The 144,179-nt window shown below is 41.5% G+C and overlaps 2 protein-coding genes across 4 annotated transcripts in view; one reads left to right on the top strand and one right to left on the bottom strand.

Moving 5' to 3' along the window:
- il23r (interleukin 23 receptor) overlaps positions 1–59,452 on the bottom strand; it is a 197,280-nt gene extending 137,828 nt beyond the window's left edge. The window contains exons 1-4 of one of the 2 annotated variants that reach the window (XM_051932709.1): positions 59,363–59,452; positions 15,381–15,500; positions 4,152–4,442; positions 1,658–1,781 (exon numbers count right to left, since the gene is read on the bottom strand). In XM_051932709.1, the coding sequence (XP_051788669.1) occupies positions 1,658–1,781; positions 4,152–4,442; positions 15,381–15,450 (485 nt within the window). In that variant the 5' untranslated portion in view covers positions 15,451–15,500; positions 59,363–59,452. Of the gene's footprint in view, positions 1–1,657; positions 1,782–4,151; positions 4,443–15,380; positions 15,511–59,362 lie in introns of those variants that run through there. The other variant, XM_028810984.2, reaches the window with a different exon arrangement.
- A 23,913-nt stretch (positions 59,453–83,365) lies between these two features.
- On the top strand, positions 83,366–142,686 carry LOC114658506 (uncharacterized). Of its 2 annotated transcripts, none has more exons than XM_051932714.1 (9): positions 83,366–83,475; positions 89,373–89,463; positions 98,578–98,765; positions 105,504–105,628; positions 109,803–109,915; positions 123,934–124,045; positions 138,145–138,253; positions 139,046–139,214; positions 141,289–142,686. In XM_051932714.1, the coding sequence occupies exons 2-9, from the start codon at positions 89,389–89,391 to the stop codon at positions 142,513–142,515; spliced, it is 2,118 nt and encodes a 705-aa protein (XP_051788674.1). In that variant the 5' UTR covers positions 83,366–83,475; positions 89,373–89,388; the 3' UTR covers positions 142,516–142,686. The 2 variants fall into 2 exon arrangements, with proteins under 2 accessions (XP_051788674.1, XP_028666407.2); XM_028810574.2 differs by lacking the exon at positions 83,366–83,475 and adding an exon at positions 83,941–84,099.
- The last annotated feature ends 1,493 nt before the right edge of the window (positions 142,687–144,179 follow it).

Below are 144,179 nucleotides of genomic sequence, written 5' to 3'. Positions count from 1 at the left end.
AACGTGGCTCACAGGTGCATGCGACTGAGGCGGTGTGTGGAAAATGAACAGTCAACGTGAATCACAAGTGCATGTGGACTGTACACAGACGAAAGCAATTCAGGTGAGGAGTTGGGGGCGGACACATGAGCATGCAGTGCGTACTGAACGATGACTAAGAGATGATTTAAGAAATCGGCAGACTAGAATGGCAGGGGCGGAATGGGTGTTAGACGATTGAACTTGCCTATCTAGAGGATGTAAATTGTCCTAACATGGGTTCCGTAGGTGAACCTGCGGAAGGATCGTTACCGGTTGTGCCGACCTGTCGTTGGACGGTTAGGACCCGAAACCTCTCAGGCCCGCTTCCCCGCCCTCTCTCCAGAGTTCCATCTTTGCATTCACTTATAGTCGTATCCTCAAACCCACCGCATTTGGACAACTGTGTCTTTCAGGAAGTGTTCACCCATCAATACATAATTATGTGGCGTATGCTACCCCGCGGGTTGGCTAGTGTGCAATATTTTAACTGGGCAATACCTACAACATATTGTTTTTTTTGTGTAGATACTGTATTACCACCTTTCTGTATAGTGCTGGTATAATCTACATTATTTATTAGTTTGTTTTACTGTTTTTTAATTTTTTAATGTTTTACTATGATTTGGACAGAGCACTGCACAAGAATTCCAATGTGCTTTGACTGCTGGTCTTATGCACAAATGGCAAATAAAAGAACCTTGAACCTTCTGAATTCGTGGACAATAAATTACCTTTTTGCATGCTGCCATTGCTTCTTTTCAAATTTTTTTTGGAAAAAATGTTTTTGTTCTAATTTTGGACTACAATTTCTTGGTCCTTGGTACTTTTGCTCCAGTTTGTTGATCTCCCGGTTTTTACCTCATTCCTTCTCCTGATCAGTGTCGTAAAAATTTGTCATTCTACCTTTAGATGCAACAGAAACTCAGATAACGATAAGCAATCCCGAGATGGGGCAACATGTAGAATTTGCCGGGAGAGGTTATAGAATTAAAGAAGCAGATGACTGATGTGTGTGCACCATTACAACAAACAGTGGGGACGATGAACAACCTTAGCCAAAAAGTTGGCATTACTCCTAAGCCTCAGCTGATCGCCAGCAGTAGCCATGGTAAAGAGCCCTTGATACCACATGCTAGTTGATATTCTGGGACCCTAATAGTTGCAAAGCTTCCGGAATCAATATAAAATGATTTTTGAAACCCATCCTGCAACACACCCTGATGCTCAAACACATATACTATTGATCATGTCATTGTTTGACTAAACCCGTTAGAATGGATGTCCCTCTGTATGATTCAAACCCTCTGTTACTATTTTCATTAGACACCTTTGTTAAGGAATTGAGTAAAATCTAGGATGTTTTGAATTGGTCAGAGTTGGGACTGCACTGGCAGTCCATTCTTTTTCTTTTGCCTGGAACTCTGTAATGCTGCTTTGGCACATTGTACAAAAGGTAAATACTGTAAATAGGAAGAATTTAATTTGTAATCTGTTTTTATTTTCTACAATCCATATTAATTTTAAGGTAACTAGTTATTGTATTTTATTCTTTTAAAGCATTTTAAACTGCATCCAGTGCATAAACAGTGCTATATAAATACATGTAATATTATTAACATATTAAGAAGTATCTTACCTCTGAATTTTCAAGGTATAACTTGTACTAATATGCGTGTCTTTTCCTCTGTTCCAGGAGCAAGTTATTTTCCCTGTGGACCACCTGCTCTTACAATTTAAACCTGTAGGAGCATCTGGAGGATCTAAAAAAGAAAATGAGGAAAACAAAGTGAAATATGTTTCATCCAGCCATCTGTCATTTATCCCAATTAAAGGAATACACCACCCAAAAAAATATATCTTTTTGTATGTCACTTACATCATGTAGCCTATAATGATGGCTAAATGAATAGTTCATGGAAAATGGAGATAACAAAGTTTTTGATAGAAATGGAATCTATGGAGATCAATGCAGGACCACACCACACATATAAAAACATTCATGAAAAAACTTCCCGTTACTTGTGTTGCATTAAGTCAACCTGTCGTATGCTTACAACATGCAAAACGCATGCATTTTTGCTAAAATATTTCAAAATAAATACACCCTGAAAATCAGAGCTGTACACAAAGTACAAACGCACCACCATCTATGACTTGATTAAACTCTTCACATTTGATCCTGGTATGCTAAAAGGTTTTCCATAGCTGGTGTCTCGTTAAAAAAACTGTCATGTACTGATTGGATAGTGATGCTGAATATGTTAGGGAGAATACGGTAAATATGAATTATGGGTAAATGTTTAAAGATAATTATTATTATCTAGTTGATTGAATTTTGTGATTATATTATTAGGGGGCTTTGCCCCCTGCTCGCTTCGCTTGCCAAACCCCAAACTAGCCTCTTTGTGGTTCTGCCGCTCATATATGGGGATGCGAATGTCCATCCATCCATCCATTTTCCAACCCGCCGAATCCGAACACAGGGTCACGGGGGTCTGCTGGAGGCAATCCCAGCCAACACAGGGCACAAGGCAGGAAACAATCCTGGGCAGGGTGCCAACCCACCACAGATGCGGATGTACACTTTACTAATTATTTTACATCACAGTGAGTAATTAACCATATTAAAAATATTAAAACGTAATAATTTGAATGTAAATTATGTTTCATGTTGCGTTAAGAGTTATTCATTACGTAATACAATTTCTTTCTGTTTGGCTAACGGGAAACTGTTAACATTTTAATACAAATGGCATATCAAGATCTCCTTTGTTGTGTAATGTTATCCGCGGAAGATGTACTACATTACCTTTCTTGGATACATCCTTCTTTCTACAGAAATTTGTGCGGTGGAAAACTGGACAGTGTTAACGGTTGTAGTTATTCTTCAGGACATTGTAAGCTGATGTTTTCATCTTCCGTACGATCACCACCGACTATTTCAGCATAGTCTACTGATATGCATTTAACCAATTTGCCGTGTAACTGATTGACATTTTTGGCGTTAATTTGTTTGACTTCATCATTTCTCGCTGCTAGGATTGCCCATCCTAAGAAACGTTTTTTCTGTTTGATAACCCTTTGTGATGAAATTCTTCAATAAGATTTGAACATAATTTGTCTTTTTTAATTGGGAACTTAAAAGTGAGCAAAACGTTAAAATTTATAAGAGCTGAGAGAGCAGAAACTGTGTGATGAGATTACCATGTGCGTGGTTGAATATGGTTGAGAGGAGGGCATGATTTGAAAAAATCTCATGGCCAAGGTGTCAACTCGCGGGACTCGAAAAAAATCTTCCAAAAAGTCTTGTCTCATCTTCCAAAAAGTCTCATCTCATTGCAGGATTTTGTTTATTATAATAGAGAAATATTAGGATAACCAATTTGGTTCAAGGGCCTAAATACAATGTATATGGTTATAGTTTATGAGACTTCACAGTAAAATTATAATTGTGCTGTCACCATCACTGTAAGCGATCTGATAGGCTGTCAGCTCAAATAAAGATCTACCCAAAATGATAATAACTGTTTGACTGCCATTCAAAGACAATGTCATTTTCAGTCATGTGATTCAGACGTGATATAAAAAAACTTTCAATACAGCCCAATTGCTCTATATTTTCTCATGCATCAAACATCTAGAAGTGATGATTCCACTCAAAGTGTGCATTTTCCATTGTGAGTTGACTAATTCTCAGATGTCCTACACTGTAAAGAATTTTAAGTCAGCATGTAGCTGGGATTCCTGTTTGTTTATTAGGGCAAATCAATCTGATGAATTAGGATAGACAACAGTACAGTCTTATCAGATCTCAACCACCCTCAATATGGAATTGAGACAATTTTACTGCAGTCTGAATTTAGGCTAAGCAGGCCATAGGACAATGTAGAGTCAAACGTAACCAGTATGGATTTTCATGTCATTTTTATTTTGACAACTGCATTGTTCCTTAAGGATTCCCACTCCCCCAGATGGCACGTTTGGTCAAATGTAAAAATCAAGAGAAAATGAACACCAATACCATGTACTGGCATGTACTTCAAATTGTGCATATGGTATTTTGATTCTTGCGAACTCACAGTGTGGCGAGGCATTGCAAACTATGTTATGTGAAATGTGAAAATACCTACAGCCTGCATTGATGTCGCTCCCACAGACCATCATCTCCACTCTCTCATTGCATTTCACAAAGCACTGAGCCGATGATCTGGGTCTTGAGAAGTCCTGGAGATGGAGGACCACCGCTGATTCATTCAGTTGGGTGCTCCCTTTCAGTTCTTTGCCATCCATATATATGAAAAATTTTTTGGAGTGGCAGTGGTCAATGAAGGAGTGGCAGATGATTGAGATGTTGGATCCCATGGCAAAGACTGTAGCTGGTTTCACATCAATGATTCCTTGACAAACCAATACGGCCCACCCTACAAACACATAAAAAAATAACCATTATTGAAGTCACAATCGAGAAAAGAACGGTTTAGTTAAAACTTGTTCTGATTAGTAGAGTTTATGATTTCTTTGTGAAAGGTCATGAATGGACTATTACAATCTCTAATGCAGATTGGAAGTTTTGGAACTCCAGAATTGTGAATAATTTAATGTTAATTTTGAACGTCAGAGCAAACAGAACAGGTTAAATGTTTTTAAAGTCATGCCGGGATACCAACTTTGGTTTTCTATGGGCGCGACCATGTCAGAACATTTGTGTCAATCATTGTCATTGTGATTCTCCCAGAATTCCCCAGAAAGTGCAGCATCTGTGACATCATCAGAGCAGCAGCATAAAGGCTGTCATGGACATTTCCAAGGTATCCAAGTCTGCAGATAGGTCCTTGCATTTGTGCTTTTTGAAAAATTCTGGAAGAATTCTTGCTCTTGTTTCTGACTTCAGAATTCTGGATAATGGTCTAACTTTGATAAAAGAATTGACTTGTATTATAACTTTCACTTGGCTGTTATATAAGTTGCATTGAGTAAATACAGCTGGATAAATATGTTTTTGTGTAAGTCTTCATTTCAGACTGCAAAACAACAAAATGTGAATATTTTGAAGGGGGGGTTGATTCTTTTCTATACCCACTGTAGTTAAACACATTGGACTGCATTTAATTTTGGCACAAATATTTTTTACTCCTGACTTCAGTTTCATTTAGCGATTGGCATTGGTGTAAGACAGAGGTGGTCAGCGGTTATAAACTCAAGTAGATTAACTACTAATAGCAACAGTTCATAAAGAAATTACTGAGATGGTTAAAGGATCACACCATCCTAAAAAATACTTGTAAACTCAATCACCTCATCCACTGCACATTAAGCTAAATGTCTTCCACCTGTGATCAACTGTAGCCATTCTGATTAATTTAGCATACAAACAGTGTATGCCTGCCTAAGGTAAAGTCATCTCTGATAGAGGATCACTGGAATCATCAGGTGGAGGGGTCCTTACATCAGATTGGCTGGCCCAGCACTGACTCAAGCTGTGGAATGGCCAATAGGGGGAGGCAGCTTGATGGCCGAGGTCTCCAGGACTCTGAACAAATCCAAATCCTATTATGTGATATCATCTACTGTTGAATTCTGCTCGACACTTGTAACATTTCTATTGCACTATTATATTGTATTGAGGATTACTTGTGTTCTGTTCTGTGTATTGTATTGTGTTTATCCCCTTATTTTTGACACCCACTGCACACCCAACCTACCTGGAAAAGGGGTTTCTCTTTGAACTGCCCCTTCCAAGATTTCTTCCATTTTTTTCCCTTCAAGGAGTTTTTCCTTGTCTTCTTAGAGAGTCAAACCTGGGGGGCTGTCAATAGGTAGGGCCTGTTAAAGCCCATTGCAGCACTTCTTGTGTGATTTTGGACTATACAAAAATAAATTGTATTGTATTGTATTGTATTCCTGAAGCATTGAAAGTGCAACTGAAAGCACACAATCAACTATGGTTGGCAAGGCACTATCAAAAGATCTCAGGGATAAAGTTATGGACAGGCACAATGAAATTTAATCTCCCTCAAGCAATATTGTTCCATCATCGTGTCCATTCTGACCTCCTCTAAAACTTTCTGGTTTGGTCCTGCCTCTGTTCAGGCCAAGGCCAATCTGCAACACATCATCAAAGCCTGTGAAAGGATCATAGGCTGTAACTTACCCTATAGGAGCCCAGTAAGAGTCCAGGGTAAGGAAGAGAGCCACAAAGATAATTGCTAATCCAACCCACCCAGGGCATCACCTGTTCCAAAGACTTCAATCTTGCAAACGTCTTTGTGCGATGAAAGCTAAAACAACAGGTCACCTCAACAAGTGCAGGTACTCTGACTAATCAGGACTGAGCTTCTACTCAGTATCTGTGTACACCTGCACTCTGAACTACGTGGAGATTTTAATCCTACAACAATATCTATTTTTTTGTATTGCCATTGTATGCTGCACCATATTTTATTATATTTATCTTTTATTTTTTATTTTATTTTTTTAATTGTATTGATTTTATTAAAATCAAATAACATTCCATACAAGCAAGTCAAGGTTAACAAAACTAGGTTCAAAACAAATCAACTCATACCCATGAGAACGAGAGCTAGGCCAGCAGAGTAAAACTTTAATAATAGCAAAAATCCATAAATAAATAAATTAATTAATAAAAATAAATAGAATAAAAAAGAGGGGAGAGAATCCGCTTCCCCAATTTAAATGTTTATTCTAAAATGTTATTTATTAGAACCTGCCAGGTTTTGAAAAAGTTTTGTACAGATCCTCTAAGTGAGAATTTGTTTTTTTCCAGTTTCAGATAATATAAAACATCAGTTATCCACCGACTTAACAGAGGTGAGTTAGGATTCTTCCAGTTGACCAAAATAAATCTACGTACCAATAGTGAGGTAAAGGCAATTACAGTTTGTTTGTCCTTCTCCACTTTAAGCCCATCTGGAAGTCCACCAAACATGGCTGTTAGTGGATTAGGAGAGATTGTGACACCAAGGCTTTCTGAGAGGCTGTCATGCATGGATGTCGGAGGACTCATCTAAGGGCCGGGGAAAGGTACACAACGACCCACTGAGATTAGAAGAGGGGCTACCGCTGACTTTGTCCTGTTGTTCTTCTTCCCTTTCAGCTCAGAGAAGCCACCAGTAAAGGCACTTAACCCTGCCCATTCCAGAAGTAGCACTATAAAAGAAGGGCCAGCAAAGAGAAAGGCGTCTTTGCTGGGAGACCGGAACGAGCCACAAGGCAGAGTATGAGACTCTTAAAAAAATTCATCCAGAGAAAGAAATCCCTGACTGGGATAACGCAGTGGTGCTATTTTCGTTGCTTTTGTTTATTTTGTTTGTTTCGTCTCGCGACGATTAAAAGGGACACCCCAATTGGCGTCCCAACACTCTGACTGTTTCCAATCTGTCCTTCCACCGCCCGACCACAGAGGAATTTAAAGATTTTGGTCCAAAATGATGTTAATTTGGTGCAGGCCCAAAACATGTGGCCCAATGAGGCTGGAACTTGATTGCAATGTACACAGGTTGGCTTTTGTCCTGGAAACATTTTGGACAATTTTAAACGAGACATATATGCTCGATAGATAGATAGATAGATAGATAGATAGATAGATAGATAGATAGATAGATAGATAGATAGATAGATAGATAGATAGATAGATAGATAGATAGATAGATAGATAGATAGATAGATAGATAGATAGATAGATAGATAGATAGATAATTTATTAATCCCAAGGGGAAATTCACATATTCCAGCAGCAGCATACTGATAAAAAACAATATTAAATTAAAAAGTGATAAAAATGCAGGTAAAACAGACAATAACTTATTATTATAATGTTAACGTTTACCCCCCCAGGTGGAGTTGAAGAGTCGCATAGTGTGAGGGAGGAACGATCTCCTCAATCTGTCAGTGGAGTAGGACGGTGACAGCAGTCTGTTGCTGAAGCTGCTCCTCTGTCTGGAGATGATCCTGTTCAGTGGATGCAGTGGATTCTCCATGATTGACAGGAGCCTGCTCAGTGCCCATCGCTCTGCCACAGATGTCAAACTGTCCAGCTCCGTGTCTACAATAGAGCCTGCCTTCCTCACCAGTTTGTCCAGGCGTGAGGCGTCCCTCTTCTTTATGCTGCCTCCCCAACACACCACTGCGTAGAAGAGGGCGCTCGCCCCAACCGTCTGATAGAATATCTGCAGCATCTTATTGCAGATGTTGAAGGACGCCAGCCTTCTAAGGAAGTATAGTCGGCTCTGTCCTCTCTTACACAGAGCATCAGTATTGGCAGTCCAGTCCAATTTATCATCCAGCTGCACTCCCAGGTATTTATAGGTCTGTACCCTCTGCACACAGTCACCTCTGATGATCACGGGGTCCGTGAGGGGCCTGGTCCTCCTAAAATCCATCACCAGCTCCTTGGTTTGCTGGTGTTCAGTTGTAGGTGGTTTGAGTTGCACCATTTAACAAAGTCCCTGATTAGGTTCCTATACTCCTCCTCCTGTCCACTCCTGATGCAACCCACGATAGCAGTGTCATCAGCAAACTTTTGCATGTGGCAAATTAAAATGAAAAATTTAATTTTAAGTTGAATAATTGTATGCTTTGCGCATATGGAGTTCGAGTGAATTCTGTGCATTGCTACTTTCCACTCCTTTTCTGAGATGTTGAGTGAGAGATTCTTTTCCCACTGTATTCTGCGATCTTTTGTATATTGTGTTGTCTTTGTATGTTGTACCAATACTATCAAGACAAATTCCTAGTACACATTATTGTACCTGGCCAATAAAGTGAATTATGATTTTGATTCTGAAGTAAAAAAGAACACCCAACAACTTTCAATAAAATGGAGTCATAATGCTCAAAACTTAACTTCATTTAAGAGAAAAAAGTGAATAGGACTGACAAACTGGTTGGACTGAACAGCCTGTTCTTGTCAAAATTGTTGTAATGTTCTGTTCACCATATCACTATTCCCTTAACTTTTTCAGGGTGGATGTCGACTTTTGTCGAAATTCAGGGGTAGACGACGGTAATCAGCCATAAAACTCACCATTACATTTTAATTTGACACTCTCTTTGCTAAAAGGAAAGTTAGCTTCATTGGTTTACCTGCATATGGATGAGTAGCGAAGAGCAAATGACCTCTAAAGTGGAATCGACGTCTGGCGAGAGACCAAAGCGAATGCGCAAAGCAAAATACTTTGTGGACGACATTTTGCGTATTATTGCCGAATCAGACTCTGACTTGTCGGACTCCAATTTTGATGCAAGTGATCTGAAGATGGAGATTGAAAATGAAAGTCAGGTACCGGCTTCAGCTGAGCGGTCCCCAGCTATTCGTGGTACTGAACACGCTTGTGTAGCTGATGCGCCTACGGCAACGTTCATCTGGGAGGAGCGCCACTTACTATGACGAGGTGCAAACCAGATTGTGTCACACTGCCACAAGAAGACAGACCAAGCAGCTGGCCCACCACGCATTATTACCGGTCATTAAGCTGCCCCTACATGGCCACCAGAGACCCTGAACAGGCATTGACTGCAGCCACAGCAACAGACGTTTTACATTGATTTACATTTGAAACCTTTGCTTTGTGTGCTTTTTAGAAAAGTGAGTTGCCTGCAAAAAATATTCAGCCCTCAAAGAGTTAAACTCACATGTCTAACTCACTGGGTCAGGTTGGAGCCTTTCAGTTGCATAAGAGCACAAGTCACCATTGCAGTATACAGGAATACATCTTGTATGGTCTGTGTGTTGTGGTGCATCACTACGGGTTGTTTAAGCCATCGTCATTATTTCGCTCTTACGATCAGCTGTGATTTTCCTAGGGGGACCAACGCTCTGACGATCGTCATGGGACTCAAAAACATGAAGATGGGCAAGATTAGGTCATGGGAAAAAAATGTTAAGAAACAATGCACAAGTCTATTGACATCTGTCATCCCTGTTCCATTTAACCTACCACTCAGTGCAATGAATACTTGGTGCATTGTTATGCCCTGTTCTTTAACTGTACTTCATACAATTCGTGTTTCCCTTCTCTATGCCAATCTGGTGGTACCCTTACCGTGTCACCCATCTGGCTAATCCTTTACAATAATTACATGAATTTCTCATTGGGATTAATAAAGTATCTATCTATCTATCTCTATCTATCTATATCAGCCCCATCTACCTTCTCTTCAGCACACATACAACATTTACTGACTCAGAAAGGCAAACAAGATAATTAAAGACCTCCGCCAACCTGCACAGCCACTGCTCTCACTCCTCCATTCAGGGCCTTTGGCTCACACTAGCAGATTCAGGGACAGTTTCTACCCACAAGGCATTAAGTAAGAAATATTGCAACATACACTATATGTCAATGTCAATTTATTTATATAGCACATTTAAAACAATATAGTAATGCTGTGGCCAAAGTGCTTTACAATAATAGAATCCAAGAAAAACAAAACAATTAACATAAAACATCCATCCATCCATTTTCCAACCCGCTGAATCCGAACACAGGGTCACGGGGGTCTGCTGGAGCCAATCCCAGCCAACACAGGGCACAAGGCAGGAACCAATCTCGGGCAGGGTGCCAACCCACCGCAGGACACACACAAACACACCAAGCACACACTAGGGCCAATTTAGAATCGCCAATCCACCTAACCTGCATGTCTTTGGACTGTGGGAGGAAACCGGAGTGCCCGGAGGAAACCCACGCAGACACAGGGAGAACATGCAAACTCCACGCAGGGAGGGCCCGGGAAGCGAACCCGGGTCCCCAGGTCTCCCAACTGCGAGGCAGCAGCGCTACCCACTGCGCCACCGTGCCGCCCAACATAAAACATAAATAGAAATAAAATATATAAACATAAAATAAAATACATAATAAATAGAAGTAATGTTATATACATAAAAAATAGAAGTAATGTTATATAATCACATATCATCAGTATTACTGAAGGTCACGGAATGCAAGTGAATAGAAATGAGTCTTTAGTCTTGTTTTAAACAGTTCAATTGTAGACGACTCCTTTATGTGATGAGGTAAAGAGTTCCACAGGTGAGGAGCAGCAGCTGCAAAAGCCCTGTCCCCCTTAGTTTTACACTTGGTACGAGGGACAACCAGAGACAACTGACCAGAAGATCTAAGCACTCTAGATGGCTGATGTAAAACACACAGTTCAGATAAATAGGCAGGAGCAAACCCATGTAAAGATTTAAAAACTAGCAGCAAGATTTTAAAATCAATTCAAAAACTGACAGGCAGCCAGTGTAAAGAAGCTAAAATAGGAGAAACAGAGTCAGACTTTCTTGCCTCAACCAGAAAGCGAGCGGCAGCATTCTGGACCAACTGTAACCTGCGTATCAGGGATTTGTTAATCCCAGAATACAGCGAGTTGCAGTAATCGAGAAAAAATAAACGCATGAGTAGCTTTCTCAAGATCCCTAGAAGATAAAAAAAGCTTGATCTTACCTAATAGACGAAGTTTGGAAAAAGCAACTCTTGACTACAGAATTTACTTGTTTCTCAAAAGAGAGGTTACTGTCAAAGATAACACCAAGATTACGGACTTGAGGTTTGGAAAAGACAGAGAAAGAGTCGAGAAATCCAAGACCAATTTGGACTTTAGCTGATGGACCCACTATAAGCACCTCCGTTTTATTTTGATTCAGATCAAGAAAATTATTAGCCATCCAGGATCTTAGTTCAGAAAGACAGTTGCACAGTTGATTTATTGCAGAGTTGCAGAAGGGAATATAAACCTGAGTATCATCAGCATAGCAGTGAAAAGAAATGTTAAATTTCCTACAAATCGCTCCAATAGGGTGAAGGTATATAGAGAATAAAATAGGACCCAAAATGGATCCGTGAGGAACACCACATTTAAGAGGAGCAGTGGATGAAGAAGATGAATTAAAAGTCACTGAAAAGTGTCTACCAGTTAAATATGACCTGAACCAGTTAATAGCAGCCCCTTTAAGCCCAACAAGATGTTCAAGCTGCAACAGCAATATCTCATGGTCAATAGTGTCAAAGGCAGCGGACAGGTCAAGGAGGAGAAGGACTGCCGCATCACCTGAGTCAGTAATAAGAGGGATGTCGTTGAACACTTTCAGGAGTGCCGTTTCAACACTATGATAACTCCTAAATATATATGGCTAAAAGCTTGTGGACACCTGCCCACCACACCTAAATGAGTTTGCTGGACATTTCATTCTCAAAGCTATGGGTATTAATATGGACTTGCCACCCCTTGTGGCTCTAACAGTCTCCACTCTTCAGCAGTATCCACTCCCCACAGAGCTCTCTGGTGGATTTCTGTTTGCTGAGGCATTGGCTGGAAACAACTTTCTGGTTTGGGTCTCCCCTTAATGTTCTCAATGTTTGGGTAGTGCACAGAAGGGCATCTCCAAACACACAACACATCGCACTCTGGGCCACAGTGGCAAATGGCCACTTCACATTCCACTCCTGTAGGGTAAGGACAGGAAAATGCGGATAAAGTGGCCATGTGTTCATCATAACTGAATGACTGAAGATTAGAAAAATATTACTTGGTCTGAGGAATCTCAAAGCTGCTGTGACATGTAGATGGTTGTGTCAGAATCAGGGATAAACAGCAATGAATCTGTGGATCCTTGTATCCATGTTACAGGCAAGTGGTCATTTAATGGTGTTGGTGCTTGTCATTTCTACTTCCGGACAATGGTAACGTCTACCAACTGACCATCTAAGCACTGTAGCTGACCATGTGCATATTATGATGACTACAGTCCACCCTTTCACAAATGAATGATGTGCCATCATCTCATGCTACTTTCACTATCATGGCAGTGGCTTCATCTTACTCTAATTTCCTACACAGTCCGCAGATCTCAGCCCAATAGAAGGCTTTAGGGATGAGGTGGGATGCAAAGTTTGAATGAATGAATGAGTGCTTAAAAATCTGTAGCAACTGTGTAATGCTATTTAGTTAGCAAGGACCAAACTCCATAAGGAACGTTTCCATAAACTTTTTGGATCTGTTTCTCCAAACATTCAGGAGGCAAAAGAGAGTTATACCCTCTGCTTGATAGGTGGGCCTAACAAAGTGGACACTGAGTGCTTTGATATACAAAAAATGAACTGAACAGAAGACCCTTCAGTGTTCACTGTATATGTGTATAGCAGGGCAGAACAATAGTTAGTGCCATTGTTTCAAAGCTCAAGCTTCATATTCTGGCCCCATCAATCACTGTCTGTGAGTGCCTTGCATGTTCTTTCTGTGCCCAGGTGAGTTTTTCTCTTCCTACTTGGGATTTTCTCACACATTTCAAAAACGCATATATTAGGTCAGCTCTAATATGGCTCTGTGTACATCCAGGGTTGCTCCTTGTCTTGTGCTGAATGCTGCCAGTGCAGGCCATGACCCCTACAACCCTGGAGGGGATTAAGTTCAGAAACCAGTGGATGGAGCCATTGAGCTAAACAGTGCAGAACACAGGTGGGTTCCAACACTTTCCATGAGTAGCAGGTGACCTCTGAGTACCTCAGTAGTGTAGCTTGGTACAAATGGAGGGAGGAATTTGGTATGAAGCCCAATAAGAAGTAGGCAAAGAGAACAGGCATAGTGGAGAGCACCAAGAACACAGAACATCACGAAGATACTTTATTTTGGTTTTGAATCTTTATTTGGCCCATTATGTTAAAAGCAGCTTGTCATTTCTACTTCCGGACATTGCCCTTTTACATCCTTTTTACAGAAGCTCAGTATTTCTCATATATTTAAAGAGTGTATTGTAAAAAGCCCAATTTCCTACTGGGGACAAATAAAGTTCTATCTATCTATCTATGAGTTATATAGTGCCTTTCATATCTATCTATCTATCTATCTGAGTTATATAGTGCCTTTAATATCTATCTATCTATGAGTTATATAGTGCCTTTCATATCTATCTATCTATATTACTTTGGCTACTGAAAATATATCATAATAATAATAAAAACGGATGGACTGGCATCCCGACTGGGATGGAGGGTGAGTCCTTGCCCAGCTGGGAATCTGTAATGGAAGGACAGCAGGAATGGAGACACAACCTGGCTAGAATGCTTTTCAATTCTTATCCCAGTTGGGGTGAAAGGATAATGGATGGACTGGGAGGGAAATTATATAAGGAACAATTTATCCCCCTGAATGATAGGTGCCAGTGTTCCTCTGGCTTGGGCTCAGTTTATTACACCCACAGGGGTGCCTGGGACTTGAAGTTTGGAAGGGCTTAGTACATGTAATTATTCTGGCTGAAGAATTCCATATGGGCTGCAGCTGGTGACGGAGTTTATTGGGGACACCAAAGAGAATGGATATGCAGTAGTCTATGGATATGTTGCAGTCTCAGATTATTAGCTGTCAAGATTTATTCTAAAACTTTATTACAAAACGCCTGTGGTAAAATAAAGGACTGATTAGAGTTAAACTAAGTCATCTATCATTCTTATTTCAGGGTCACAGGGAGCTTGAATCTAACCCTGCAGGTCTGAGCACAAGGCAGGAGCCAATTCAGAATGGCACACCAGCTGAACTCCATCTCACATAATATAATTGTGGGTCTTGGGTTGCCAGAGCCTATCCCTACAACACTGGGTGCAATGCAAGAACCAACACAAGATTAGGCACTAATCAGTCTGTCTTGTTTCATATAGTATCATCAAGAGCATTAACAAATGCTGTGCAAATCAATAGTCTATGGTTCAGACTCATTTTAATGGGGCATCTTCAATGACAAGTGTCACACATGTGCACCTGGGCATCACCTTCCTGGCTCTGCTGAGGTAAGTCCCTCACCACTCTGGGACAAGAGGGACTGCTAATGTTAAAGGATCTCTTCTTTTTCTACCCAAAGCTCCAAGAAGACGCCCAGTGAGGGCACCTAACCCCACCCACGATGCACAAAGTAGGCCCCTCTCCTTACAGTTGTGACTCTATTAAATCAGACAGCCCTAGAAGAGGATGCCTCATTTTGGACCCAGAACTAAACCTGTACAGGATGCCAGTACAATTCCCGACTAAGATAACTTCATCAGGCTAGTGCAGCCATTATTTAAGTTGAGTGCACTCCTTTCTTTTTATTGTTCATTCATTAAACAGTGTTACCAGCAGTGAGAACTGGGGCTTCAGCTTTAAGTCCCGTGGTCTGTTGCCCCAGTCACACCTGACATTTTTAAAGTCTAATGTGTCTGGTGGAGAGTGGAGACTTGATATACACAGGACTGCTCATTAAGAAAATGGCTGAGCTGGAACTTTACTGGCTTCCTAAAAATTCAGAAGCATTAACATTATTAGCTTATTTGTATTTTTTCTTTACCTCACATATATTCAGTAGTACTTACCTTCAGTGTTCCACCAAAACAGCACATGGAGAAACAAAGCCACCTTGCAGCAATGGCAGGTTTGATTCATTTTGAAAACGATGCATTTCAATATGTCACAGAATTAACCTGGCAGAATATCTGAAAAGAAAGCAAGAGATAAGAATTTGATTTATTATTAAAAAAATGCCTAATGAAACGATTTCTACGTACATTTTACTTGCTTTTTTGTGTTATATTGCATGTTATTTTAGATTCATAAAGCAGTCTGGGCTTGTTAAGAGAAGGCCATATATAGTATGTACATTGTGGCCGGGTACAAGAATGCAGCTTGATGATGATCTTAAAATAATTTAGGCCAGCAAATTATTCCATTTAATGATAAGACAAAAGTAAAAATAATGCCTGTCGTGGCATTACTTTGGCCTAATGTCAGGTTTGATCAAATTAAAACAAACAGGAAATTGGAAGCATTTCAGTCACACTCTGGGAGGCCCGTCTAGTGACACATTCCTTTCACAAACGACCCTTCCTTCCGGGAGTCAGGTGGTTTTCTTCTCGCGGGGCTGGAAAGGGGCAGGGCTATCTGCCTTCACTGAAATAGTGTTAGTGGCAGCGCCCTCACAGTGGTCCAGTGGGCATTACAAGCCCTTGAGGTGATCCACAATATATACACACACACACACACACACACACACCCATATATATATTATATATATACTAGGGAGCTTTGCCCCCTGCTCATTTCGCTTGCCAACACCCCCTGCCTGTGCTACGCGCCAGGCACTTCGCGTCTCTGCCGCTCACGTATGTGGATTTCACTTTCACCAAACAACAAATCTTTTAATTCTCATGGATATGCCTCTTCATTGGGAAGAAACACTACTTTTCCCTGATGGCAACACAAATTAGATGATCTACAAGTCTCCAACTTAAAGTTTAAATCTGAACAATATATGCAATCTCTTTTCCCTGTTCCATTATTTCACAGGGTAACACTTTCCGTTTGTTTGCTCTAATGCAAACTTTACTATAATTTTTTTGACACTTCCGAATTTTAGTATTTTCACCATCTCTAACCTGCTCTGCATGTGTATCGTGCCAACGTTTTTGAATTCTTTACGACGTTCTACTTTGTCATCTGCTCTTTGTCTTTTATTTCTGGCCCCGGGCCCGGTTAAATCTCTTGGTACAAAGTCTTATCTCGCGGGACGTGAAAGTTTGTCTCTGAAAAAGTCACGTCTCATCCCAGGATTTTTTTATTATAATAGAGATACATACAGTCATAGGGAGGACACGGATTGTCTGGCATCCTGGCTGGGAAAATGGATCCTTTCCTGGCTAGGAGTCCTTAATAATGGATAGATGAAGGGAAGCATTCTCCCAGTCCCAGCTGGTAGCATCCCTCTGGTGGATCTCTTATGTTAAGATTTATTCTAAAATGTTATTCCAAAACACCTGCAGGGCTGCTTGGGAGTTGTAGTCCCAATGGGTGGCCCTACTGGGTGTTTTGGGAGCTGCCAGGGGAGCTGTAGAAAGGAGTGCTTCTTGTTTTAGAGAGGTTCCATCAGACCAGAAGTGCTTCCTTCTAATGTAGTGACACTGGAAGTTCTCCCAGGTCTAGTATGAAAGAATCTGCTCCATCTTACCCAGGGGAGTTGGAGTTGGGTGTGAAGGATGGACAAAGCTCTCCTGGAAGGAGTGGAGGTGAAAAGAAAGAGAATAGAGAAAAAGTATTGTTTGTTTTTTCAAAATGAAATTGTACAATTATGTCTTGGGCTGTTTAGGACTTAAGTAAACCCCCTACAGGTCACAATATATATAAATGTACAAGTGGCATGGTTGGAAAATTTTGAGGGTATATTTTGTACAAATGTTTGAGGGTTTTTCTTCATACAAAGAACTACAGGCACATGTAATAAACTACTAAGCAGTGTGGTAGACAGTAGTACTTTAAGGACCTTCAAAGCCAAACCGGATGTTATTTTGGACAATCTTGGTGAATAGGTTGGATGAGCCGGCTGGCTTCCCGGCACAGTTGTACCAGTTTTCCGATGAATAGAATGGATTGCTTCCTTGAAAACGACCTCAACACCTCCCTGGTCCCTACCCTTATTCTGTTTTCACATTCTCAATTTTTCTGGCATTGTTTTTTCTCCCTGTGTTTTGATGTTCCTCCTGCATCCCTATGATGTGCAAATTTTGCTAACTGGTGACATTAAATTGGTCTTGTAGGAGTGAGTGCGGTTGTGTGTTTGAGTGTCACATCCAGGACTCATGTGCCAGTGCCATGTGGGTAGGCTATGGTGCCATGTGACTCTATAAATAGATAAAAGTGGGTTCTATGAAAGAATGATCCTACCCCCAGGAGACTAAAGCCAAAGTCACAGCATGCGACTAGTCATTGGGTATGTCAGACTTGCCAAATGAAGTTGCCAGACCATGTAAATTTAGACAACTGAAAATCTCTGGCCATGTCACGTTCACCCAACTGAATGCCTACATTCCAGCACAGCCTCCTGTTTGTGGTAGCCAATAATGTGCTGCCTGACTGAGTCGATGCTGTATGAAGGGTTAACAGATACGGCAAGCTCAACTGCAATCTCTGCCCATGTGTTCCTTTTCCCATTCTCTTGTGGTACGTAAAACACAAGACATCAGTCAGGCGAGTGAGGTCCAAAACACAAATTCCAAATTCCATATTCCTCATCACTGCATTATATGCATTGTACTTCTCGATGACCATTCATTGTTTGTCAGCTCTCGTGTACACAGAGTCCACCCCAACAGCTAAAGGCAAAAGCAAACCTCTTTGCTGGTATCAGAGCAAGTTGTGAACTAGCTGGAATGAGCTGCTGGACATGACACATTAGGCAACTGGCTTTAGAGAAGCTCACTGTCAGCTGCCTCCAATTTGCTTGAGGCTAATATGACATGGCTTCAATGTGAGTTTAGCAGCAGCCCATAAGGCTTACCTTTTCAATAATGGGTCAACCAAATATTTAACCGTTACTAGGAAAAAAATCAATAAAAGATGATCATAGGGTACAAAGACATTCTGCAAATAAAGTAAGGAAATGACACAGATGAAGGCCTAGAAGGAAGGGACTAGGAGACATGAACGGTGGCTGTCAGTGAATCCTTACGAGCACAAGGGAAGAGAGGATCATGGAGTTGGTTATATTTACGGTATGAAAGGTTAGGAAAAGCTGTGACTTGGACAAACTGCAGGAAGCTATGCTGAATATTACCCCCATGAAAAAGTAACAGCGCCTCAGCAGCAATCCAAGTGCATGAAAGGTCCATTTTCACTATGTGTCAATTCCTGCCACTAAGAATAGGGCGCCATTACTAAAGCTGCGCTCAGGGCTTTGATCGCATTCAGATATTAATGTTTCCACAGCTCAGCTGACCTACATTTCAGCATTTTGAAAAGGTCAGCATTTCTCTTCAGGATCTTTCTAAACACCGCTTCACACATTAGACACTCTTCTACTTTTATCACTGACGTTTGTCTTTGGTGTTAATCTTGAGGTATATTGGATCCAAACACATGCCACACTGTCACATGACCTAATTGGAATTAAAATGCTGAAAATAATAAGTGCTGCGCCATAAAATGCTGATTATTTACCGACAAGCTGCAATTATTTTTTCTGAGCCCGTATGTGCCTGTAGGCTGGAGGGTTTGTACTCTCATTAGGCGGTAGCTCAAGGCCGAGAGAGGTTGGATGAGAAAGCTGTGTGTAATTAGAGGTTATCAAAAGAAAGCCTATGACCTGGCAATAGCATAAATCAAATTGAAATGCTCACCGAGGTGCCACAGGTTGGAACATTTAAAGCTTGTAAATAAAGCTTAATAAATAAGGAGAGAGACTGCAAAGTTTAAGGGCTGCACATCAAGACAAAGAGCATAAGAACACTTTAAAAAGAGTTGTTATTGGCCATCAAACTGATTGGTCTGTTACTTACTTATCTCTGGTTGTATGAAAAGGATTATAGTATTTGATGTTTTGCATGGTTTCTTTTCATCTGTTGTATTGTTATTTTGATTACTAACACAATTTCTAGGTTTTGCTTCCTCCTTCGATTGCACAGTAATAATTAAGTCAATTAAATAGTCAATCATTTTATTTAAGGCCATGGCCAAAACAGAGCAGAAGCCAGGTAGCACTTGCTTATACAAAGAGTTATATGAAGAGAGTACTAACATTGAGCTGATTAAAGGAAAGACCCTCGCAATAGACTTGACCCTCTGGCAACTGAACAAACATCTTCATAAAAAATTATTTTTAGCTTTGAACTTCATCTTGTTTCAACACTAAGTTTGGTTTAGCCCTACTGATCTTGGTGAAAGACTGGATGATTTTTGCGTGTTGAACTCTGCTAACGACTGTGATCATTCTTATGATTTGCCCATAAAGAAAGTCCTGTTAACACCTCTGCTGTTCATTAAAATAACTTGTCCAAAAGGACACTCCATTTATCCTACAACAACAATTTATTTATTGTACAGAACCACAATCACACAAGGAATGCCTCAATGGCCTTTAACAGGCTCTGTTCATTGACAAAGCAGCCCTGACTATCTAAGAAGACAATAAAAATTACTCACAAAAAAACCTAATGCCTAATGCTTTTCCTCATTTCTCTCCTGGAGATCAGACGATTGGCAGTCCCAATGACATCACTTCCAGGTCACAGACCCCGCCATTTCCCGTCTGGCAGTTTCTTAAAGCAGCCATCTTTGTTAGTTGTGACCTGAGTATTGTCTAAGAAGGACCTGACATTTACCTGATTATATGGGGTTTGCCTCCAAGGTGCCCTAAATCTTTATCTTCTTCTTGTCAAATGTTTCACTATATATTATATATACAGTACTGTGCAAAAGTTTTAGGCAGGTGTGAAAAAATGCTGTAAACAAAGAATGCTTTCAAAAATGGAAGTGTTAATCATTTATTTTCATCAATCAACAAAATGCAGTGAATGAACAAAAGAGAAATCTAAATCAAATCAATATTTGGTGTGACCACCCTTTGCCTTCAAAACAGCATCAATTCTTCTAGGTACACTTGCACACAGTTTTTGAAGGAACTCGGCTGGTAGGTTGTTCCAAACATCTTGGAGAACTAACCACAGATCTTCTATGGATGTAGGCTTCCTCACATCCTTCTGTCTCTTCATGTAATCCCAGACACACTCGATGATGTTGAGATCAGGGCTCTGTGGGGGCCATACCAGCACTTCCAGGACTTCTTGTTCTTCTTTACACTGAAGATAGTTCTTAATGACTTTGGCTGTATGTTTGGGGTCGTTGTCCTGCTGCAGAATAAATTTGGGGCCAATCAAACGCCTCCCTGATGGTACTGCATGATGGATAAGTATCTGCCTATATTTCTCAGCATTGAGAACACCATTAATCCTGACCAAATCTTCAACTCCATTTGCAGAAATGCAGCCCCAAACGTTCAAGGAACCTCCACCATGCTTCACTGTTGCCTGCAGACACTCATTATTGTACCGCTCTCCAGCCCTTCGACAAACAAACTGCCTTCTGCTACAGCCAAATATTTCAAACTTTGACTCATCGGTCCAGAGCACCTGCTGCCATTTTTCTGCACCCCAGTTCCTATGTTTTCGTGCATACTTGAGTCGCTTGGCCTTGTTTCCATGTCGGAGGTATGGCTTTTTGGCTGCAACTCTTCCATGAAGACCACTTCTGGCCAGGCTTCTCTGGACAGTAGATGGGTGTACCTGGGTCCCACTGGTTTCTGCCAGTCTTGAGCTGATGGCACTGCTGGACATCTTCCGATTTCGAAGAGTAATAAGCTTGATGTGTCTTTCATCTGCTGCACTAAATTTCCTTGGCCGACCACTGCGTCTACGATCCTCAATGTTGCCCGTTTCTTTGTGCTTCTTCAAAAGAGCTTGAACAGCACATCTTGAAACCCCAGTCTGCTTTGAAATCTTTGTCTGGGAGAGACCTTGCTGATGCAGTAGAACTACCTTGTGTCTTGTTGCTGTGCTCAATCTTGCCATGACATGAAACTGTCTTCCACAACCTCACCTTGGTACAGAGTTTGGCTGTTCCTCACCCAGTTTTAAGCCTCCTACACAGCTGTTTCTGTTTCAGTTAATGACTGTGTTTCAACCCACGTGTGACATTGATGATCATTAGCACCTGTTTGGTAGAATTGGTTGATCAGACACCTGACTAGAATCCTACAAAATCCCTGACTTTGTGCAAGTGAACCTATAAGAATTGATGCTGGTTTGAAGGCAAAAGGCAGTAACACTAAATATTGATTTGATTTAGATTTCTCTTTTGTTCATTCACTGCATTTTGTTGATTGATGAAAATAAATGATTAACACTTCCATTTTTGAAAGCATTGATTTGATTTAGATTTTTCTTTTGTTCGCTCACTTTACATTTTGTAAATTGATAACAATAAACAATCATTATTTATATTTCTGAAAGCATTCTTTGTTTACAGCATTTTTTCACACCTGCCTAAAACTTTTGCACAGTACTGTATATATATATATATATATATATATATATATATATATATATATATATATATATATATATATATATATGTTCTCTAAACACAGTCCCACACAGCTCACAGTGCTTCCCAGTACTAACCACCCTGCACACAGGCCTTTCTCTCCCTGTCCGTGGGCCGCCTTTTCTCTCTTCACGGGACTTTGTCCGGCTCCCTCTCTCCACTCCAGCTTCCTGATTGTAGGGAGGCAGCCCCTTTTATTCTCACACGGATATGCTCCAGGTGCCTGATGACACTCTTCGAGCAGCACTTCCTGGTGTGGTGGAAGTGCTGCCCTTGCACCCAGAAGCGTCCCTGGAAGGATCTTACTCCAACTTCCCCGGGGTGGCGGAAGTGCCTATTTCCCAGGCTCCATGTGGCTCGGGCACCCCCTGGCAGTGGCCACGGGCCCCAATGGGCTTGAACCTCCTTGCTCCTTTCTTGTGGTCTCCTCAAGATCCAGGGTGGTTGCTCCCTCGTGGCCCGGGGGATGTATAGACCACCTCCCGGTCCTTCCAGGTGTCCCGGCTGGGTCTGTCCCCCAGCCTCCCATGACAATATATATAGATATTATATATACTGTATATATATATAATTTTCCTACTTCCATTATCTCTAACCTGCTCTGCATGTTTATCACGGGACTTGCTTACAATGGTTGTAGGTATGACGTGATGTGCCTGTTTTACAGGACGTGAAAGTGTCTCTCTTCAAAAGATCACATCTCGTCACCAGAAAAAAGTCTTGTCCCAAGATTAATACATTCAGTTCTTACATTTACTAAATACAGTCATATGAAAAAGTTTGGGAACCCCTCTTAATTCTTTGGATTTTTGCTTCTCATTGGCTGAGCTTTCAAAGTAGCAACGTCCTTTTAATATATGACATGCCTTATGGAAACAGTAGTATTTCAGCAGTGACATTAAGTTTATTGGATTAACAGAAAATATGCAATATGCATCATAAGAAAATTAGACAGGTGTGTAAATTTGGGCACCCTAACAGAGATATGACATCAATACTTAGTTGAGCCTCATTTTGCAAATCTAACAGCCTCTCGCCGCTGTCCTCCTATAGCCTTTGATGAGTGTCTGGATTCTGGATGGAGGTATTTCTGACCATTCTTCCATACAAAATCTTTCCAGTTCAGTTAAATTTGATGGCTGCCAAGCATGAACAGCCTGCTTCAAATCATCCCATAGATCTTCGATGATATTCAAGTCAGGGGACTGTGACGGCCATTCCACAACATTGTACTTCTCCCTCTGCATGAATGCCTTTGTAGATTTTGAACTGTGTTTTGGGTCATTGTCTTGTTGGAATATCTATAACTTCAATTTTGTGACTGATGCTTGAACATTATCCTGAAGAATTTGTTGATATTGAGTTGAATTCATCTGACCCTCGACTTTAACAAGGGTCCCAGTCCCTAAACTAGCCACACAGCCCCACAGCATGATGGAACCTTCACCAAATTTCACAGTAGTTAGCAGGTGTTTTTCTTGGAATGCGGTGTTGTTCTTCCACCCTGCAAAGCGCTTTTTGTTATGACCAAATAACTCAATTTTTGTCTCATCAGTCCAAAGCAACTTTGTTCCAAAATGAATCTGGTTTGTCTAAATGAGCATTTGCATACAACAAGTGACTCTGTTTGTGGCGTGAGTGCAGAAAGGGCTTCTTTCTCATCACCCTGCCATACAGATGTTCTTTGTGCAAATTGCGCTGAATTGCAGAGCGATGTACAGATACACCATCTGCAGCAAGATGTTCTTGCAGGTCTTTGGAGGTGATCTGTGGGTTGTCTATAACCATTCTCACAATCCTGCGAATATGACGCTCCTGTATTTTTCTTGGCCTGCTAGACCTGCTGGGTTTAACAGCAACTGTGCCTGTGGCCTTCCATTTCCTGATTCCATTCCTTACAGTTGAAACTGACAGTTTAAACCTCTGAGATGGCTTTTTGTAGCCTTCCCCTAAACCAGGAGACTGAACAATCTTTGTTTTCAGATCTTTGGAGAGTTGTTTTGAGGATCCCATGCTGTCACTCTTCAGAGGAGAGTCAAAGGGAAGGAAGCACAACTTCCAATTGACCACCTTAAATACCTTTTATATCTCATGATTGGACACACCTGTCTATGAAGTTCAAGGCTTAGCGAGCTCATCCAACCAATTTGGTGTTGTAAGTAATCAGCATTGAGCAGTGACAGGCATTCAAATCAACAAACTTACAAGGGGACCCACATTTGTGCACAGCTAGTTTTTCACATTTGATTTAATTTCATACAACTAAATACTGCTTCACTAAAAATCTTTGTTCAGAAAACACCGCAGTACTCGGATGTTTGTAGGAAATGAAAGACATACCACTGTTATCTTTATTGTTGAAAGTAGAGTCAATTATTATGCAGGCTGAGAGGGGTTCCCAAACTTTTTCATATGACTGTATATTGCATTCAAAGCCTTTTCAACTTATCTTCTGCCCCTGGTTTATACTTTTTCATTATATTTCCTCTTTTTTTCCCAAAAGTGTTATTTGCTATATTTCCCTGTTTTGGTTTATATGTTAACACACTTTTTGGAAGACAAATGTGACGAGCAGAAGATATCATCAAATTCTACTCCAGGATTTGCAATATTTTATAATCAGGATTTTTGGATTTACTTTTTCCATTATAGTTGTTGGTGCATTTGCAGGTTTAAAAATATATATATGACAGAAATTTGTGATGAGCCAAAAATCAATTTGCAGCATTTTCTCACTGTGACTTATGTGAGAGTCATTTTCTTTCTTCCTGTGCACTTTTGTTTTTTGAGTTAATTACAAAATTCTCCGCAATATTAAAAGTGTTCAACTACTGTGTTTTATGTTTAGGGTCTGGTTTGAATGTTTTACATGCTTTGTGTAGTGACGCAATGGGATGATAAAGATTTTTTGAGAGGTTTCAAGAAACGCAAAATGGAAACGTTGTTGATAAATTAACATACCGGGGAGACGAAACTGTGTGGCACAATCTTAAACGCTAAAAATAACTCTTGGAAAAGAAACATTTTTCCCTAAAAGAAAAATGTATGCTTTGTCACACCCTAAGCAAGGAGCTATAGAGCCGTAAACAATTTACAAAATGGTTTTATTGTTCCATCCCATTGTCCGATCGGGGCCACAGGGCCGGCTCTCACTTTTTTGCTACCCTATGCAAAAGTAAAAATGTCGCACCCAAACCATGGAGTCTTGAAAGTAATTGAAACACATGTAAAGTGGTGGGGTATAGTAATCTATTCTGGGGTTTGGTGCATTGAATGGTGGTGGGGAGGATGAATGGTCACAGGCCCCCAGAACACCACTGCTGGTTACGGTTTACTGAATTCCATTCTCAGTGACCACCTAGTTTGCCTGTATGGTAGAGATGGCATTGTGGCACCGGGTTTTTCTTTGTGGTGAAAAGGGATGCAGGGTTGCACGCCCGTATTGATTCTAGATTTAATTATTAAAATCAATTATAGTCTTTTTTCGTTATCTGTGGGAGGGTTACATTCCTGAAAAATGTCACAGATATGGAAATCATGGATACTGAAGCATTGGTCCCATGGGAAAAATGAGGTTAGGTTAGGCTGCAGGGAGGACCGGCCTTTACCTATGAAACTTGATAATGATACTTCTGCAGGTCTACCTCCGGAAACAGAGTTACGATTTTTACTACCTCTGTAGTCAACTTTGGTCATCTCCTGGCCACCACATCAAAGACCATGAACAACCGCAGCAGGGCTGATCAAAGGATATCAGTAAACCATCCAATCGGTAGTAGCAACGTTTATTGTAATAAACCGACTTCATCAATGGCTTACCCGTGACTCTCGATACGAGGTTAGACACACACATTGATCCATCATAGTCATCATAGACTTGTTATAGCTCAATCTCACATTTCACTGCTGCACTATAGGCCTCTCTGAATTTTTTTTTCTGGTTGCACATGGCCACAAATAGGTGTGAGTAAACCACAGGTGCTTTGAAATGGGTTACTCTTGTATAACAGCAGATAAGCAAGTCCATGGGAGCACAGGATTTACAGACATAGTGAAGAGAGTTCTGCCCAAGTTCAATTGTTGTCTCATCAGACCAGAAAATGTTTTCCTTTATGCTTTCAAGGTCTTGAAAACTGTCATATGCCTTGTGCCATTCGTCTAGCCACCATCAATGACTGTTTGATGGAGTGTTACTGAGATGGTTCTCCCATGTCAGCAAAGGCCTTCTAAAGCTCTGTTAGAGTAACAATTAGGTTCTTGCTCACCTCCCTGTTGCACCTCCCAGTTTGGCTGGACAGTCAACTCTAGGAAGAGACCTGGAAGTTCCAAACTTTGGTAAAACTTTCGTTTAGGTATCAATCATAAGCAGCTATTAAAATTTTACATTTCATAAAACATATAAGACTTTAAGGCAATATAAATTGAGGAAAAATGAAAATAACTTTTTTCATGAGTTTATTATTTTAAAGATTATTTATTATTGTTAATACGAGGGGGACTTAAGCTAAAGTTAGAATGGAACAAACCTTAACAAAACTGATCATGTCGTTTCTCAAAGTCGTCTCCACCCTTCTCAATGCACTTGCGCCATCCTGCCTGGCAGTGCCCGGATTCCAGCAGAATAAAAGGTTTTTGTCTCGTCCTCTCAACCACTCGTGCACCGATTTCTTCACATCATCATCTGTCTTGAATCGATGACCACCCAGATGTTTTTTTAGCGGTACAAAAAGGTGGAAATCACACGGTGCCAAATCTGGCGAATAAGGAGGATGTGGCGATACCTCAAACTTCAGTTTCTCCGGACAAGCCTTGGTGTTCTTAGCTGTGTGTGCCATTGCCTTGCAGCGAAAGGACACCTTGAGACAGCCATCCCCGCCGCTTGGATCAAATAGTAGGCTTCACATTGGTCTGCAGCAAGTCATAGTAACTTGCACTAGTGACTGTTGTACCCCTCGGCACGTAGTTGTCTATGATAACTCAGGTGCATGAGTGGTGGCGAGAACAAAACAAAACCTTTTATTCGGTGGAATCCGGGATGGCGCAAGTGCATTGAGAAGGGTGGAGACGACATTGAGAAACGACATGATCAGTTTTGTTAAGGTTTGTTCCATTCTCTGATAAATCCCATTTTCTAACTTTAGCTTGACTCCCCCTCATAGCAGTAACAATAGACTGGTAGTAGCTGGTTTATAATGGACATCTTAACTACAAAGTTTGACCCAAACTTCTACTATTTCACAGCTATTGAAGCAAGTGTGCTCCTGTAGACACACAAAGCTTTAAAAGTGGTTTTGTAACCTCACCCTGATCTGTGCTTCACCACAATTTGATCACAGAGGTCTACAGAAAGTTCCTTGGACTTCATGGCTTGCTTTTCTGTCCTGACATGCAGTGTGAATCGTGGGAACTTCTATACACAGGTACATGTGTGCCTTTGTAAATGATGTCCAATCAATTCACTGTGCCATAGGTGGACTCCAATACAAGTTCTAGATACATCTCAAGGAGAATAAAAGCAAAGAGGATGGAGCTGAACACAATTTGAAATACCACTGCAAAGGTTCAGAATACTTTGTGACCACCAGGGGGCTCCAGCCACCCCAAACACACCAGACACAGGGACAAGTATTGCGTAGCACACATTTATGTTAGCATGGGAAACGTTACCCAAGTTCCCCAGCTCACAGTCCTCAGTATACACACAGCACATCACAACCCTTTGCTTCACTTCTCTTCATCTTTCCTTCTCCACTCCTCCACACAAGCTTTGTTCTCCTCCTCCCAACTCTGGGCCCTGGAATGAAGGCAAGCGGGCTCCTTTTATGATGTACCTGGGAATACTTCAGGTGGCTTGTTAAAAATAGGGCTCTATAGCTCCTACAGCACCCCCTGGCAGCACCGCCGGAACCAAACAGGGCTGAGCCAACAAGTACCAAGTCTCATATAGCCCTGTAGGAATCCAAAGGGGGGGGATGCCAGATAGCATCTCAGGGGAGATATCGCCCTTCAGAAGCCATCTCCCCCTGTCCTTCCATCCCTGCCAGGTAATGGTGCCCGCCACCATCTGTCACAACTTCTACAAATGCAAGACTTTAGTTTTTGATTCAGTTTTTCTGAAAATATGTTTTCACTTTGTCATTATAGATTTTTGAGTGTAAATTGATAGGAAAATATCATTTTATTTCAAAATAAATCTACAACACAACAGTGTGTGCAGAAAGTGAAGGGGTCTGAACACTCTCTGAATCCACTGTAGTTTGAGTGGTTTGGGGATCACCATTTGTAACAACCAGAATATAACACGGAAATCTGCTAATTCAGTTCAGTGCTGCAGGTTGAAGCCGAACTCAGCTGTATCAGGAGTTAGACAGTAAGCCATTCTGGATGGAAATTGAGTCCATCTCATCACTACATTGTCTCTTTAATATATTGCTTCATTATACTTTCATGCTGAGTAGTAGGAAATAAAGGCCCCTTGCTGTGCTATTTTTGGGTAAAAAGTAGGACAAAGCTTAATGACATATCAATATACAGGAAACCTGCTGACAGATAAAACAGAGATGAAGAGATTAGTGTGCAGCAAGAGGTGGGGGCACACCCCAGAAGTAAGCCCTAGCTCAGAATTTCTTTACCATTACAGCTTGGAAAGAATTATTTTTTTTCATCTTTTTCTCATTCTCGTCATCAGGGCAAACTGCAAAACCAATCAAAAAAGACAAATGTAACTTTAGGTTAAGAACTGTTGAATATAAATCAAGCCACATTATACGTGGACTGTAGGTGACACAAACGAGACAGCCTTCCGAGGTCCTGTGTGCAGTCCTCGTCACCATCGCTTATCCCTTCTGTCTGTGCTTCTCTGTGTGAAGAGAAACTTCCTAATGTTTGTGTGAAATGTACCCTTAACAAGACTCCAACTGTGCCCCCGCGTTCTTGATGAACTCATTTTAAAGTCACCGTCTCGATCCACTGGACTAATCGCCTTCATAATTTTAAACACTTTGCTAAAACTGAAAAGGCTCAGCTCTTTCAATCTTTCCTCATAACTCATCCTAAAATGTCTTAGACTCAGCCTAGTCGCTCTTCTCTGGACTTTTTCTAACACATCTATGACGTTGCAGTACTATTGTGAAATATGTCTTATGGATGTGTAGGGTGCATTTTCAGTGATATAACATTTGGTCATCGGGAGTTTCACTCTTTCAACATTAGATGCCCTGTGTGGCACGTGGCTGGCATCCATGCCCAGCCGAGACGCCCCTGCACTGTAATACCTCCCCCTGGACACTAGATGGCCGCCCCCCTGGGTTGGAGAGGGGTCTCGGGCTCCACAGAAGTTGGAGTTGTATGCAGCCCTATTGGGTCCCGCAGGCACCACCAGGGGGTTCTGTGGCTGGGACTTGTGGCCAAGTATGCACCACACCCAGAAGTGATAGATAGATAGATAGATAGATAGATAGATAGATAGATAGATAGATAGATAGATAGATAGATAGATAGATAGATAGATAGATAGATAGATAGATAGATAGATAGATAGATAGATAGATAGATAGATAGATAGATAGATACTTTATTAATCCCAATGGGAAATTCACATTCTTCAGCAGCAGCATACTGATACAATAAATAATATTAAATTAAAGAATGATAATAATACAGGTGAAAAAAACAGACAATAACTATGTATAATGTTAAATATTAACGTTTACCCCCCCTGGTGGAATTAAAGAGTCGCATAGTTTGGGGGAGGAACGATCTCCTCAATCTGTCTGTGGAGCAGGACAGTGACAGCAGTCTGTCGCTGAAGCTGCTCTTCTGTCTGGAGATGACATTATTTAGTGGATGCAGTGGATTCTCCATAATTGATAGGAGCCTGCTGAGCGCCCTTCGCTCTGCCACAGATGTTAAACTGTCCAGCTCCATGCCAACAATAGAGCCTGCCTTCCTCACCAGTTTGTCCAGGCGTGAGGCGTCTTTCCTCTTAATGCTGCCTCCCCAGCACACCACTGCGTAGAAGAGGGCGCTCGCCACAACTGTTTGACAGAACATTTGCAGCATCTTATTGCAGATGTTGAAGGAAGCCAGCCTTCTAAGGAAGTATAACCGGCTCTGTCCTTTCTTGCACAGCGCATCAGTATTGGCAGTCCAGTCTAATTTATCATCCAGCTGCACTCCCAGATATTTATAGGTCTGCACCATCTGCACACAGTCACCTTGGATGATCACTGGGTCTATGAGGGGTCTGGGCCTCCTAAAATCCACCACCAGCTCCTTGGTTTTGCCGGTGTTCAGGTGTAGGTGATTTGAGTCGCACCATTTAACAAAGTCATTGATTAGGTCCCTATACTCCTCCTCTAGCCCATTCCTGATACAGCCCACGATAGCAGTGTCATCAGCGAACAAGTGCAGTCGGAATAAGCCAATCAAGCACCTGGAGCAGTTCCGGGTGAATTATAAAAAGGGCCAGCAACCACCACTCAGCAGCCAGAATCGGGAGGAAGAGGACGAGGTTGCCTAGGAGGAGTGGTGGTGCCAAGGTGGAGGATTGTGTGTTTTGATTAAGTGTTTGGGACTGTGTATTGCCTGTGGGGTTCACGGGGAAGACATGCGTGCCCCACAGGTGAAGAAAAATAAAAGATCCTTGTGATTTTACACATGCCTCAGTGTGAGTCTGTGTCGGGTCGGGGCGCAATACCACACCAGGCAACCCAGCCGGTGTAATTCAGGTCCCAACTTCCATCACAGCAGCAATTGACCACAGATCTGCTCTCTTAATCCAAATTCACCTGATGGCTCACTCTGCTCTGCTGGCTTTCTTCTTTACCTCCCAAGTGATGCCCAGCAGCATTAGAGCTTTGCACTGTGAGTGCCCTGCAAATCCTTATCAGCCTACCTAGAATATGAACAACAAATTATGCTCCAAGAGTAAAGGGCCTGTCCTACTGAGATGGGCTCAGGGAGTTAAACCTCTTTAGTTCTTAGCAGACAAAGCCGTATGGTGATAGAAATTAAAATGTTGTGGAATTTTCTATGGATATTTAGGAGTCGGGTGGAGAACATTCTTGCTTGTTGCAAAGGGAATTGTCTGCAACTTAATTTCAGCAAAACCAAGGAGTTGCTTGTTGACTTTTGCCATGTCAAAGAGCCTCTATGTCCAGACATTATCCAGGAAGTGGATGTGGAGGTGGTGCTCTCCTACAAGTACTTGGGGGTCCACAGTAATGACAGGCAGGACTGGTCTGGTAACACAGAGGAACTATAGAAGAAAGTAGACTGTGCTCCTTTAATGTGTGTAGTCACATCTTTTACATTTCTACAACTCTGTGATGGCCAGTGTGTGGTGTGCTTCCTCAGCAACAACACCTCAATAGAGACCCACTGAATCAATAAACTGATTAAGAAGACAGGCTCAGTTATAATACACACTCTCAACCCCCTGGAGATAGTAATGGTGGAGAGAAATTTGACAACCATCATGAACAATGCTGCACATCTTCTCTCTAACACACTAACACTGAGGACTTCAAGCCAATGAATTATTCAGCCAAAGTGTATCTCACAAGGATGTGTTTTGCTGTACATGTTCTTCACTCATTACTGTGTTGCTTCCCAGCATGCCACCAGCATTATTAAATTGGTGGACAATACCACCATCAGGGGGTGACGAGTCAGCGTACAGAAGGGAGGTGGCTGGCCTTGTGAAGTGGTGTCAGGACAATTAGCTCTTTCTTAACAACAGCAAGACAAAAATAGATGATTATTGACACACAGAGGAAGAGAGGTCAGAACCCACCAGGTTCAGGAAAGACTGAGGCGGAGAGAGTGGTCACATTTCAATTTCTTGGCATTAACATCTCTGAGGATCTCACTTGGACCAACGACATCACAGACCTGGTGGGGAATTAGAGCAGCATTTCTAATAGCATTCTAATTTCTAATAGCATTTTCTGAGATGGCTCCGGAAGTTTGGCCTGCCAAGTCACTATCCTCAGCAACTTCTATAGATGCACAATTGAGAGGATCCTCACCTACCACATCACAGTCTGGTTTGGTAACAGTGCAGCACGGGACCACAAAGCTCAGCAGCTGGTGGGAAAATCGGCGTAAAATATCATTGGAACAGAACTCCCTGCACTGGAGGACATTGATAACACCAGAGACTGCAGGAGGGTCCATAGCATTATTAAGGACACAACCCACCCACAACATGAACTGTTCAATCTGCTAGATAGTAAAGTGTTATTGAGAGCCAATTAGAGATAGGGGATGATTAGGGGGCCAGAATGACCTGTCTTTGGTGGGCAATTTTAGGCTGGACATCAGGATGTACTCTACTCTTTACAAAAGATGCCCAGGGATCTTTCAAGACCACAGAGAGTCAGGACCTTGGTTTTACATCCGAAGGATGGTGCCATTTTTACAACACTGTGACCCCGTTAATGCACTGGGGCATTGGGATGTATATACAGACCACAGGGTAAGCACCCCCTACTGGCCTCACCAACACCATTTCTGGCAAAAACCCAAGGTTTTTCTGATTGGTCTCCTATCCAAGTTATGGCCGGACACGAACATCCTTAGCTTCAGATGGATGACCTGCTCTGAACGCATGAGGTACGGCTGCTGAATAACATTCAAAGGATCACGGGGGTCTGCAGGAGCCAATCCCAGCCAACACAGGGCGCAAGGCAAGAAACAAACCCCGGGCAGGGCGCCAGCCCACCGCAGGGCGCTCACACACACACCCACACCCACACACCAAGCACACACACTAGGGACAATTTAGAATCGCCAATGCACCTAACTTGCATGTCTTTGGACTGTGGGAGGAAACCAGAGCACCCGGAGGAAACCCACGCAGACACGGGGAGAACATGCAAACTCCACGCAGGGAAGTGAACCCGGGTTTCCTAATTGCGAGGCAGCACCGTGCCGCCCCTATTTAAAAACAGTGTTATATAAATTAAATTTTCAAAATGAATTTTGAAACTGATCTCCATTCACTTTAATGTTTAATGCACACTGTCTATACTAAAATGACTCAAAACGCTTCTGATGCACCCGTTTTTCTACATTGGGCACGCACACATCGGTGGAAAAATCCTTGAAGAGAGAACAGATGTCATTATCAGAAATAAGCTAATGGCTGCTTTTAATTGAAAATGTAGACATGTGAACGTAGCCTGAATCACAACTGCAATGCTGAAGCTGTTGATCCCTCCCAAACTTCAGCTTAAATACTTCTGAGGCTGGCCAGTATCCCAGCTGCCTATTTTGGGGGCCCCGCCTCATTAGGCTCCACATATATTAGGCAGGACAGAACACAAGGAGCACTAAGACATAATACAAAATTGAAAAATAATTAATAAACTACTCCATAATAAATAAATAAAATGCATTTAATGTATAACAGAATGTGAGTTTAAACAACAAAAAGATTAAATAAACAAGGCATAAATATGAACCAGGGACTACTACTACTACGACAGGGACTCCGTGACTACCTCAGGACATTTTTCTGCACTGTTTCAGGGCACCATTTTTGCTGTGTTTTCAATGCAGCTATTATCATGTACATTAATTTTACTTTTCACATTTCAAATTTTATTTCATTATAGAATTAGATGAACCTCCCAAAATGTAATCTTTGGCTACTGTACAGGTTTTTAAATTGATCTCCGTTTTATTCTGGTTATAGAAGTCTATAAGTGATATGTACTCCTAATCGGTCGGAAAATCGAGAGTACACCTTATGAGAAGGATTTAGGAGTCGTAGTGGACTCTAAGCTATTAACTTCTAGAAATTTTCAAAATGAATTTTGAAATTGATCTCCATCCACTTTAATGTTTTCACATCGTCTATACTAAAATGACTCAAAACGCTTCTGATGCACCCATTTGTCTACACTGGGTACACACACATCGGCAGAAAAATTGTTAATTGTTCAGAAGCAATTAAGAAGGCTAACAGACTGCCAGGTTATATAGCACCTTGATGTGTGGAGTACAAGTCACAGGAGGTTCTGCTCAAGCATTATAACACACTGGTGAGGCCTCATCTGGAGTACTGGGTGCAGTTTGGGTCTCCAGGCTACGAAAAGCACATAGCAGCACTAGAACATGTCCAGAGAAGAGCGACAAGGCTGATTCTGGGGCTACAGGGGGTGAGTTAGGGAAAGAGTTATTAAAAGAGCTGAGCCTTTACAGTTTAAGCAAAAGAAGATTAAGAGGAGACCTGACTGAAGTGTTTAAAATTATGAAGGGAATTAGTCCAGTGGATCGAGACGGTGACTTTAAAATGAGTTCATCAAGAACACAGGGACACAGTTGGAAACTTGTTAAGTGGAAATTTCATACAAACATTAGGAAGTTTTTCTTTACACAAAGAACAATAGACACTTGGAATAAGCTAGCAAGTAATGTGGTAGATAATAAAACTTTAGGGACTTTCAAAACTCGACTTGATGTTTTTTTGGAAGAGGACTGGCAAGCTTTGTTGGGCTGAATGCCCTTTTCTCCTCTAGATTGTTCTAATGTTCTAACTCAGTCATGATTTAATAAGATAAAGATCACCTAAAAACAAAACAATTATTCCCTGATCACTTGGCTCACAACAGAAATCAAGAGTTGGCACAATGACGACAACAGCAAAGCTGTGTTTATCATGCAAGAATATGAAAAAGTAGAGTTAACTGACGAAATCTGGCAAAATGTTTCTTGCAGAGAATTTACTGGGTTCACTGCTGACCTTGCTTGCTGAACTTTTACCCCGAAATTTAGCAGTGCAGCTAGCTTAGGCAAACGTTTTTCCCAGCGGCCCATGATGCTTTGCAACCCCAGTGCAAACTAGCTGTAGTAGCCATGTTGGATGGGGATGTCATTGCCCAATCTGATCTATTTGCCCAATTTGCATACCGTAAGCGTACTCCACCTTACACTTTATGGTGCTGCCTGACCTGCCTTGCACATACGTGAATAATGTATCATGTATAATGTATCAGGCGGAGTGGTGACTCTGAGACTAGGGATCTGCACTGGCCATCGGAAGGTTGCCGGTTCGAATCCCGTAATTGCCAAAAGGGACTCTGCTCTGTTGGGCCCTTGAGCAAGGTCCTTAACCTGCAATTGCTGAGCACTTTGAGTAGTGAGAAAAGCGCTATATAAATGCAAAGAATTATTATTATATACACATGTGATGTCATCACCAGATCTGTACTCCAGCAAGAAAGAAAACAATATGCAGTTTTTTCATTTGAGAGTTACATTAGCTGAATATAAAGGAGAATATTAGGAAAATACTTTGTCGTTCTGCACAAATTTATTGTTTGTTGTGTGTAAGCATGTTGTGCTCCGCACTATGAAGCACAGATTGCATAATGACAGGGACAGCCCCCCGCCGGAGTATGTAACACTGATCCCTTGCATCACAGGTTCCGTGAGCGTCGTACTGGTGGGAGCTTGGGAGACACAGAGAGATCAAGGACTCACAGTATTGCCAACTCAGAAAGGAGACACGGTGGTCTAGTGGTTAGCACTGCTGCCTCACAGCTCAGGTCATATTTTTTGGCAACAGTAAACAGTCCAATATAAGGGGGAGACGCTTCCCTAGCCCTCCGGGACACTTAAAGGACTATTGCTCCATCATAATCAAATCAAAGCTAGGTCAACTTCTCCATCCTCTTTGACTTTCAGCCAAGTTCGCTTCCACATTTTCCCGAACTCGATTAAAAGCAAACTCTGCAGGATTTGCTTATCACTATGAAGCATGTAACAGCTAAACTCATGTCAGTATCATTACAACTTTGAAAATTGGGTTTTGTTCAGCACATCACTTTCTCTGTATGATTTTCTATGATTTTAACCATAAAGCATACAGGACCATGTGAACAGAACAGAAAAATCTTTAGTCTGTTTTCAAAACTTGCAAGGTCTGTCACACTTGTAAGGTGCTACTTAAAATGAAGAGTGATGAACTGGTGGATTGACTGATTTTTGTCATTTGTTGATTGATCGCTTAAGTGGATAATAATAATCTATATATATAATTCACTAAGCTGCCAGCGAGTAAGACACCCATGGCAAACGCAGGACGGAGCCACGCCCACCAACTCTAAGACCATTGGATACGACGACAATTCGCAGAGCCACGCCCACCAACTCAGACGTGACGACTCACAAAACACGGCGTCATTAATGTTCGTCTGTGCTACAGTCCACAGGCACCTCTGAGCCACATTGACTTTTCGGTTACGATGCACGGCCGCATCCACCATTGCAAACTGTTTTACACGCTACATACAGCGATTCGCATCCGCGACAAACATGCGTCTTCTTAGATGGTCCTGCAGGAACATGGACAACGTTTCCCCGCACACCAACACTCCTTATTCCCCGACCCGCGTCTACCCTCGCTCTCCAGGCATTCACACTGCCTGCTCATGTGCCCGGACGCAACAACTCACCAACCACCCCGTAAGTCGCTTTCGTCTGTGCTATAGTCCACATGCACCTCTGAGCCACGTTGACTTTTCGGTTACGACGCACGACCGCGTCCACCATCGCAAACTGTTTTACACGCTACATACAGCGATTCGCATCCGAGACAAACATGCGTCTTCTTAGATGGTCCTGCAGGAACACAGAAAACGTTTCCCCGCACACCAACACTCTTTATTCCCCGGCCCGCGTCCACCCTCGCTCTTCAGGCATTCACACTGCCTGCTCATGTGCCCGGACGCAACAACTCACCAACCACCCTGTAAGTCGCTTTCGTATGTGCTACAGTCCACATGCACCTCTTAGCCACGTTGACTTTTCATTATTCTTTTCGCTTACGACACACAACCGCGTTCACCATCGAAAACCATGGGAAATGAACAACGAAGCCCTGCCCACAAACTCTAACCCTCCTCTAACGTGGTAGGGAACGCACCTCAGAGCACCGGCTGCCAACTCGAAACGTCCTCCCACGTCCACCCTCGCTCTCAAGGCACAGCTTACTCATGTGACCGCCCCCAACAGCTCACCAAACACATACTCACTTGCTTTGGTCTGTGCTACAGTCCACATCCAGCTGTGAGCCACGTTGACTGTTCATTTGCCCTCCATGGCTACCGCTTCAAATGTATTTCATGGAAACAACACTTCTTTCAATGTTATACAAATTCCTGCATCAGGTAACTGTTTTTATCTATCAGTTGAGTTTTTCTGGAAAAATGTCATTGACGAGACTGTTGCTCTCAAACTTCGCAACATGGCTGTTGGCTTTGTTTGCCAACATTGGGATAACTTCGGCGACGTTGTGTCCGTTGTTGTTAGTCACAGAAGCATTGTTATACAGTCTGCTCAACAATATGCTGACTACATGAATACGTCCGGAGTCTATGGTGGCAAGGCAGAAATTGTGGCAATGTCCCAAATGCTTCCAGCTGCTATCACCATGTACTTCCGAGAACGTCCTCATGCCTCTCCTCGAGTTTACAATGCGGCCTAACATCTTTCCATATCCCTGCTCTTTAGCGGTCCTTTGGATCATGGGCATTACGAGGTTCTCATGCCTCTCAAATACACACGTGATAACCTTCTGGTGACATGTTTTAACGCTGTTGGTATGTGCACACCCACGTGCTCGCCACACTAATGTGACGTCACCTGCCCGCTCTCCTCTTCCTGAAAAACATTTAAACACACACTCCCCTGAACAAACGCATTCCACACAGGACTTTCAATGCACCTTTTGTTCCAAAAGCTTCAGAGTGCAGAGATATCTGAACGCACATTTAAAAAAACACAACACTAACCGAATGATGCAATGTGAACATTGCCAGCAATGCTTCAAAACAACTCAAGAAACACTTACGAACTCATTCCACTCTCACCTTCAATTGCACATTTTGTAACGAGGACTTCAATCCTCAAACCCACCCCTTTTAGACAACTGTGTCTTTCCGGAAGTGTTTAGCCATCAATAAATAATTATGCGTGAGATTGAGCATTAACAGGTCTGTGATGCCCTTGGATGTCCCGTACTGCACGCGCGCTACACTGAATGGAACAACGTGTGTCTACTCGGTGCCGAGAGACGTGGGTAGGCTGTTAAACCCCATTCGTGCTGGAGACTGGGGCTTGCAATTATTCCCCATGAACAAGGAATACCCAGTAAGTGGTACTACCATGGTCGGGTGACCGCAAAGAACAATGAAAAGACAACGTGGCTCAGAGGTGCACAGATGAAAGCGACTCAGGTTAGGAGTCGGGGGTGGGCACATGAGCAGGCACTGCGTACTTAACGAAGATTGTATGTTGGTTCGTAGCGTGCATTGCATTGTTGCAATGTTACTTTTCTTGGTGGTTTATTAAATTACGAATTTTGCAAATGTTCATTTTTTTCCCTGTGCTTAAAAATCATTAAAGAAGCGGCGTGATTATGCGGCGTAGCATGGCTAGTTAATAATAATTCTATAGCGCATTTTCATACTGCTCAAAGTGTTTTATATAGTGAGTGGGGAGCCACTTTAACCAACACTAATGTGTAGCATCCACCTGGATGATGCGACGGCAGCCATCTTTGTGCCAGCACGCTCACCACACAATAGCTGTTAGGTGGTGAAGGGGTGAGAGAGACAGTCAATTAGAGACAGGGAATGATTAGGGGGCCAGAATGAGGAGATCACATTGGTGTAGTGGTTGGTGGGGCCTGTTCTCATGCGTTGGATGGGGATGGCCAACATGCCTGTGTGGGTTTTATCATGGGACCCCCAAGAAGAAGGTCTTAGGAGGTTCCTTGGCAGCTTTATATGACGACTCCAAGTCTTCTTTGCAGGGTGGGTCCCCAATACTCCCAGCAACCTTGCAATGAAGTAAGCAGTTGGATTGAAAGATTTATTGAATGCCTGATTAAGGTAAATAAACAGAGTTAAAACTGCGTTAATAACACAGGTTTGAAAATGAGCCTTTTCAAGTCAGTGTTCATGACAAACATGAGTCTACAAACACAGGTCTCTGTCTCTGTGTCAGCTCTGCACATGGTGACTCTTCAATATCTTCTCATTCTTCTTTGCAAAGCTGCTAAGCTCTGTCAGGTGTCATGGTGATTGAGAGTGAACAGCCTTTTTCATGTTCGCCCACAAATTCTCCATTAGACTGCTCTGTATTCTGACTCATCCACTGCAGGACATTCATATTTCTGTTTTTAAGTCATTTCTGCATAGCTTTGTTTTGAGGCTTGGAGTTGTTGTCTTAGTGGAAAACAAATCTACTCCCGAGGTGCAGGTTTCTTGCACACTCCATCAGGTTTTTCCACCAAGAATTCCCCAAATTTTGTTGAATTCATTTTACCTTCACAAGCCTTCCATGGCCTGCTGCAGAGAAGCCTCCCCAGGACCTGATGTTGCCACCATCATGCTTCATGGAGGGGATAGTGTGTTTTTGATAATGTGCTGTGTAAGACCATAGAACCTTCGTTCAATTGACCATGTGCCTTCAGGCCATCTCTAGCTAAGATGTCCTGTGTGTTTTTCCTATTATTTGCTATTCCCTTACTAAACTGCGACAGATGAGATGTTGTTTTCAGCATAGTCTCTCCAATCGTAGTCACTGTTACTTGTAACTCCCTCAGAATTCTCAGAGGTCTCTTTGTAGCTTTCCTCTCTCATCTTCTTCTTGTGGACGGCCTGCTCTAGCAGATTTACACCTTTTCCAGACTCTTTCCATTTCTTCTTGGCTGATATAACTAGATATTCAGTGACTTGGATATTTTCTTGTCTCTATCCCCTGACTTGCACTTTTCACTCACATTTTCAAGGAGCTGTTTGGACTGTTCTTTTCTCACCATTGTTTCTTTGACCACAGCTTTGGTTTTGTGCTTTTGGCTTTGATTATTAGCCCTGCCTGTCTCTCTAGTTATCCTGCTCTATCGATTTTGCATGCTGCTGTAAGTTTTGTTTAATCTCACAATCTTTTCTCACTCCACTTGATTTCAGTCTCCTATGTGCCTTCTGGTAAACTCTAGCCGAGATGTCTTTTTATTAACAGTGGCCTTCTCTTTGTCACTCTCGGAAAAAGCTGTGAGTGGTGGAGACCCCAGGCAACAGTTGTCATTTGCACAGTCCACCCAGATTCTTCCACTGTTGCTTATAAATCCTTCAAAGTTCTCATAGGTCTTTGAATGTCTTCACCCACTCACCTTGTTCTTGCACAGTCACTCAGTTTTTGTGCTCTAGCAGAATTCCACCCATGCCATACTCTTTTCCTTCCTTCATCATTAATTTAAATTGATATTCATTCACGTGGATATTTTTCTGTCTCCATCCCCTGACTTGACCTTTTCAAACCCATTTTCACGGTGTTCCTTGGAGTGTTCTTTGGTCTTCAAGATGTAAGTCAGTCCACCATACTGAATCACCACAAGATGGCCCTTCTGCATTCCAGTGCATTTATATGCCAATCAACTGAAACACCAGACTGATAACGTCCATTGAACTAATTCTGGGACTTCTAAAGCCAGTGGGTTGCACCAATAAAAATATAAAGTTGTCACATTAAAGGGGGCGAATACTTATGAGGTCAATTACTTTGTCTTTTATATTTGTAATTCATTCAGACCACCTTGCAGAGATCTGTTTTTACTTTGACATTATAGACTCTTCTTTCGTTGCTTCATGTCGAAAAAGCCAAAAGAAATCCATTGTGATTCAAATTTGTGTAACAATAAAATGTGAAAATATCCCAGGTGGTGAATACTTTTTATAGGCTCTGTATATGACATAATGTTTTATAGATTGATTGGTATAATTAAATAGAGTTATATCATTTAAACATGTGTGGCAGCAATGTGATTATACAAATTTGCTTTGAAATATTCATAACGTTTTTAGAAGGTGCAATGGAAAATAATTATTCAGTGATCCTTATAGTTATATAATTAATTATAAGATGTAATACTAGTTTTTAAAGTTCTTAAAAATTTTAGAAAGGTGCTATATGACCAACTGACTAAAAATCAGACAGATTTCAGGTCAGAGGCCTTAAGCCTGAAAGTCTTGTCATGCTGAACAGAAGTGAAGTGTATTCTGAGAAATCTATAAAACAAAGGAAGACTCGGAGTATTTTACAAGGCTAAAAAGTAAAGTAGGACCTCAGAATGTTTTGCACAGCCAGCCAGTTTGCATCTTTGAGTAGCATTTGATTCCTGTGGGACTGAACCTTGACCTTCTATGATAATGATTTAGGAATATTCTGTGCTTTAGAAACTGTCCACCCTGGTAGCAGAAAGAAAGCCAGGTGTGTGCACCCACCTTTGGCACAAGGGGTAGAGGACTACCTTTTCTTTGAATATATTCAAGAAGAGCTCTCTCTCAGATCAGCTGGTGTTTGTTGTAAAAATCGAGGTTTTCATTCAATTGCTGACACAGATGTTTGTAAGGAACCTTTCTCTATCTGCCAACAACTGAAAATGGACACATGAAGAGGAGCCTCAGACACTTTGATGGAGGTTGCTGTCTGAAGCTGTTTAGCTGCTGGACACTTGGAAAAGAGCTCTCTCTCTCCCTCTGTCAAGAAATCTTTGTCTTTTCATTTTTTTGATTAAGGATATAAAACTTACTCTGAAAGTAAAGAAGCTGCATGAACCCACCAGGTTGTATAATTCTGTGTATTGCTTATATTTGCTGCTCTTGGTTATTATGCAAATAAATATGATTTTTAAGAAAGTCTCTTGTTGACTGCTACTAGATTTGAGGTGTGCTGGATCAATCATTTCTTGTCTAGCTGTGGTCCCTTAAGGTCACAGGGGATGCTCTTGTGAAGTCCTCTATTGTTGAGATGAAGTAAAGGAGTGAATGTAAGACAGTGCCAGTCAGTGAGCAGCCTGGCATTAGAGGTCCCAAGAATTGGATACGTAGGGTACGATATGGACATTGAGACAGATAAGAGGTTACAGGTAAGAGTTTTAACATTGTTTTGTCTTGGTACAGTAATATTTTGCTCTACTTTCCCCTTTTGTATTATTAATATGTAGCCTTTGTCAGAATGCCTCAGATATCATAGACTTACCACTGTTTATAAAGTATTATAGTATATAACTTCTCCCCACCTTCCCTCCTACGTCTATAACCTCAGGCAATTAGGTGCAGTAAAAGACAAGCAGAAGTTAAGTTACAACTTAAACAATGTATTATTGATAATATTCATAAATAATAACAGTATGCAAATTACATTGGAATATTGGCAACCATACAACCTGATTAAATGGTGATGTGTAGTTTCAGGCGGCACACAGACTTGTTAGTTACTTAAAAATGTCTCTAGTTCATTTGTGGTCAGCTTTCAGCCACATGTCTGTTCAATATGGCTGCTGAGCTATGCTTCCCATTGTGTTGTCCTTTCAGTTCATGGTGTGATGGTCTTCATCAGTTGTTAGTAATAGAAATATGCTTCTTCATGATCAGACGTTAGTAAGAGAGAGAGAGAGAGAGAGAGAATGTGGTTGAACAAGCAGATTTCTAGATTCTCTGTCCAACCCCTAGAGCCAATAGGACATCATGGTACTTAAAAGCTTCTGATAGAAGCCAATTGCAAACAGCCATACTTCAGACCAATGGGGCAAAGACAATCTTATAACCTGCCACCCCCAAGACCATATGTCTTTATGGCTTTCTTGTGGGGGTTGAAAGACTTTAGCAGAGAAACACTCGCCAAACTGGTTTAAGGCACATCCCCCCCCCCCCATCTCTGTCGTAAAATTCAAAGAGACCCATTCCTCATGGGGGTAAACATCAAACTTCTCACTAATGTAACAATAAATTACAATGCTTTGCCTAAATTACAAATAAAGACATACAAAATGTTTATCAAGTTATATGCAAAATACATCACAACAAACATTTTTTCCAATCCCAAAATAAAAAGAGCCCAAGCAGTTAGCAGGTACAGTACCTTTCGTGTTCGGTGCCTCTAATAACACGATAAAACATCTGACTTATCAGTAATTCTGCAAAGGGGCAGCACAGTGGTTTGAGTCCTCAGTTCTAATCCTAGCCTGGCCTCTGTGAGGGCTCTCCTCCCACATCCCAAGCTCCTGTACATTGTCATTCAAGCCAAACCCTTATTAAGGCTTAGTTTCTAGTTTCTTTTGGGATGCACAGGATCATGACTCACTGTTGTATTAAATGAGAAAGGGCTGCATATGGTTTATGAAGTGTCTCGTGAATGGGTTGATTGACTGTCAGGGGTGATTCTTCAAGAAAAGGGGGGACCGGGTCTCTAAGACACTAAGAAAGGCAAGATTGGGCCATGAGAAAAAAAAAGAAGAAAGCACTGCATTAAGGAAGCACAAAGGACCTGTCAGTAGTATCTTAACATTAAATCAGAGCAGGAGAAAAGAATAAGTCGCAAAACCTACAACTGAGCACACAGTCATTCATTTCTAACCTGCATAGTCCTAAACAGCATTGCAAAGGATTCTGGAGTCAATCCCAGCTAGCGCAGAGCACAAGGCAGGAACAAATCCTGGACAGAGTGCCAGTCCATAGCAGGACAAACACACAAACACCCCCCCAAACCACATACTAGGACCAATTTAGCATCGCCAATCCACCTAACCTGCATGTCTTTCGATGGTGGGAGGAAACCAGAAACACGGGGAGAACATACAAACTCCATGCACAGAGGACCCAGGATGCAAATGCCACTTACTGTGAGGCAGCAGGGTTACCACTGTGCCACCATGCCACCCGTACAGTATAGCGCCTTTCATAAATAGTACTAGCAGTACTGTACACAACTCCAACAAAATCATTATCTTGTAATCTGGCAGGAATAAAACCAAATCTAAAGAGGGGTACGTCCCCCATGTTATGTTGCTGTGGCCCATGTGAGAGAAGTCCTGGGACCAAAAGACTCCAAAAAACAAACTCTATTTTTGAAATTGCAATAGTTAGTGAAAACTGTTATGAATATATTTAGCCAAACTGACACTGATAAAACCCTTACAAAAATAAAATTCATTTAAAATTTGTTGTTTAAAAATATTTTGCTTCTAACATGAATATACTTTTAAATATGTTCCGATATACTTTAAGGATAATTTGCAGCATACTGAAATGTACTGTGAAAAATGTACATTATTACTGTTTTGTGTATTGCAATTTATTTTACAAAATACAGGTATAAAATATATTTACTTTTCAATAAATTTTAAAATAATAGAATAAATATACTATACAATATATTTTTGGAGAATATAGATATTTCAGAATATTTTAATATACTTGTCTTTTTCGCATATTAATTTTCCACTAATAGAATATTTGCTTAAGAACAGCTGCTCTAATATTCCACATGTATTTGAATATAGGAAAGGTGCAATCTAAATATAAAGTATTATTACTGTTATTAGTTAAAATTGTTTGCCTGACAGTTGATTTATTCATCTGGAGAAACTATTATTGAAGAAATATACTTGTAACAAATTGTTAGCACTGTAACGATTTTAAACAATTCTTCTTAATATGTCAGTCACCACCAGATTTACAGCACATTTCAGCTTGGACTGCATCACATCCTACATGGGCTGGCACCAATAATTTGGGTTATTGGGAAGCCCGTGTTTAATTTTTTTCCAGGTAAAAACAAAAGCCATACATAATCTGCCAGAAACTGACAGCCAAAGACATCTTATACGCAGTGTATTTATAAATATGCTTGTTACGATATATTATGTAAAAAGTGTGTTTGATTATTTATCAAATATAATCTTAAAATATATATTTGAACTACATGTATTTTATATCATATTGCAAGGTATGTCCACATATTTTTCGGGTATATAGCATTATATATAATTTTTGTTTTGCTTACTCAGACTTAGTTCCTCCTGTTCTGGGTGGCACACTGGGCACCAAGTGATGGCCATCGAGCTCAGTCAGCAGCAGCGGCCTCAGTTTCGTCCCATGCCAAGATGATTACATGAAGGTCTTCAAGAAAGGTGCCAGACTTACCTCGGACACCCTTGTTTCTGTTTCCGATGCACTGCTGTCCACTGCATGGCGACTTTGAGTTAAATTACAGTTTCCTCCCACAGTCAAAAGACCTACAGGTTATGTGAACTGGTGACGAGTGTGTGTTTGGTGTGCTTGGTGTGTGTGTGTAGGTGTGTGTTTGCCCTGCAATGGACTGGCACCCTGTCCAGGGTTTTTTCTTGCCTTGTGCCCTTTGGTATTTGGGATGAGCTCCAGTCCACCCCCCACCGTGACCCTGGTCTGGATTAAGCAGGTTAGGAAATGACATGACAAGTTAAATTACAAGAGTGTTCAGTCAGGCATCATCATCTATGGTGCCCCTGTCTGTGTGTTTACAGCGAGCATTTGGGAAAGTCAAACAATATGGAGATCCAGTTTAATTCAAAATAACACAGGAACTATGCTATCATAAATAATGGGGTCGTTCAGAATGAAAATATCAATAAAGCAGGCAAGACTGTAATACAAATGACCAAAAAGATCATTGAGCCAATCTTCATTTGATATGGCATCTTTTACCATGCAAAGAGATACAATCATAATAATAGTTGCATTGACATGGCGCTTTTTTAACCTACTCAAAGTACTTTATGTAGACATCAGGGAGCCACTGTCCATGTGTAGCACCCCCCTGGATGATAAGATGGCAGCTATTTGCCCCTTGTCACCACTGCTATTTGCAATCGCCATTGAACCACTGGCAGTCCACTGTTGAAATGCTTATCAGATAAAGGGGATTATCAGAGAAGGACTGGAACAGAAAATTTCTCTATATGCAGAGGATATGGTACTGTATATATCAGACCCACAAAATACTGTGCCTGCAGTCTTAACGGCACTTATAGAATTTCAAAAGATCTCTGGTTTGAATTAATCTGAATAAAAGTGTGCTCTTTCCAGTGAATTCTCAAGCATACAATATTAGATTGGAAACCTTCCCTTTTATTATTGCAGATCAGTTTAAATATCTAGGGGTAAATATCACAAGTAAACATAAAACTCTTTATCAACAAAATTTCGCTGTCTGTATGGAAAAAATTAACCAAGACTTGTATAGATGGTCAACCCTTCATCTCACTCTAGCTGAAAGAATTAACGTTGTTAAGATGAATATCCTTCCTAAGCTTCTCTTTTTATTTCAAAACATTCCAATATACATCAATAAATCATTCTTTAAGCAATTAGATTCAACCATAAACTCATTTATGTGGAACCTAAAACATCCATGTATCCAAAGAGCGACCCTACAAAGACCTAAGACAGAAGGTGGCATGGCTCTACCTAACTTTCAGTTTTATTACTGGGCAGCAAACATACAAGCTATAAAAACCTGGACATGGACACAAATTGATGAACATACACAGGCTTGGTCCGCAATAGAAATAAAATCCTGCAGTACTTCTCTATATTCCCTGCTTTGTGCCCCAATAAATGCAAGTTATCGCCAATATACCAATAACCCAATTGTGCTTCACTCACTCCGAATATGGAACCAATGTAGAAAGCATTTTAAGATAAAGAATCTTTTATCTGTGGCACCTCTGCATGAGAACCACCTTTTTCAACCCTCGCAAACATATGCAGTTTTTAATATCTGGAAAACATTTGGGATTAAATTGCTTAGAGATCTTTATATAGACAATATCTTTGCATCCTATGAACAATTACATTCCAAATTTAATTTTCCAGCAACACATTTCTTTCACTATCTTCAAATTAGAAACTTTGTCAAACAGAACCTGCCCAACTGTCCTCACCTCCCACCTTCCTCTATGCTGGAAAAAATATTGCTCAGTCTCAAGGACACTGCCAGCATTTCTGCAATATATAAAAATATTTTACAGTCCATCACTTTCAAAGATCAAAGAGGACAATGGAAAAAGGATCTGTCACTGAACAGATCAGAAAAGGAGTGGAAGGCAGCAATGCAGAGAATTCATTCGAGCTCCATATGCGCAAAGCAAACAATTATTCAGCTCAAAATGATATATTGAGCACATCTGTCTCGCTTGAAATTGTTCAAAATGTTTCCAGGGCAAGATCCAACCTGCGAACGCTGCAATCAAGTTCCAGCCTCACTGGGTCACATGTTTTGGGCCTGCACCACATTAACATCATTCTGGACAAAAAATTTTAAGTGCCTCTCAGACAGCCTTGGTGTCACAATCCACTAACAGCCGTGTTTGGTGTTCTTCCAGAGGGGCTTAAAGTGGAGAAACACAAACAAACTGTGATTGCCTTCACTACACTACTGGCAGGCAGACTTATTTTGCTAAACTGGAAGAATCCTAACTCTCCTATTCTAAGTCAGTGGGTAACTGATGTTTTATATTATTTGAAATTGGAAAAAAATCAAATTCTCACTTAGAGGATCTGTGCAGAACTTTTTCAAAACCTGGCAGGATCTAATCAATATTATTTTAGAATAAGCTCTTAAAGCACTGAGGAAGTAGATTCTCTCCCCATTTCTTTTTCTTCACCATTTATCTTTATCCGCCCATTAAACTCTTCAATTTATTTATTTTTACTATTTTTAAGTTTTAGTCCATTGGCCATGCTCTCTTTCTCATGGGTGGGGGTTGATTTGTTTTCAATCCTATTTTTTTTGTAAAAAATTATTTATTCAGATAATCAATCAATTTTAATCAAATTTAAAAAAAAAAAAAGATGGCAGCTATTTACACACCAGTAAGCTCACCACACTAAGGTGGTCAAGGGGTGAGAGAGATAGCTGATTAGAGACAGGGGATGATTAGTGTGCTAGGGAATAGAATGGAGGGCAATTTAGCCAGGACATCGGGATACACCCTGCTCTTTGCAAAGGATGCACAGAGATCATTTATGACCGCAGAGAGTCAAGACTTCAGTTTCATGTTTCATTCGAAGGTTGGCACTATTTTTACAGGATGGTGCCCCCGTCACTGCACTGGGGAACTGGGGTCCACAGTCAGACCACAGGGTAAGCACCCCCTGCTGGCTGCACCAGCACCTCTTCCAGCAGCAACCCAGCCTTTTCCTAGATGGTCTCCCATTCAAGTATTAGCCGGACTCAAACATGCTTAGTTTCAGGTGGACAACTTGTGCTGAAGTGCAGGCAGTATGGCTGCAGCATACGTAGCAAAGGGAAGACAATGATACAAAAAAGCCTAAGAAAACAAGTTAATAACAAGATAAGCCTTCATTTTATAAATTGCTTTCCATACTGAGCACCATTTTAACAAAGCAGACAAAAATAATGTGTAAAGTACCACAGGCTAGCAGAAAAAATGTAACTCAGTCATTCTTTTTTCTATCTAATGTGTGCACCATCACAGCAAGATAAACTACAAGAGGTAGAAAGTTCTTCTGATAGATCACAATACATAGAGCAGAGATAGATAGATAGATAGATAGATAGATAGATAGATAGATAGATAGATAGATAGATAGATAGATAGATAGATAGATAGATAGATAGATAGATAGATAGATACTTTATTAATCCCAAAGGGAAATTCACAATCTCCAGCAGCAGCATACTGATACAATAAACAATATTAAAGATTGATAATAATGCAGGTTAAAAAAAAAAAAATTCTTTAATCCTCTATAAGTAAACCAACCCCAACATATCCATGTTAGTTCAGTAGAAGATTGTATTATGGCTGCTAAGAAATTCAATAAAGAGCGTGACCGTCTGGGATTCCATCATCACCAGTATGGCATCTCTACCCTTTCCATAAACAGTTCTGGGGACTCTTCTCCCTTGATGTGAACTGAAGCAATGACATCGAGAGCTAAGATATAAAAAGAGGACCCAGGTGGCCTTCAGCTGCTGAGAACTTCCCACTCCCATTTCTAGAAAGATCTACAAAAATGCAACTTTTTGAAAACCCTCATGCCATGTATAGGAGGTTCTGATTGCACAGATGATAAAGAAGTGTAACAGTAAGACCCTCATCCTCATATGAGCACGGCTGGGGTCTAAATTATGCTAAAATGGGACAAAAAAAATGAAAACGAGCAAATTCCTTGACCTTTTTTGGTATTAAAGAGCAGTAAAAGGTACCTGGTATGAAGAGAGATAGATCACTGTGTGCCGCCCTCTTTTCAGTGTGAAGTAGCGGATGTTTCTAAACCAGTTGTGATGGGAAGACTGCAGATGTGCCCTAGATTTTTGAACTAAGATGTGCACTTTTTTTTTTCCATTTGATGTAGCATGATGGGAAACCCCCCAAAAACCAAAAGACCAATGGAAATAAAGGTCTGCTTTTTAATGTCTTCCCAGATCATTGGACAAAAGTGAAGTGACTCACGTCACCGGGGTGCGCATGTAAAAGCCTTCTGCTAATCTTGAAGTGGGTTCATAATGTTCAACAGCTTTCAAAGGATGTGTCATATGCAATTTGGGTAATTTTTCAGATTCATAAATCTTAATTGTACTAAACAATATCTTACAGTACCTTCAGAAAGTATTTCAAGCCCTTCACTTTTTCACATTTGGTTATGTTGCAGCCTTGTACTAAAATTTTTTTACTCATCAAGCAACACTCAATACCCCAGAATGACGTGGCAAAATCAGGTTTTAGAGGAGAATTTTGCAAATGTATTCAAAATAAAAATTTGAAACATCCAGTGGACACAAGGCTGATCATCATGGAGATGTCTCCAGACCTTGTTTGGAGTCCGCCTGTCTACAGAATGTCTCACTGTTGACAATCGGAACAAAACTGAAGGATCTGCCTGCAGAGCTTAGAGACAGGATTGCACTGAGGCTCAAATTTAAGGGAGGCTACAAAAAAATCAACAGCATTGAAGGTTCCCATCTACAGTCATATGAAAAAGTTTGGGAACCCCTCTTAATTCTTTGGATTTTTGTTTATCATTGGCTGAGCTTTCAAAGTAGCAACTTCCTTTTAATATACAGTGCGTCCGGAAAGTATTCACAGCGCATCACTTTTTCCACATTTTCTTATGTTACAGACTTATTCCAAAATGGATTAAATTCATTTTTTCCTCAGAATTCTACACACAACACTCCATAATGACAACGTGAAAAAAGTTTACTTGAGGTTTTTGCAAATTTATTAAAAATAAAAAAACTTAAAAATCCCATGTACATAAGTATTCACAGCCTTTGCTCAAATACTTTGTTGATGCACCTTTGGCAGCAATTACAGCCTCAAGTCTTTTTGAATATGATGCCACAAGCTTGGCACACCTATCCTTGGCCAGTTTCGCCCATTCCTCTTTGCAGCACCTCTCAAGCTCCATCAGGTTGGATGGGAAGCGTCGGTGCACAGCCATTTTAAGATCTCTCCAGAGATGTTCAATCGGATTCAAGTCTGGGCTCTGGCTGGGCCACTCAAGGACATTCACAGAGTTGTCCTGAAGCCACTCCTTTGATATCTTGGCTGTGTGCTTAGGGTCGTTGTCCTGCTGAAAGATGAACCGTCGCCCCAGTCTGAGGTCAATAGCACTCTGGAGCAGGTTTTCATCCAGGATGTCTCTGTACATTGCTGCAGTCATCTTTCCCTTTATCCTGACTAGTCTCCCAGTTCCTGCTGCTGAAAAACATCCGCACAGCATGATGCTGCCACCACCATGCTTCACTGTAGGGATGGTGCCAGGTTTCCTCCAAACGTGACGCCTGGCATTCACACCAAAGAGTTCAATCTTTGTCTCATCAGACCAGAGAATTTTCTTTCTCATGGTCTGAGAGTCCTTCAGACCTTTTGGCAAACTCCAGGCGGGCTGCCATGTGCCTTTTACTAAGGAGTGGCTTCTGTCTGGCCACTCTACCATACAGGCCTGATTGGTGGATTGCTGCAGAGATGGTTGTCCTTCTGGAAGGTTCTTCTCTCTCCACAGAGGACCTCTGGAGCTCTGACAGAGTGACCATCGGGTTCTTGGTCACCTCCCTGACTAAGGCCCTTCTCCCCCGATCGCTGAGTTTAGATGGCCGGCCAGCTCTAGGAAGAGTCCTGGTGGTTTTGAACTTCTTCCACTTACGGATGATGGAGGCCACTGTGCTCATTGGGACCTTCAAAGCAGCAGAAATGTTTCTGTAACCTTCCCCAGATTTGTGCCTCGAGACAATCCTGTCTCGGAGGTCTACAGGCAATTCCTTTCACTTCATGCTTGGTTTGTGCTCTGACATGAACTGTCAACTGTGGGACCTTATATAGACAGGTGTGTGCCTTTCCAAATCATGTCCAATCAACTGAATTTACCACAGGTGGACTCCAATGAAGCTGCAGAAACAGTTCAAGGATGATCAGGGGAAACAGGATGCACCTGAGCTCAATTTCGAGCTTCATGGCAAAGGCTGTGAATACTTATGGACATGTGCTTTCTCAATTTTTTTATTTTTAATAAATTTGCAAAAATCTCAAGTAAACTTTTTTCACGTTGTCATTATGGGGTGTTGTGTGTAGAATTCAGAGGAAAATAATGAATTTAATCCATTTTGGAATAAGGCTGTGACATAACAAAATGTGGAAAAAGTGATGTGCTGTGAATACTTTCTGGATGCACTGTATGACATGCCTTATGGACACAGTAGTATTTCAGCAGTGACATTAAGTTTATTGGATTAACAGAAAATATGAAATATTCATCATAACAAAATTAGACAGGTGCATAAATTTGGGCACCCCAACAGAGATATGACATCAATACTTAGTTGAGCCTCCTGTTGCTAATCTAACAGCCTCTAGACGCTGTCCTCCTATAGCCTGTGATGAGTGTCTGGATTCTGGATGGAGGTATTTCTGACCATTCTTCCATACAAAATCTCTACAGTTCAGTTCAGTTTGATGGACAGCCTGCTTCAAATCATCCCAGAGATTTTCAATGATATTCATATTGAACATTATCCTGAAGAATTTGTTGATATTGGGTTGAATTCATCTGACCCTCGACTTTAACAAGGGCCCCAGTCCCTGAACTAGCCACACAGCCCCACAGCATGAAGGAACCTCCATCAAATTTGACAGTAGGTAGCAGGTGTTTTTCTTGGAATGCGGTGTTCTTCTGCCATGCAAAGCACTTTTTGTTATGACCAAACAACTCAATTTTTGACTCATCTGCACTTTGTTCCAAAATGAATCTGGCTTGTCTAAATGAGCATTTGCATACAACAAGCGACTCTGTTTGTGGAGTGAGTGCAGAAAGGGCTTCTTTCTCATCACCCAGCCATAACAGATGTTCTTTGTGCAAATTGAGCTGAATTGTAGAGCGATGTACAGATACATCATCTGCAGCAAGATGTTCTTGCAGGTCTTTGGAGGTGATCTGTGGGTTGTCTGTCACCATTCTCACAATCCTGCGCATATGCCGCTCCTGTATTTTTCTTGGCCTGCCAGACCTGCTGGGTTTAACACCAACTGTGCCTGTGGCCTTCCATTTCCTGATTCCATTCCTTACAGTTGAAACTGACAGTTTAAACCTCTGAAATGGCTTTTTGTAGCCTTCACCTAAACCAGGAGACTGAACAATCTTTGTTTTCAGATCTTTTGAGAGTTGCTTTGAGGACCCCATGCTGTCACTCTTCAGAGGAGAGTCAAAGGAAAGCACAACTTGTAATTGACCACCTTAAATACCTTTATATCTCATGACTGGACACACCTGTCTATGAAGTTCAAGGCCTAACGAGCTCATCCAACCAATTTGGTGTTGTGAGTAATCAGCATTGAGCAGTGACAGGCATTCAAATCAGCAAAATTATAAGGGGACCCACATTTTTGCACAACCAGTTTTTCACATTTGATTTAATTTCATACAACTAAATACTGCTTCACTAAAAATCTTTGTTCAAAAAACACAGCAGTACTCAGATGTTCATAGGAAATGAAAGACAGACCACTGTTATCTTTTTTGTTGAAAGAAGAGTCAATTATTATGCAGGCTGAGAGGGGTTCCCAAACTTTTTCATATGATTAAATGGAAGAAATTTGGAGCAACCCATGTTTTTCGAGGGATGCTCTGGGGGGTGCTGAGAAAATACAAGGTTCTGGGTCCCCTAATAAGGGCTATTCAGTCCCAGTGAGAGCTGTGTCTGCAAACGCGGAAATACATCAGCACCGCTTCCAGTGAGTGTGTGGGACTCCACCCGGGTTGTGCTTTGCCTCCAGTCCTATCTGTGGTTTTCATGGACAGGATATCAAGGAGCAGTCAGGGAAGGGTCGGAATCCAGTTTGGTGGTCTTAGAATTGCATCACTGATTTTTGCAGATGATGTGGTCCTTTTGGCTTCATCAGGCTGAGAACTCCAGCATGCATTGGGACAGTTTGTGTCAGAGTGTGAAGCAGCAGTTAAGAGGATCAGCACCTCCAAATATGAGGTCATGGTCCCCAGCAGGAAAATGGTGGACTGTCCTCATTGAGTGGGAGGTGAGCTACAGTCTCAAATGGAGGAGTTTAACTCTTTGAGGGCTGAATATTTGTTCCTAAACATGCAGTTTTCTGAAAAGCACCCAAAGCAAGGGTCTCACACATAAGTCAACCTGAAATATCAGTTGCTGGGTGCGGTGGCCGCCAGTTCACAGTCTATTGTGGCTTGAGACGCTCACGGGTGGCATGATGGCTGGCAGGATTGAGTGGCAGGCTAGCTGCCAGGTTGTCTTCACTGAGACGGGGGGAGCGGGGACGACAGCAGCAGTCACGGTCACAGCGCACCGCAATCTGGTTTGTAAACTCGTGTCTTTATGAGTGGCAGTCTTCATCTACACAAACGTGTTCAGCACCACGATTAGCTGGAGATCAATCAGCTGATGCCGGTACCTCACTTTTGTTTTCGATCTCAATCTCCAGACCACTTGCATCAGCATCCGAGTCCTACAGGCCAGAGTCCAATTCAGCGATAATATGCAAAACGTCGTCCGCAGAGTAGTGCTTTGTGCATTCACTTCGATGCCATTTTTGTCATTGTTTGCTCTTCACTACTCCATGGGAATCTCGGCCAAACCAACAAAACTAACTTTCCGTCTAGCAAAGAGAGTCGAACTAAAATGTAATGGCGAGTTTTGTCACCATTTGCAGTTGCTTACTGATCTCAACCCCTCATGCTGACAAAAGTTGACATCCACCCTAAAAGAGTTAAATACCTTGGGATCTTGTTCACAAGTGACGGGAAAAAGATGGTGTGATTGACAGACGGATTGGGGCAGCAAGCACAATTATGTCACTATACTGATCCATAGTGAGGCAGAAGGTGAAGCTCTCTTGGCCTAAGGAGGCCAAGTTTAAACCATTTGGCCTAAATTCTAAGCATCATGTCTGGAGGAAACCAGGCAGCACTCATCTCCGGCACAATCCCATTTCAACGATGAGGCATGGTGGTAGCATTATCAGGACTGGGAGACTAATCAGGGTTGAGGGAAAGCTGAATAGAGAAAAGTATACAGATATCCTTAATAGAAATCTGCTCCAGAGCACTCTTGACCTCAGAAAGGTCAGAAGGTTCATCTTTCAACAGGACCATGAGCCTAAGCACAAAGCAAAGACAACACAAGAGTGTCAGGGCAGTGGTTCTCAATCTCAGTCCTGGGGAACCCCTGTGGCTGCAGGTTTTTGTTTCAAGCAACTTATGGATTTCTAGCCTAATAAAGTGATCTGTTATTACCCAGTTTTCTGTGTTTTGGAGTCAAGATAAAAATTACGAAACTAAGATAACTAAGGTAAATTTTTATTAAAATATACTAAAGCAGTTATATTGGAAATGTATTGTTTACTTTTTAACAATATTTTCATTGTTCATTTACAGGTTATTTAAACCATTATTTACTAATCATTCAGTTATTTTCCCAGGTGTCTGCTTTTTGTCTTTATTAGGATTCAATGAAAGAAGCAAACTACACAAAAAAAGGCTAAAATAAAAGAAGAAAATGAGTTAAGCATTTAAAGATATTTAAAAAATAGAAATGCTTCTAATTATTTTATAAATGTAAAAATCATACTATTGTGCTTTTCTGAATTTAGAATAAGAGAAAAGAAAAAAAAAGACCAGCTAATTACCGTATATACTCACGTATAAGTCGGGTCTTGAAACCTGAAAAATCGATCATAAAATTAGACCCCGACTTATACGCCTGTTCAAAAATATGACACTTAAGATTTTTTTTTTGTCTTGCATCTTCTTGCCTCCTCCAATTTCTCACCAGTTTCTCAGACACATCGAATTTTGTTGCAGCAGTGCAGTTACCAATTTCTTTCGCTACATTAACGATGTGTAATTTAAAACCAACTTCATATTTTCTTCTGATTGAACGCTCCAACGTAGATAAGGGATGCTCTTACGATAAAGGTGTTTGAGGGTGTGAGATACAAAAAACACAAATCAGTGTAAATGTTGCTTTGGAATAGTTTGGGTATCACCGTGTGGTCACGTAGGCACAATACATAGAAATAAAAAGGCCGTATGTCCCATAGTTACTCTCTCAGGTGGGCGTTAGCATATCACCATCTCTTGGACCAACAGCATGAGTTTTCCACATCCGACATATACGACCGACATTATGAAATTATACGGTAACATCAAGCCCCGACTTAACCGAGGGAGAACTTAAACAGGAGTATATACGGTAAATGAGATCAAGTATTATCACCGATTGTGAATTTGGTTGGAACAAAAGCCTGCAGTCACAGAGGGTCCCCAGGACTGAGTTTGAGAACCCCTATCTTAGGGACAACTTGGTTAGCATACTTGAGTGGCCCAGTGGCTCTGGTGTGACCTGAAAATAGCTTTCCACAGACAGTCTTCATGCAACCTGACAGAGTTTGAGAGGATCTGCAGAGAAGAAGGGCAGAAGATCCCCAAATCCAGGAGTTTAAAATTTTTCATGTCAAATCTAAGAAGATTGGTATTCGCTGCCAAAGGGGCTTCAAATGAGTACTGAGTGAAGGTCCCGAGTAATTTTGTCAATGGAATATTTCATTTTTTTATTTTTAATAAATTTGTTAAAATTGCTTGTTTTTGCTTTGGGGATATTGAGTGTTGCTTGATGTTGGGAAAAAATTAATTTAAATGGTCTTAGCAGAAGGGTGCAACATAAAGTGAAGGGACCTGAATACATTCTGAAGGTTCTGTAATCTTCTTGTATAGTCCAAAGATCAGCTGTTATGGGGGTGGGCAGCTCCAAACCAGCCCAGTCTGGGTGAGCTTAAGTGCATGACGGAGTGTGACCACTGATGGACAGGCCACCCTTCTGGGATTGGTTCTTTAACCTGCACCTGATGTTGCTAAGGCTAATGTTGGTACCCCCATAAAAACCGTTAGATTAAAAAGGTGGGTTAGAAGTACGGGTGGTTTAAAATGGGCTGGCTGTTGGGATATGTCCTGACTCCCTGTGTGCCAGAGCAGGTATAAATAAATGCAGAAGACGGACAGGTAGATTTGAAAGGGCCAAGGAGCTCACCCTTTTATATAATGACATTTCAGAACTGTCAGACCATTTTCGGAACTTTCAGAACTTTTCATTGTAATCGTTTATCTTCTTTTGTGTGCAAAAATGGAAAGTCCTTAAAAAGAAGGTCATACTGAAGTGAAAGAAAGTGGCAAACCTCAGGGAATGTTGTAATGTTACCAAAGGTGTGTTTGGTTACTCACCACATCATGCTGCCTTTTTTAAGGCCATCGGTGGCATGGTCTTACAAAAAAAATAATGAGTACAAGATTCATACTGTACATACAAAGTTATTGTCTGTTTTTCTGTTTTTCACCTGCATTATTATCATTCTTTAATTTAATATTATTTATTGTATCAGTATGCTGCTGCTGAAGAATGTGAATTTCCCATTGGGATTAATAAAGTATCTATCTATCTATCTACCTTCCTTTTTCTCTCATTTACTAAAAGAAGTATAAGACAAAATCAAAGTTTTTCAACGCCGAATTTCAACATTTTATATCATTTTATATCAAGACCTCCACCCTGCATTTTCTGAAATCTGCTTATCCAGAGTATGGCTGTGGGGAGCCTGGGGCACAATGCAGACACCAACCCGACTAAAAACCTACCCCTGGATATGAAAACCATAAAAAGACACTTGGAAAATCACTAAACTAAAAAGCAATGCAAGATAACATGGCTTATTTTAGAAGTCATGAGACACATTTAAAAAGTAATTCATCTTTACACTACACCCAGTGTCCACTTTATTAGGTACACCTATTAATTGCCAGGTTGTCTCCAGAACTGCCTAATTTAGCACCTTTTCACATTTTTATATTTTCTACTTCCAGGAGGCACCATCAATAGGAAACTCTCTTCTGGTTATCCAAAGCACTGGTGGAATCACCAAACAACAGCTTTCATGTCGTCCCTCATTGTCCAAATTCAACAAAAACAACCTTACTTGATTTTCCACAGCTTTCTGATAACTGGGATCAGCACAAGTAGCACAATTAATCGGAACCCTGGCAGCTTGGTTGAGATTTGGACATCTTGGCCATTGCAGTGTCAGGCCAGACGACAAATGAACCACTTAACCTCCGTGCTATAAACAATTAGCTGTTTGGCAGAGCAGACAATTAGCGTTAATGAGTAGAAGGGCATAACCAAAATGCTTATTGCACCTTAAACAAAGACCATTCAATAATCACAGGAATGAAAAATCAAAAAAGAGATCTCCGTGATATCTTTTTGGTTTTTCCTAGACAACAATTAGATCAGAAAGAAATAAAATGGAGATGTTCTTTTGTCCCCTGCTTCTCAGATGTTTCTCCTGAGAAAAAATACCCCGATATTAACAAGTATCTCCTCAGCAGAAATCCCAGCAATGGATGGGTTCAGATTTTTCAAGTTTCACATTTTGGGTTTTTTTTTTGCACTTTGTAAGTATTTGCATTGTTTTCTCAGTAATATATGGTGAAATGTATGGACAGTTGTTTGTGGCAATAAAACTGTAATCCTTGCTTTGGAATAATACCATTAGTCCCTCAGATTATATTGCTGTGTTCCAGTTACATTACACTCATTCTGGAAGAAAAGGCAAGCAGTGTGGCAGATTGGTTTAGGCTTTGGACTTCAAATCCTGAGGTTGTGAGTTCAAATCCCACTACTGACACCATGTGAATTTGTGAATTTCCCCTTGGGATTAATAAAGTATCTATCTAGCTATCTATGTGACCATCAGCAAGTCACTTTGCGTGCCTGGGCTCCAATTGGAAAAACAAAACAAATGTAACTGATCTTATCTCAAGTGTTGTAAGACATCTTGGATAAAGGCATCACAGCAATAATAGTAAAAGATATGTAGTCTTGAAAGAGATTTAAACAAGACTAACGAGAGATCTCACATGCTTTACATACCAAATTCTCAATTTTGACTCCTTTTAATCTCAGTTGAATCTCATGTCTCATTTTTGCCTAAACATATTTCTCCTAAGCAATTTTGGGAGAAACATCTGTGACAAAGTTTATTCTTAAATGAAACGTGAATGAGAATCTTATAATAATCTACTCTCTCTCTCTCTCTCTTTATATATATATATATATAAAATCCTAAGCCTAAAAGTGCAACGATTTTGTGCAACGATTTTATGTCACGTTTTTATGTCACGTTTTTTGTCATGCTTTAAATCGGGCTTATTTTTAAACCTACATACACTGTATATGTGTTTGGTATCATTCTTTTCAGAATTGATCGAACATTAATGTGATGTTGTTAGATTTTCAGATTCTTATTCTATTTTTAAATTATCAACTAAAATATCAAGAAAGTCGTGTTTTTTTTGTCCGTTAAAATGAATGGATCGTTTATTTAGTCTCTTATAAATACTCATCGAGCATAGTGGACCTCAGTTTAACTGGAATACTCCAATCGGTAAGATAGTAAATATTATATTCTCATTTCATGATTTTTACTATATTAAATAATAATTAATTTTTCTTTTACAGATATAAAGAATTTTGTGATTTTGACTCCAATAAATAATATTTTTTCTTTTGTACATTTACAGCTTTTACTAATATTCTGGCCGCAACTGGGGGTTGGGCACCAAAGGTGTCAAGGGGTGTTGGGTGCTGAAGGTGCCAGGGGGGCTTGCCCCCCTAGTAATAATAATAATAATAATAATACATTTTATTTATATAGTGCCTTTCCCATGCTGAAGGCACTTGAGTCATCAAAGATCAACCTTTGAGCAGAGACAGTTTTCCTTTAGGTAGGTATTATATAAAGTCAAATAGCAATTAAATTCAATGTAAAAAATAGCACTCAGCATAGTATAAGATAAACTAAACCACAATTAATGAGAATCCAACACAGTGATGGACAGAACAGCAGTAATGAAGTTCATTTAGTACGTCCTCATAAAGTATTGCACCTTTCTAAAGGACCCTATCAGCAGATATTATTCAAAGCACATAAGAATACAAATCAACGTAACACAAAAAAGTGCAGTGCAACATAAAAATGAAGACTTACAATTGGCAGTGTCATGTTAATAACCTGAATTATCTCCCAAAGATCACAAGCGATATCCATGAAAGTGGTCCATTAAACAGCAGAAATGTGATGCGTAACATTCAGGGTGGCAGATTTGTGCCGACGCTCTGCTCACACAGTGTGTGCTGTACAGTATACTCACTGCACTCTCCTCCATTGACCTTTCCAAACTTTCACTTCTCTGTTTTTACTTCACCTTTATTTACAAACAATTTAGGCCGCATGGCTCTCTGTGATTTGATAGCAGAGGTGGGGGAAAACATCTCATACGCATCAAAAAAAACACAAAATATTAGAGACCTGACTTCATCTGTTTTTATGTTTAGGAGCGAATCATCAGCCAACGTCTTAAGGCATGGATGGACATGTTAATAACCGCACTGCAGGTGTCATTTAGTTGTACAACCTTTGCTGGTGGGCATCATTACGCGAGCACACCACTCCCAGGATCTGTCAGGTCAAGAGGCTTTATTGCCATACCATACTTACACCATATTGCAGCATACAATGATACATAATAATGTTTCCCAGGACTGCAGTGCAGCATACACATAAATAATAATAATAATTCTTTACATTTATATAGTGCTTTTCTCACTACTCAAAGCACTATCCACACAGGGAGGACCCGGGAAGCGAACCCACAATCTCCTTACTGCAAAGCAGCAAGGCAAGTAAAGGACTATGCTATACTGTACTATATAAGTGGTGTCACACATGGGCTTATTAGGATCCCCCACTGGACTGTGTTGAATCTTGAAATACCCCACCTGGGCAAAGAGGGGTGCCCATGATAATTGTATTATCTCCTTCCTCCTCTGTAGTGCCAAGAAACCACCTATTGGGATCCTGGGTTCTTTTTGTAAATTATTGACAGGTTGCTGTCTGGCTCTAGTATTGAGCTGCATGTTGTTATAGGGGTTTTTGACGCTGAGGAATCTGATAAAATCATTTTTTTTTCAATGCTTTGTTTTGAAGCTCATTTTTGATTTGGTATGTTTTCTGCCACCATTTTGTTTTAAGTTCAGCTGTGCTAATTGCTAGCTTTTGCCCAGTAAGGGGCGTGGCTTCAGAGGTCGTGATCCTGTCAGTCATTCCTCATCAGCATAAAAGGGTCATTCAAGGTTCATTTCCTTATCTGACTACTCTGATTCCAGCACCCTTGTTGTGCTTGTATTTCATTAATTTGGGTTTGATTTCTTACAGATTTTAATCTCTGCAGTTTTTGTTCTCCTGGTTCAGACCTTTGCTTCATTTATACTTTTTCCCTATGTCTCTTCTTCCCGCTATTCTCATTTTCTCTTGCCTATCGGGCAGAATATCACCCAGTGAGGGCAAATGAGCCCCGTCCAGAAGCTCCACTCCTTCCTGGAAGGAATAGCATCAGACTCGGAGCAGTTTCCCCACATGTCAGACCTCCACAAACCTGATCTGCTCAACAGAGCTTTATCATTAGAGAAGCCAAATAGGCTAGTGAGGCAGTGATTACACCCCTTTTCAGTTTTCGTGCCTACAACCTCTATTTTCAGTTCTCATTTTTGGACTTTAACTTTAAACGAGGGTGACCCGGTTGGTCCCACAACCTTTTTCTGAGGACTCCTCTGCTCTTCTGTACCTTCACAGTGGTCACTGATGTAAAGCATTGTAAAGCAGTGGTAGGTACTCAGCATAATATACGCAGCACAGTCTGAACCAGAGACATTTAATACATTTTGCACTGAATTTGTCAGACCTGAAGATGCTACAGTGTTTGCATGTGCCACCATCTTTCTATCTTTCCATCTATTTGCTTATGTCTTATTGTTATATTGGATTATCTATGACATGCACCTACCATGAAAGCTACCAATATAACCTCTTAGGTTCTTTTATAATGTGGGATAGGACAGCGGTTCTCAAACTGTGGGGCACGCCCCATGTTGCCATATGTGGCGTAATTTCGCTATTCGTAGGAAAATTTTAAACTTGTAGCGATGTATCAGCAGCAAAAAATATAAGAATAAATTTTATTAGGGTTTCAAAAAAATGTTAGGGGGACGAGATTAAAACTGTTATGAAAACTCAGGTCGCAAATACTTAAAGTCTGAGGAACGCTGGGATAGGAAGACATATGAAAATCTGCTGTTTAGCATGCTAACTGTAACCTCTTACCGGTCTCAGCATCCTTATTGTGCTTTACGCGTTCAACCCTTGGGATCTCTAATGGCATGCTGCTTACTGACAGTGACTGTCTTTAATTTTCACTCCTTTACTTCATCCCCGTTTTCCAAGAATAGAGGACTTCACTGCTTTGTGCCCTTAAGGGTCAGCTGCTAGATAAGGAGTGATCGATCAGCGCTCAGCTTTGCAAGTAATAAATAATTGGACAGAGATATTTTTTTGCTTAATAAGTATATTTTATTACCAGTGTCACCACTGTTTAGTTACCCTTAACGGTTGCCCTTAACGGTGGTGACCATTGGTCATGTGCAGTTCAGTAGTTCCCCTGCTTCATCTTTCTTCCCGCATAGCGTTGTCAGCTGACTATGTATGTGACAAATAAATAAAGAATTACACGCTCTTATGGTCTTAACTGCCAGTTGCCTCTCTCTCAAACAGTAAACCTATGGCAAAGAAACACAGCAGCCCTTCAGAAACTCCCCCTTAAACAGTATTTCAATGAGAAACAAACACACTCTTACCAGCCTCCGTTGTGGGATTAGTTGCAGGTCTGCAGGTTTACCATGCAACATGCCCATTACATGAGGTTTAGAACATCTGAAAGACCAAGCTCCGGCCAACCTAACAGCTCACTCTTCTGTCTGTCCTCTTCCTCTCAGACTGCGTCTGCTCCAGTTGCTGCTTCCAAGCTGTTCAACCTGCTTGATGAGTTGGACTTTGTGTTCTTTTGACCTGGAGAGGCGAGTTGGACTACCACGTTTTGCAGCTGCAACCTGTGTTTTTTTCTGCTGTTGACAAACCCCTTCAAAATAAGGTCTTGTGTTTGCACTAATGAAGATTTTGTATCATGGAAACTTGATCCCTTTTCCAGTCTCCTGTGCATCTTTGTGACCCAAGCTTGACAATTTGTTTGCATAACAACCAATAGCAGCAAATAAAAATAATACAAAGAATTATACAAATTGGATGCAGTCTTCATGCAATCTTCATTCGGTCCCAGATGACCCAGTTCCTTAATTATTGATTATACTAAGGGGCTGTGCCCCCTGCTCACTTCGCTCACCCACTCCCGGGTTTGGTTAACCAGACATACAATTTAAAGAGATTGTTATTTTTATGGGAATTGTTACATATGCATTATTTTCACTTTTACTTTAAAACGTCAGTTAAAACATTATTTGGAATTAACTTTTCTTCAAGATCACATTGAATTTTGATTCTGTGTTTGAATTTGCATTGCGACAACGCAACGTATAACTGCCCATGAGTGAATATCATTTCTTTCTCCCTAATAAATAAACCGACTTTTTCAAATGTTTGTCCCTGTGATTTGTTAATTGTTATAGCAAAAGCTATTCTCACGGGAAACTGTAAACGTTTTAATACGAATGGCGTATCAAGATCTCCTTTGGTGTCTAATGTTATACAACAAATCTTGTCCTATTGAATAGTTCATCACTCATACATAAATTCCACAATAACATTACGGTCTTTCAACATTAATTCGGCCAGTGGAAGACCGGATGGTGTTAATGGTTGTAGTTATTCTTTGGGATATTGTAAGCTGATGTTTTCATGTTCCACACGATCATCACCAACTGCTTCAGCATAGTCTATTGATACACATTTAATCAATTTGTTGTGTAACCGATTGACAGTTTTCGCATTAATTCATTTGACTTCATTGTTTCTCGCTGCCATATTTAGATGAATGGGTGATTCTAAACTGGATCTTCGTAAGTGTGTGTGTGTGTTCATAAGTAAGCTCTTTAATGGATTGATGTCTGTCCAGGTTAAGTGCTGGAATGCACCTGATGACCGTGGTCTTGTTTGAAAATAGTTGTAAGTAGGGCATGACTTGAAAGTGAAAGAATCTCATGGCAAAAGTCTCCATCTCGCGTGACTTGCTTCCAAAGGTTGTAAGCATGGCGTGACTTGAAAGAATCTCATGGTAAAAGTCTCCGTCTCGTGGGATTTCCTTCCAAAAAGTCTTTTCCAAAAGTCACGTCTCGTCCCAAGATTTTTTTTATTATAATAGAGAGATATTCTTAATTGAAAAGTAAAAAGAAAGATTTCATGTTAGAGCTCCTTGGAAAGTGTCTGGCAGATAAGCAGAGAGAAAGCTCCATTTAAATGTGCAACAGTTGTCAGATGTACAGTATTTGCTGTCAGTGTCTGTTTTTACCTTTCATTGTTTTTATAATTATACATAAACTCAGTTCTCAAGGGGTTTTCAAACCTATGGACTGCTTTGGAGGGACCACCTAACTCAGAGGCTCAATGAGAGCCATGAATAAGAGAGGACAGCACCAGAGGAAAGTAAAGAGAAAGTGCTGGCCTTCAAGGAAATACACTGCCTGCAGGAAGCCATTAGATGGTTCATCAGTACTGAAGGGAAAAGGTTAATGAACGGTTGGAAGAGCAAGATTGAACTTGGGAGAGGGCCTGGTGGGCCTGCGAAAAGGGACTGTGAGTGTTAAATGTACAGCTCTCCAAAACTGTCACTAGTTTGAACTTCAAGGGTTAAACACCGTAAGTCATCCACGAACTGACAAACCAACTCACCCAGCTGCTGATGGTGCTGACGGAAGAGGATTCATTGGAACGATGGGCTTCACTGACGCATGCAAAGAAAGCACAAAACACGGCAATGTTGCAAGGCCATGCAGATGTAACACACTCTTTAACTTTCAGGACATCTACACTTAAAAATGTCAGACCACGGCAAAGAAAATTATCAGTGAAATAAGCCTTCCTAACAATGGCCTCTTCTCTGTGCTGTGTTCAGGGGAAACAAACTGTTGCCTGAAGACCAGTTCAGCAAGATTGAAGAGGAGTCTGTCCACAGTCCATCCACATCTTAAATGAGGATAACATCTAGAGCAGCATTTCAAATGACAGGAAATTTTTAAGCGATTCGTTCTTTTTGAACAACTGTTTTCAGTGAATCATATGAATCGATTCGGGAGCACGAATGAATCGATTCAGTTGGGCTTAGTGGGACAAGTGCTAAAGTGCATGCGTGTCCGGCAAGACATCGTCATCGTATTCTGTTTCACTGCTATGGCCCACTGGTGGATGTGTAAAGTGCAAGCGCAAGAACCGCCTGTCTCATGAGTCTAGACTCGTTTGATACGTGAATGAGTCGCTACCCGAGAATCAGTCTAACGATTCACATTCATTTGATTCGTGAACAAAGCAATACAAGCTGCACAATCCTCATTCACTTGTGATTCTGTAAAGTAACGTCCTATTTTAAATTTGCAACTTAAATTTGTTTTGTTGTATATGAATTATCAGAATGGTAAATAAATAATTAACTATATATGCATACACACACATATTTATAAAATATATGAGAGTCCAATTTATTGTATTAATTATTTAATTAAATTTTTGTGAGGGGAGGGAAACTACAGTATAGACACTCCTAAAAGTGAATCAAAGGAATCAGTTCACTTAAATGGATAGTTAGAAAGAATTTCTTCAGTAAATTGAATCAAAATGATCCTCACTACATGTTTCAGAACCCATGGGCTGTGGCAGCATTGCAGGAGGGCTGCGGCCAACGCCAGACAAAACTCTGCTCTCTCTCACCGCTCCGATGATTGCTCTCAATTCACAGCGGCAGCATTGCAGGTGGATTGCAACTAATCCTGGGTGACCTCCTCAACCCGCTCTCTGATGATGGTGCCCAAATCACCAAAGAGGTAAAGCACTGACAATCACACTTGATTCATCTAACGCCCGGACGCTCTGGTGATTGCATGGGCCTGAACCCTCCCGTATTTTAACAATCTTGCTCGACTTACAGAGGGGAATAACCCCACTCCCTCAACTCAGGGGATCAACATCTGGTGGGTCATGAGCACACTGGCATGTGAAACACTAGGTCATGACACCACAAAGATTGGGAAAGACTGGCCTACAGCAATGTGATACAATATTGGAAATTCTCTTATATTAGGTTATTTATTATGTATACATACTAATTTCTGGGGGGCATGGTGCCCTGCAGTAAGGAGACCTGTGTTTACATGCTGGGTCCTCCCTGAGTGGAGTTTGCATGTTCTCCTCATGTCTGTGTGGGTTTCTTCCAGGTGCTCTGGTTTCCCCCACAGTCCAACGACACCTAAATTGGACCTAGTGCGTTGTTGGGTGTGTGTGTTTGTGTGTGTACGTTTGCCCTGTGATGGACTGGCACCCTTTCCAGGGTTTATTCCTGCCTTGTGCTCTATGCTAGCTGGCATAGGCTCCAGCACCCCCCTGTGACCTTGTTCAGGACTAAGATCAGGACTTCAGGACAAGACCCTTACAGCTCTTTGTCGTTTTACAATGTAGTCAATTGGACATTTATTATGAGAAAATCATGTGCAGTGAGTGCATGACCTACATTTAAAAATGTTTTGCAACACGTTCTTATTGAAGCCTTTGTAAAAAATGATTATCTACACATATAGTAAGAAAACATTAAGGAGGAAGCAGAAGGCGGTTTATGATTTTAAATCCAGGTTACACCACCTAATGTGAAAACGGCACACAGGGCAAGCCACAAGGGAAGCGTTACTGTCATCTGCTGCGAAGTGTGTCTCTTTGTGCCTCTTTTTTCTTTCTTTTTTTTTGCTGTTTTGGCATTCAAGGTGCCACCCGAGTAAACCACATATAGGATTTGTTTACCGCAAGTGATAGCAAGCTGTGAGAAAGTAAGATGGGCAAATTTAGATTTAAAGTCATTGAACGACATTAGTAAAAAACAAGCAAATGTATTCCAAATGTCTAACTGAGATAAGGACAAAAAATATAATGAAATCTTCAAAAATAAAAATGATTCAAATCAAATATCAGAAAATTCCTACCAACTTAAGAATTTTTATTTTATTTTAAACAAGAATGATTATCAAACCAAGCTCAGATAGCAGACTACAAAACAAAAGGCTAAACCCTCAAACTCAAATTGCTATGCTTCAGCCGTGGTTTATTCCCTGGCTTATTTTTATTTTCTGTTTTATTATTATTATTATTATTATTAGGGGGCTTCGCTCAACAACTAGGCAGCTGAGCCACTTGAAGGGTGTTGGGACGCCCCTCTGTTAGAGAAATGAGTTGGTATATAGAAGAGTATGCGGGTGCAGAAGGAAGACAGTTTGGTCTTTAGTTATTATAGATAAAAAATCAGTTACTTGAGTATTTTGCTATAACTATCTATTTTAAATATCAATGAATGATAAAACGTAGTAAAAAGTAGAAGTAGAACTAAAAAAAGAAGTAAAAAAGTAAAACGTAATAAAAAGTAAATAACAAAATTAAATTACATTAACGCCTCGTCAAAAACAATATTATAAATGACTTTATGTATGGGCGGCACGGTGGCGCAGTGGTTAGCGCTGCTGCCTCGCAGTTGGGAGACCTGGGGACCCGGGTTCGCTTCCCGGGTCCTCCCTGCGTGGAGTTTGCGTGTTCTCCCCGTGTCTGTGTGGGTTTCCTCCGGGCGCTCCGGTTTCCTCCCACAGTCCAAAGACATGCAGGTTAGGTGGATTGGCAATTCTAAATTGGCCCTAGTGTGTGCTTGGTGTGTGGGTGTGTTTGTGTGTGTCCTGCGGTGGGTTGGCACCCTGCCCGGAATTGGTTCCTGCCTTGCACTCTGTGTTGGCTGGGATTGGCTCCAGTGTGACCCTGTGTTCGGATTCAGTGGGTTGGAAAATGGATGGATGGACTTTATTTATTCTAACTTACATTCTCTAAACGTTGCTTTTTTGCATTTCTGCTTGCATATTGTTCGGGATATTTTTCTCTTTTTTGTTTATTGAACGATTCTCTTTGTTCTTGATTTTTATTATATACAAGTCTTTTTTGTTCATTGTCTTTTTTTGATGTTCATTATCAGCTCTTGTCTCTATTTTTCTATCACAGTCAAAAATTCAACGTTTGGGATGGAGAGAGGATGTGGCAGTAGGAGTAATGATTGGGTGAGCGGTGTGGAGGGAAGTGGTTAAAGTTGAATAACGTGGACACAATGGAAAACTTTTTTAATATAATAAAGTGATTATTATAATAGTATTATACATATTTCTATTTAATTCCTGTTATGATTTAACATTTATGTGCTGTCTCCTTAAATGTTCTGTAGTCCTATGTACTTTGTGGGTGGAGCCCGAGGAGGCGGGTCCACCCTGATGTCACTGTTGCTGGGATCCTCCCACTGGCTATAAATGGAGCCAATGAGAGAATCTCAGCAGCAGGTCACTGAGTTTGTAAGTATTGCTGTTTTCTCTGGATGTTACAGTTTTTCATGACGTTTTGCCCTGTTTTCTGGATCTCAGTTAGTGGCTAGTGTTTTGGGCCATGTTTACTATACGACCATTTTTTTAGGCATATCCTTTTTGTTGTTTTGAGCATTTTTAATTTAATCCTCAATTTAAAAAGATTATAGTTTGGGATTGTCTTTTTCGTCTCTTTAAAATAGTCCAAAATGATTCCTGGGCAAGATCCAACCTGCGAACATTGTAATCAAGTTCCAGCCTCACTGGGCCACATGTTTAGGGCCTGTATCAAATTAACATCATTCTGGACCAAAATCTTTAAATGCCTTTCAGACAGAATTGGGGTCACAATCCCTCCTAACCCATTAACAGCTGTGTTTGGTGGGCTTACAGATGGGCTTAAATTGGAGAAGGACAAACAAACTGTAATTGCCTTTACTACACTATTGGCACGGAGACTTGTCTTGCTCAACTGGAAGAACTCTAACTCACCTCTTTTCAATCATTGGGTAACTGATGTTATATATTATCTAAAATTGAAAAAAATCAAATTCTAACTTGGAGGATATGTACAAAACTTTTTCAAAACCTGGGAGGATCTCATCAATAACATTTTAGAATAAGCATTTACTGTATATTGAAGAAGTGGATTCTCTCTCCTCTTTATCTATTCTATTTTTTTACATATTTTTACTAAGACCTGGGTTCGCTTCCCGGGTCCTCCCTGCATGGAGTTTGCATGTTCTTCCCGTGTCTGCATGGGTTTCCTCCGGGTGCTCCAGTTTCCTCCCGCAGTCCAAAGACATGCAGGTTAGGTGCATTGGTGTTTCTAAATTGTCTCTAGTGTGTGCTTGGTGTGTGTGTGCCCTGCGGTGGGCTGGCGCCCTGCCCGGGATTTGTTTCCAGCCTTGCACCCTGTGCTGGCTGGGATCGGCTCCAGCAGACCCCCGTGACCCGGTAGTTAGGATATTGCTTCCAATGCATATGAATTCTCCAGGAAAAAGCTGGAATCTGTGCCTGGGGACACAGAAGTCTGGGATAACCTGCTTGGCCTGCTGACACCGTGACCCTCACCAGGAAAAGTGGTCAAGAAAATGAGATGAGATTTTATAAGGAATTTTGTTATAGGATTCAAATGCTACAGCCTTAAGACATAATTAAAAACCCAACTGTCTGTTCCAAAGGATGGCAATGCTATGCCACTACCTTTTAGCTTCCAAGTCCTGCAGCCTGCCTGCGCTGACTTTGCACGTCCTCTCTATATCTGGCTGTTTTTGTTCAGCTGCTGCTCTGATTTTCTGCAACATTTCAAAGACGTACAGGTTAGCTTAAATGACAACTCTGTGTTAGCATACACTGCAACTGATTTGTGCCCCCTGTGCTGTGAGACACTTATCACACAAGCTAGTGACCCTCAGAAACTTGTCTTCTGGTTAAGCTTTGACAGAGGTTTTTAAGTAATCACCAGAAGTTGGGACACCTGTGCAAATTGTTTGCTTCAACGTGCTAGGCTTAATTGACTTTAATTGCTGCAGAACATCTGTAGGTTATAACCTGTTCATTGTTCCCTGAAGAAGGGCCATTTGGAATATTATGAAATTTACTTTTTTTCAGTTTTTTGCTAACCTAAACTTTAAATGTAGACCTCTCGCAGTTTACTTCGTACCTTTTCACCATTTTTGGTTATTCATTGCATTTCATCGGATTACATTTTAAGAAAAACTGAAGTGTTCTAAAATCTTTGACTGGTAGTGTAGGCCTGATTACCACCTTGTGCCCAGTGCTGCCAGGATACACTCCATCTGCTGGCCACCATGAACTGGATTAGAACATAAATGGACAGATTTTTTCTAAAATATTATAACTTCATTAGCTTCTGGAAGAACTACTCTGTAAAATTTCCAGACACATTCACTTCCCTCTCTTCTTTTATCTGGGTCATTGTGATCCATGGCTGCAGCCTGCCTGTTCCTCTTCGTAGACACACTAACATTTTCTTGCACTTCCTTTATTTTGCTTTAGGCCTTATGTTACTTTTTCACAGTGGTACAGTGGTTGGTATTGGACATTCATCACATTATTCCACTTCTAGTTTTCACATCTACTGTGGATTCAGAAAGTATTCAGAGACCTTCACTTTTTGTGCAGTTTATTGTGTTGTAGTTTAATTGTAAATGGAGAACCTGCTGTTTTTGCCCATCAATCTGCACTCAATACTCCATAATGACAAAGTGAAAATTGTTTTTTAGAAAAATGTGCAAATTTATTAAAAATCAAAAACTGAAATTTCTCATGCATGTTAAGTATTTGCGACTCCAAATTGTACCCAAGTGCATCCCATTTGCTCTCATTCTCTTTGAGATGCGCCCAGACCTTGACTGGAGTCCACCTGTGGCAAACTAAATTGTTTAGGAAGGAACCCACCTGCGAATATAAGGTCCCCAGTTCACACTGTATGTCAATACAAAAACCAAGCCATGAAGTCCAAGGAAATCTTTGTAGCCCTCTGGGTACAAACCAAGGTTATTATAGTTTTGCCTTTTTATATTAGTTTTTATTTCTATATTTTTTCTGACCTTACTTGGAAATTCAGTTTAGTTTTAGTTTTCCTTCAGCATGCATTTTTAGTATTAGTTTAGTTTTTATTTTACAAAGACATTTCTATTTTATTTTTTATATATTAGTTTAAGTTTTAGTAATTATAATATGGTTAAAGAGCTACTATGGAGTTAAGTTTTTGTGTTACAATGAGACATAACTGTGCACTTTTGGAGTTTGGATATAATATGAATGTTAGTGGAAGCTTAGTACACTACACAACACCCTTTACTATTTGGTTTTGTTTTTGTCTGATAAAAACAAGCATAATCAAAACCAGATACTGAATATGAACAATTTCACACTATTTTATAATTTTTGAAATATTTTCTATGTCATTTGTGCTGAACAAATCTGCGCTGACTGTTGGCACTTTTTTTCCTTTCCTTTTATTACTCAGAATGGGCCAATTTGTGATGATATTTAGGTGAATTTTAAGGTTTGAGGGTTTTTTACTCTAAATGTCTACAGCACACAACATATCCTGCTCCAATGACAATGTGCTTATAATGAATGCCTTCAATATTGCACTCAAATCTCAATACTGGGCTTTGTTATTTTCTACCAGCCATATTGATCTCCGATTCCCTCTCAGGCACAAACAATTTATAGACAGAATTTTGCCACCTGCAGGTCTGAAGAGATCAAAAATTAGAAAACATAGTCTACTGTGTTATGACAGGTGTGACCATGAAAATCACAGGGGCTTAGGAAGAACAAGGCTCTTAGGCTTGAATCAGTGTGCAGACCCCACCTAGCTGTACTGAGGGAAACAAAGAAAAACAAGCACGTAGTGTCAAGGTTAGGGGCAGTGAGACTTGAATAGCCCACCATAAGAACAGTAAACCCATAATGAGCAGAGCAAGAGCAAGTAATAGTAGTATGGACAGGCACAAAATGACAGAGACAGCGTCTGAGATTAAGAACAATATATACATTATCTAAACCTGCTTATCCAGAGCAGGATCACAGAAACCTGGAGCCTACTCAAGTAGGTTTGGATGCAAAGCAGGAAAAATCCCTGTTATGCAATATGTATGATATGGTTGATGTTAAGAACAAAAAGAATATGATATATCAACTATCTATTTTGAGAGAGAGAGAAACATTGAAAAAAATGGGGACAAATATTTTAAAACATAATTCTGCTATTGGGTTCTTTTCACAATATCTGCTATTAATAATGATGAATATTAACTAAAAAAGATAAATTAATAAATATAGCATAAACACAAAAACACATTAGTATGTTTAGCTTTTCATCACTTGGCAGACTCTCTTTGCCTACCTACCTGTAGTTCAGTAGAGACATTGCCAACTCAGGAATTTTACAAGGTTTGTATCTCTTCGTTGTTAAATGACATTTTTAAAGCAAACGTGATTGGTCAGCAGGAATATGCTGATCTTCTATTACGACCTAGTCAGTCTCTCAATCAGTGCCGTTTTATTTTCAAAAATTGGGAGTGGTCTCCCTTCGACTTTCTTGTGTACTCAGATATGGGGATGGATATCTGAGGAGTAAACCACAAGACAATGATTATATTATGTAAATTAAAGAACCATCAACAACAAATCAAATAATATATTGATCAATTATTAGAAAAGTAAAGTTGATTCAATTGGACTCTGCAGCTGCATGAATAAAAAAAAAATTGAGTATGTGTTCAGGTAAAGTACCACTTCCAGTTGATGGATTTGGCCCAAAAGTTAATAGAGATCTACAATTTTGGTGTAACGACCACATGCCAAATTTCATCCATCTATCTAGTGAAGTTGTGTTTTTGAGTTACCATATTTACACACAGACATAATTCCAAAAAACTGTATTTTCGGACTTGTGGAGGTCTAAAATGTCAAGATTCATCAAAATCTCGAGGTCGAATTTTTTTCATGATTATACATTCTCTATACTTCGTATGCGAAGTGGCAGGTGAATTACTGTTAACAAAAAGCAGGCACCTTATAAATAAATTGAAACATTACTCACTTGTGATTTTTCTGTCCATACGGTAAAGTTTTTGTTGACCACCACATTCTAGTTTCAGGCGTTTGAATTACATCTTGATATACAACAAGTGCAAAGAAAGGTGGTACGTAAATTGCTTTCTATTCCACACGCTTTACCCGCATATTCAGCTTGCTCTGTCACCGCAAATGCTTTGTGAACAGCCGCCCTCCTTCACCAGCCACCATTCACTGGATGAATATATGCAGGCGGCTCGTGGTGGAAGACTTTCAGTTTTAGAGTTTAAAAGTTATAAGGGTTAAAAACTAACAGCAAGAATATTCAATTAAAAATGAAAACTAAAATTATTTTAGTAAATTATTATTTTATTTCAGTTAGTCTTTCCAGCTACTATAATAGTTTCATTTAGTTTTAGTTTTTCATTTTGGTTTTGTTAATTATTTTATTTCAGTTTACGAAAATATTTTTTTAATAATAGTTTCAGTTTTGATTTTAATTTTAGTTGGCTATAATAACCTTGATTCAGACCTCAGTGAGGCAGAGATTTGGTTAAGGAGATCCGACCATTTGTAAAGATTTGAGTGTTCCCAGGAGCACAGTGGCCTCAATTATTGTGAAATGGAAAAAGTTTGGAAGCACCCAGAACTCTTTATGCAGTTAACCATCTGGCCAAACTGAGTAACCATACAGGTAGGGAACCCAATGGCCAACATAACAGAGCTTAAGAAGTCCTCTGCTGAGATGGGAGAATGTGTCGGAAGGATGGCCATCTCAGCAGCATTCCGTCGGTTAGGCATTTATGGTAGAATGGCTAAACAGAAGTCATTCTTGAGTAAAAGGCATATAACAGTTTAAAGGATTCCAAGAGCATGAGGAAAAAGATTGTCTGGTCTGATGATCCAAAAACTGAACTCTCTGAGCAGAACTCCAAGTGCTATGTCTGGTTGAGACCACGTACTGCCCATCACCTGCCTAACACCATCCCTATGGTGAAGTCTGGTGTTGATAACATTATACTATGGGGTGCTTCTCAGCAGCTGGGATATGGGGACTGCTCAGAATTGAGGGAAGAATGAAAGGAGCCAAATGCAGAGGGGTCCGTAAAAAAAAAAAAAACCTGCTCTTGAATGCACATTGCCTCAAACTGGGATGATAGGTCACCTTAAAGCATAAAAATGACCCAAAGTATACAGTCAAGAACGCTGGAGTGACTACAGGGCAAGACTCTGACTGTATTCAAGTAGCCCGACCAACATTCAGGACTTACACCTGAGAAGACGGCAATTTACGGATGCTTCCCATCCAAACTAACGAAACTCGAAAGGATCTACTAGGAAGAATGGGATAAACTGCCCAAATCAGGGGTGCAAAGCTTACGCAAGGAGGCTCAAAGGAGGAAACTCTGCTAAAGGTGCTTCTATAAAGTAATGAATTCAGGGTCTGAATAATTCTATAAATGAGAGTTTTCAATTTTTGAATGCTTTCTGAATCCACTGTTTTACTTTTATCTGGAATATACAGTACATAGAACATGGCAGTACATAATTGGTCATACAATATCTGTTAAATGCATACCATTCTTTAAGCTTGTTATCATGACCGGCATGTGGGGTGAGGCAATGAGGTGATTGGCTTAGCCAGCAATTTTACACAACCTTTTATTGTTTAAATATTTCAAAACAGTAATACTGTAATGGCTTGGAGTCTTCATTCAGTTATTAGAATGTCTAAGAGTAACTCTTAGGAGTAGGATAGGGTGATAGTTGATTTCTTGCAGGCTTACTGTATGGAGGCAGGACCTCTGTGTTTTTCCCAGTTGATTCGGGGTTTATCAGGGGTGTGTTTTTGCTCCTACTCTGTTCAATGCTTGCATGGACTACGTGTTGGGCATGGTCATGGGGTCCAGTGGCTGTGGGGCATCTGTTGGTGAAGAAAGATTCATGGATCTTGACTTTACTGATGTTGCTGTGATCTTCATCGAGTCAATGGAGCCTCTGAATGGGGCTCTCGAGAGACTGAGTGAGGAGTCTGAGTGTCTGGGCTTGCAAGTGTTCCGGATAAAAACCAAAGATCCAGGCCTTTAATGACCTCTTTGGCATGGCCATCAGCAGTGTGTCTGTCTGCGGAGAGAGTGGGTCGACCTCATCGAGAGGTTTACTTACCTCGGCAGTGACATTCATGTCTCTGGTGACTCTTCCTATGAAGTCAGTAGACAGATTGGGGGAGCATGAGGTCACTGGAAAAGGGGTGTGTGGCACTCCCGATATCTATGCAAAAGGACGAAGGTACAAGTCTTTAGAGTTCTGGTGCTTCCTGTCTTGCTATATGGTTGTGAGACATGGACGCTATCCAGTGACCCGAGATGAAGACTGGACTCCTTCGGTACTGTGTCTCTCTGGAAAATGCTTGGGTACCGTTGGTTTGACTTTGTGTTGCTCATGGAGTCCCGAATGAGGCACATTACCTGCATTGTGAGGGAACGTAAGTTACGGCACTACGGCCATGTGGTGCGATTCCCTGTGGGTGATCCAGCTCATAAGATCCTCATTTTTGGGGACCCGAGTGGCCTGACCAGGCCAAGGGGACGCCCACGTAACTCCTGGCTGCAGCAGATAGAGGGTCATTACCGGTGGGTGGGACTGGACTGCATATCTGCCTGGGGGGTTGCCAACCGGGATACTGAGTTGTTTCTTCATGTAGTTGGTGTGGCAACGCACTGTACCAGTGCATGCTCCCCAACTTGACTTGACTTACTGTATGGATTCATGTCAAAAGCAAGCCATATCCTGAGGTAGAGCAACAGGCTGTAAAGCAGTGTCTGAGCTGTTGGATGCTTCTGGACACTTCACAGTTGTTCAATAAATGCCTCCTCATGGACATCTCCATTATGGACCAGATAGTCAAGTCAGGTGGCTTTGCTGTCAGACCGTCCAAACTGCATATTGCAGCATACAGTGGCATGAAATAACTTTTTGAACTAATCTTTTTTTATTTTGTCACACTTTTTCCAAACATTTTTTATCATTTGTTGTTTTTCCTGTTGTCCCAGGAGCATGGCTGGACTTCTGCATGGGCTAACCTGGGCTGCAGCCTCAGACCCCACAGTCTACAGGGCACCAAAATCAATCAATATATCTCATGTCTTTTTCTTAAACCACTTCTCCTGGTAAGGGTCACTGTGGCAGTAGGCCAAGCAGGTCAGCCCAGACTTCCCTGTCCACAGCTACAGATTCCAGCTTTTCCTTAGGAAATGTCAGGTGTTCCCATGCCAGCTATGACATATTCCTCCAGAGTGTCCTTAGTCCGACACAGGGTCTCTCCCCAGTGGGACTTGCGCAGATCAGCTCCTGGCGTAGCCTCACACAGGGGACATTCTTACAACATGCCCAGACCACCACCTCTTTATCCAGAGGAACAGCGACTCTACTCAGAGGATCAAATTGCTGAGCTTCTCACCTTATTGATCAAGATGTAACAAAAAAAAATATCTTTTCTTTGTTTTTCAAAGAAATGTTCTGGCCGCTATACCGGCCGATGGAGTCCTCTCTACAGTTAGTCTTCAGATAACTCATCTATTGTTAATCACACAGACCCTGTCATCCCCAAGTATTCTCATCTCCAGGTAGTGACGGAGAACAATGAGCGACGCAGTGTTTGCTGCAGCTGGAGAGCCAAATATGGCTGTCAAAATGTAAAATGCATGGAGAAGAAAGTGATTTGTCCTGTTATAATGATGACAGTGTGATGAGTGGTCCATGGTGCAGGGCGACATTTTTAAAATAAATAATCACACCCCGTAAAGTGTAGGCTCGGAATGGGGTGTGAGATGGCTCCACTTCAGCGTTGGTTTTGGTAGCTTGGCCGATAGCACGTGCACACACACGTGCGATAGATAGATAGATAGATAGATAGATAGATAGATAGATAGATAGATAGATAGATAGATAGATAGATAGATAGATAGATAGATAGATAGATAGATAGATAGATAGATAGATAGATAGATAGAATGGAGAATAGGGCAGGAGGGAGAGATAGATGGTATGAGAGGAAAGGAAGCAGGTGGACGGGAATGTGAGCCATGGAAATGGAGCGTGTGGACAGTTGCTCCTCCTGAGCTTGAGAGCAGGAGCCTGTGGCGTAGCAATGGATTGTGCAGACTGTGCAAAGCACAAGGGTCTACGAGCTTGGGGGGGCACCCAAAAAAAATGGAATAACTTTAATCACTTGCACAGTTCATTGCGTTAAAAATTAACAGTTTTATTTGCATGTTTTCACCATCACCAGGCCAGTCCAATCCTATCCATGATGATATTACATATTCGGCAGGCATGCAGTTTACACAGATTTAGACTTTGTGAGTTCGGAGGCTTGGTGTCTAATTGGAGGCACAACATGGTCTATTCCGCCTTACAGAGAAGTGCACATTCCAAAATTTGGCGACCTTTGGCGTGCCATAGCGGACATGAACGGAAGAAGTTTTGAAGGATATTAGAATATTCTAAATATACATTATTATCGTAAATAATTGTTACTTTTGTACTTTGATTTGATGTCAACAGTTTTTGAAATTCGAACTCAGAAACAGTAAATCATAGCAATTCTCTTGTTAAGTTATGATCCCCATTAGTAGGCAAACACAGAATATTTGAACAATTTGACGCTTTTTATACTCTCAACCAAAAACACCATGTCGGCCAGTAGCAGCGGACCCAGCAAACATTATAAGAGTGGTGCTGCTAAACGTAAGGCACGCCGGCAACAGGAATTGAAAAATGTTAAGCTTACCAAGATTTCTACCTTTCTCAAAACTCAGCAAGGGCCAGCGGTGGTAACTGAGAATGCTGATGCTGATGAATCGTCGCAACAGTCGCAAGCAGGTTACGCAGACAGTGCAGTGAGTGAAATGGTTACAACTATACTGAGTCTGGAAGTAGCAATATAATGGCTTCAGATCGAATGCTATCTGCTGAAACCGTTCAAAATGGAGAAACTACTAAACAAGCAATATACAGTCATATGAAAAAGTTTGGGAGCCCCTCTCAGCCTGCATAATAATTGACTCTCCTTTCAACAATAAAGATACCAGTGGTATGTCTTTCATTTCCTACAAACATCCGAGTACTGGGGTGTTTTCCGAACAAAGATTTTTAGTGAAGCAGTATTTAGTTGTATGAAATTAAATCAAATGTGAAAAACTGGCTGTCCACAAATGTGGGTCCCCTTGTCATTTTGCTGATTTGAATGCCTGTCGCTGCTCAGTGCTGATTACTTACAACACCAAATTGGTTGGATGAGCTCATTAAGCCTTGAACTTCATAGACAGGTGTGTCCAATCATGAGATATAAAGGTATTTAAGGTGGTCAATTACAAGTTATGCTTCCCTTTGACTCTCCTCTGAAGAGTGACAGCATGGGATCCTCAAAGCAACTCTCAAAAGATCTGAAAACAAAGATTGTTCAGTCTCCTGGTTTAGGGGAAGGCTACAAAAAGCCATCTCAGAGGTTTAAACTGTCAGCTTCAACTGTAAGGAATGGAATCAGGAAATGGAAGGCCACAGGCACAGTTGCTGTTAAACCCAGCAGGTCTAGCAGGCCAAGAAAAATACAGGAGCGGCATATGAGCAGGATTGTGAGAATGGTGACAGACAACCCACAGATCACCTCCAAAGACCTGCAAGAACATCTTGCTGCAGATGGTGTATCTGTACATCATTCTACAATTCAGCGCAATTTGCACAAAGAACATCTGTATGGCAGGGTGAGGAGAAAGAAGCCCTTTGTGCACTCACGCCACAGACAGAGTCGCTTGTTGTATGCAAATGCTCATTTAGACAAGCCAGATTCATTTTGGAACAAAGTGCTTTGGACTGATGAGACAAAAATTGAGTTATTTGGTCATAACAAAAAGCACTTTGCATGGCGGAAGAAGAACACCGCATTCCAAGAAAAACACCTGCTACCTACTGTCAAATTTGGTGGAGGATCCATCATGCTGTTGGGCTATGTGGCTAGTTCAGGGACTGGGGCCCTTGTTAAAGTCGAGGGTCAGATGAATTCAACCCAATATCAACAAATTCTTCAGGATAATGTTCAAGCATCAGTCACAAAGTTGAAGTTACGCAGGGGTTGGATATTCCAACAAGACAATGACCCAAAACACAGTTGGAAATCTACAAAGGCATTCATGCAGAGGGAGAAGTACAATGTTCTGGAATGGCCGTCACAGTCCCCTGACTTAAATATCATCGAAAATCTATGGGATGATTTGAAGCAGGCTGTCCATGCTCGGCAGCCATCAAATTGAACTGAACTGGAGAGATTTTGTATGGAAGAATGGACAAAAATACCTCCATCCAGAATCCAGACACTCATCAGAGGCTATAGGAGGACAGCGTCTAGAGGCTGTTAGATTTGCAAAAGGAGGCTCAACTAAGTATTGATGTCATATCTCTGTTGGGGTGCCCAAATTTATGCACCTGTCTAATTTTGTTATGATGCATACTGAATATTTTCTGTTAATCAAATAAACGTAATGTCACTGCTGAAATACTACTGTGTCCAAAAGGCATGTCAGATATTAAAAGGAAGTTGCTACTTTGAAAGCTCAGCCAATGAGAAACAAAAATCCAAAGAATTAAGAGGGGTTCCCAAACTTTTTCACATGAATGTATATGACAAGCAATTTCCTACCAATAAGGCAAATTTCTTGGAACCATAGACACCTCATTTTGTGATGTCCATTTTTTATCAGAACTTGTGTAAAACGGGTCGATGGTGTAGTAGTATCCTGTCACCTGGTGCTGTCGTTTTAATTTGTTACAGATTGAAAAGGCTTCATTTTATAGCACAGAACAGTTTCTTCTTTCTAGCTTCACAAAGTTGTCTTGGAAAAGTAAGCGGGTCCACATCTTACATATATTTATGTACGACTACTACCCACACCTCCCACATTCCATTCCCACAATTTACTTTATTTTTGCTAACTTACAGCTGCTGTAATAAAGCAATTAAAAAAGTTATAACAAATTCCACTTAAAGAGCCAGTTTGTTTGTCACCAGCGTGTGATCTGATAATGTCACGTCAGGGACACTACTGCCCAGCCGGCCCCTAGAATTTAGTTGCGAATAATTTACTAACAGTGATGCTAGACAGGAGGGTCCCACCTCAGGAGACGATGCTTGGCGGCGGGCGCCCTGTGGATCACCACGGGATGGGTGGCAGGGACATGAGCAGGACTGAAAATTATCTGCACCTGCTGTTTGACGTCTCTCTGTACCACAAAATCCAAATAGGATAAGATATGATTTTTATAAGATTCCTGCCATATTTTAACCTCACTTAACCTCACCTAACCTGCATTCATTTTGACTTTTTATGGATTATTTATTTATAGGACTGTTGTACTGCACTTATTGAACACTGATAGTTTATTTGATTTTAATAAAAGCACTTACCCCTTGACTGGATGTACATGTCCTCATCTGCCCGGCTCATCGTGGTTACGGTATAGTGAGTGGCGGGTTCAAGAGGCTCCCAAATAGGAGTGGGAGCATGGAACCAACCCGCACCATCACAGACAGTGATAGACAGATAGACTGGACTTCTAATGATAGCAGGGCATATGAAGGTGGTGGTTTTGCACATCACCTGGTTGTACATCATAAGGTACACATGGTCCCTTACAGATTTTCAGTCTGGATATAAAACAGCACACAGACTGAAACCCCACACTAAAAACAAAAATGAACTATTAGGGGTGTTCACTTTATGTACCAAATATTACTTTTACTTAAAATAATTGTTTTCTGGTATTACGTACCTTTTTCTAGTTACATTGACTTAAATCTATTAGCTGTCACACTAACGCAATTCATTTATGTTGAAACAACACAATCAGATTCACTTCTTTCAACAGAAGTATAACCAGTCTCAGGGACTATTGTCATTACCCACTAATTTTATGTTAATCTTACTCATTATTAATACTTTTCTATTCCTCAAGACACGGATTTAATTTAAAATAGTCAAGTTTTGTATACAGTAGGTGACTATCTCATATTTGCATAAAGTGTGATATTTTGCATAAAGAACCGCCCCTTCTGTTGACAACACATTCCGAGGGATTCCCACACCCTTGTATACTTGGAAAGAAAACGAAAAACTTTTAGTAAATTGAATTTTCTCCCAAATCCCATAGGTTTTTGTGGGATTGTGGAAGTTGATTCATGACATTTGTTTTTGATTCATGTCGCCCATCCTGCATCAGAAAAGCATCGTTTCTTTGTTTCCAAAACAGCAATTTAATTAACGTTAAGATTGCATGAAAATAAAATCAACCAAAATATATCCTGATTACATTATATGATAATAATTGAATGGCAGCAGACTTAATAAATTTAACAGTGTTGATATAGTTTGAATATTTGTTACACAAGATGTAATTCATTAGTATTGCTATCTACAGCTATGTAAAGACAAAATTATGTGATGCATCTTTTGCATAAATCCATTTAGTTTGAACATTAAATCTAGTAAAATAAAACAATTTTGAGTTTATGTTAGTTTAGTTTCTGGAACATAAGGAAATGTATTTGATCTAACCAGACTACATTGTGTTGACTGAGTGTAAGTCATTTAAGGAGACAATGCTAAATACTTTCACATACAACGCACACAACTCAGTTTTGTGGAAATCGTTGACATACCACAGTTAAATAAATCTAAAAACAGATTTTTTGAGTGAATCTGGTTGGCTTTATTTGTATACCTTTGAATGCAAGGCTACCTAGCAGGCCACTAACAGATTACGAACACCTGGATTTAGCCTGTATTGTTGTGCACAGGAAGAGTCCTTTTAAAATCATGACCCTATTAGTATTTCACAAATCTGTTGCCATCTGTTCACAGTTATCTACTGTATGGAGCCTGTCACGGATCTAAATAAATAAAAGGTTCTTTCTGGAACCTTCATGTGGATGGGTCTTTTGGGAATCAAAAATGGATCCCCTATGCCATCGCCTTGAATGAACAACTCAGACACCATTTTTTTTTAAGAGTGCGGCGGCTGACTTATTGGTAAAGTAACTGGCTGAACCGTCGTATTTCATATGTTCTATACTATTCATTGTGTCCGCAATCGTGTCATTACGCGTGCCAGGTAATAGAGGCTATCTGCTCAGACGCTGACACCATACACCTTTACCGGACCCCCAAAATGCCGAAGACAGCCATTTTAACGACGTGTAAGATCTTAGGCGCTCCGTTGCGGAGTGCAGACAGAGGCTCTTGAATGTATGTGGCGGGGTTTCGCGTCACGAGGAAAGCTGCTCTACCAGCCAATGGGCGTCTGCAGCGTCAAAATTACATATGCAGGAAGATGATTAGCATCGGGGCGTGTTCTCGAACACATTTGCAAGGCGATTGTGGGCAATCCTCCGAATACCGGTCCCAAATTATTTAACAACTGTTTTCCTATCGAGTGGACAATACTACACTGAAAGCCGCGAAAAAACATTTATTGCAAGACAATAAGATGTATTTCCAATATTTTGTATTAATTCCAGCACAACAACTGCAACGTCTCTTAAAGTGGTAACGGTTCAACACGGAGCAACTAAATGTTGTAGTTATCGCTGAGCAAATGCATATAATTGCCGAAAAGATGGCGTTTGTGGCAGTTGCGCCACAATATATGCAACCTATATTTTTAAATAAGTAAGCTGGTTATAACTAACCTTATTGCTCCCGCTCCTAAATATTGTCCACTCGATAGGAAAACAGTTGTTAAATAATTTGGGACCGGTATTCGGAGGATTGCCCGATTGTGATTTGTACAGGATTAAGTTGTGCGTACGCCTGGTTTTATACATCCATCCATCCATTTTCCAACCCGCTGAATCCGAACACAGGGTCACGGGGGTCTGCTGGAGCCAATCCCAGCCAACACAGGGCACAAGGCAGGGAACCAATCCCGGGCAGGGTGCCAAACCACCGCAGGACACACACAAACACACCCACACACCAAGCACACACTAGGGCCAATTTAGAATCGCCAATCCACCTAACCTGCATGTCTTTGGACTGTGGGAGGAAACCGGAGCGCCCGGAGGAAACCCACGCAGACACGGGGAGAACATGCAAACTCCACGCAGGGAGGACCCGGGAAGTGAACCCAGGTCCCCAGATCTCTCAACTGCGAGGCAGCAGCGCTACCCACTGCGCCACCGTGCCGCCCGGTTTTATACATCTGTGTGTTTATTTTTTTAAACCAGTTTGCACATTTTATGGTTTATTGAGAGTGTAGTGTAAGTGGTTAAGGCTTTGGACTTCAAACCCCGAGGTTGTGGTTCAAATCCCGCTTCTGACACTGTGTGACCATGAGCAAGTCATTCGACTTGTCTGTGCTCCAACTGGAAAACCAAAAGAACCAATTGTAGCACAAATGTTGTATATCGCCTTGGATAAAGGCGTTAGCCAAATAAGTAAATGTAAACTGGCGTACGCATATTCTCAAACTCGAATTTACAAACGAGGCCTCTGCAAAATAAAGATGCCAACGTTGTTTTTCAAATGGAATGCAATTAGGTTACAGCTTTTGGATCCCAAAAGAACTCCTCTAAGAATTCAGAAAGAACCTTTATTTATATCTGTAACAGGGTCCGTAAATAACCATGAGCAGATGGTAACAGATTTGTGAAATACCAGCGATTTTTTTAATTTCAAATGGAGTCCTGCTGCATACAATCACACAAGCTATACAGTATTCGGGTTTTTTTCTGATTTGTTAGTATCTTGTTATGCAGCCTAGTAGACAAAGACAGGTTTTTTTCCCCCCCACATGCCTGTATTGGGAAAATACAGACTTAAAGACCACATTTTTAATCCAATTAGCCCTTCCTAGAATTAAACGGTTCCTTGTCAAGCAGTGGTTCTACGAGGACACAACTCAGCGAAGTGCGATTAAACTAGACGCGGTCGCCTCGCCGTCTCCCTGCCCTTACCTGTGATTCCTCTCTTTCTATCCATGGACACAGGGCCTTAAGGCTCGATTGCGCTTTGGCAGATTAAGAAGAATACACACTCGTGTAGACTCGTGCCTTCACTAGTAAGTACGCAATTTAGAAATTCTCAAGAGGGGAATGCGAAATGAGCTCCTGGTTAAAAGATGGAAAAACCTTAACAGACCGGAGTGAAATTCGTGCAGGTCTGCTGGAGATGTGAGACTGCGGCCGGGCTGACTGCTTCTCTCCTTAATTAACTTTACTAAACATTAAAATACCACAATATCGTATATTGATTGTCCGGAATGACACATGGGTTGCATTTGATCCTTCTGTCAGGATTGATCGCTCATTATAAGTTATAGTATCCGCGACTTTGAACTGGAAAGGCGAATTTTGAAAGCTGAGCGGTGGGAAGCGAAATCGCAATTTTGTCATCTCTTGTCTAGGACTGCACAGCAGTGGATGTTCTCTAAAGTTAAGCAGGAGGAATTGTTGTTATATTGATAAATCTGTATAAACTTCAACTGAATTTGCTCTGAAACGGATCCTTACAGATTTAGGATAGCACCATGTGCGACTACACGTTTTGTCCGCCACCCCTGCAAACGCCATCGAATGGTCTACTCCTATTGCCTGTCTCCATAGCAACGAACGACGCCTTCGGGGCGCGCCTTGTCATATTGCGAATCTCAGTTAAGGAGGCTGTAAAAGTAAAAGAGACTCAGGTACGTCAGGGGATAAAATTATTGTATTTTTTTTTTTAGAAAATTTTATTTATAATGTCTAATAAGCTGAAAGAAGTCTCTTTATATGCGCTTCGGCGGACTTGCCTTTATTTTTCAACCAAGCTGAACGTATTTTCTTGAATATAAGGGTTGTTTGGCTTATTTTAGCTGTAGTAAAGTATGGGATTAAAGTTTCTTCTCTAAACGGTTTATTTAAAGGCAATGTTTGTTTCGGGATATTTTGGTGCAGACTCTTGAAAACTTTACTGTTACTGACATGTAAGCCTTGTGTTTGAAGGTGATGTAGCTGACTGCTGAGATTCAAGGGTGTTGTTTGCATGGAATTCTGCTTTTGGAATCCCACGTCCGTCCATTTTATAAATACTGTTTATCCAGTGCTAGATGTAAGACACCCTGGACAAGATATAAGGCATATACATATATCCATCCATCCATTTTCTGAATTAGTTTTTTTCCATTAATCAATTGCATATTTCCAGCAGTATCTGGTGAAAAGTCATGCAAAATGATACCTTTTATCGGCTAACTAAAAAGATTACAATATGCAAACTTTCAAGGTAACTCAGGCCCCTTCTGCCTGAAGAAGGGGCCCGAGTTGCCTCGAAAGCTTGCATATTGTAATATTTTTAGTTTGCCAATAAAAGGTGTCATTTTGCTTGACTTTTCACTACATTCATAATGGCTAACACGGCACAACACCCTAGTACTACAGCAGTATCTAGTGCTAGGCAGGATCTGGTTTGGGATGTAAAGTATACTTGGCCATTTTTTTGCAGGGCATGCACATGGCTGATTCAGTTTTTAGGACAGGACAATGTATAAACTCCATTGAGACACTGACCAAACTGAAAGGAGAATTCAGTTGGGTAATGAGACCATAGCACAAACCACTACGTTACCAGGGCTGAACTGGAATTTTATGAAATGTTTTGTAAAATTCTTCTGTTTACTCTGAAAGGCACAACAGGAAAAACACATTGATCAAGCACACAAAAAGCCAAATCAGAAGCAGCATCTCCTCCAATGTATGTAAATAGCAGTGTGGTCAGCCTTCTGCTTCCTCAACTCTATGAGCAGCTCCTTGGTTTTGTTGCCATTAAGGGTGGGATTGTTTTCCTGGCACCACTGTGTCAGAAAGGTAGACCTCATCCCTAAATACTATCTGATCATTGCAGGTGATCATGCCTATGATGGTGGTGTCATCACCACATTTATTGGTCAAGTTGGAGCTCTGTCCTGCTATACAGTAGGAGGTGAGGAAGGAGAACAGAAGGGGACTCAGCACATTGCCCTGTCAGTATGGAGGATCTGATGGGGTCTGTTAGTTAGGAAGTTTAAATTCCTGGAGCAGATTAGGGTTATATTAAGATTATTAAGATTAGGGGATGGATGCCTGAAGGCAGGGTTCAGGCACACAGATCCATGTAAATAACTTTTTTTATTTAAAGTTATATAGACCCAAAGAAATTATCTATCTATATATATAAGTCAATGTGTGTATGTATGTATGTATGTATGTATGTTCCAGTATCACTTCCGAACGGCTGGAGCAATTTTCATGAAACTTGGTACACATGTTTCTCATTGGTCGACTAAAAATACAGTAGGGTGAAATCAACCCTAGCCCACCCCCTTCTGGGTAGGGTGGGGGGTGATCTTGAGGTGTGTTATGCATGTTATCATCAAGTTGACACTCAGAACGACCACCAGAGGGCGAACTAGAGGTGATTGCCAGCATTCTCTAAGTTTGAGCCTCACCGCGCCCCTGTTGCTTTTGAAATAATTATAGAGAGTAGGCCGGTTCGGAGCGTCAACTGGATGATAACATACATACAAGACCGCAAGACAAGCACATTAGTGAGTCTTCATTGTTTGATAATTTATTTTTATTTTTAAAGTTCTGTTTTTTTAATTATATTTTTCTCAAACAATTAAAAAAAAAACATTATTTTCCTCCCAGGCAATGCTTGGTATTTCAGGTAGTCATCTATAAATAGTCTAAAATATAATTCATTTTTCACAAAAAAAATAGTCTTAAATAGAGTCTAATATATATATTAAAAATCTGTTTATCTGCAATAAAAATTAAGGTATAGAGCAAGGGGTTCAAATAGACTGCCCCCTACTGTCCAAATTTAAAATTGCACTTTGAACAAATAAGTATAAATTTAAACTGACACTAAAACAAACTTAAAATATAGAATAATAATAATAAATTAGAATATATAGTTTGAAATTATTTTTAAATATGGTATCTTTATAGAGGAAAATCACAAAAAGATAAGTATAGGGTTTAAGATTAGGGCCCCGAAGAAAATGTTAACATCAGGGACCACAAACTTAATGTTTAAGTTTAGGGTTAGGATATGAATAACTTTAGGATTAGGATTTGATTAGGGTTAGGGCATAGGATAGTGGGGTTAAGATTCAGTTATTATTGGTACAACAGTGTTAAATGCTGAGCTGTACGGTCTATAAACTGGACTCTGGCAGAGCAGTTTTTAGTATCAAGATGATCCATGTTGTTTTGAAATGTAAAGGATATGGTGTCCTCTGTTGAGTGGTAGTGACAATATGTAAACTGGAGGTGACTGCAACTATCAGCTCAAGGCATTTCCGCTATTGTCAAGAAGACTCGCCAACTCCTCTACTTCTTTACATGTCTAAGTAAAAGTCAGATCTCTCCATCTCTTCTCCATGACTTCTGCAGTTGGTCAGACTCTTCATAACATCCTAGTGTGGCACCTCCTCAGCTTAAGGTTGTAAGGCATTGCAGAGGGTGGCAAAGGCAGCACAGAATATTACCATGGCACAGCTGCCTTCTGTTCATGACATACACGACACTCGCTGCCTCGCTGGATTATTCAAGATCTCAGCCATCCTGCATGGTAGCTTTTCTCTTTCCATCCTTCACAAAAATGGCACAAGAGCGGTGGCACACACTCTAGTAGATTCTGGGTGTAGTAATTAATATAGTTTCTTTTTACACTGCAGAGCTGGCATTTTTTTTATTACATTTATTAAAAGCATATAACACTCCATACACTCAAGTCAAACTTAACAAAACTAAAATCAAATCGGGCCTCACCCATGAGAAAGAGAGGGAGGCCAACAACCAGAGCAAAACTGTTAAGAGTAGTAAAGAGAGAAAGGAGTCTCTTCTCCCCCCCCCCCCCCCATTAGAAGTGCTCATTCTAAAATGTTATTGATTAGGTCCTGACAGATTTTAATAAAGTTTTGAACAGATCCTCTAAGTGAGAATTTGATTTTTTCCAATTTCAAATAGTATATAACATCAGTTACCCACGGACTTAAAAGAGGTGGGCTAGGATTTTTTTTTAGATAAGTCCGGTTCGGCGTTTTGATTGATTTCAAGAAACATTTTTATTTCCCATCTCGTTGTTTGTTTACGCAATGCAATAGAAGCCACCATGTGACCTTGGTTGTTGTGTCAGTTGACATCCCAGGACATGATAGTATAAGTATGGTGGCGATTTCAACATTTCTCTAAAAACAACTCTAGCATTAGTTAGCTTTCAAACAGGTAGGCCCAAGTGTCAGGTTCCATTTCTGTTTATTGTACTGCTTCTTGCTTTTGATTTTGTATCTCATTTTTTCCTTTCGTGTTTTGTTTGCCTCTTTCGATACCAACCTGGTCTCTCTCTTTAGATGTTACTAAGCTAACTTATTTGTCCCCTGGTTATTTTCCCTTCTCACAATAATCTTTAGATGTGGTGTCTTACTACACAGGGACAGTGTCTACCCCCAGGCCATAAACTTACTGAACAGGCAGTTATAGTAACGCATTTTATAAGGTAACAAACACCATACATGTAAACCTGACTACTACAATAATTATCTGCAGATTTAGTGGATGGTGACAAATTTGTCTAAATCTATGCACTCGCTTATTAAACTCACTTCCTGATATTCAGGATTTCATGTGAAGGACTGAGATTATATTAAATAAAGTAGTGAGCCTGGCACGTCAAAATCAGAATTGTCAAGTTATATATAATAGTTATAATGTGATGCGGGAGCAGTGTACTTAAAATCTCAAAGAAACAACTCCTCATGTAACCAAAAGGAATAGCATAAAACTTCTCATCTATTGTCACGCACAAGCCTTTGGAGTACCTTACAATCTTAAAAATACTTTGTGGGTCTTTACTGCGTTCCTCACAGAGCCATTGTTTGGCAAAGCACCACTTCATTCTGGGATGGGTTTTTTGCATATGAAGTTGGTACTTTGTGCTTTGAAAAACGTATTAATATGCAGAAGAAACCCAAAATCTTGAATGTATGGTAGGCCACATAGCAGGACGCTAACAGATTAAGAAAACCAGAACTTATCCTGTGTGATCGTATGCAGCAAGAGTCCTTTTAAAATCAGGAATCCATTGGAATTCACAAATTTGTTACCATCTGTTTGTGATTATTTACTGTATGGGGTCTGTTACAGATCTAAATAAATCAAGGTTCTTTCATGTGGATGGGTCTTTTGGGAACGAAAAATGGCCCCCTGTTGCATCGCTCTGGCCCCTTTATTTTATAGTGTGTCCTTGGTCTCTGAGTTGTTAAGTCAAAGCTCATAAGTCCATCTGGTCAGCAATGGTGCCCAGGGAAATCCTGCCAACTACACCAATGAAGAATGAGATGAGAGTCACCATCAGGACGTTGCTGTGCCAGTGTGGTAAGGATGAACAAAAAAGAAAAGAAGGGAAGGACTTGCACTGTAAACCTTATGCATGTCGTATTTTATTAGTGTTGAAGAAATGTGTATTAAAACAATTGTAGTCATCTTTAACCTTAGTCAGTTAGGATAACTGAAAGTGCAAATCTGTTTTGCATGGGTGACAAGGTTTCCAGTTTAGCGTCCTTAACTGCTAACTGTGAAGGTCTCCTGCTCTCTCTGTGCCTGCTTAGCCCCTCTTGTCTGGGGTTGGTGTCTGCTGTCGTTCACTGCTCTTTAAATGAGACTCTGCTGCCTTACAAAGTGTGCAGGACTGCAGTTGTCTGTGTCTTGATTAGTCTAATATGGGGTTTGTCTTTTGCCTTCAGGTAAACAATATGAGGCATTAATAATTCTAAGAATAAATAAAGTGTCCCAACTCATTTGGGATGGCGGCCTGAAGCTAAATTAGCCTGTTTACCGTACATCATAAAGTTTATTGATATTTCACTTTGTAATTAAGCTTCTTTTTTGGTGTCATTAATTCTTCTAACTTTGTTCTTTTTTTTAATCTGTCTAGTGTATGTGACCAAAACATGACAGCCAGGCTGCTATCTTCATTTAACGCATTTGACGGCTATTCCCAGAAAATTTTAAATAAATACGCGGGGGTAAGTGCAGCTAATCTTCAAATCTCCTACACATTAGTCTTTGGTAATGCAAGCGAGACCCTGGAGTCACCAGGCCTTTTCTATTTCAGCCAGACAGTTGTACCTGCTAGCAGTGACAATGCCGTATGAGAGAGAAAAGGAATCCCATTGTGAAACAAAGACAATTAAATGATTGAGACATTTTGTAAATGTTTTCACCAGTTTTGATTTTAGGCAGTCAGTTTTAGCATTATCTATCTATCTATCTATCTATCTATCTATCTATCTATCTATCTATCTATCTATCTATCTATCTATCTATCTATCTATCTATCTATCTACAGGGTGGGCCATTTATATGGATACACCTTAATAAAATGGGAATGGTTGGTGATATTAACTTCCTGTTTGTAGCACATTAGTATATGTGAGGGGGAAAACTTTTCAAGATGGGTGGTGACCATGATGGCCATTTTGAAGTCGGCCATTTTGGATCCAACTTTTGTTTTTTCAATAGGAAGAGGGTCATGTGACACATCAAACTTATTTGGAATTTCACAAGAAAAACAATGGTGTGCTTGGTTTTAACGTAACTTTATTCTTTCATGAGTTATTTACAAGTTTCTGACCACTTATAAAATGTGTTCAATGTGCTGCCCATTGTGTTGGATTGTCAATGCAACCCTCTTCTCCCACTCTTCACACACTGATAGCAACACCGCAGGAGAAATGCTAGCACAGGCTTCCAGTATCCGTAGTTTCAGGTGCTGCACATCTCGTATCTTCACAGCACAGACAATTGCCTTCAGATGACCCCAAAGATAAAAGTCTAAGGGGGTCAGATCAGGAGACCTTGGGGGCCATTCAACTGGCCCACGACGACCAATCCACTTTCCAGGAAACTGTTCATCTAGGAATGCTCGGACCTGACACATTGAACACATTTTATAAGTGGTCAGAAACTTGTAAATAACTCATGAAAGAATAAAGTTACGTTAAAACCAAGCACACCATTGTTTTTCTTGTAAAATTCCCAATAAGGTTGATGTGTCACATGACCCTCTTTCTATTGAAAAAACAAAAGATGGATCCAAAATGGCCGACTTCAAAATGGCCACCATGGTCACCACCCATCTTGAAAAGTTTTCCCCCTCACATATACTAATGTGCTACAAACAGGAAGTTAATATCACCAACCATTCCCATTTTATTAAGGTGTATCCATATAAATGGCCCACCCTCTATCTATCTATCTATCTATCTATCTATCTATCTATCTATCTATCTATCTATCTATCTATCTATCTATCTATCTATCTATCATGTATTATATAGTGCCTTTGATATCTATCCATCTTTCTATCAGTGCCTTTCATTTCTATCTGTCTCTCCAGCCACCATACCACATGCTCTTCAGATCAGGTCCTTCACCTGAAGCTAAGCATGTTCGGCCCCAGCCAGTACTTGGATGGGAGACATTATAGGAAAAAAGCTTGGGTTTCTGCTGAAAGAGGTGTTGGTGAGTCCAGCAGGGGCCGCTTACCCTATGGTCTGAATGTGGATCCCAATGCCCCAGTGCAGTGCGGGGACACTACGGGGTTTTCTGATGTTGAGGCTAAATTGCTCTCCATTGCCTGGACATTCTGGCTCTTAATCATCATCTGTGTCTAACTGGCTATCTCTCTCTCTCACCACTTCACTACCTAGTAACTACTAGTTAGTGTATGGTGACTGTGGAGGACACTGAAGACTGTCACATTCATGAAAAAGTTTGAGACGACTTCTACTTTGTGACATGGTGCGTTATCATGCTGGAAGAAGCCATTTCAAGATGGCTTAATTGTGGCCCATGGATCCATCTGGTCAGCAACAATACTCAGGCCATGGCATTGAAGCAATGCTTGGTTGGTATTAACAGCCCCAAAGTGTGCCAAGAAAATATTCCCCATAGTATTGCACCACCAGCAACAGCAGCAGCCTAAACTGTTGGCACAAAGCAGGTTGGGCACATGGATTCATGTTGTTCTGACCCTAGCATCTGTGTGCCTCAGCAGAAATCGAGATTCATCTGACCAGGCTACGTCTTTGTAGTGTTAAATTGTCCAGGTTTCCTCAGTCTGTGCCCACTGCAGCCTTAGCTTTCTGTTCTTGGCTGAAAGGAGTGGGACCTGGCGTGGTCTTTAGCTGTTGTAACCCATCTGCCTTAAGGTTCAAGGGGATGTGCATTCTCAGGAGCTTTTCTCCTCACCACAGTTGTACAGAGTGGTTATTTGAGTTGTCACAGCCTTTCTGTCAGCTTGAACCTGTCTGGCAATTCTCCTCTGACTTCTCTCATCACCAAGGTGTTTCCATCTGAGGAACTGCCACTCACTGGATGTTTTTGGTGCCATTCTGAGTAAACTCTACAGACTGTTATGCATGAAAATCCCAGGAGATAATTGGTCACAGAAATATTGAAACCAGCCCACCTGGCACCAGCAATCATACCAAGGTTGAAACCATTGGCATCATATTATGTCCCCTGGATGTGAACATTAACTGAAGCTCCTGACCTGTATCTGCAGGACTGTATGAATTGCACTGCTGCCACATGATTGGCCGATTAGATAATTTTATGCATAATGAGTGTATTATAGGTGTCTGTCTCACCTGAACATTAAGATTCTGTAAGCAGTTTAATTATTTTCATATTAGATGGCACTCAGCGGATGTATCAGATTTTTTACAATTAAAACCGAGTCAGACAGATTTTATTTGTTGGGAATGAAACTCAAAAGGATCATTTTACTGTGGCAAACTGGGTGTCTTTACAAGTTAAATTAAGTCAGAGGCGGGTGATGTTTTGGATTCTATTTTTTCCTTTATCTCCCATATTCAGTAAATACAGTAATGAAGGATTCTTATTATCATTTAAGAAATATAACCAAACTTAGAAACTTCTTATCCCAGGAGGTTGTGCATTTTTTACCAGCCCCTGCAATGCTGTATTCTCTACAATTGGTTTCAAAAGTGGGTGCAGGGGTCTTGTCTTGAAGTGAAAATCGAGAACATGACGTCTCAGTGTTGAAGGGTCTGCACTGACTACTGGTGTCATCTGGAGGTGATTTTAAAGTTCTTCTGTGTGTATTCTCATTGTAATCTCATTGAGATGGCACAGATGGTGAACCAGATGAGGGTAGGGAAGGCCACAGGGATCTGTGGTATCCGGAGTGAACTTCTCCAGGCTGGTGGTATGGCTGGCATTGCAAGCAATCTTTGCCTCCATTTGGGAGACTGGCATCATCCCAACTGACTGGAAAACGGGACTTGTCATCTTTATCTGGAAAGGGAAGGGTGATCGCCTGGATTGTGGCAACTACAGGGGGGTAACAATGCTCTCGGTGCCAGGTAAGGTCCTTGCTAGGGTCGTCCTCAGTGGGATCCGTGATCACTTGCTCATCTACCAGCAACCGGAACAGTCTGGTTTTACACCTAAAAAGTCTACCATCGACCACATCCTGGCACTGAGGGTTCTCATGGAGCGCAAACGCGAATATCGGCAGAGTTTCTTTGCAGCCTTTGTCGATTTTCGTAAAGTTTTTGACTCAGTTGATCGAGCTGCCCTGTGGGACATTCTGAGACTTCACAGGATCCCCCTCAAGGCTGCTGGATATCATGGCCAGCCTGTCCACTGGTACTGTGAGTGCTGTGCAGAGTGGAGGCAGACCCTCTGTGTTTTTCCCAGTTGATTCTGGGGTTCGTCAGGGGTGTGTTTTTGCTCCTACTCTGTTCAATGCTTGTATGAACTGGGTGTTGGGCAAGGACGTGGAGCCCAGCAGGCTGTGGGGCATCTGTTGGTGAAGGAAGATTCACTGATCTTGACTTTGCCAACAATGCTGTGATCTTCACAGAGTCAATGGAGGCTCTGATTCGAGGTTCTTGAGAAACTGAGTGAGGAGTCTGAGTGTCTGGGCTTGCGAGTGTCCTGATAAAAACCAAAGATCCATTAGCCTTAATTGCCTCTTGGGCACGGCCATCAGCAGTGTGTTTGTCTGCAGAGAGAGTGTTGACCTCGTTGAGAGGTTTATTTGCCTTGGCAGTGACATTCATAGGAAGAGTCAGCACAGACATGAAGTCAGTGGATGAATTGGGAGAGCATGGGGGGGTCATGAGGTCACTGGTAAGGGGTGTGTGGCGCTCCCGATATCTATGCAAAAGGATGAAGGTCCAAGCCTTTAGAGTCCTGGTGCTTCCTGTCTTGCTATATGGTTGTAAGACATGGACGCTATCCAATGACCTGAGATGAAGACTGGACTCCTTCATGTGTGTCTTTTTGGAGAATCCTTAGGTACCGTTGGTTTGACTTTGTGTTGCTCATGGAGTCCTGAATGAGGCACACTACCTGCATTGTGAGGGAGCGTCAGTTACAGCACTACGGCCATGTGGCGTGATTCCCTGTGAGTGATCCGGCTTGTAGGATCCTCATTGTTGAGGACCTCAGCGGCTTGACCAGGCCAAGTAGACGCCCATGGAACACCTGGCTGCGGCAGATAGAGGGTCATTTCCAGGAGGTGGGACTGGACCGCGGGTCTGCCTGGGGGGTTTGCCAACCAGGATACCAAGGTGCTTCATCATGTGGTGGGCGCAGCAACAAGCTATGCCAGTGAATGCACCCCAACTAGACCCGATCTCTAACCTGTGTGTATTTAGCAAGTCTATGAATGGCTTAGCGCCTGAATATTCAGCTGAATCCCCAATCTGTCTAGGCGTCAGTGTGTGGTCTTGGATCAACAAGTAATTTTCTTTTTCGAATGCCATGTGTAACACACTGGAGGAGTAGAGAAGCTGCTTTTTATGTTTCGGCACCCTGCCCGTGACAACCATTACCACTTTTTATTAGACAAGGTAACATCACTGGATGTTGTTAAAAGCAGTTGAATGCGTATCTTTTAGTCAGAACACTCTTTTATTCCATATCTTATGTCTGGATTCTGCTTCTTTTTTAATCCTTAACATTTTATTTTGTTTATTTTTTTATATTCCATTTTAATCTTTTGACTGTATTATAATAAGATACGGAAGATGGCAAATATTATCCTGTTATACAAAAAGCTTAATTGGGCAGATCCAAGTGAATGAAGGATTAAAGTGCATTACAGATAAATGAATGTAAGGAATTACTAAGAATAAGATGGCGCAACACGTGGCAAGAACAGGAGTTTTACTGAACAGCCAGCATGGGTTCAGAAGACGGAGGTCGTGTTTTACTAACATGAGGAAGTAACAAAAGGATACGATAAAAGTGGAGCATAAATATTATTTATCTGGACTTTCAGAAAGCATTTAATGAGGTGCCGCATGAGAGGGTGGGCATCAAACTAAAAGAAGTGGGAGTTCAGGGTGTTGTGTGTCGGTGGGTACAGAACTGGCGCAGACCCAGGAAGCAGAGGGTGATGGTGTGAGGAACCTTAACAGGTATGGTAGAAATTGACCGTCTTATTAAAGAAAGAAACATCCTCTAACAGGACAATTCAGTAATCAGGCAGGAGAAAAGCTCTTCATGGTATCTTTTAATTACTCCTCGGCAAAATGCCTTGGAGGGAGCAGTCAGTGACAGCCTGGTCAGAATGGGCCGAGAAAACAAAGAACAGAGGTTCATTTTATAAACTATTGAATTTACATACAGTGTCAATCAATGCATACATTTTACTCTGGTTGGTTCGTTGGTTTACACCCAAATGACTTATATACAGTATCTCGCAAAAGTGAGTACACCCCTCACATTTTTGTAAATATCTTATTTTATCTTTTCATGGGACAACACTGAAGATATGACACTTTGATACAATGTAAAGTAGTCCGTGTCCAGCTTGTATAACAGTGTAAATTTGCTGTCCCCTCAAAATAACTCAACACACAGCCATTAATGTCTAAACCGCTGGCAAAAAAAAGTGAGTACACTTCTAAGTGAAAAATGTCCAAATTGTGCCCAAAGTGTCAATATTTTGTGTGGCCACCATTATTTTCCAGCACTGCCTTAACTCTCTTGAGCATGGAGTTCACACGAGCTTCACAGGTTGCCTTTGGAATCCTCTTCCACTCCTCCATGACGACATCATGGAGCTGGTGGATGTTGGAGACCTTGTGCTCCTCCACCTTCCATTTGAGGATACCCCACAGATGCTCAATAAGGTTTAGGTCTGGAGACATGCTTGGCCAGTCCAGCACCTTTACCCTCAGTTTCTTTAGCAAGGCAGTGGTCGTCGTGGAGGTGTGTTTGGGGTCGTTATCATGTTGGAATACTGCCCTGTGGCCCAGGGAGGGGATCATGGTCTGCTTCAGTATGTCACAGTACATGATGGCATTCATGGTTCCCTCAATGAACTGTAGCTCCCCAGTGCCGGCAGCACTCATGCAGCCCCAAACCATGACACTCCCACCACCATGCTTGACTGTAGGTAAGACACACTTGTCTTTGTACTTCTCGCCTGGTTGTCGCCACACACGCTTGACACCATCTGAACCAAATAAGTTTATCTTGGTCTCATCAGACCACAGGACATGGTTCCAGTAACCCATGTCCTTAGTCTGCTTGTCTTCAGCAAACTGTTTCCGGGCTTTCTTGTTCATCATCTTTAGAAGAGGCTTCCTTCTAGGATGGCAGCCACGCAGACCAATTTGATGCAGTGAGCGGCGGGCGTATGGTCTGAGCACTGACAGGCTGACCTCTGCAGCAATGCTGGCAGCACTCATACGTCTGTTTTCAAAAGACAACCTCTGGATATGACGCTGGGCAAGTGCACTCAACTTCTTTGATTGACCATGGCGAGGCCTGCTCTGAGTGGAACCTGTCCTGTTAAACCGCTGTATGGTCTTGGCCACTGTGCTGCAGCTCAGATTCAGGGTGTTGCCAATCTTCTTATAGCCGAGGCCATCTTTATGTAGAGCAACAATTCTTTTTTTCAGATCCTCAGAGAGTTCTTTGCCATGAGGTGCCATGTTGAACTTCCAGTGACCAGTATGAGAGAGAGAGCACCAAATTTAACACACCTGCTCCCCATTCACGCCTGAGACCTTGTAACACTAACGAGTCACATGACACCGGGGAGGAAAAATGGCTAATTGGGCACAATTTGGACATTTTTCACTTAGGGGTGTACTCACTTTTGTTGCCAGCGGTTTAGACATTAATGGCTGTGTGTTGTTATTTTGAGGGGAGAGCAAGTTTACACTGTTATACAAGCTGGACACGGACTACTTTACATTGTATCAAAGTGTCATATCTTCAGTGTTGTCCCATGAAAAGATATCATAAAGTATTTACAAAAATGTGAGGGGTGTACTCACTTTTGTGAGATACTGTAAAATAAAAGTCTATTATATTATACCAGTAACAGTGCACTGCATGATAACATACAGTGAATACACTTGACTTGAGCGTTCCTCCTCTTTCTCTGTACGTTTAGCATTCGTTTGCTCAGAGGTTGATGCGCTTGCTGCTTCCTGAGCAGCTCTTCTTCTCTCCACCCTAGCGGCCCGCTTCTTCTCTTCTTCCATCGGCATCTTTTCACGTTAAAACTGATTAAGTAAGTGTTTGTGTTGCAATTACTTAATACGTTTTCCTTCATTCTTCACTTAAGCTGGCATTCAAGTCTTCAATCTGCCTCAAGAATGATTTAAGATATGAAGAGGGAGAGGAAGTGATGGCGAAGGTGGTAGGGATGAGAATGGTGCCCGTACGCATCTGCCACATGGCCGCCCCGCTGGCTGCTGCCGAGAGTTAATTCTACAATAAAATAAAAATAAAAAGAGGAATAACCTTGGAGGTCAATCATCACCCCAAAAGTGGACAGTAGAGGTCACATAGTATATGTGTACCCAATTTCAGGTTATATAAGAGGATTCTGGTTCTTCTTATACCCTTGAGTTGAGCCACCACCCTTGAAATTTCTGTGCCTATATTGTCCATTCTGGTTGTTTACAGGACATCTGCTGACTTCTTAGTCATCACTTGGTCCTCTTTCAGTACATTTTGTTGTTCACTTGACCTTTATCTAATTTCCGACATTTATTAACCCTTTATGCTATTTCTTTAAGATGAATGCTCAGTTACCCTAAAATTATTGTTCCACACAGACTTGGCAGATGTTAAGAGTGGAGTCCAGCAAGGGTCAATGATGGGGCTGATGATATTTTTAATATATATAAATGATTTAGATAGTGATATTAATAACAAGCTGCTTAAGTTTGCAGATGATACCAAGATAGGTGGATTGGCAGATAATCAAGAATCTGTTGAATCATCACAGAGGGACTTAAAGAGCACACAGGCTTGGGCAGATTTGTGGCTTATTGTCAATAAAATTGAAGAATTACACGTAGGACATAAAAATGCAGTGGACTCGACTTGATCAACTGCCAGACAGTGTTCAGAAGCCATTAAGAAGGCTAACAGAATGTCAGTTTATATAGCGCCTTGGTGTGTGGAGTACAAGTCCAAGGAGGTTCTGCTGAAGCTTTATAACACACTGGTGAGGCCTCATCTGGAGTACTGGGTGCAGTTTGGGTCTCCAGGCTACAAAAGGACATAACAGCACTAGAAAAGGTCCAGAGAAGAACCACTGGGCTGATTCAGGGGCTACAGGGGATGAATTAGGAGGAAAGATTAAAAGAGCTGAGCCTTGACAGTTTAAGCAAAAGAAGATGAAGAGGAGACCTGACTGAAGTGTTTACAATTATGAAAGGAATTAGACCAGTAGATTGAGATGGTGACTTTAAAATGAGAACACGGGGACACAGTTGGAAACTTGTGAAGAGTAAATTTCACACAAACATTAGGACGTTTTTCTTCATACAGAGAACCACAGAGACATGGAATAAGTGACCAAGTAGTGTGGTAGACAGGAGAACTTGAGGGACCTTTAAAACTCAACTTTGGAAGAATTAAACAGCTTTGTTTGGCTGAATGGCCTGTTGTCAAAATGTTTCTGATATTCTAACGTTCCAATGTTCTAATTTAACATTTTTATTTTTGTAAAGCACTTTAAGCTGTTTGCTTATTTGTCTGAAGGATGCTATATGCCGTATATTAAGTTATTATTATTATTATAATGGGTCAACTCTTTTATTTTCTTCTTTTTTTTCTTCTTATTTCAGGGACGACAGTTAGGTGACCTACAGAGTAAAAACCCTGCCTGCCACCCTGAGCTCCTGAGCCCCCCTGTAACGTTCAGCTATGACTGGGATTTGGATCTTCCCAGTTCCAGAAGAACTGAACTGTCCAAAAGAAAAAGCGTTAAGCAGATTATACATGAGGAGCAGAGTCTGATTCACAACACAATAAGGTTGACCTTCTCTTTTTATGTGATGTATGTGACGTTTAGCAGTGCTTAAAAATAAGAGGGCAACAGGAATGAACTTCAGTGACTAATGCCATGGATTTTAGCTACAGTTGCAAGTGGTGGCTCTGAGGCTAGGGATCTGCACTGGCAATCGGAAGGTTGCCGGTTCGAATCCCATAAATGCCAAAAGGGACTCTGCTCTGTTGGGCCCTTGAGCAAGGCCCTTAACCTGCAACTGCTGAGCACTTTGAGTAGTGAGAAAAGCACTATATAAATGCAACAAATTATTATTATTATTATAACTGTAAACCACATTTTTTGAGGATTTCAAATTGTTGAAAATGCAGCTACCAGCAAGGCATTCCAGCCATTAGTATGACTCTTTGTACAAAAAACACTCCACAGTTCAAGCATTCTGCGTTTTGAAAGTTTTAGTGAAGTTCAAAGCAAACAGTTCACACAAAAAATAAAGACGAAAGCTGATAATACAGTATATACAAATTAGTAAGACTTCCTATCTATGATGTTCTGTTTAAGGCTTAAGTGTCTAAGGGACAGGTCATAACGTTTCCGTCAGTTATCACACACACTAGGACTGTATGAACAGTAACGTGCATACGGTCAGGAAATTACATGCCCTTCATTGCACTTCACTTCTGATCTTTGCTGGAAGCAAACAGCAGTTATAAGAATCAACAGTGAATTTGGAGAATGAAGGCCGATAAGAAGAGGAGTACGACATGGCTGTGTTCTTCCACGAGATATTTTGCAAGCAGCCGTACCGCCTGCCCTTCAGAACAGGTCATCCACCTGAAGCTAGTCATGTTCTGGCCCAGGAGACCATCAAGGAAAAAGTTTGGTTTGTTGAGGTGTCAGTGAGGCCAGCAGGGGGGCGCTTACCCCGTGGTCTGTGTGCGGATCCCAATACCCCAGTGTAGTGACAGGGTCACTGTGCTGTCAAAATTACGCTGTCCTTCAGATAACTCTCATAAAAGGTCCCTGGGCATCTTTCAAAAAGATTAGGGTGTATCCTGATGTTCTGACTCATCCATGCTGGCCCCCTAATCATCCCCTGTCTCTAATTGGCTATCTCTGCCACCCCATCACCACCTAATAGCTCATCTGTCGCGATAATGGCCAACATTGCATCATCCAGGTGGGTGCTACACCTTGGTGGTGGTTGAATTGGCTCCCCATTGTAAATGTAAAGCATTTTGAGTAGTGGGAAAGGCTCTATGTAAGTGTAAATAATAATTCGTTATTGTTAATGCCTTTCTGTCTACCATTCATGCTTCTTTCTGGCTGTCTAACATCAATGTGAAAGTGTCTCATTATCTCCAGAATTCAGAAATACAGCAGATCATTAAGGACATCCCATTAATTTGTTAGCTTATGGAGTAAAACAGAATCTTCTGTTGTCTAAGGGAAGCCTACATTCCATTCAAATTCAGCAAAACTATAGTAAATTTACCATTAACATTAACTTAAGTTACAAGAATCAAATGTAATTTGCTAATTAGTAAAAGAATTGATGATAGGTATTCACATTATTGTACTGGGCGAGCCAAAAAGAAGTACCACATATCGAATGTTTATTCTGCAAAAACGTTACAAGATAAAATAAATTTCGTTACAACACAAGAAAGGATATACAAAATACGTTTCTTTCACTGTGTTTTAAAAATGAGTTCTTCAAGGTTTTGGCCATCATTAATGATACACTCTTCGAGATGATTTCTGAACGCTCGCATGACTTTGTCGGCCATTTCAAGGGGAATAGCAGTAATTTCGTGGCAAATAGCGTCCTTGAGGGCTTCATGGTTTTGAGGTGGGTGTGTGTATACCATCGACTTCAGAGAGCCCCACAAGAAGAAATCGCACAGAGCGAGATCAGGCGAATGTGAAGGCCACCCAACATCGCCGCACAGGGAGATCAGCTTCCATGTAAAAATCTCCCGCAAAACTTGCATGGATCTGCGTGCCGTATGAGCTGTTGCTCCATCCTGTTGAGCTCAGGCATCCACCACATCCATTTCTTCCAGTTGGGGCCCCAAAAAGTTCTCCAGCATTTCAATGTAACGTTCTGAAGTGATGGTGACCGTCAGTTCCTCCCTCCTCAAAAAAGTAAGGGCCTAAAATGCCAAATCCTGCAAACTGTAGCACGCTCACTGTGAGGGGGTCTCTGATGAAGTTCACGAGGGTTCGTTTTAGCCCAATAGGGAAAGTTTTGCTTATTTACACAACCTTGTGTGATTTTGGGCAATACAAGAAATCAGTTGTTGTTGTTGTTGTCTTCAACTCCTGATGACTGTTTTCCTCTAGGAGGCCCTAGCTCCCTGGAAATACGTATGTTTTGCAATTGTGGCGTCTTAAGTAACCCGAACCTAAATAGTGTAAAAGGAAAACACAAAGAGCAAAGTTAAGGGTTGGGGATTCCGTCCCCGTATACTGTAGTTTGATCAACAAGTTGTAAAAATGGTCAGTCATGAGAGACATACAACAAACAACCAGTAGTGAGAACACAGACAATTTATGCTGTGGGAACGGAAATGGGAAACAGAACGCTGTGGGTTATGGGATGATGGTGATGGCATCACTGGAGGACCGGAGAAAGCGGAGGAACATGGAAGTGACCCAGATGTCTGGCGAAGGTTTTGGAGACTAACTCAAGGGGTTGTTTTCTCGTCTTTCCTGTTAAAATAAAGAGAGAGCGTTTAGTACACCGTCACAGTCCCCGCATTGCTCGTTGGATCTGTTAGCTGCTCCCTAATCGGTCGTGTGTGACAATAGATATATTATAAAAAGGCAATATCCCTCCCATAGTGATACGGCAGTAAGAAATCACATAAGAGAAAACAACTTAGCTTTCTTTAATGCCAATTTATGCGGCATTACAGATGAAGGAAGCCATAGCAAGACTTTTCACCGAAGTGGGAGCTTGATGTATACAGTCTGCCATTTTCGTCACTGTGCTGGAAGTATTTTCAGGATCGTATGACGTTATCTCCCATCCGTTCTTCGGCTTCTAAGGTGTGCCGGGCAATGTTCCAAGGCTTTATACTCTTTCTCCACGTGCAGGCCCTTACTTAGATAAAGCATGCCATTCCAAACAAGGCAAAGAGAGGATACAATTTCACGCTGACTCTAACACATAGAGATAGTGCACGTTGCCCATTTGCAGTTGTCCTTAACTTGTTTTGTCTTAAGATGCTTGCCTAGCAGTTCTAAATGCTGGGCCCCTGTACTAAATCTGGCTTTGTGTTAGCTGTACATGTGAGAAGAAAAGAAAAGCAGGTTTAAAATATTTGCACAGAGCACAGTGACATATTAACCTTATATTCTGATTACAATGAATTCTTCCACCTTTTCTTAGCATGCCACCCAGGGAAAAAAAGATGATCCTCTTGCTCAACATTTTCAGATTTTACTGTTAACTGGCATTCTGGGACTACACTACATTGGTTTTTTTTTTCTAGGCACAATATAAACTGTTTTCTTGCAATTGAATGTTAGCCCCTTCCCTTCCCACTGCCTTCTACCCCCAAATTTAACATTTGCTGTGGTTCTTCTTCACTTTCAGCAGTAAATGCAGTATAATATCATCTGCAAATCACAAACTGGTATCATTGGTACCTTCTACCACCATTACTTTGATTTATTCAGTGGCTGTTAGAAATATTTCACTGTACAATGAGAAAATTAATTGTTAACTAATTAACTCTTTACATTTATAGAGCACTTTTCTCGCTACTCAAACTATTACTCTCACTACTACTTCAACCATCCCCAATGTGTAGTATCCACCCTGATGATGCAATGGCAGCCATTTTTGCACCACTTCGTTCACCACACATTAGCTGTTAGGTGGTGAAGGAGTGGGAAAGAGAGAGCCAATTAGGGGCAGGGGATGATTAGTGGGCAAGAATGACTAAGCCACGGAGGGCAATTTAGCTGGTGTGACAGCAGCCATTTTGTGCCAGTACACTCACCACACATTAACTGTTAGGTGGTGAAGGGGTGAGGTCACTAGTCAACAAGCATTTTGCTACTGGGATTCTTTCATCTGTACTTTAACAAATTTCACTTGCTGACTCCAAATCTGAAAACCGTTTTTGTCCAGCACATCCCGTTTTTTAGTTATGATGTTCCAGGCCTTGGACAACTAGGGTGACTGGACAGTAAAGGCGATGCGTTTCAGCATTTCAGAAATAAGTTTGGTCTCGAGAAAACGGAAACCAAAATTAAGGAAGGTGTTTTTGTTGGCCCTGAAATCCGTAATCTGATGCTTGACGATGAGTTTAAAAGGAAACTGAAGCCAACTGAATCAGCACCCTCATTTGTGCAGGTTTTCCAGAATTTTCTGGGCAGTCACGGAGCAGAGAATTATACAGAGCTTGTGGAGAACCTGCTGAAAGTATTTTAGCTTACAGGAGCCAGAATGTCACGGAAGACGCATTTTTTACATTTTTGTCTCAACTTTTTTCCACCAAATCTAAGTGATGTCAGAGATGAGTATGGGGAAAGATTTCATCAAGATATAAAGGTGATGGAAAAATGATATCGGGGAAAATTCACTCTGAGCATGATGGGTGACTACTGTTGGTTCTTGCAAAGAGAGACGGATGTGCAGTACAAGTGAAAAAGAGAGTGCCTACAACATTGTTGGACACGCTGACCTCACTTTTATATTGAGGTAAATTGACATAAATATGCTTTAATGTGTCTCTGGTATCGTCTTCTGGTTTGTTTTCAGAATAAACACATTTAAATAATTTTGGTGGGACATAGTCCAAACTCCAGATATCGTGTTGATATATTACTGTATATTGATATTCAAAAGTGTCAAAACGTCAATGATGTGTATTTGAAAAACCTGATGTGCTAACTTAATTCCGATTTCATATATGAAATCAGTGTAAAAAACTTAATAAAGAGCTGTTCTGAAGTTCCCAGAAGCAAACAAAAAATATTTTTTTGTAGACCAGTGAAGGGACATGGTATGATTAGGGGACCAGAATGACTAGGCCATGGTAGGCAGTTTAGCCAGGACATCAGTAGACACCCTGCTCTTTACGAAGGATGCCCAGGGATCTTTTATGATCACAGAGAATCAGGATCTCAGTTTTACGTCTCATCTGAAGGATGGTGCCTATTTTTACAGTACAGTGTGCTGGGGCATTAAGATCTAAATACAGGCCTCACCAACACCTCTTCTAGCAGCAACCCAAGATTTTCCTAGATGTTCTCCCACCCAAGTACTGGCCGGGCCCAAACATGCTTAGCTTCAGATGAATAACTTGTTCTGAAGCACAGGTGGTATGGTTTCTGGCAAAAACATCGGGTGAACAAGCACAGCCTGGTCATAGTCCTCTTCTTCTTGACTTCCATTCTCCAAATCCACTGCTGATTCTTATAGCTGCTGTGAAGCTTCAGAGGTGCAGTGCGGAATTTGTGGAAGTAAAAGGTACAAAAAGTGCAATGTTTAGAATATGAATGTGGAATAGAAATGCAAAACAATTTATATGTATTGTGAAAGTCAACCCCAACACAGACTGGCTCAGAGACACACAAGTCCGAAAGCACACTTTTTATTTCTGTCTTTTTCCAGCACAGCATGCACAAGTCACCAACTACTATTGCTCAGTCCCTTTTTCTCTCTTATTTCTCTTTGTTACTGTTTCTGTTTCTCTTTGCCACCTCCATTCCTCTCCATGCAAGCATTGTCCTCTACCTCCTGACTTTGGCTCCTTGAATGGAGTGAGGCGGCCTCATTTATACTGCGCTCCAGGTTCTCTTTTACGATCATCCGGCAGCACTTCCTGGTGTGGCAGAAGTGCTGCATGGACACCCAGAAGCACTACAGGTGCACCCAGATCCTCTTCTGGCAGCACATCCTTGTCCTGATCGATGCTTCACAAATTCATCACAGAAGTCTACAGAATGTTCATTGGATTTCATGGTTTGGTTTTTGTCATTACTTACAGTGAGAATTGTGGGACCTTCTATACACAGTTGCACATTTGCCTTTCGAAATGATGACCAATCAGTTCAGTTTGCCACAGATGGACTCCAGTCAAGTTCTAGACACGTCTTGAGGTGAATTAAAGCAAATGGGATACACCTGACCACAGTTTGGAGTGCCACTGTAAAGGGTCTGAATACTTGTATGAATGAAAGGCTTCATTTTTTGATTTTTAATAAATTTGCGAGCCTTTCTGAAAACATTTTCTCTTTGTCATTATGAATTATTGAGTGTAGACAGATGGGCACAAAAGGCAAATTTATCCATTTAAAATAAAATCTGCAACACAATGAATTGTACAGAAAGTGAAAGGGTCTGAATACCCTCTGAATCCACTGTATGGGTGACTTACACTGTAAATCAGTGGATGTGACATTTGTGTTTTTTAAAGGAATAAGAATTGTACACCAGAAAATGGAACCAAGTAACACCCCAGCTTTCCTGTTCCTGTTTTCGTTAAGTGCCAGTTTGAATTTTACTCTAAAGACCATTACATGCCGAGCACAATATTAAATTCAAGGAAATGCCATTTACTTTTAGGTCAAAGTGTACTCAGAAGGTTGCTGGGATTTGAAGAGACGTCCAGCTTCTAAACCTCTGGATCTCCCAATTGTGTCTCAGAGAATGTGAACTTGTGGCTTGATGTGTGACAGGAAATCCTTCTTGCTGATTGGCTGCTTCATTTGCTTTTTTTTTTTTTTTTATTCAATCTTTTGCAGATTAGTCACATCAGCCCCGTCCACCAAGAGTGCCCTCGCTGTGCCAACCGAGCCAGTTGCTCACACAAGTATCAGGCCATTTTCCTGCAATGATGCTCAGGCTGGAAAGTGCATACATTCAAAAGGTAAAAGTGTACCTTATTTTTATAAATGTATTAATTCACAAGTAATGTACTAATAATAAATTCACTTTTTTGAATGAATCAATATATTTCTTGTCATTGCACAAGTACAACGAAATTGGATGCCATCCTATTAGTTCAAAACATCAAGAAATTCTTCTTATTCTTCCAGCTGCTCCCATTAGGGGTTGCCACAGCGGATCATCTTACAATTTTTCTGCCCTCTGCATCTTGTTCTGTCACCCCCATCACCTGCATGTCCTCTCTCACCACATCCATAAACCTTCTCTTAGGCCTTCCTCTTTTCCTCTTACCAGAGAGCTCTATCCTTAACATCCTTCTCCCAATATACCCAGCATCTCTCCTCTGCACATGTCCAAACCAACACAATCTCGCCTCTCTGACTTTGTCTCCAAACCGTCCAACTGGAGCTGACCCTCTAATGTCCTCATTTCTAATCCTGTCCATCCACGTCACACCCAATGCCAATCTTAACATCTTTAACTCTACTACTTCCAGTTCTGTCTCCTGCTTTCTAGTCAGTGCCATCGTCTCCAACCCATAAAACATCAAGAAAATATAAAACTACAAAAACATATAAATATGAAGATTTATAAAAGTGAAGAAGCAAAAGAAACATCTCACTATGCAACGAGACATTTTTCACATTCTGCTTGTATTCATTGCCTGATTGAGCCCTAACCCTTTAAGGTTTTACAGACAGAGAAGATTAAACAGGAGTCCCCGTGGACTGTGATGTTTGCTGATATCATTGTGATCTGTAGTGAGAGTAGGGAGCAGGTTGAGGAGACCATGGAGAGGTGGAGATATGCTCTCGAGAGGAGAGGAATGAAGGTCAGTAGGAACAAGACAGAATACACGTGTGTGAATGAGAGGGAGGTCAGTGGAATGGTGAGGATGCAGGGAGTACAGTTGGTGAAGATGGAGGAGTTTAAATACTTGGGATCAACAGTACAGAGTAATGGGGAGAGTGGAAGAGAGGTGAAGAAGAGAGTGCAGGCAGGGTGGTGTGGGTGGAGAAGAGTGTCAGGAGTGATTTGTGACAGATGGGCATCAGCAAGAGTGAAAGGGAAGGTCTACAGGACAGTAGTGAGACCAGTTATGTTATATGGGTTGGAGACGGTGGCACTGACCAGAAAGCAGGAGACAGAGCTGGAGGTAGCAGAGTTAAAGATGTTAAGATTTGCATTAGGTGTGACAAGGATGGACAGGATTAGAAATGAGGACATTAGAGGGTCAGCTCAGGTTGGGAGACAAAGTCAGAGAGGCGAGATTGTGTTGGTTTGGACATGTGCAGAGGAGAGATGCTGGTTATACTGGGGGAAGGATGCTAAGGCTAGAGCTGACAGGCAAGAGGAAAAGAGGAAGGCCTAAGAGAAGATTTATGGATGCGGTGAGAGATGACCTGCAGGTGATGGGGGTGACAGAGCAAGATGGAGAAGACAGGGAGATATGGAAAAAGATGATCTGCTGTGGCAACCCCTAATGGGAGAAGCAAAAAGAAGAAGAAAAAGTTTCACAGTATGAGCATCATTTAGTGCAGTCACAGCCTTTGGGTAAAAATCTATTTGTCCGAAGCGTCTGCCTGGGAGCAGCAGTTCAAACAGAGAGTGACTGGGGTGGGATGGATCTTTAATTATGCTCCAGGCCTTTTTCAGGCTATGGGAGCTGTAAAGATCTACCAAAGATGGAAGAGGACATCCAAAGATCTTCTGGGCAGTGGTAATGACCCTCTGGAGTGTTTTCCTCTCTGTTGCTGTGCAGTTGGCAAACCACACACAGATGCAATAAGTCAATATGCTTTCTATGGAGCAACAGTAGAACAGTTTGTGGGTGAAATGGCTCTTTCTGAGGATCCTCAGGAAGTAATGTCTCTGCTGTGCCTTCTTTACCAGCTCTGTGGTGTTTGCACTCCAATTCAGCTCCTCCTCTACAGTATGAGTTTACTTTTTACTTGTTACTGATTTCAGTTCAGTCAGTGCAGCTCTCACTGCTATCATGGTTACAACAAGAACATTTATTTCTGCAGCACGTTTTCATACAAAGAATGTAACTCAAAGTGCTTTACAAAATGTCAAAGAGAATGTTACAAGAAAAGAAAAATGAATAACATTAGGTAAGAATATCAATGAATAATATTATTCAATATTATTGAATATTATTCAAATAAATCAATCCATATGATCTTATAAAACATATAGTAGATGCCAAGGTGAACAGGCCGGCATCCTGACTGTAATAGAAAGTGATTCCTTACCTGGGTGGGAGGCCATAATGGAAGGAGCTCAGCCGGCCAGGATGGTTTGTGATCCTTATTCTAGTCGGGATAAAAAGCTAATGGATGGATTGGGCAAAAATGGATGCCAGAGGCAGTTCCTTCCCCCATACGATGGCAGTGTCCCTCCAGGCTGGTCCCAGTTTGGACTCCCACAGGTTTGAATGGGACTTGGAGTGTAGGAGAGCAGCCTTGTTGGGGTTCTTTGTTGCCACAAGAGGGCGCTATTAGAGGAAGATTGCTCTGGTTTCCGAATGACTCAGAAGTGCTCCGGATGACCAGTACTGTGACAATGAAAGCATTCGGTGGTCCAATTTAAAATAAGCCTGCCACATCACCTTAGGGAGTCAGAGTTGGGAGGCAGTGGGTGACACCAGGAGGGTGGAAGAAATATTATCCCATTATATAAAAAGGGTAACCAGGTAGATCCAAGCAACTATAGGCCAGTAAGCTTAACATGCATCACAGGCAAATTAATGGAAGGAATTATTAAGGATAAGATTGAGCAACACCTGGCAAGGGCAGGAGTTATTAGGAACAGTCAGCATGAGTTCTGAAGAGGGAGGTCGTGTTTTACTAACATGCCGAAATTCTATGAGGAAGCAACAAAAGGATACGATCAAAGTGGAGCAGATGAGATTATTTATCTTGACTTTCAGAATGCATTTGATAAGGTGCCACATGAGAGGTTGGGCATCAAACTAAAAGAAGTGGGAGTTCAGGGTGATGTTTTTAGATGGGGGCAGAATTGGCTCAGACACAGGAAGCAGAGGGTGATGGTGCGAGGAACCTCTTCAGAACTGGCCGATGTTAAGAGTGGTGTCCAGCAGGGGGCAGTGCTGGGGCCGCTGCTGTTTTTAATAAAAATAAATGATATGGACAGGAATGTAAGTAACAAGCTGGTTAAGTTTGCAGATGATACCAAGCTAAATGGATTGGCAGATAATCTCAAATCCATTGAAGTATTATAGAGGGACTTGGACAGCAGATAGGCTTGGGCAGATCTGTGGCTTAATGTCAGTAAATGTAAAGGATTACACGTAGGAAGTAAAAATTTGAGGTTTGAATACACAATGGGAGGTCTGAAAATCGAGAGTACACCTTATGAGAAGGATTTAGAAATCGTAGTGGACACTATCAACTTCCAGACAGTGTTCAGAAGCCACTAACAGATTGCCAGGTTATATAGCGCCCTGATGTGTGGAGTACAAGTCCAAGGAGGTTCTGCCCAAGCTTTATAACACACTGGTGAGGCCTCATCTGGAGTACTGGGTGCAGTTTTCATCTCCAGGCTACAAAAAGGACAAAGCAGTGCTGGAAAAGGTCCAGAGAAGAGCAACTAGTCTGATTCCAGGGCTGTTGTATAAGCCCTGTTTATACTTGGTGTGTCTGCATCACCACGAGGGTCTGCTAGGGTACACATAACAAAAATTTCGTCAGCAGTCCTGGTGCGTGGAAAACTCACATTTCCAACCATATACAGAGTTTTGTGACCGTGCAGTCCTGTGTATATCAATCACACATACGCTAGACAAATAAACTTGGGCTCATTCAAGGAACAGTTGTGTGAAATGATTCGCCAATATCCACACCAACACTAAAAGCACACAGAGATAGCTAAATGTGCACAAATTCATGGCGAAAAATCACGTAGACCCTAGGCAACGATTAAATGTCTTCAAGATCAACAGACAAGGGAAAAACGTTGGGAGAAAGCTGGGGGGATCTGCAGCCGAGCAGTGTCACGGACCAAATGCTTCAACTATGAACAGACCAGGGTGTGCACCCTCTGAGTGTGATGGCATCTGCAGCTGCCTGCTTGCTCCCGAGTTGAAACAGGCCGTGACACCATGTTCTTGTCCTTTTTGTCTTCCTCCACAGGTTTCCATAAACATTCAGAAGAAGGGTACATGATAATTAAATTCAAAAAGCCCAGATCACAGGCATCTAATAGAGGAGCATCTTCAGCAAGGAGGGAGAAGTGGTCTAATGAGGTAGTATACCTTTCATTTCAGAAGAACAAGAAGAAAATTCCTGTGTTGATTTAAGCTTATTTTTTACCCTGTATTGTCCATAAATGAATACCCCATGGCAATAATTAATCCATCCATCCATCCATGTTCCAACCCGCTGAATCCAAACACAGGGTCACAGAGGTCTGCTGGAGCCAATCCCAGCCAACACAGGGCACAAGGCAGGAACCAATCCCGGGCAGGGTGCCAACCCACCACAGGCAATAATTAATGTATTTATTAAATGTGCTGTAACATCATTTTATCATTTTAGTGCGGGCATCCATAACATTAGACTGAAATCAGCCTGCACCTCCAGGTAGAACCAAAATGAAATGAATATACTGAGCTAACGTGCTTATTCACGTAGCGTGAAGGGTGTTGTGGTGGATAGCACTGCCGCCTCACGGCTCCAGTCATGGTTTTGATTCCCTCACCTTGATGTTGCCTGTATGTTGTCTCCATGTCTACATGGGTTTTCTTCAGGTATTTCCTCACAAAGACGTGCAGCCGAGTCTAACGGGTGACTCTAAAACGGTCCCCGAGTGGGCGTCTGCTTGACTGAAATCCATAATAAACTGTCACCCTATAGTGTGGTTGCTAATTCTGAGACCTGTGTCTGCAAGTTGATGACTTTATGTTCAGAGCTGCTGCCTTTAAATGTAGTCCATGTGTCACTGACTCCCTCATTTCTTGTGGTCTGCATTTACAGTATATCATACCTGTTGGGACTGTTCCATAAAAGTTCAAAATTCTTAAAAAGACTGGTAACTGAATTCAGACGATGCCTTGGTCAGTACCCTTTAAGGGCCCATTCACACCTAAGTGTTTTTTGGCGTTTTAGTGCCAGACCAGAACGCCCCCTAAAATGTTAGTGAAGTTATTTGCCATCATTTTCATTCACACCTAAGCAGCATTATAGCAGCGAACACTTTATATAAATAAAATATTATTATTATTTAGAAAACTCCTGCATGCAGCAATTTCTGAGTGTTTTCAGCCAAAGGCTTATTGTATTGAAATCAATGGCAATGCTTATAAAACACTGGTAAAAAAAAACAAAAATAAAAGAACATTTTGGACGGGTCTTTTTACAGAAAGCCACTGCCTCTTACTGGAAGAGCCAGGAGTGAAGCAGCTCATTGAAACTAGAAATATATGTAATGTCATCAGTTGAGGGTAAGACCGAAGTCGAGATGAAATGTTGGGGAGCCAACAGCGCCACTCCATTTATGCAAGATAATAAACTGACTTAAAGTAACAAGGGCTTTGTGGTGCAGTAAAGAAACAAAAGCAAAATATAGTCATTGGTTTTATCCCAAAGGCTCTGGAGAGCAGTCAGGCTTCAGGGTCGGGGCTCCGTAGCGCAGGTAACTCATCAGGAGCGTCTTCTCTGAGCTGTGGGTATCATAAGAGACAGAAGAGTCAAGTGTCGTTGGTGAGGTTTCACTCCCTCTGCCCAAAGAAATCTCCCGATGGCGCATTGTTCGACAAAGGTGCAATCCTAGAGCAGAGCGTCTGTGTTAATTTCATCCATCCATCCATCCATTTTCCAACCCGCTGAATCCTAACTACTGGGTCACGGGGGTCTGCTGGAGCCAATCCCAGCCAACACAGGGTACAAGGCAGGAACCAATCCTGGGCAGGGTGCCAACCCACCGCAAAACACACACAAACACACCCACACACCAAGCACACACTAGGGCCAATTTAGAATCGCCAATCCACCTAACCTGCATGTCTTTGGACTGTGGGAGGAAACCGGAGCGCCCGGAGGAAACCCACGCAGACACGGGGAGAACATGCAAACTCCACGCAGGGAGGACCCGGGAAGCGAACCCGGGTCTCCTAACTGTGTTAATTTCACCTTGGCTTTAACTAGACTAGCAGCAGAGCACTGTGCTGTGTGTATCCAAACTGCCGATAAGTCATTGCAAACCAGTGATGACTGCTCTAAGACTACAAGGGAAGCTCCGCTTCCTCTACTATGTCAGAAAATAAATGCTCGTATATGCACTGTCGTATTTGTATTGGTTTTAATAAAAGTGCGCTAGAACGCGTTCAACTTCATGACTAGCTCGTTCAGAATCGGGTATTTATTGTAGATTTTTTTGACGCGATTTTCTTGTCATACATTTCCGTGCAGCACAGCGCGTTAAACCCTCCTGAAGCCCAGCTTCACTGGAGCTCTATGGGCAAGCACAGAGGAGCTTTTTTCACTGCAGAAAAGCTGGACGGTAATTGGATAAATGCACCAAAATCGTCACTTCCAGGGAGGCTCAGCTTCTCTGGGAGTGAATGGAGGAGTGGGCGGGCCAGGACGCTGTGCTGCTGCATGATGATTGGAGGAGCTGTTTAAAGGGCAGAACCCCTTTTTTGATTGACAGCATGTCTTAAGTATACATCAGCACTACAGAGATTCGAGTTCAGTCCCATGCGGATTTGCAGGTGAAGTCGAACGACAAACTGCTGCACTCTGTATTGTTTGCTGGTGGTATAAACCATTTTTGTTTGTACAAATCATTCTTTAAATAATAAAAAAAAACCATATTATAGCGTTCTTGACTTTGCTCCTTGTTTCAGCATTGTAAAGTTAGTTCGTTCATATAATTAAAGTAGCTCGTGGAAGGGGAAACTAGCCAGCTAGCAAGCTGTGCATAATGGCAGACACAGACGGTGCTAATATTGTTGACCTGCTTTTGGCAAAACCATTTAGTAGTCTTCCTTACGAGGAGAGACTCAGAATTAAATGGCAGGGCAGACCAACGCCCAAGATTGATCTGGTGCAAAAATCAGGAAAAAATAACAGGTCTTTTCAGCTCTCCTGGTATGACAAGGTGAACTGGCTGACTGGAAGTGCTGTGACAAAGAAAATGTACTGTTGGCAGGGCCGGATTTTCCTATAGGCTAACTAGGCTTCAGCCTAGGGCCTCAAGATCAAGAGGGGCCTACATTCAAATTGTTAGCAAAATTTTATTATCTCTCGTGTAATTTACAAACTTAAAAATGGAAGGTGAAAGGGCCTCATAAGTGGAATAGCCTAGGGCCTCTTTTCATATAAATCCAGCCCTGACTGTTGGCCATGCCTTTTGACGAAACCTTCTCAGGGAATGGGATGTGTTTGGTCAAACGTGGGTTTTGGGGATCTGGGTAACTTTGACAAGGCATACTAAAGGCATGAAAAGTGCAAAGAACATGTGAGTTCATGTGCAAGGTTAAGTTGTCTGGGCAGGGTCAGGGTTGAACATGCAATCAATGAAGGTCTTCGCATTCAGGTGGCAAAACATAATGAAACAGTAAAAAAAAAAACAGGGCCTTCCTAAACCGTCTAATTGATGTGACTTCCTTGCTTGGCCGTCAGGAGCTGGCATTCAGGGGGCATGATGAGAGTAGTGAATCAGCAAATATGGGGAATTACAGGGAATTTACAGAAACATTAGCTAAATGGGACTCTGTCTTGGCCACACAATTTAAGTCATCAGCTGTGTTTTCTGGTATGTCCCACTCAATCCAAAATGACTTGATCTCTGCTCTCGCAGCCACTGTTTCTGATCATATAAAAGGTGAAATTCAGACTGCTCCTTTTTTTGCATGGCAGGTGGATGAAGCAACTGACATATCTTGCCATGCTCAACTGTCTGTCATTGTTAGATATGTGGATAGTGCAGGTAAAATTCAAGAGTGCTTCATTGGATTTTTGGATGTGTCAGGGTGTTGAGATGCTCAGTCTGTGTTTGAAGTTTTAAACGAGAACATGCAGGGCTACAGTTTTAGAGAAAAACTTGTGCAGAATTTACGTACAAATAACATAATGAGTTTTATGATGAAGACGTAATATGAGCTTCCCCTGTTTCAAAAGCTAGCAGCTGCCACTGTTGCAAACGTACTGTGGTGTGTCAGCTTCTATCTGTTTGCTGTTACTGCATAATTTCCAAATTACCTTCACTTTTTGACTTGCCCTCATATGTTCAATTATTTTGCGTGCGTGGTAACCCCTTCCTCACCAGCTGTTATTAGACAATCGGTTCACATTCCTGCACAATGTTGCACTAACAACAGATGGCAATATTTTTGGAATAATGCAATGCTCCCCCCCAGCCACATATCCATCAATATTTGTGCTTATGAGCCTGACAACACCTGCTCTTCAGTATTGTGATCACCAGGATTAAAACCACTAAAGTCATGGAAGACATTCTGGGAACACTTCAAAACATGACAACTCCCCACAGCCTACAAAATGGAGATGATATCAATCATATTTTCCCTGTAAAATCCTGCTTGAAGAACACCTGAAAACCACACTAAAAATCCTAACAAAAACTTGCAAAACAACACTAAAAAGCTTGAAAAACACCAAACAAATAACAGAAATTTACAACGTTCAAGTGTGAATGGGCTCTTATTGTGATTCAGGGCGGAATCCATGGCTGTAAAGGGCTGAGGCTCCACAAACACAGGCTTTACTGGCCAGTAGGCCTTCAGCCTTTTGAGGCTTGATCCCCATTATAGAGGCTACTTTCTTGGCCTAGCAGGCTCTTAATTGCTTCAAAAAATTAACAAATGTCTCAACAAGAGGGAAGAACTGTCCAAAAATGTCCGGCTTGTAATAGGCAGACAAACTGAAAAAGAATTTCATAGTAAAAGAAGAAGAATTCAAAAGCAAGGTCAAAAGAGCAAAAATGAGGCAAAAGGCATTGCTCAAAGGCAAAACCTGAAGCAAATTAGTCCAAATATGCAAAATCCAGAATGCGTAATCCTTAAAAAGAGTCAGAAGTTAGCAAAACCAGATAATAGAAAGAAAAAGATGATACTCACACTAGCAACTCCAAATAACAAAAGCAAAATGATCCACTGCTGAGGATGCCATAGCCTTCTCGTAATAAAGGCCAAGGGAGGAGCCAGCAATGGTGATGTCACAGTGGCTTAGCCTCTTGAGGCTCCACCCAAAAAAAAAACAACATATGAAATAGCAGGACATTTAAAGAGAGAGTACACATTTAACAAGTTAACAAATGATCATTCAATATTAACAAAACCACAATAAAACTCATTCATATGCACTGATATATAACAGGTTGTCAAGTTCAAGGGAGTTGAAACCAGAAATGTTTAAATTATAGTAGAAGGTCGCTCAAAAACACTTTTTTTTCCAAAAAGTCTCTCTTTATTTTTCAGCAAAGTGCAAACACTCCTTTTAGGTCAGGCACACACTGTGTGTTTTTTATAAATTGCAGTAAAAACAATGTTGTGGAAAAAACATTCCTCCATCTTCAAAGAAGGCAGTCACGGTGCCCAGATGAGGATGCAGAACATTACTTTATTGGCACAGAGTTATGCACAAATGTCTCAGTCCATGGGATGAGCAATCAATTAAACAATTCATCTGCTTTTATACTTTTTTTTCTAATTACATCACCTCACCTAATACATTACGTCATCTGACTCTTAATATGCAGAACTTTATCCCCTCCTCTAATCAATTAACTCTACCAGTAATTTCTGACTGTGTTGATTCTCCTATTACTCTGGACACCGCTTTGTTAAGAGGGGTGTTTTGTGGATTGTCCTACTGATCTTAGCACAGTTTCATAGGAGAGGTGTATGGGCTTTCCCATCAGTTTATCCCCACTTTCTGGAGGGGTGGTTGTTACTCATTTACCTCATTCCTTCCTTGGAAAAGTACTTTAGTAGCTTCACTAAGACGAGGCAGAGACGACATGTGTTTAAGCTTTGAGTTACATTCAAATCTTTTCCTTATGTTTAATAATTCATTATGTTATGGCTTTATTTATATATATATATATATATATATATATATATATATATATATATATATATATATATATATATAATATCTTAATACATAATTCGCCAGTCTCCTCACTCACTCACTCACTCACGTCCGTCCGAAGCCGAATGTGCAGTCGCCTTCTGCACAGCTGCCCAAAAAACCTTACGAGACCGACATTGCGGCAGGCGGCAGATTTACGGCCGCGAAAATTCAAAGAGAAAGGCGATTATGGCCACAAAAATTCAAAGAGAAAGGCGACTTCGATTAAAGCTCTAGAGGCCTGAAAGGCGATTTCGACTACAGCTCGAGGCCTAATTATGCATTCATTCAATACACCTATATCAGGTTTGTGGTGCTTATAATTATTACTATTCCACTCGTGCCCGTTTCATCTTATGTTGTCGAAACGGGCTCTTTGTCTAGTATATATATATACTAGCCATCCCCCGTGGCTTCGCCCACATATTAGTGAAACAGAACAGTGAGGAGGGCCTGGCCCAGCTCTCTACTCCTGACGTCACTCTTCCCCCTCCCCTTGGCCTTCAGCCTCTGTCTCGGATTATATCGCTCCTGCAAGCAAACTATGATTCTTAGCACAATGAGAAAAGTCGCAAAATCAACGGAATGTTCAAGAAAATTATAGAAAAAAAAAGATCTAAATCCGTTAAGTAGTTCTCTCGTTCGCTAACTAAGTGGAGTTAAGGTTATGCTCTGAGGCAGACACGTGAGTGAGGAGGGCCCTGCCCCTCTCCCTGCAGCCCAATGAGTCTCTCTCGGATTCGCGCTAATAAATCGGTACTGCAAGCGAACTATGATACTTTCAGCGATGAGAAAGTCACAAAATCAACGGAATGTTCAAGCAAATTATAGAAAAAAACCTGATCTAAATCCATTAAGTAGTTCTCTCATTTAAAGCAGACAGACATACAAACGGGTCTAAAACACTACAAAAATTTTGCACTTGGACCACGAAATTTTTAAAACCGTTTCTTAGCGAGAACTTATGGGCCAAGGGTAACCTACACTCCAAATTTCAAGTCCCAAGTCCTCATGGTTCGGGAGATTTCATGATGAGTGAATCAGTGGTATTTGGCTTTATATATATTGTGGTAAGCAGCCCGGACACAGACAGGCGGACATCGTAGGTCACCGTTTCTCAACCTTTAAGTATTTGCGACCCAAGTTTTCATAACAGTTTTAATCGCGCCCCCCCCCCCCCCCCCCAACATTTTTTTGAAAGGAGCCCACTAATACCAATTTGTTCTTCTTTAATTAATGAAATATAATGGATGCATATTTTATTATACCTACTTAACTTTTATCAACATTTATCTAACTCTATATTTATTTTTCTAGTATCAGAATGTAGTTTAAGTTAATTTGTTTTGGTTTCAATCTTTGTGCTTCCCTTTTTGTTACTTCGTGCCCCCCTCGGGGGGCCCACCCCACAGATTGAGAACCACTGCCATAGATACAAAACCCAACACATGTTTATTATACATTCTTGCAGTGAAACACAGCACACAACACACTTTCACCCCCAAAGTCCAGGCCTCTCACAATGGCTTTTCTCTCTAGGTCTGCCTCCACTCCTCTCCTCCCGAGCTCTTGTGTTCTTCCTCCCGACTCCAGCCTTCAAATGGAGGGAGGGGGCCCCTTTTATACCTACCTGGATGTGCCGGCACTCCCGGGTGTGGCAGAAGTGCTGAGGGCCAGGGCTCCTCAGGCATCGGGGTGCCCCCTGGCGGTGACCACAGGCCCCTATAAGGTTGACCTTCCAAGCTCCTTTCTCGTGGTCCCCATAGCCACCAGGGCGGTCACCCCCTTGTGGTCTGGAGGAGGCGTAATCCCTCCTCCGGTCCTTCTGGGCGTCCTGGCTGGGTACCACTCCCAGCCGCTTGCCACTATATATATATATATATATATATATATAATAAATTGTAAAAGATTTTTATATGTTAACTAAAAATTCCATTGTAACTACTCACACTGCACAACAGCGTCACTAGTCTTATATGTACACGAAGTGGAGGCTCAGACTGGATGTTTACATGGCCCCGACTGATTTTTTTACACATAATCAGTTTGCATTAAACCTTTACTCATTCAAAAAAACAACAACAACATGGCCACAGGCTTCTCATAATGTCAACAAAGAAAAGATTTGCACCATTGGCTTTTGCTGTACTGTGCTCTGAATCTACAAAGAAAGGAAGAAGGTGTAACTGGACATTAGTGTGGCTAAGGTGTGGACAATACGGTCTGAATGTTTTACAGAGAGAATTGGAGCTGCGTAATCTCTGTAATTTACCATTGTGTGTCTTTTATTTTGGATTCTTCCTTTGGTACTTTTGTCGTTGGCCATTTAGTTACATGTGTTTTGCTTATGTGAGAGGCTTTGGTAATCAAAAAGGTGAAAATGAGCATGACGACAGGAAATTTGATGGCGACATCAGAAAATCAGCTAACGAGACCACTCACACAACAAGACAGCCGAATGAAATTTCCAACATGACATTGTACAACAGACCAATTGTAAGACACAATCGGACCTTGCAAACCATCTCACACTAAATGTGAAATGATGGACGATGAAAATGAAATTTGGGCCGACTCATATATTAGATTAAAATTGTACCAAAATTGTACAGTGTATGCTTGGCTTTAACTGTGTGGCTGTTTTGTATAAAATGGCCTTTATGGTGTAAAAGGTTACATAGCACAGGCATCATGTGTGTCACAACCACAGTGACTCAAAAAAGTCTTCATCACTTTCAGAAGTTTTCACATTTCATTGTTATACAGGTGCTGGTCATAAAATTAGAATATCATGACAAAGTTGATTTATTTCAGTAATTCCATTCAAAAAGTGAAACTTGTATATTAGATTCATTCATTACACACAGACTGATGTATTTCAAATGTTTATTTCTTTTAATGTTGATGATTATAACTGACAACTAATGAAAGTCCCAAATTCACTATCTCGGAAAATTAGAATATCAATTAAGACCAATGCAAAAAAAGGATTTTTAGAAATGTTGGCCAACTGAAAGGTATGAACATGAAAGTATGAGCATGTACAGCACTCAATATTTAGTTGGGGCTCCTTTGGCCTGGATTACTGCAGCAATGCGGCTTGGCATGGAGTCGATCAGTCTGTGGCACTGCTCAGGTGTTAGGAGAGCCCATGTTGCTCTGATAGTGGCCTTCAGCTCTTCTGAATTGTTGGGTCTGGTGTATTGCATCCTCCTCTTCACAATACCCCATAGATTTTCTATGGGGTTAAGGTCAGGCGAGTTTGCTGGCCAATCAAGAACAGGGATACCATGGTCCTTAAACCAGGTACTGGTAGCTTTGGCACTGTGTGCAGGTGCCAGGTCCTGTTGGAAAATGAAATCTGCATCTCCATAAAGTTCGTCAGCAGCAGGAAGCATGAAGTGCTCTAAAACTTCCTGGTAGACGGCTGCGTTGACCTTGGACCTCAGAAAACACAATGGACCAACACCAGCAGATGACATGGCACCCCAAACCATCACTGACTGTGGAAACTTTACACTGGATCTCACGCAACATGGATTCTGTGCCTCTCCTCTCTTCCTCCAGACTCTGGGACCTTGATTTCCAAAGGAAATACAAAATTTACTTTCATCAGAGAACATAACTTTGGACCACTCAGCAGCAGTCCAAAGGTGAGACGCTTCTGACGCTGTCTCTTGTTCAAGAGTGGCTTGACACAAGGAATGCGACAGCTGAAACCCATGTCTTGCATACGTCTGTGCGTGGTGGTTCTTGAAGCACTGACTCCAGCTGCAGTCCACTCTTTGTGAATCTCCCCCACATTTTTGAATGGGTTTTGTTTCACAATCCTCTCCAGGGTGCGGTTATCCCTATTGCTTGTACACTTTTTTCTACCACATCTTGTCCTTCCCTTCGCCTCTCTATTAATGTGCTTGGACACAGAGCTCTGTGAACAGCCAGCCTCTTTAGCAATGACCTTTTGTGTCTTGCCCTCCTTATGCAAGGTGTCAATGGTCGTCTTTTGGACAATTGTCAAGTCAGCAGTCTTCCCCATGATTGTGTAGCCTACAGAACTCGACTGAGAGACCATTTAAAGGCTTTTGCAGGTGTTTTGAGTTAATTAGCTGATTAGAGTGTGGCACCAGGTGTCTTCAATATTGAACCTTTTCACAATATTCTAATTTTCCGAGATACTGAATTTGGGACTTTCATTAGTTGTCAGTTATAATCATCAAAATTAAAAGAAACAAACATTTGAAATACATCAGTCTGTGTGTAATGAATGAATCTAATATACAAGTTTCACTTTTTGAATGGAATTACTGAAATAAATCAACTTTGTCATGATATTCTAATTTTATGATCAGCACCTGTACAATGTTGAATCGCAGTGGATTGAATTTGGCTTTTTTGACACTCATCAACAGAAAAGGACACTTTAATGTGTAAGTGAAAAGAGATGACAATAACAGAGTTGGGGCACCAACCAGGTAACCCTGTATAATTGAAGTGCAAAGAAAATGGAAAAAAACATTAATTGCGGAGACGTCATTTCAGATGTGAGATCAGGATCAGACTGGCAAAGATGGCAGACCTTCCAGTTTTCAGTCCTTCCAGTAGGAATGGGCAGGTCCAGGTGGACGGATACCGAAAGTGATGTCAGAGGTGTTAGAGTTATCAGTCATCCAGTCTGCAGAGGGAAGACGAAAGAAAGACATTAGGACACAGCGCCAACCCCTAGAGTGACGGTAGAGCTGTAGTCACTAGAGCCCTTCAGCTGTCCCCTATGTGAATGCGCGTGACAAATGTCAAAGTGTAATCAGATCTCTGCAATGTGGTCTAAATTCATGACAAATATAAGACACAAAATGATAGACACCATAAGTGCTTACCCCACTTTGATGAAAATTTTTTTCTGTATTGCAATTGCTTCTGAAGAGATGTAGAAAGAAAGTAAAGGGAAGGATGGAGCTGGTTTGAGGAGGAACAGTATGGATCATGGAGTACAGAAAGGATCTGCAGCAGGGGGGTCCACGTAATGCCTGTGGGTTGGAGAAGATAAACTGATTGGCGTGGGGCTCCTTATTACAGGAGGTAGACCTGGAAGCCTTTGATCGTTTATTACACCCAGCTAAGGTGGACCTGCTAATTCATCTGCGGAATGTTAGAAGGGGTGAACAAGTGAGACATAGAAAGGACACTCAGGTTGTAGAGCCTGTAAATGAATTAAAAATATAAAACACAAAATAATTGATCTCATAAGTATTAATGTGACATCCCTAAATCATCACTGGAGTAGCCCAGAATTAGTTCAATGGAGATCACCGGTCTAGGGGTGTCACTTGATTGTGGTCTGAATGCACCTGCATGTGGAAGGGCCAACTTGTGGTTAGTTCATATGGTAAGCTAACATACACAATGAAGACACAAGAGCATTCTGAGCAACTCCATGAAAAGCCTAAGTCCGGGGATGGAGTCAAGAAGACATCCAAGTCACTCAATATCCAGTTAAATCAATCATGAAGAAAAAGAAAAAGTCTGGCACAGCTGGAAATCAGTAGGCCATCCATGAAGATTGAAGAAGATGAATGAGGGAGGCCACCAAGAGGCATGTGAGACCTCAAAAGGAGTTAGAAGCTGCAGTAGATATCACTGAAGAGACTGGGCAGGCAACGACTGTCGCTCAGGTGCTCCAACAGTCACAGCTTTATGGGAGAGTTGGGGAGCGAAAAAACATGCATGTCATCTTAGGAGAAATGGAAGTCATCTGATATGGTCAAAATTGAGCTTTTTAGTCATCACACTTCAAGTCAAGTCAAGTTGGGGAGCATGCACTGGTACAGTGCGTTGCCGAACCCACTACACGACAAAACAATTTGGGATCCTGGTTTGCAAACCCCCAGGCAGACACGCGGTCCAGTCCCACCCTCCCGAAATGACCCTCTATCTGCTGCAGCTAGGTGTTATGTGGACGTCCCTTTGGTCTGGTCCAGCCACTCGGGTCCCCAAACAATGAGGACCTTACGAGCCGGATCACTCACGGGGAAATGTGCCACATATCTGCAATGCCGTAACTGACGCTTCCTCACAGTGCAGGTAATGTGCCTCATTCGGGACTCCATGAGCAACCGCTCATTCGACACAAAATCAAACCAACTGTACCCAAGGATTTTCCAGAGAGACACAAGGAGTCCAGTCTTCATCTCAGGTCACTGGATAGCGTCCATGCCTCGCAACCATAGAGCAAGACAGGTACCACCAGGACTCTAAAGACTTGGACCTTTGTCCTTTTGCATAGATATTGCAAGCGCCACACACCCCAATCCAGCGACCTCATGACTCCCCCATGCTCTCCCAATCCGTCTACTGACTCCATAGGAAGAGTCACTTCACATTATAAAAACACACCATCCCACAATAAAGAATATAGGTGGCATCATCAAGTTGTGCAGCTGCTTCTCTGCAGCAGGCGATGGGAGGCTTGCGAGGGCAAAATCAATGCAGCAAAAGTTTGAGAAACTGCCCCCTTGGGAGAAGATTTGTTTTCCAGCAAGACAACAACCCCAAAGCTACACAGGAATGGCTTCAAAACAACAACATGAGTGTCCTAGAGTGACTGAGTCAGAGTCCAGATCTCAATCCAATGGAGCAAAATTTGTAGCTGAACAGGACAAAGTTCTGTCCACTCCCGATCATCATGACACCTGACAGAGCTTGAGCACTTTAATTAATAAATAAATATGTGAATAAAAATATGAAAGTATGCCAGTAAATCACTTGACTTGACTGGGTAAAAATGCCAGAGTGCAGATGTGCAAAGCTGATAGAGAAAGAGAGACCTGTACACAGACTCAAGGCTGCCATCCATTAAACACTGACTTGAATGAGGTGAGTACTTATGAGATCATTTCCTTTGTGATTTATATTTATTAATTCAGACCACTTTGCAAAGATCTGTCATCTGACATTAAAGAGTCTTTCTGCTGATCAATGTCTAAAAAGCCAAATTCAAGTCAAAGTTGTATAACAAATAAAACCCATCCAAGGGGTGAACACTTTTCATAGTCTCTATATGTAGCATCCTAGTGACCACTAAATGGTGGCATCCATGGAGAATGTTTTGCACCCATAGAGCGACTAAGCCCTGGACAATCACCACCTTAGACCATGGGACCCCATGTTGGTGGTCCATCTCACTGCCCGAGTCCTGTCTTTGTTTTCCTTCCTTGCAGTGGTCGCCTCTACTAGTCCTTCCTTTACAATGGCTGTAAGCTGTTATTGCTATAATGAAGCTAGATGACACATTCTTATATCTCAGTCAGGGTTCGTCCCCTGGTTGGGGTTCAAAGTCTTATTTTATGTATTTTTTGTTCAATCATTTAGGTATGTTAATGTTACTTTTGTTAATTGTCTGCTTTATTCTCTATGCCTGTGCTATGCTCCATGTGTTTTGTGGATGGGCCCTCTAAGAGGCAGGGCCACCTTCTGATCACTGCCAGGAACTGCCTTTCGCCCACTAAATCTGGTGGGTCTTCCACAGTTCCTGATGGTTTATCTTGTATGCACTAGGAAGTTGGTGAGTGTTACTGGTGTTTTTTTGCTATGCTTTTGCTATTCTGATTCATTTGCTTTTGGACCATTTTTGATTTTTCTTTTTTGACTTGGATTGTGTGTTGGGACTTGTTCACCTTGGACTGCCCTTGCTGGCAACTCATTTGACCTTGTGTGCTCTACGGAGCTTCATGTACTTACAGAACATCTTTGTAAGAATAAATCTTTTATTTGGTAAAGATTGTACGTGATCCTTTTTGTATCTAGCCTGGGGTTTTCAATGTGATTTCCCCCTCTAGTGGGCATTTTTGAAAATGTTCGTGAAACTCTCACACTCATCTAGTCATATGAAACTAGCACTAAGCATGGTGGTTGCAGAAGGCTAAAAAAACAATCCATCAATCAGTGTTAATTTTAAAACCACATGTCAGGGTGAGTGTTATATAACAAAACACAAATCAAAGCAAGTAAGAATACAATACAAAGGAAACAAGAGAAGAAGATGCAATACCTAATCAGTCAAGTGCAAAAATGTAAAAAGCCATGACTGTTTCCATCAAGTTTCATTTCTGATTGTTGGAACAGATTGTTTTTATAGACATGTTCGTCTGATTTAATGTCTTTCTACCCTAAGGTGGAGAAACTCCCCCTGCTACATTTGTTAAAGAAAGAGGAGAGCTACGCTCATACAGGGGGCACCCTTAGCTCTTCAGATTTTTCCGGCTGTTGCACTTTCTCCACCAATGGTAAGTGAAGCATTCAGAGCGCTCAAGCTGTTCTTTCAACAGGTACGCTATTGCTTGTGTTTGTTTCCATTTTTTTGAATGGATTAAGACAATAAGAAGAAGTCATTCAGGTTCTTTGGGTTATGATGCACAACTCCCACCATTGTGTCGTTGTGCTGTCCAAAACCCACATCAATTCATTCCTTATTGAATGCCGTTAAGCTACTATATACACACTACTACATTTTCATTTAAACACCCACACTATCATTTTCACATTCTTTATGAAAATATCTCCACCTGCACTAAAAAAGATTGAAAGAGCATGTGACAAAGCTGGGCATGTGCACATCGGTGGACACGGGAAGAGAAAACGTCATCCTGGAAGGTATGGTAATGTCGCCGGCCGTGGGATTTATTACAAATCTGTAGTGACCAGTAAATGATTTGCCTTTTGCGCATGTATCCAGCATTCAAAGAGTACAAAACATAATTTAGATGTCTACAGGTAAGCAACACAACAAGTGCCACGGAAAGCAATTCCTCTGCGTTTGCTTTGTTGGAATATGGTTTTCTTCTACAAGGGTGACCAATCATGAAATGAGATGTTGTAATGAGAGGAATCCAATAAGGGAAGGACCACCTACAAGCCAGAGTGTGATTAGAGTCTACGTTTTCACACATGCGTTTTCACAAATTCACAGGTGCTGTGAATTTCCCCTTGGGATTAATAAAGTATCTATCTATCTATCTATCTATCTATCTATCTATCTATCTATCTATTGTGGACACTTTTTGTGACTGAAGACAGAGAAGAAAATTAAAATTAGTCAAAACCTTTTATTAATACATACCAGGCAAGGGTAAAATGTCAGAGAAACACAGTCCCAGGACACCGCGCTTCATCTGCCTCGAGCGCAGATGTCCTTGTTCTTTTATACCTTTCTAATCTCCTGATCGTTGACCACGTAAGCAAAAAATAGCATCCTGACTCATTGTACTTTTCCAATTTTTGTAAAGTCATTACCCTAAAGGTATATTTTCTTGTCACACACATCATCAAAAGAAACTTCCAGAAAGTATACATGCTTTTTGTCACGCACGCCAAACACAAACAAGTTTCATCACTCTGTCCTATTTTCTATACACACATACATTTTGTTCAATTACATCTTTTTATGTTTTCACACTCCTCCCTTTTTGAACAAAAATGATGTGGGCCTATAAATTCTATTTTGAAATGGTTGATGAAAGGGAAGGGGAATAGGAAGTGGAAGAAGCTATACGAGACATGCGCTCCTCATGTAGCATATATGCCCTTTCCATAGAGGCGGTAAAGTACTTAGATATTATATAGCGAAACAAAGGGATAATACAACAACCAACCAGGAGGAGAAGACAAAATGTCACAACCAAAGAAATGAAAACAGATCTTATCCATTGTCCCCAGGATCCGAAGGAGGATGTAAACCACTGATCCCAGGGATTTGTAATGCCAGAATTAGTGGAAAGTTCTTTAGAGAGAGCAGTGAGGCCTGCCAATGCACGAGTTATTGATCCATCTGGCGCGGTATTATTTGGAATATATGTACAACAAGCATCACCAAACATAGCACAAACACCTCCCTTTTCGGCAAGTAACATGTCCAGGGCTAGACGATTTTGCCAAGTCATCAGAGAAGTACGATCAAGCTGTTCATGTATGCCTTCAATAGCGTCTTTGGTGAAGTTAAGGAAACGTTGTTGGTTATAATAAAGGTAATTAATCCAATCTACATTCTTATTAATAGTAATTTGGGGTATGATAGATTCAAAACCGGCTGCGACTTGATCCCTAGCTTTAAATCTGTCTGGGACACCCCTAGGGACTCCAATAGCATCTATGTATACTCCAGGGCCATGTAAGGAGAGGGAGGTAAGGATAGAAGTCTAAAAGGCATAACTAATTGGATTGGAGCACAGATACCAGACCAATTAGGGGGAAAGGTGGCAAATAATTTGGACCTACGACACATCCACCAAATATCTGATCTAGGAGTGGTTTGGGAGAGAAGAAAGGAAGACAGAACGGTGTTCAGAGAAAAGTTAACCTGAAAAGTTTGAGAACAGAAAGAAAATGGTAATTCTCCTACCCATGTCGTTCCATAAGAGTTGAAACATGTATAATTTCCTTCGTGAGTTTGAAACATAGGGGTATCCATGTGACGGGTGGGGAAAAAAGAATAGATAGATTAGAACACTTTGAACTAGAGAGGGGTTTCTTGGAAGTAGTGAATAAATAACCAAAAGTTGGGGAGATGGGTGTGTGTGTGCCAGAGAATGAGGGGTGTTAGTAACAGGATTGTCAATCTTAATTAGAAATCTCCCTAAAGGGTCTGTTCCAGATACATATACCCCTAATACATAAATACCTGAGTTACAATGGTTGTCAGCACATTCATGAGAGGCATGTCCTTTTATGATAGAAAACCGATTTTTCAAACCGTATTTTTTGGGCCTCAAAAGGTTGATAACCCCAGTCCTCAGTTCCAGTGTTAGCAAAAACCCATTGCCAGTTGTCGCAGTCACTTCCCCTCATACACACGTATTTGTCAGATCCGGTCCACTGGGCTTGTCGACCAGTCCCACAGTTGATCAACGGGAAAGTCAAGGTGACCAGGGCAGTAGACAAGGGAAAAGAAAAACATAGTAGCACAGCAATCAAGGGTGCCATCTCTTGCAATGTGAGGCGTGAATCCAGGCAGGCAATCCTTCAACTTTCACGGCGTGTGGTGTGGATAGAAGAATTTGGAATGGTCCTCTCCACCTAGGCTGATGCCAGTGTTTCCTCCGAGTATCTCGAACCAGGATCCAGGTGCCCAAAGGAATTGGTAAATCCTTGGAAAGGGGGCTGGTCCTCCAGGCTTGATTAACCTGCTGGTGGATTTCCTTCAACGAGGTTCGCAAACCTGCAAGACTAGAGAAAAAATCATTGGGAGAAAAGGTTTGTTAGTGTGTTTATGAGTCCAGACTCCATCAGAGAGGGACCCTTCTTTGGACCATTTTCTCCTTTCGATATCCGTGGCTTCATTCTGTAAAGAAATAATTTGATTATCAGGGTCCTGGTCATTTCTCTGTTGGAATAAAGAAATTGGTGTGTTATTATATGCAGCCTCTTTAGCAAAGTGGTCAGCTAAATCATTCCCTTTGCTAGCAGGATCCTGTTTTCCCGTGTGAGCTTGACACCCAACAATCGCTAGCTCCGATGGTTTGGTTATAACTTCTAAAGGGATTCGATCAATTTCTGATGTTGGATGGGTTTGCCAGTACTGGTCTTAAGTTGTGCTTAAAGGTTATCTATGCAACATACTTAAACGCGTCTTTTCCTTCATGCTTATTATTAACAAGGAAAACATACGTGCTTGAACCTTTATTCGTATCAAGTGTGCTGACCACTGCGTCACCATGCTCTTCCTTTACAGTACCTAAAATACACAACTTCCATTCATATCACAATTAGACACACATTCATATCACAATTAGACACATTCCGCTTATCGCCAAAAAAACTTGTCTCCCTTCTCATGTAATATTATTAAAAGAGCATTTTCCCTTCAAACTTGATCAGGGTTTAAAAGGAAAAATACTTTTGTATATTTACAAGCCTTAAACAAAAGTGGAGACAATTCATTTGCGCTAAACCAATTACACAAATCGATAATTATCTTTTTCAGTTTTTAGTTAGAGCTCTCCAGGACTGGTCTTAAATTCCCTTAGTTTCCATAATGTTCCATGATCATGGCAGACTCCAAAAGCATACCTGGAATCTGTATAAATTGTTACGATCTTCCCTTCGGACAGCTGACATGCTTGAGTGAGTGCTACGAGTTCAGCTGTTTTGTGCACTTAGCTTGATGAAATTTGATTTGCCTCCAGCAGGCGGTCCCCTTGGACCACTGCGTAACTGGTTGAGGGTGCTCCATTTTTTCAATTGTAACATTTGACAAAGTACAGAGTACATTCTGATACTCATAGGGATCCCTTTAATACACTCTATAACACACAAAATCACCCAAACCATTTTCAACACACTTCACCCCAGTATTATTCTATATTTACACTATATTTGGAAACAATGCAGCAAAGGAAACAGAAACAAATGGACTCTGAAGAAAAGCAAGTTCAACTCTTCAGGACAAACAAACATAAAACAGCCTCTCATGATGTTAGCTGGTGTTAACACAATCCTGCTCAGCTAAACGGCGCCGGTTTCCAGATCAAGGAGACTTCGTTGGCGAACTGAGTCAGCGACAATCAAGGAAGAAAAACTTCCGTGGCGATCCAATTACGACAACAAGGACAAATCCAACTATCGAGAAACCACACGGTACGATACCACAGCAAAACCGCATTCCCAGAAAAAAGGCTACAGTCACAGAGAATATTAACTCACAAGAAAAAAGAAAAGGACAGAAGAAATTTCATGAGAACTACATCCGTGCTTGCTAATACAGCTTCTGTTGTTGCAGCCACAGCACGAAGACACGGAGGAAGTGCTGCGGCCACTGGATCCAGTTTTGTTTTAGAAAAAATAAGTCACCGGTCTTTGTTTATCTCCATGTTGTTGCGTCAGTACTGCATTCATAAATCCCTACTTTTCGTCCACGAACAAAGTGAATGGACGAGAATGATCAGGCAAACCTAGCAGAGAGCCTTCTCAGCCAATTGTTGCAACGGCTGTGCTCTTTCAGTAAAATTTAGAACCCACTGTCTGTAGTAGCCCAGAATACCTAAAACAGACATAACCTGTTGTTTTGTTTAGCTGCAGCTTAACCTTAGAAACTTTATGGCCATTTTCCCCCAGAAACAGCAACAATTTCTGAGTATCTATTGTACAATCTTCTTTCCGTAGCGCTACATATTATTTCCATCTACATACTGTATCAATGTACTACCTTTTTCCGGCCAGACGCCTTCTAAATTTTGGGCAAGAGCTTAACCAGAAACACAAAGGGCTTCTCTGTATCCCTGAGGCATGACGGTCCATGTCCATCGGCGGTACCGCGTTTGACGAGATCGGGATGTACGGCGGAGATGCCAGCCTCTGCTTCGGGAGACAAAGGATATTGGGCACGGTGCGGGCGGAAGGAGGATTTCGGGTGGATCACCAGAGGCTCACAGTGGGCTATCCTTTGAAACACTACTTTAGTTATTAAATGGTCAGGAGTATCAAAAATACCCGGAGTAACTTGTAACCAGTCTGTTCTTTCAAGGCATTTTTCCACCCATGGTCCTATTTTCTCCCATTTAACAGTGTGTGATTTAGCTAAGGAAAAATATGAGGCACTATTTTGCCAAGATAATATATGTGCTGTGAGCATGTAAAATGAACAGAAGCAGCTGCCTTTGTGGATGAAATAAAAACACAGTAGATGTGAAGGGTTTCGGGGCAAGTACCAGAAATAAGGAAAGATTCTAGCCAGGTGGTGTCTACTTCTATAGGGAAGTATTGGGCAGTACAGTGTAAAATGTCAGGGGCCTGTAAATTGGGAAAAAACAAGGGGAAAAAGAGTGTAGGGCTTTGAGGAGAATGGTGTGTGGGGAAATATCTAAAGTCCATGCTGCAAAAGAGGGTTTGGGGTAAGGGGTAATTTGACACAACAACTTTAGGGTTGAACAAAGTATGTCCGCCAGGACGTGACTGGACTTGAAGAGGTTTTGATACTTGAAGAAGGTGAGGTTGTCCAGAAGCAGTAAGCACAGTAACAGTTTTGTTCGAGGTAGGGACCTTTGCCAGCAAGCGAGTGGCACCAGTGTCGATTAAGAAAACAGTCTCAGTGCCATCAACGAACAATGTCAGTAAAGGATCAGTCTCTGAATTATGAGTGAGCAAAGGTAGTTGAAAAGAGTGGCTGGAGGTCCCAGCGTTTTCCTATGGCCAGTATTGTTAGTCAGGGTGTCAGAGGAAACAGGTGGAAAAAGGGGAGGTGGGGGCTGTTGCTGTCTGTGAGGGCACTCCCGACGAAAATGTCCAGTTTCACCACAGGCGTAACAAGAGTAGGAAGTAACATTGGGATTAAAGGGAGAGGGAATAAAAGGATTCTTAGTGTGGTCAACAGGAGGAGCTCTAAAACCACCTCGTCCTCTTCCTCGTCCTCGTCCCCTTGCTCTTAAGCCATATCCTCGACCTTGGTCAGGAGCATTCCTGGTATAATAGTTCATCTGTGTTGCCAATAATTTGGCATGAGAGTTCGATTCGGCCTGTTCAGCATGTCGTTTGACTTCATCAAACGCGGCACTTTCCCATTCAATACAGGAAATGCGGACTTTGTTTTGTATATCAAGGCGCAAGCCGGAAACAAAAGGTGGAACTGCAGCTCGGGTGCGGTCATCAGCATTCCCCAAGCCCGAGTGATTAGCCATAAGGTCTTGAATCCTATGTGCCCATTCATCAACCGTCTCGTCTTTCTTTTGTTTTGCAGCAGAAATAAAGGACCAGTCCGTTTCTTTTTTATATTTTTCTGCAATATTTTGTCTCAACGCCTCCCATTGTGGGTTAAATTCGCCTTCTCCACCTATCCCCTGTCCTCGAGTTAAAGCTGGGTTCCATACCCATGGAATGTCATTGCGGACACCCCTGCTAACAGTGGCCCATGTGGTCCCAAACTTTCGACGAAGTACCTGGGTCCATTCAGCAGCATTAGGCTTATACATGCTATCTAACTGATCAAGTTGTTCAACAAATTTTAGTCCTCCTACTTCCTTTGGATCTGGAAGTGCATTCACGACATCTTTTAGTTCTTGGATGTCCCAATTCCGATTTATCATAACTGTTGTGGGATTTTGGGGTCCAGCTGGATGGGCAGGGTTATAATGGGGATTGGGAACTTCTATTAAAGGGCAAGTAAGTGAAGGATTAGAGGAGAAAAAAGTTGGAGCTGGTTTGTGAGTGGAGGTTTGACTTCGAGTGCATTTGGAGACGGGGGTTTGTCTAGTACAGGGTGAGTCATAGTGATCTGTGCCTGGGGATTCATCAGGGGAAACTTCTGCTAGTTGTAGTGCAGGGGGGGACAGTCGGAATGGGGAATAGAGGAGGGGATAATAGAGGTGTCTGAGGTCGGTTCTGAGGAGGGGAAAAAAAAAATAGGATAAAGGGGGTACTGCTTCTAAATTTCTATCGATTCGATACGGTCCACTATTATTTACATCTCCTGTCCCCTCTATTGGCCAACGCCCACCACTCTGTCTATTCCGTTTCTTACATGCCTTCTTGAAATCTAAACCTGTCTTCTTTTCTATTAATTTTCTAGGAGACCCATTTTTACGGGGCGTCTGTTGATCCTCCGAAAATAATCCTTCCAGCATTAATGATTTTGATCCCCCTGTGCGGCGATTAACAGGCTTACTGTTATAAATTCCCATTATATCCCCTTGCTCTCCCGGGTTCTGTATTTAATTTTCCAACTATATACTGATTCGCCTAATCCCTTGTACGTATGAATCAGCAAGGCATTAAGTGTGCCACTCACTAAACCTAAACTGTTCCCTTCTTAGTTTCAAGGGGAGACACCTAACTATCGGTCCTGATCCAGTTCCCAGGAGAACACGGTTTTGTTGCTTATTCCGTATGTAGATTTATTTATTTTCCCATAGCGCTACATATCTTCCATAGCTACATATCTTCCATAGCGCTACGTATCATTCCGTTCCTAACAGCAATCCTGTAATCTGTGCTCTTTTCGGTTTATTTCCATACCACCCCGTTACTCGTCCCGTTAGCCTGTCCGCTCACATCCCCGGATTCCAGCTCAGGTGACTTCGTGTCCGATTCGGTTCAAGTCTCCATCACCTTAAGCAACCCGTTGAGATATGAGTATGACTAGACGGTCAACAGGAAACTCGCCCTCCCGTTATTTAGAAAATAAAAAATATTCGGAAATCCCCCGGTGCTTACCCCAGCCTGGAAGTGTGCAAGCTCTGTCTGGAAATCCGTTCAGTCACCGTGGATGTAGCAAAGAGGAGACCAGGGGCTCCTCACGCAAGAACTGTTTCAGGACAGGGCAGTCCTAACTTTTGCCGGAGCTGCATGCTCTGCTGCCGGATATCTCAAGTTAACGGCAGTCCGCTGTTAAGACGGATCACTGAAATGGTCTCGCCGGAGGAGTCGACCGGCCGTCTCTTGCCCCACGTCCGGGCGCCAAAAACTGTGGACACTTTTTGTGACTGAAGACAGAGAAGAAAATTAAAATTAGTCAAAACCTTTTATTAATACATACCAGGCAAGGGTAAAATGTCAGAGAAACACAGTCCCAGGACACCGCGCTTCATCTGCCTCGAGCGCAGATGTCCTTGTTCTTTTATACCTTTCTAATCTCCTGATCGTTGACCACGTAAGCAAAAAATAGCATCCTGACTCATTGTACTTTTCCAATTTTTGTAAAGTCATTACCCTAAAGGTATATTTTCTTGTCACACACATCATCAAAAGAAACTTCCAGAAAGTATACATGCTTTTTGTCACGCACGCCAAACACAAACAAGTTTCATCACTCTGTCCTATTTTCTATACACACATACATTTTGTTCAATTACATCTTTTTATGTTTTCACACTATCTATCTATCTATCTATCTATCTATCTATCTATCTATCTATCTATCTATCTATCTATCTATCTATCTATCTATCTACATCCGCACTGCAATGCTGAGCTGGCATTTTCAGAAGTATCTGGAGAAAGTTTTCAAAGGTCTCCATTTTCAGGGGTTGAAAATGCCAGGATATTGTGAAAGAAAGGCAAAAATGGAGACTGAGTAGAACAATAGAACATTAGAACAATGTAGACAAGAACAGGTAATTTAGCCCAACAAAGCTTGCTGTTCCTGTCCACTTCATTCCTCTAAAAAAATGTCAAGTTTTGAAAGCCCCTCAAGTCCTCCTGTCTACCATACTACTTGGTAGCTTATTCCAAGCGTTTGTGTGTCTTTGTGTAAAGACAAACTTCCTAATATCTGTGAGAAATTTACCCTTAACAAGTTTCCAACTGTGTCCCCGTGTTCTTGATGAACTCATTTTAAAATAACAGTCTCGATCCACTGAACTAATTCCCTTCATCATTTTAAATACTTCAGTCATGTCACCTCTTCATCTCCATTTACTTAGTCAGGTGCTCGGATTTTCTTTTTCTAGTTAAGATTCTGGCAGCTGCATTCTGCACTCGTTGCAATTGATTTATGTCTTTTTTGGGTGGTCCTGAGAGGAGTGCATTACAGTAATCTAGTTGACTGAAAACAAAAGCGTGAACTAATTTTTCAGCATCTTGCAAAGTTATAAGAGATCTAACTTTTGCTATATTTCTTGAGTGAAAAAATGCTGTCCTAGTAATCTGATTAATATGTGATTTAAAATTCAGGTCAGAGTCAACAGTTACCCCTAAATTCTTTGCCTCTGCCTTGACTTTTAATCCTAATGCATCGTTTATTTCTAATAATCTCAGTATATCCATTTTTGCCAATCACTAAAATTTCTGTTTTCTCCTTATTTAGTTTGAGAGAATTACTATACATCCACTCAGAAGCACAAGTAAGACATTGAGGGTCAATGAACCAAGAGAGTCGGGGTCATCAGGCGCTATTGTGTCATCAGCATAGCTGTGGTAGCTCACGTAATGCCTCAAGATAATCTGTCCTAATGTAAGCATGTAAATCGAAAAGATTTTGATTTCAATTTTACATACATGCATACATACCTAAATAGATAGGTAGATAGATCGATCAATATATTTACACACACACTATGGTCTAAATACACACCAGAATACAATACAATTTATTTTTGTATAGCCCAAAATCACACAAGAAGTGCCACAATGGGCTTTAACAGGCCCTGCCTCTTGACAGTCCCCCAGCCTTGACTCTCTAAGAAGACAAGGAAAAACTCCCAAAAAAAACCCTTGTAGGGAAAAAATGGAAGAAATCTTGGGAAAGGCAGTTCAAAAAGAGACCCCTTTCCAGGTAGGTTGGGCGTGCAGTGGGTGTCAAAAAGAAGGGGGTCAATACAACACAGTACAATACAATACACAGAACAGAAAAAATCCTCAATACAGTATAAAAATTAAAAATTTTACAAGTACGGAGCAGAATTTAACAATAGGTGATATCACATAATTTGATTTGGATTTGTTTAGAGTCGTGGAGAACTCAGCCATCAAGCTGCCTCTCCCATTTCGCCAGTACTAGGCCAACCAATCCAATGAAAGGACCCCTCTACCTCATGATTCCTGTGATCCTCCATCAGGGATGACTTTACCTTAGGCAGGCAAAACAACTTGGCAGGTGGGCCGTGGCACCAAGTGCCACATTTGAGTACCGAGAAGAGAAACAGAATAGGTGAGGGTTAGTAACAAATTATAACTATCATGTTACTTATATTCTAGTGCTAATGACTAACAACAAAGATGCAGTCTGTACAGTTAATCAGCAGCTCTAGTCAGGGTGTGCTAAACTGAAGTAGCGAGTCTTCAGCTGGGATTTAAAAGCTGAGACCGAAGGGGCATCTCTTATAGTAGCAGGCAGACCATTCCACAGTTTAGGGTCCCTGTAACTAAAAGCTCGACCTCCCACTGTTATTTTATTAATCCTTGGAATCATAAGCAGACCAGCACCTTGAGATCTTAATGTGCCTTAGATCTTAGAATGACTAAAAAGGATGAAATAATTAAAAAAAAAAAGAAAACTTCTGACTTGGTAGTCACGGTCACAGTGAAGCATTATGCAGACATTTTGCTGTTGGTATAAAGGACCCCCATACTGTTTCCTGACACACTTCTACTGAATGATTCATTGGCTGAAAGTCCTCGGTGTTTTTGTGTCAGAGATAGGATGTGCAAGATTGTTCATAATGGCACTCAGTTTAATTTTTATTTTTCTCCTTCGTTACAACCTCCAGGGGGTCCAGAGTACATCCCATAACTAAGCCTGCCCTTTTAATTAGCGTTTTAATTCAGTGGACCTCTCTTGAAGTGATGTTACCAGCCCAGCACACCTCAGAATAGGAAATCCCACTAGCCATGACAGAGTTATAGAAAATGGGAAGGATGTCACTTCCCAAGTTAAAGGAACACAGTCTCATAAAGAAGATGAGGCTACTCAGCCCTTTCTTCTATAGTTCCTCTGTGTTCCAAGACCAGTCCAACCAGTCATTAATATGGACCGCTAAGTACTTGTAGGTTTGGACCACCTTTACATTCACTCCATTATAGTGATTGGACACAGAGGCTCTTGGGTGCGGTGAAAGTCAATAACCATTTCCTTGGATTTGCTGATGTTAAGTCGCAGGCAATATTTTATGCAGCAAGAAACAAAGTTGTCCCGCTGACTCCTATCCATTGTCTCATCAGTTTTGTCAATACACTCCATACTGTAAGTTCAGAATCATCTGAGAATTTCTGCCAGTGACCTGACCTGCTGTTGTATTTACAGTCCGAGGTGTCACAGAGTGAAGAGTAAAGGAGATAGGCCTGTTACTTGTGGTGCTCTAGTGTTGCTCACATAGTCCTTGAGTCTCACAAGCTGGGGTCTGCTTGACAGATAGTCCATCATCAGGACACCACAGGCTCATCCACCTGCTTATCTCTGAGTTTACCCATTAACAGGGATGGCTGGATGGTATTGAAGGCACTGGAGAAATCAAAAAGCAGAATCCTCATAGTGCTGCCATCTTTGTCCAGGTGAGAATAAGCCTTGTGGAGCAGGTAGAGAATGGCATCCTCCACTCCAATCTTTGTTCCGATAGGCAAAGTGCAGTGGGTCTAGGACTAACATAGTCCAAGACCAGCCTTTCAAAGGTCTTCATGATATGAGATGTAAATGACTCTGGTTTGTAGTCATCATTACACTATATAAAAGCGGTTGGGATTGTCCTTCCGTCCCATGAGTGCAAAGCGTAGCGGTATTCCACTTATCACAGACATACTACTTGCGGCTTGCGGTACGAAGCAACGCGATGTGAGCAGAGTTCTGGTGCTCCCATCGTTCCCTTGCTTTTGTGCGCGTTCTTGGAGATTAGGTAGGCTGTTTTTAGATTTGTATACAAAGAAATTTTGTCCTGCCTTACTTCTTCTAACTTGGTCACTTTATTAGCAGTCATTCATTGACTTTTGCGACACGACATTTTCAAGAACAAAGCGCTCTGAGGACGTAGTTGTCCATGTAGTGGACACTACACAACAGGGAAAACTGATAAAAGGCACTAATAGAGTTTTCACACCGAATATAGTATTCAAGGAAGTTTTCGAAATTATATAGAACAAAAGTTTAAATTTCGTCGCAAAAATAACAGAAACTACGAGTATTAAAGTAATGCGGCTCAGATTCAATGTAACCAAATTAATGAGTTGTGGTACATGAATTTTATTTTTCACTGTATAAAATATCAAATTGATCTACATATTGAATTGCCTTAAGAAGTGGTCGACTTAAAAGTCTATAAATAATTATGGGGTGTATGCCTGCAGGAACACGTGCAGCGAGCGAGCGACACACACATACATACAGGCGCACGCGAGAGAGAGAGAGAGCGCTGGACGCATAAGAATAAGAATACTTCATTACATTGATATACCGGTGTTTTCAGTATTCAAAGCGCTATCCACACAGGGAGGAACCGGGAAGTGAATCCAAAATCTTCCACAGTCTCCTTACTGCAGAGCAGCAACACTACCACTGCGCTACAAGGCAGTTAAAGAATGCACCGGGCTCGATTTTGTTTTCACTTCTGTTTACAGCGATTGGGTTGTAGCGTGTATTATTGCAATGTTACTTTTCTTGGTGGCTTATTACATTACGGATGTTTCACATGTTCATTTTTTTCCCTGTCCTTAAAAGACATTAAAAAAGTGTTTCTCAACTGTGACTCCGGAACAACTCAGTACGCAAGCTATATTAAGCGTCAACAACGAAGACTCGCTACACCTTAATGAACAAGTGCTGAAACTTATCCCTACCGATGAAGTAACTTCCACCAGCGTGGCCTCCATCGTCACAGACGATCCCGCTTTCAGTCATGGACAATCGTATGTTGCTCTCTCCAGAGGTCCATCTTTTCATTCACTCACAGCGGTATCCTCAAACCCACCCCATTTGGACAACTGTGTCGTTCAGGAAGTGTTCACCCATCAATACATAATTATGCAGCGTAGGCTACGCCGCGGGTTGGCTAGTTTAGTAGAAGTGGCGCCTGCCTTCTTTGAAACAGGAACAATGCAGGATGCTTTCAACAGCATCTGGAACCGTAGGGACAAACTGAATAGGTGACAGAGGACACCACAAGGTTGGTCAGCACAGGCCTTAAGAGCTCAGGGACTGACTCTGTCTGGTCCCATGGCATTTCCTGTGTGTAGTTTCCTTAGTTGGTCTTCTCTTATGGAAAGCCCATTCCAGCTGATGTGGTAGGAGTCATGGATCAAGCAAGGTGTTGTGGGGAGACTGGTCATTGGAAAAAGGAGGCGGCAGGAAGAAAAAACTATTAAAAAATATGGGTGAATATATAATGGACGAGCATGTAGGGCTGAATGAACCGTTCTCGTCACAATTATTCTAAAGTTCTAATGGTTCATCCTAAACTGACTCACAAGAGACAATAAAAAGGAAATGAAAATGACCAGGGGAAATCAAAAGTCAAAAAATTGGTCAAAAGCTCAAAAACCGGGAGATAAGGAAATGTTCCATCAAAGCTAGAAGAAGACTGAAAAAAAAAAGCTTGGGAGTCAAAAACAATAGCAGGATTTGATAAAACCAGGAAAGATTAAATAAAGATTGTGATCGTCGTAAAACTGACATTACAAATTGTATTTCTAGGGGAATTCTGGGAAAGATCTCCATGGAGACAGCAGAAACAGAAACCCTACATGGCAGCACCTGAACAGGAAACTAAACAGCATTGTGACAGGACATGATTAAATACTGAACTTTTTGAGAGTAAATTAAAAATAAACCCCAAATTCAAATTTCTTGAGTCTCAGAACATTGTAATCCATGTATGTATATCTACACATTGATAGGAACTGCAAAGGAATTTACAGAAAACAATTCTAGAAGTTGGAAATCATAATACATCCTTCAAATCTTTGTGTCTTTTTGCAGGAGAAGTAGACGATGTCTACAATATTCCAGAGTCTACCGGGAAACTGATTGCACAACAACTCCAGCATGGCAATGGGGTCCGAGTGGGAACAAATGGGAGCTGCAGAGGGTAACTAACACTCTTCATACTGCTTATTAAACTCTTCAGACACTTTGACTATGTTGTGATGTTTTCAGAATATTACCTCCTTTATGATAATTATGCGGTGGCCGGGGAGCACTGTGATCAGTTGTAGCAGATTGGGTTCACTTCTTGACCAGTGCGAGGTTTGCATGTTCTCCCCATATGTGTGTGGGGCTCTTCTCAAAGTGTCCTCCCTTACCATAAAGACATACTGGTTAGGTTCACTGGTGACTCTAAATGTGTCAGTGTCGGTGTGTTTATGATTGTGCCCACCCAAGGGTGGCTGTCCCTTTGCTCCCAGGGCTGTGCTGATATGGAGTAACTGGAATTGAAAATGATGGAGGTATGGATGAGTGCTTGTATTAAAAACTGAAGCTTTTTTAGAGATTATAAAAAAGAATTACAATTATACATTGTAGAGAAAAACAGGACAAATAAAGATGAAGTGTTGTTGTCTCCGCAATAACCCCATTTTATAGCAACAGTGGTATGAATGTTAAACAAAAAAAGAAAGGAAGCAAGGTCTTCTGTAGGCTACTGTAGTTCCAGTAGATGTGGGTCCGATTAATTAGGAACAACAAGTGGGACAAGGTGGGCCAGAAGTGAGATTAGTGGCTCCTTTTCTCCTTTTTCACTCTTGGGCTGGAAGAGGAATGGGGGGGTAGTAAATTGGGCTCCAGCATAATTGTGCAGAGCCCCCGGCACTCAGCCATTTGTATTGTGTAACGTATGAGAAAGTTTTTTTTTCTGTATTACCTAATATTCTATATTTTGAAGGACGGAGGATTTGAGCTCAACTATGGATTCCCTCACCCACCACAATCTTCCAAAAGAGATGCAGTTCCAGCAGCCACAGGTGGTGTCTTTAAGAATGGAGGATGAATTTGAGAAAGAGACAAATAAAATACTTGATGCGCAATCGGAAAAAATCTATATCCCCCCACTGGTAAGGAGGCTTCTGTTTCTATTTTTCTTTTTTAGTTAAGCTAGACCATCATCCTGCTTATTTTTATCTAGTGCCTTTTTAAAGTAAATGCCATGTATTATGATATACAACTATAGGAAAGGTGGCAGACCTACAGTTTTGGGGTCCTGAAGCTTGAACTGTTAGGGGGGGCTTTCTGCAACCAGCAACCTTTGTGGTGTGAGTCCACAGCACTTCTGTGCAGCAGCGCTACTACACTCCACCCGTCCATCCATCCATCCATCCTCTTCCGCTTATCCGAGGTCGGGTTGTGGGGGCAGCAGCTTGAGCAGAGATGCCCAGACTTCCCTCTCCCCGGCCACTTCTTCTAGCTCTTCCGGGGGAATCCCAAGGCGTTCCCAGGCCAGCCGGGAGACATAGTCCCTCCAGCGTGTCCTGGGTCTTCCCTGAGGCCTCCTCTCGGTTGGACGTGCCCGGAACACCTCACCAGGGAGGCGTCCAGGAGGCATCCTGATCAGATGCCCGAGCCACCTCATCTGACTCCTCTCAATGCGGAGGAGCAGCGGCTCTACTCTGAGCTCCTCCTGGATGACTGAGCTTCTCACCTTATCTTTAAGGGAGAGCCCAGGCACCCTGCGGAGAAAACTCATTTCAGCCGCTTGTATTTGCGATCTCGTTCTTTCGGTCACTACCCATAGTTCATGACCATAGGTGAGGGTAGGAACATAGATCGACTGGTAAATTGAGAGCTTTGCCTTATGGCTCAGCTCCTTTTTCACCACGACAGACCGATGCAGAGCCCATATTACTGTGGATGCCGCACTGATCCGCCTGTCGATCTCACGCTCCATTCTTCCCTCACTCGTGAACAAGACCCCGAGATACTTGAACTCCTCCACTTGGGGCAGGATCTTGCTCCCAACCCTGAGAGGGCACTCCACCCTTTTCTGGCTGAGGACCATGGTCTCGGATTTGGAGGTGCTGATTCCCATCCCAGCCGCTTCACACTCCGCTGCGAACCGATCCAGAGAGAGCTGAAGATCACGGCCTGATGAAGCAAACAGGACAACATCATCTGCAAAAAGCAGTGACCCAATCCTGAGTCCACCAAGCCGGACCCCCTCAACACCCTGGCTGCGCCTAGAAATTCTGTCCATAAAAGTTATGAACAGAATCGGTGACAAAGGGCAGCCCTGGTGGAGTCCAACTCTCACTGGAAACGGGTTCGACTTACTGCCGGCAATGCGGACCAAGCTCTGACACCGATCGTACAGGGAACACTCCACCCGTTCACCGTGGAAATCCCACCCTTCGTCACCAAGAGTATTGCTGTGGACTCGCACCATGAAGCATCTCAGTTTGCAGACTTGTGCTGTGGTGAACTGCCGGTGGTCAGCCATGAACCTATAACGTCTGCCTCAGAAGTGGTCTCTTTACAGCACAAGCTAATATGGAACCTTTTGTCACAGCTGTGCATAGACTGCTTCTGAGCCAGACATTCAGAGTTTGTGACTGACCACTGACTCTTCCTCACATTGCAGATTTGCGAATTGACCTGTGTTGTGGTGGAAGTCCACAGCATGTCTGTGCAGCAGCATTACTAAACTCTATCCGTCCATAGTACAAATCCCACCCTTGTTGCCAAGTGTATCACTGGGGACTCACACCACAAAGCATTTCAGTTCACAGATTTGTACTGTGGTGAACTGCCGGTGGTCATTTGCAAACACAGAACGTCCGGCTCAAATGTGGTCTCTGTGCAGCTAAGACAAGTGGCTACTGAGTCAGACATGTATTTGTGACTGACCACTGGCAGTTCACCAACATTCTTTGTGGTGTGTGTCTATGGCAATTCAATAACTGTTTTCCCCTTGACAATTCACACTTCACCTCTTGGATGTATAGGTCTGCTTAGTTTATTCACCCATGCATGACACTTTAATTTAATGCCCCTCTGGTGTTATTATCGCCTCTTCATTACTGAATGCATGTGAATTCCAGTGAATTTGAAGAATGCCCAGAAATGATCAACACGTCAGGTCTAAAGTCAAGTAAAAAAGCACAGCTCAGATTTTCCTTTTTCGTTTCTTTGCAGATTGTGAGTGAAACACGTCCCGTGGTGTTCCACAAAGACACTGTTCCACAGTTTTTCCCCTCCCAGTCTACTACCCGAGCCCACAACTATCGTCTGTCTTTGAAAATCCCAAGTGACAAAGGGACAAAGGAAATCAACAGAAATGACCCCTGGGGTGGAGCAGACACAAGAGCTAGTAAGGCCGAAATAAAACGATATCACAACGAACCACTGAGGTTAAAGGTCAAGCAGATTAGAAGACCCTCTGGAAAACAGAAGATCAATGTGCACATTTTATTAGCTGATGGAACAACCAGCAAAGCTTTGGAGTTTAAACAGCCAATCGAAAATCTTCCAGTTAACTACTCTGGCATCATAGAAAAGGGTGCCCAGTTCAACAAAGTACCCATCCCCAGGACTGCTGCGTCATATAGCAGAAGCACTTTCAAGACCGATGTTGGTGCAGTGAAAAATGGAATGAACCCTATAAAAGCAGTGGAATGTGATACCTTTCCGACAAGCTTGGTCAAAGTGGCCACTGTGCCCTCTGGTAAAGCCCCGAATAATGTGCCAACATTTTATAATAAAAATCGAGCTGTGAAGCAGGAGGCCAAGAAAGACTTTATTGCACTTTCCAAGTCGTTGCCTCTCCAGAAACCCAACACTGGTCCTATTGCTAACAAACCACAAGCAGATCTGGAGGGGAAGTCTGTAAACTCGTCTTCAGAGAAGCCTGAGAAGTCTGAACGAGAAGATGCAATTCCACCTGAAACACATCTGATGCAGTCCAGGCCTAACAGCCACGCTGAGCAGAGACCAATGACCTCCACCTCCGATATTAAAGCCACCCAAAGTCTTCCTAATGATAAATTGCCAATGGAAAGTTCAGCAGCACCTAACGGGTCAGAAGAGATATCTTCTGAACCACCTAAAAGTGAGGAGTTTCCTGCTGTCAGATCTCCATCCTCCATGGGGGAGGATTTTGAACACAGTCCACCACAGTTACCCCAAGAACTACCAAAATCTCTGGTCAAAGCTCAGCCATCCAGTAAAATTATCAGTCCGATTATCAGCATTCCAACCGCTGAGAACGAGGCCCAAAGTGTCTCGGAGTGGGAGGTTAACTCGGAGTCTGGAGATATGCTGAAGGAGGAAGACGGTTTGGACACGTCTACACCAAAATGCCAACAATCTCATACTCTAGAAGAAGATGGTTTTACAACAGCCCAAGAGGAAAAGGAAACATAAACTGACATGGACAGCCCAATTCAAACCAGAAATAAGCTTTACATATCTAACAGCTCCTTAGAAGAAAAATATCACTTGATCTGGTGTTGCACTGTTGCCTTCCCAAAGTGTTTTATTGGTCTACTAGCAATAAAGGTCCCCATTACATTCATTAATTAGACAGCAGCTTTCACATGGGTGTCAGCGGTTAACCATTAAACCATTTAAAAAAAATTAGAATATCCATATTCTAAAATTTGGAAAATAGCTGACAAATCTAAACAGTAAAAATAGCTGAAGTCAGGAAAAAAATTGAAAAAATTGATAAAGTCAGCAGTGGTGTCCCATTGTGTTCAGGGTCCACCAGTTGTGGAGTTCTCAAGTGTTATGGTGTGGTAACAGTTTTTATAACTTTAAGATAATAACGCTTGGGTGGAGAAAATCAATCGTGATTAACTTGGAGCTTCACTCCATTTTGCTATAAATCTCTGGAAACAAAGCCCTGTCAAAGCCCAATAAAATATTTTTCTTAAAGACAGCGTAATAGTGAAAAAAAAGACCCAACAATGTATAATAAAAAATAAAACCAATATTAGGCAGATATAAAATATATATTGTATATGGAATATTTCATAACGCAACATACACTAAATTGCCAAAAGTATTGGGACACCTGCCTTCAGACACATATGAACTTTAATGACATCCCACTCTTAATACATGAGCTTTAATATGGAGTCGGCCCACCCTTTGCAGCTCTAACAGCTTCAGCTCTCCTGAGAAGGCTCTCCACGAGGTGTAGCAGTGTATTAATGGGACTTTGTGACCAGGAGAGCATTTGTGAGGTCAGGCACTGATGTTGGACGAGAAGGCCTGGCTCGCTCACAAGTCTCCACTCTAATTCATCCCAAAGGTGTTCTGTCAGGTTGAGGTCAGGGCTCTCTCTGTGCAGGCCAGTCAAGTTCCTCCACACCAAACTCACTCATCCAATTCTTTATAGACTTTGCTTTGTGCACTGGTGTGTGTGCAGTCATGTTGCCATCCCCAAACTGTTCCCACAAAGGTTGGGAGCATGAAATTGTCCAAAATGGCTCCGTAGGCTGAAGCATTAAGAGTTCCTTTCACTGGAACTAAGAGGCCAACCCCTGAAAAACAACCCCACACCATAATCCTCCCTCCACCAAACTTTACACTTGGCACAGTGCACTCATGCGAGTACCGCCAAACCCGGACTCGTCCATTGGATTGCATGATTCATCACTCCAGAGGACACGTCTGCACTGCTCGAGAGTCCAGTGGTGGGTGGTGGGCTTTACACTACTGCATCCGATGCTTTGCATTGTACTTGGTGATGCCTGGCTTGGCTGCAGCTGCTCGGCCATGGAGACCCATTAAATGAAGCTCTCTTTCTATGCTGCACTGTTCTTGAGCTTTTGGAGGTCTGTAGCTATTGACTCTGCAGAAAGTTGGCGACTTCTGCGCACCTCAGCATGCGCTGTCCCCACTCTGTGATTTTACATAGCCTACCACTTTGTGGCTGACTTGCTGTTGTTCTCAATTGTTTCCACTTTGTTATAATACCACTAACAGTGGACCGTGGAATATTTAGTAGTGAATGGACTTATTGCACAGGTGGCATCCTATAACAGTACCACGCTTGAATTCACTGAGCTCCTGAGGGCGAC

This window comes from Erpetoichthys calabaricus, chromosome 10, assembly GCF_900747795.2.
Source record: "Erpetoichthys calabaricus chromosome 10, fErpCal1.3, whole genome shotgun sequence".
Lineage (NCBI taxonomy): Eukaryota > Metazoa > Chordata > Cladistia > Polypteriformes > Polypteridae > Erpetoichthys > Erpetoichthys calabaricus.
This window is presented reverse-complemented; position numbering and strand designations above follow the sequence as displayed.

What these genes read in the sequence shown, in the direction of transcription:
- LOC114658506 (XM_051932714.1), top strand. Translation starts at nt 89,389, where the DNA reads ATGACAGCCAGGCTGCTATCTTCATTTAACGCATTTGACGGCTATTCC. An exon ending in AAAGTGCATACATTCAAAAG is followed by an intron (nt 105,629 to 109,802) that starts GTAAAAGTGTAC and finishes CTTCCTCCACAG; the next exon opens with GTTTCCATAAACATTCAGAA. An exon ending in ACAAATGGGAGCTGCAGAGG is followed by an intron (nt 138,254 to 139,045) that starts GTAACTAACACT and finishes TATATTTTGAAG; the next exon opens with GACGGAGGATTTGAGCTCAA.